Raw genomic sequence first — 121,896 nt, forward strand, 5'->3', positions numbered from 1 at the left:
TTTCTGTGTGCCAGAGGATTTTTCCCAGGAAAGATCTACCAGACATATGGTGTTTCCATTATTTTCTCCACCCCAAGTTGCTAGGTCAATGCTTGGTTACCTGGTAATAGGATGCTTTTTGAAGCTGGGCCGTGCCTCTATCTACATGGACCTCGGCGTTCTCCACGTTGGCCTCGATGCTGTCTGTCAATCAGAGAATGGGAAGAACTAAGAGATGGACATGTATACACTTTCACATCCACATCACATGGATAAGAGAGAGCAGGTATAGAAAAGAGGATTCAGTCTGACAATTAGAAATTTGTGTTCCTTGCTACTTACCAATCATCTCTCCCTGGTCATGGATCATCACAGCCAGGTCCTTGAAGATTTGGTTCACATCCATAATGTCAGCCTGGACAGGATGGAAAGAAAGGGATTAACTGGTGAACTTGCTGTGATAACATGCTGGCCTTTCCTGTCTCTGTAGAGTATAACGTGGTTGTGGTTGATACCTCTAGCTGTCTGATGTTCGTCTCTCTCTCCTTGATGATCTCCAGGTCCTCCTCGGTGATGGCAGGCTCCTCCGTCTGAGTCTGGCTCTGACCCCAGTCATCGTCTTCTCTGCACAGTGAAACAGCTCCACCATCATGCTTGGCCAACTCAAACCACCATTACAAAATTAGGCGCAGAGTGAAGCATGACATTAAAGGAAAACTCCACCCTCAGATCCTCTTACTGTTAGATAACATCAATGCTGTTCAATGCATTCCAATGCATTATTTTGTGATGAGGTGTTGTAATTTACTTTTTTGGTGCACCGACTTTCCCCTCAACCTGCCTCGTCTCCATCTTCTTCAATTAGTGATTTCCTAAGTTTCCCAGAATGCCTTTTGTCAACCCCCAGAGAAGGCGTGTGAACTTGTTGCTTTCAATCAAAGGTGGGCAGATGGGCATATAAATAGCTTCACAGTATGATCATTCAGCTGTGGGTTATACGCTTTTATGATTGCAGCTGTGCCCCTCAAAATACCTGTCTTGTGGTTGCATTGCATTCTGGACTATTGAGGCTATTGTCGGTGGAGAAATTGGTCTCTCTGCTTCTTCTACGATGGATTTCTCCCTGTATGATTGTTGAACATTGGTGCAAAATGGCAGCTCTAGAAAGAAGCCCTCGCTTTTTGATTCTGAGGGACTGACACCAAAACCTGACGTTGACTGCTGATGTTTAAGATCGCTGAAATATTTTCTGCTATCAAACTCCATTGTAGCAGCGTTGGTAATATCTGGACATGATGTCACATTGTCTACATTAGGTCAATTATCCACAAGAATAAGAAAATTACACCACCAAGCAACAAAATGGACCCAGAAATGGTACATGACCAATAGTTGTTTAAGTGTTCTAGGTTGGATTTTTCCTTTAAGAATAACTTTATACGAACAATACAATGTGCAGAATGGAGGATAGAGTGCTTCTTTTGGGTTTCTGTGTGTGGAGGAATTTGTTGAAGGTGCTCTTTGGTTTGGGGTTGTTCCTTTTAATGAAGAAAAAGGAGCTTCAAGAGACTTAAAGTAAAGAAGTAAAAAGAAAAAAACTTAAATTAAACACTTGAATGCATGGCTAGTTGAATATAAGAATACATTAAAAACATACTCTGACTCTGTTTTGGCCATGCTGTGGCCTTTCACACCAATAACAGGCTGGTGGATAGAGGAAGATCCTAAAGGGCAGTATTTGTGAAATCATTTTATCAATGTGCAACACAAGATTTGGGGGCAAAATTACTAATAAGGCCCTTAAACTAAAAGAGTTATCTTCCTGTATGCTGATGACGACCTACTTTTCAAATGTAACCAGTTGCTCATCCACATTGCCACCGTCTCCCTGTAGATATTGACAAAAAAGATGAATCAACGTTGGCACAAATCACTTTTCCATCATCAATGCAATGAGAGAATGAGAAGTCAGTCAATCCATTATTGTGTGTTTTAAAAATAATATTATTGGTCCAATGAAAAAGCCTATTATTCACCATCATACGGGACCCAGCCCGAGCTCTGGCCACCGACTCCTTCTCTTTCTCAGCCGCCCGTCGCTGCACCACCTGGAAGTTGTTGAGGGCTGCAGAGAAGTCATTCATCAAACGCTCCTTCTGGATCTTTTGCTGTCTCTGAAAGAGAGAATAACGGTTTCTCTGTAACAGTGTAGCAGCAGCATACCAACAACTTTTATATCTAATGTCGTGGACTAATTCAGTGGTTTTCAAACCTTTTTGTGTCACAGACTCCCAAATAGACACTCATTACCCCCATTTGGTCAGATTTAGTCCCAGAGATTTATATGGAAGATATTAGCTGTTGATTTAGTACTGAATTGTACAACTGTCTACACTGTATGTGGGGAGATAATGGTGAGAGAAACCTATGATGAGTCATTCGTATACATTCTCTAACTGGGTTAATTTCTAGTGAATGGCATTACAGTGAATTTAACTATTCATGGGACCCTTGGAAACCCCTCAGTGACTACTGGGAGTCCCCGGACCTCACTTTGAGAATCACTGGACTAAATTAACTGTATGCTTTTTTCCCAACCTTGCTGTTTTTACATCATGTTAGGCTCATTGACAGCGTTTTGATAACCAGATACAGAGCATCTAAAGAGGTTGCTGCTATTTTTGGCACTGCAGAAAATCTGAAACTATTTCAAAATAGAACAAGGCATAAGGGTGAAGTGAACTTTTTTTATACTCTTAAAGGAATACACCGACTTTTTTTGCTCACTGTCCCGTTGGTCAACTTAGCTGTTAAAGAGATGAGAACAAAAATCATCCATGTGTCCCTGGTGGATTGCTGACTTGGTGCTTCGTGCTAACGCTTTAGCATACACTATGTTAAGTGATAGTAGGTCACTAGCTTCATCCAAAGCAAGAAGACTGACCTTTTAGTAGGCTAATAAAAAGTCGTCAGTGTTTTTTGTTATATTGCCTGTAGATTCACCAGTGTGTATTTTTTGAACTATTTCAGCTGAGCAACCACGTATTCATCCGCTATGCAGTGATCTATAGCTGTACACAGTCTCCTGTCGCCCACTTCACTTCCTGTAGAAACAAGGAAAGTAATCCCTGCTAGTGTTTGCTTCTTAAATATTTCCTGTAAATTTTACCAATCTACACCATAGGTGGTGACATCACTTGGCACCAAAGATCAGCCAATAGCAGATGGCAATTTCAGTAGCATGCTTTTTACCATTAGATGTCAGGCTTTATACAGATTTGGGTTGGTGTTTAGTTACTCTTTAATATTCATGATTTAGTAAATCAAATGCTATTTTCATATGAATAATATATGAATATATGGATGCTCTTTAGAAAAGTATAGGAACACTCCCACAAAATGACTTCAAATAGTCATTATTTCAGATTTTGTACAAATCCTCCATTGATACCAATTAATTATGGACACACTGTGCCTTGAGTGCCACCTCTGGCCAATCTGTGAGCAGTTTCCCTTCTGCTACATCCCTTTGTTTTTAGTATGGAGCCTGTTATCACTCAACATGGTGTATGCTAAAATGTTAGCTTGGAGTACTGGACCCAACGATCTATCGGGGACACATGGATGATTTTTCGTGCCTTTGTTCTCATTACTTAACAGCTAAGTTGAGCAATGGGACAATCTCCCAAAACCTATATGAACACTGTACTACATGTCATGACTTGACATGTACAAGTTATATAGCTGAAAATAAAGAAAGATACAGGCTGAACTGATGAAAGCGTAGATAGACTGACCTGTTCTGATGGAGACGGCGGTAAGGGAAGTGAACCCAGCTCTTTCAGGTGTCTGTTGGTTTCTTTAGCCAGCTGGTTTGTGTAGTGCTGTAGCTGTTGGCTGTAGGATAATGATAAATACTCATAAGACCAATAAGAAAAATGGCTGGCTGGGACACAAGGCGTGCTGCTGATGTATTTGGTCAAATAATGACCAAATACATAATAATGGTGATATTAAGTGAGGTACACATAAATTAGAGGCCAGTGCTTACAGTCTCTCTTGTAGCTCTGGAGTTTCCTGTCTTGTCCCCATTTGGTACAGCATATTTTTGATCTGGCCAGCTGGAGAGAAAAGCAGCGAGATATTCAGTCATTGGGGAAGTGATTTTGTAGTTTTTATCATTACAATGGAGAGCAAAGATTAACCAAAAATTGCAAGAAATATATGTGGAAACCATATCTAAAAAAAAATCACATCATGGGGACATCAGGATCAATGTTCCCCCTAAGATGATAGTTTGGTGACCTGCTATGTATAATCATTTATCACATTGACCAAAAAATAATATCTGCTAAGTCATTAGTCAGTGCTCTACTTGTCCCCAGAAATTTAGGTGGCTGGTGCCGAATAACTTCACATGTGGGAGAGAAATTAATATTAATATTAATAATTAATATTCACCCTCATCAGGTGTGTGACTATTTCTTTTACTTTAGTTTATCATTACCAGTAGTCCGTCTGAGTGTTCATTCTACTATTGTTTGATAAATACATACAGGGACTTTGCCGTAGTTTAGAGTTTAGTGAATCAATGCCATAGTAATAGGGCAGAATAGTAATAGATTCATGTCTTAAACAGGCAAACTGCTTGCTGTGTGTTCGTGTGTGTGTGCGCTACACTGTGAACACTCACTGTTCTGGGTGATTTTCTGGATGTTGGTGCTGCATGTCTGGGTGAGGTTGCTGAAGTCCCGTGGTTGGGACCGGTAGCTGTCCGCTCTCATGTACGACATCCTGGCTGCAGCCGTTCAGGACCACAGTCTGTGCCTTTTAACACAGTTAAAATAAGGAGAGTACATTAAATCACATTATAGCCCATAAGATAAAGCGACAGGCCAAGATACAAATAATTCAATATGACTTACACTTTTGAGGGAATTTCAAGGTCTTATATGATGGAGGATCAGACTGGAGGACTTCAAAGCAACTTGCTAGACATCAGTCAATAGGCTATTTAGTTCTGAAAGATCCCTCCAAGTCAACAAATTTATTTTAAGACTCATACTGCTGTTAGATTACATCAATACATATGCACCTCATGCTGGGATGGGGCGGTCTACAACCTGTAAAAACCAATTCTAAAGATTTAATTTTCACTGAAATAAAGTGACAGTTACAGTTTATGAGTGCCATCCATTAGGGATTATTCCATCTTCACCAAATCCACAAACTTTCACAGATTTTAAAGATTTACAAAGGCTCTAAATGCTACTTGTCCATACAACCAACCTATATAGGTTTCTATAGTCTAGTTACTATAAGGTAGGGCTCCTGAACGCAGCATTTCCCACACTGAATCACCCGACTAGCAAAGGATAAATACAGAAAAAAACAATAAAGGCCAGCGTGAGTGAGCCAAACCCAAGTAATCACGTGGATTAACGTTCTAACAGATTATATGGGAAAGGCTGTAAACAAGCCACATAAACAGACACTACTAGGCTTGCCATGGGTTATATGATTAAAAAAAACAGCTGTTCCAGAATAAAGAGAATCAAATCAATAGCAGAACAATATTCTACCCCACAATTTTCTAACCATTATTCTGCGTTATTAATAGGTTGCAGTGTGTCCATATTTGCATCACTGACACTTTCAGCCTAGACCTATTTCTTCTAGGTCTTTCTACCGCGCGCTAAACAATTCTCTGTTCGTTGCTGTGTTAGATATTTTCCACAGTAAATCTCTTACTTTGCAGTGAGGTTGACGATGGAAGCGTTTGTTGCTCCAAATAAATATTTCTATGTCGGAATTAGATTTGCAGACCCAGCCCGTGCGTGACGTCACACGTTGACAACAGTAAATCCGACGTGGGCCTGATGGTGCATTCATGTTCCATGGAAAATATCGGAAACCGAACGTTGGTAATAGAAAATACAGTTCCCCGCAGCTTTCAGCTGAGAATGACATATTCGTTAAGAAAATATGAACTCAAATGTAGGCTATCACTCAATGTGAGTGGAGAAAAAAAGCTGACGAGGCACAACCAGAGTCTACAGAAAACTTCCATCATGGCGCTTTGACGGCTTCAAATGGATCATAACATTTTGCTACGGACCGTCAGGCCTTTTCGACGGTTTTTCCCATAGAACTTGAACGCAGCACGTGCCGGAGCGCTCCATCGCCGCTCCCATAAAGCTATTTTTGACATGAATTTGACATGTTTTTAATTAATATCTACATCAAGATTTAGATACGAAGGCCACGTTCGAGCAGGTGTCCTCAAGTTGTTAATACAATTGAAGAATCTTCTACATTTTTTTAGAAACTTAGAGGCAGATTTGAAATGTCAACACTGAATGAGCTTAAAAATACAGGCGTGCATCATTCAATGTACATTAATAATTGGCCTAAAGAAACCAGTGCCTGTTCCATGACTTTCACACTGCTTCCAATAATGAGTCCAATGCAGCGGGGTGCTGCCCTCTCATGACAGCAGGCCATCAGCCATCTCATTATTTAAGCAGACAAGACAGTGTAGGCTACCTGACCTGTAATTACAAAGCCTATATACTGAGAGAGGAGTAGAAACAAGGCCGAACCACATTGCAATTACACATCATTGACAGTGCAAGGCCTACTCTTTGTCATACTAGTGCAGAAGCATGTTTAATGAGCGCACACAGTGATCCAGGAACAAATTATATCTGACTGGAGCAAAGGATGAGACAGTTTGGGTTTGGCTTCACTCTCTAATTGCATCCCACCCTGGAAACTGTATAAGATCTGATGAACTGACTGTCAAATAACACATTCATAAAAAATCCTTTAGATACATAAAAATATCTTTAATTCAAACACATTGTGCACAACTTTAGATTGTTGTTTGAAACACAAAGATGCAGAACAGAGAGAGGAGTGACAAACTGATCAGCCTGTGTGATACCAAGACAATGCGGTTGAATACAAAGAAAGCAGACCAGGCACTAATATGAGGTATTGGTGCAAAATAAACATCCTGCAAAATCAAACACTTGTCAGGGTGTGACCAAATTAAAATGAATACACATGAAAATTCATCCTGTGATTCAATATTTCAGGATTTTATATTATAGTATAATATTTCAGGACTTTACTGTTTTACTCAAACAGTAAAAACACTTATGAGCTCAGGGTCAAAGTGGCTGGAGAAATTTGTTTTGTCTCGCTTAAGTATATTCTGTAAGTTTGGAATTTTTTTCCCATACTTTTAATCAGCTTTTCCTAAGACCTGAAAATAATGAAAATGATTTTCCATACATTCCAGACTTGCACATCAACCCTGACATTTACACATAAGATTTAAAGGGACATCAAGTAATCTATGACTTTTATTGCCCTCTATAGGCGGCCAAGGAATTACAACAACATGGACAGGTCTCTGGCAGTTTACAGTGGCCTGTAATTCCACAAATGAAAAAGTCACATTTTGAAGAGAGTAAGCTAATTAGAGCAGAGATCCCACAGAAAGGTCTAGTAAAGAGGTAGAATATTACCATGCAAAATACTAGAATAATAACACTTTGTCATTTGCACCATCCATCGTTGAGTCATTGGTTTATTGATCAACAATGCTATCAACCCCCTGCAGATATATTATGGTCATTTTGTGCTATAGGACAGTAAAAACCTATATATAAAAATGCATAATATATACACATATATTATATATACATACATATATACTGTATATAAAGTACTTAATGAACCTTTAACAAGAGTCCTTTTCCATGGCTTTCACTATAGCAGGAGGAGAAAGGATGAAAACATGCACTAGATGTCTTCCCTTCCCAATTCTGACATCAACGATCATCTGACAGAATAGCAAAATGCATTTCACCCTAAATCAATACTTTCACAGAGGGAAACAGCTCTCAGCATGTCAGTGACACTGTGTCAAAACAGTTAATTACAAGAATATCACAGCAAATCAGCTAATGGTTAATGTGAATGAAATGAAAGTGTGGCGTCGCTTCCTTTGGTCACTGTTGAGTTCCTATGGCTCGGTCCTAGTGGCTTCCTCTCCTGGACCAGCTTCGCTCAGCCTCAACACTTGCCTTTTTTTTTTTTTTTACCCATGAGTCTCCACACTGAACTGGCCTGACCGGTCCACACACAGAGGTTGAGAATCTGACACTGGTGACCACCTGATTGGGTGCCTGGTGCTCTAGTGCGTCGGTGGCTCCAGAACAGACCAGTGGCAGTCTATGAGAGCGTCGTACAGCTCCTCGCTCTCCTCTATGAACTGCCTGTTGGCCTCGACCACGTCCAGCTCCACCGAGGGTTCTGCCGGGGGGAGAGAGGTGAATACAGACAGAAAGAAGATAAAATGAAACTAAAGATGAATCTGAGTCTCGGAGCGTGTGACCAGAGCATTGCCAGTAAGGAAAATACAGGAGGTAATGAGATAAATGTTGGGACTTTTGGACCTGCAGTGCAATCGTTTGGCTACAAAACACTTGGACAAAGCTGTTTGGAGAAATTTGAAGGACATTTTATGCTTTTTTTGGAGCTGTAAAAAAAAAAGGTGATCGCAGAATAGCGGACTCACCTTCTAGTCCATCATCTTCAGCTTCTTCATAGGACTGAAACAAGTAGAACAGCCTTTCATAAACCAAGCACTGTAACCATTAACACCATGGCTGTGAACCAAGGTAGGTAGATATTGACATGGCCAGACTAATGCCACCGCTTACCTGATTACCATAATCATACTGGTGGTAGCTGTAGCTGCTGTAGTTCTCTGTGTTTTGGTCATAGCCCCAACTTGAGTAGTAACTGGAGTATTGTTGATAGTGCTGGTTATCGCTGTGGGAGTACTGCTGATTGTACCTGTTGTCTGAATTATCACGTCTGGAGAGAAAGAGTGCACGTTTAGCAAGAGGACAATGATGATTCTGTGACACGAGGCAATAGAAGAACTAAATTATGTTATCTATCTAATCTATCTGTATCTAACTTCTCACAACTAAAGTAAACTTTACGGGTCCCTTCCACAACTTAAAGCTGCACTAGGCAACTTTGCACGTTGGTGGCTCCAAATCACAACGGAAGGTAATGGTTTGAAAAATATTAACTTCAATACCCAGAAATCCTGTAAGGTGATGTCAGTAAACTGCACACAACACGCTCATGTTTACAACCCAGACGGTCTGTGGTGCTTTATACCAAAGGACACTAAAGGGGCAAGAGAGGAGGATCTAATGTTGGTGAGTCCAGCTTTCTCTCGGATGGAGCGCTGCTCACTGCTGCTGTTCAGGAGACAGTTTGAATTTCACTCTTAAGTTTTGATTTGTCACTTCTTGTGAGGAGAAGTGTACATACCCAACACCAGAATTTTAATTTGGGCAAATAGGGCGTATTTACGGGGTCTTAAAGGTCCCATATTCTACACTTTCCAGTGTTTTATTTTCTCTTGAGGTCCATTCAAAGCTGTTTGTGTGGTGTCATGTACCAAAAACACTCTCAATCCATTTTTACACGTTCATTTTCCAGCATCTCTCTGAGCCTTAACAAGAACAGGCTGTTTCTGTCGCTGTGCTTTTAAGGCTCATTAATATTAACAACCACTCTGTTCTGATTGGCTAACACAGACCCGGCAGTTACAGACAGCTACGGGTAGGGAAAACTCTCCGGTAATAAACAATGACAACCGCTCAACCGCTTTGAAAAAAACACTTTGTTAGTCTATTATTTATTACAAAAATGATAATGAGCGAACCTTTGTGACGCCACAAAGTTACGGAAGTCCAAACGGCTCGTTTAGAGGCTCGCTTTTCTAATATGGATTGTGTGGATTTAGTTGCCGACCGTGCGTTTTGATACTTTCACCATGTTTAGATAGCACATCCAACTCCTTTATAATCAAAGAGGCAAGGGGAATCCTGTTTGACACCATATGGGACCTTTAATTAGTTTGGATGGGACGCTTTTCTCTGTTGCAGCTCCACTTTGTGATTTAGGCTGATAAAAAAATCTTGCCTAGCACAGCTTTAATGTTAAGAATTGTGCTTCATGCGTTAAAAGTCTTCACAAGGAAAAGTGACTTGTATTCTCAACAGTCTGTATCTGTGCAGAGCACAGATATACTATCATGCTATATACCTGTTCTCTCCCTGTCTTCCGTAAGTGGCGCGATTAAGCTTGAACCTTCTCGGCTGTTAACAGAAGAGAGCGTTGTATTCATAATTTAAACTTCCAACACATGTTCGATGAAGTGGATAGATGGAATATTGAGACAAGCCATCAGGTGGCTGAGCTCAGTGATGCGAGGTGTGTGACGGTGTACTGTACCGGAGAGGCTCCAGGTAAGGGTTTTCCATTGGCTTTCTTTAGACATCTCTCTGCTGTGGCTTCATCTGACAACTCCACAAAACAATATCCGGCTGCACCCCTGCAATAAGGTTAAAAAAACACCTTCAAATGCACTGCACACCTTACACTCTGAAGTGTTGGTTAGATGCTGGTTTATCTGTAGGCCTAAATAAGATGTAAATGGGAAATACTGTGTAAAATTGCCTTGTAAACTCTTCTATAAACTTGTGAAATATGAACTTGATTGCTCTGGTGGTCTATTCAGATCATGATTAGCTCCGGGGACAGAATAGTGCAGACATATTATCCAGGTAAAATTAGCCTTATAGTTTGCATGCAATGTGAACAACACTGAATGTAAGTATTCATATTATTCCTATTGTGTAGGACAGGTCGGTTATTATTTTTGAATTGCATATGGCTGAGCACAGTACAATCAATATTTGGGTAGATGAACAGCTCCCTCCCACAAACTAGAAAACAAACCGCGAATGGATTGGATGGCTCCAGTGTGAGTGAATTGGCATCTTTCCCAGTTCATTCTCCATGGAGCAGCTCCAGATTTTAGATCATTACTTGATGACAATGCAGATTTAAGTGTTATTACAATATTGCCTATGGAGCAGTTCCAGATTTTAGAGGTTAATGACACTGCAGGTTCAAGTCAGTTTTCTGGCTTTGGGAGAGAGTTTCTCATAATCACAAATATTAATTGTACTGTGTTAGATCATAGGTAATAAGCCCACCCCCACCACACCCTGGACATTGATAGCATTTTCTTTCCTTACTTTCCCTAAAGCTGCCAACCCTAATAATCATGTTACGTGGGCAATAGGACAACCAATAATTCAATATTATCGTTTATCGTCTTTCAATGGAATCATAGTGATAAAATGATATTGAGTTATCGTGATACACATTTTGTTGTCTGAATTAATGAAAAAAAGCAAGTAATTCAAATCTCACAAAATAAGATGTGAATCAAATTAGGGGTTTTTCATTTGAAAATTTTATCATACCATACTTTATATTACCATGCAGTTCAAAGTGATGAACATCAATTTGACTACTTAACATGTGATTTCGCAGATTCATATTTGACAATGGGGAAGTGATAGATGATTTTCTCTTTATTGAACACGACCAGAACAGATGCAAACTTTCCCTTCCTATATTGTGGCTGTATCAACTACCCTTGATGTGAGGCACACCCTGTGCAACTCAGGCTAGAAACCGCCTGCTGCCTTACCAGTTCATTTTGTTCCGGATGATTCTCACCCCTACTACTAGCTCTCCCATGGTGGCAAAGGCTCGAGATATGAACTTCTCATCCATGTATGGATCTAACTGCATGGGCAAAAACAACAGCTGTCAGCAGCAAATACAAATGCAGAGGCAAGCAAAACCCTCAGTTTAAAGGATTGTATTGGAGAGAAGTGCTCCCTGCAAACTGAGAGGTACTTGCCTCTACAGTTAAGTAATGCAATTGACAAAATATTGAGCAGCATCACGGCAAAAACTAGGAAAATGAGGCTCAAGTTGAAAATAACAGCAATTACCCTTATATCATTTACAACAACAAGAAATCAATCCACTCTAAAATAGTATTCACTAGGGTAGGGATGGGATGATAATAAAAATTCTATATATTGCAATACAAAAATGTGGCAATATGTATTGTGGGACAGAAAATGAATTGTGATATCAGCTCAATTTTATTCTGCTGTAGTAATCACAAATGAGACGCTTGACCATCACAATTTCAAAAGCTCTCCATCCAAATTATATCATTTGCACTTTGTAATGACATTTTTAAATTGTTGTTTACATTGTAGCAAGCCAATGCCATCGCTAGAAAGATTTGTGGCTCAGAAATAAACTTTTCTGCACAGTCATACTTTGTTGTCATGGAACTTTTATTTATTAGGCTACATTGTGTCGTGGTTGTATCGAATCATGAACCCCATATCGCGTTTCCACATAAAAATTGATTAATCCTAATCCTTGACCTCACTATAAGATTGATATTTTATGTATTTTCCTAAATAAGACTTTTGACTTTGTCACTTGGCGAGAAGGTATGGCGAAAACGTGTCAACAAACCCCATTCAAAAATGTGTCAGTTTAATGTTGCCATGCTTATCGGCAAAAATACATATCCCAAAAACTATGACTGAACACCTTTTACTAATCCTTAGGATCCTCTCTTCAATTCGGCATAAATCCAATACACTAAGCAGCACTTGTTTAAATAAAATTTAAACTTTTCTACGTGGTTCGCCTGCTATTCCCACAATGTTCTTCTATCAAACAATGGTGGGCGGCAGCGAGCATGCAGTGTGAACGAATTCTAAAAGTTGTAGATATTATTAAAATTAACTGCTGCTTGGTGGACACTCTATATGCCGAATTTCTGATGATTCAAACAATTTGTAAAAAGTTTTAAATCATGTTCTACGAGGTAGGCTATGTAGTATGTTTTGAGGATAAGCACGGAAGCACCAGATTTATGAATGAAGTTAGGCGTCACTTTCTTTCCATACAGCAGAGCAGGGTACGTGGGATTTTTTTTACTTTGTGGCTCGGCCAGAAAATGAAAGCCATTTTGTGCGCAAAGTGACAGTATGAATATGGGTATATATATTTGCATAACTGCACTATAATGAAACCATTATGATGTAAAACCGAAAACAAACAGTGGGCCGACCCTATAACGGTAGCTAACTAGGCTAGCAAATTACATAGCTAGCTAGTTGAGAACTTAGCATTACTATCTCTGGATTTTCTTGCAGCATGTACTACGACTCATGAGCTTTAGATAATATGACACAAAATACATACATTGCCCATCCATAAGCAACTCATTTTGGGGGTAAATATGCTGACTGCAAAACTGTCAAATATAAACTTTGCCACGAAGCTAGTCCACGAGTGTCAAGCTATCCGGAATAAAAAAAAATACGGCTTGTGGTCAAAACTTTCAAAATAAAACCCATATTGAGTAATATGTAGCAATGTTTTTGAGTAATGCAAAGTACGAAACTGAAAAAAAAGAATACAAGTCAGGAATCTGAGTATTTCTTGTAACGTGTTTAGTAATACAAAATGCCAAAGTGGAAATAAAGAAGACATTAAGGAGGAATCATTAAAATATTGTTCCGCCGCTGAAAGGGTCATACATCCGGTCAAACATCCTTGTTTTCAAAATAAATGTTAGAACTATATGAGAGTGACTAGAAAATCTGATCTATCCAATAGTATACCTGTGAAAATAAAATGAGAGATATGCTTAACCTGATATACTTGGGAGGAGAAAAACAGCAATATACATACCGGATTTAGCCTACCTGTGGAAAGCAAATTAATATAGTACATGGAATTGGGAATTGGGGATAATAAATTAGGTCACAACTAAGTAATGACACTGTTACTTAGATATATTTTGATAATAATACCATAATGTACGGTGGCCCTGAGGGTCAAAACACAACAACATTTCACAAAACACAACGACATTTAACAAAACACAACGACAATTAACAAAACACAACAACATTTCACAAAACACAACAACATTTAAGAAAACACGACATTTCACAAAACACAACAACATTTCACAAAACACAACATTTCACAAAACAAATGAACATTTCACAAAACACAACAACATTTCAAAAAACAAATAAACATTTCACAAAACAAATGAACATTTCACAAAACACAACATTTCAAAAAACAAATGAACATTTCACAAAACAAATTAACATTTCACAAACCACAACAACATTTCACAAAACAAATTAACATTTCACAAAACAAATTAACATTTCACAAAACAAATTAACATTTCACAAAACACAACATTTCACAAAACACAACAGCAAAAGAGAAAACAATTCAACATTTCACAGAAAACGGAAAAGGTAGGTCCTTTCTTTGTCGTTACTGATTGGATGTATTTGTTGTCACTCAAAGTAACAGGAAGTGGGACCAGAGCAATGGCTCTGAGAGATGCGTTCCCATCAAGCCCCCAGGAAGAGCTCTGGGCTGTGCGCCGATTTTGGCGTAGTGGCCAAGCTCGGTATTGCAAGTCATGTGACGCCATGGGGCCCAAAAAGACTTTTTCCCATAGACATACATGGGGAAAGAAACAGCTGTAAAACTCTGGGAAAATTTTTCTGGGTATCACTCAAAGTCAAAAACGACTCTTTAAATTATCAAGTTTTAAATCATTGGGTCCATTTTTCTTTGGAAGCCACCAAGAGCCGTATCAAGCTGTATTTTCTGGAGCTCCATGAACGCGCCTCTAGGCCACGGGAACGCTCCATGCGCATTCACCGCTTCTACTTCCACTGTTGACAAGCTATACAGCTAGCTGATTGTTAGCGGAGGCTTTTAGCTGTATGTGATCAAACTAGATCACATTAAACTCAACCTACACGTCCGCCGACACTTAGGTTTAACAGGCAAGACTTCAGAACAATAACGGATGGTTTCTATTTTGTTTTTGTTTCTCTCTTGATTAAATAGGTCGCTTGCAAGCTAGCTAACGTTATAACATTGCTGTAGTTAACCAGCTACATGTAGCATAAGCAGTTCTATGCACCTACTTACTATTATATATTTATTTACATCTCGAAATTCTCAGTTTACAGACTATGCCTTTGTACTTTTCTTTATCCTATTAAAGTTATTAATGTATTTGGGCTTTGATGGTTGTTCTAATTTCTTTTACTGTCTGTAAATTTATATTTAGATGTCCAATTTGAGTTAACCTGCTTGAGTTACTGATAATGTCTATTATGTAAATGGAATTGAGTCTTCTTCCAACCAGGTGTGTTTCTGGGCACTGCATAGGGAGATCAAGCTTATAGAAATTTTGCTATGACAAGAGTCTAGATAGTGTAACACTTGCAAACTCAAGTAAACCTTGGTGTGACACCAAAGGAACCTAGAATATTCCCAATGATAATAATTTAAGATTTTTTTTGTTCACTAGCAAACCTTGCATCTAAGTTGCAGAATGCAAACCTATCTTCATACACTGTTTATATAGGACTGTGTTTGATCAGAGTACTAATATTTCTCATGACTAAATGTTGTGAGGTGACTTACCTTTGATCCAGTGTAGTTCAGTCCCATGGATTAAATCAATACATGCAGCAGAATAATAATGGCTACAAGTAATACTATCTCTACACTGAGGCAACAGCATGTTGGTTAACTTGGACTATGTGGTCTAGATGTGTGGCTTTAGTCAATATTGTCAGAAATTACTCACAAGGAAGAGACATTCAAAAAATGTATCAGTGTATATTCTGTAAGACTTGTATAAATAAAAACACTGTTAGTAACATAATATTGATATTTGTGACTAGAAAAACATAATGCTGGTAAAATGTAATAACCAAGGTAAGATGGAGAAAAGTAATTTGAGGGCAATGGACTACAGAGTGATGACAAATAAGACTTATTTAAGAGATGATCCAAGACAAACTGTTATATGTAAAGTAAACATTTATTTCAAAATACGTTCCATTCTACATGTTCCATTTTATATGGGTGAAACATTCTCAGGAGTATCAAGCATTAGAAACTAGAGAAAAGGCCAGAACACATCATAAATAAGTTAATTTCTTTGGGAGCATTTTCCAGAGAAGTGTCAGTGGTTCTTGAAGAGCAGGAGTTTCTGTAACAGAAGAAACTGCAGTTAGTATCTGCGGCTCAGTGTCTTACAGAAAACAGTTGGCATACATCATGATGATGATTACAGCACAGGGTGAAAAGTACTTAATTTGCGAAGCACTGGCTCCAGTAGAGGTGAAAAAGTCGCTACCAAGTCATTACTATCTGTGACCGATGTGAACCATCTCTCGTCGAAAATGCTCTAAATTAAGTTCAAAATGAATCTCCTCACCTGGTTAAGCAAGTAAACCCTTGACATGGACCTGGCTAGCGATGTGTGGCATGAACTTGACTCCCTGTGAGAAACACAAGACAACGTTCAACACAACAAGTGGAGCAACACGAGTGGAGCATAAATCACAAATGTAAAGTTTAGTCTATGATCTAACGTTAGCGAACATTTCTATCTTTACGTTAACTAAGTTAACTTGTTTGATGTTAACCCATGGATATGTCAGCTGACTCTAGCCTCTAGATTCTTAGCTGTCTCGTTATGCTAACCGTTATTACCAACGTTAGCTTAGCTCAACTTTATCCAGACTGAATCACTTCACATCGGATATAAGATTTATACAAATAAAGCAAATGTTCTGTGATTGAATAAATGATAGAGTCATACCTGGACGATGGTTTCCCCGAAGAGCCGAGTCTGCAGCAGCAACAGTCAATCAGAACCTAGAACCTAGACAGCTGCACATGAACACGCTGTCGTCATGGTCGCTACGAGAACGCCACTAGACTCGTTCATGTGAGATAGGCGGGGCCAAGAAAAACACTACTGCGCAGGTGCTGTGGACACGGAAGTAGGATTCGTAAAAACTTTTTCGGCGTATGCGCTGGGTGAGCAACTTTCATTGGAATGAATGGGCCGCCATCTTTGAATGCCTCATCCATAGTTTAATACATCCATGATTTGAACCAGCGGAACGCATCTCTCAGAGCCATTGCTCTGGTCCCACTTCCTGTTACTTTGAGTGACAACAAATACATCCAATCAGTAACGACAAAGAAAGGACCTACCTTTTCTGTTTTCTGTGAAATGTTGAATTGTTTTCTCTTTTGCCGTTGTGTTTTGTGAAATGTTGTGTTTTGTGAAATGTGTTTTGTGAAATGTCGTGTTTTGTGAAATGTTGTGTTTTGTGAAATGTTGTGTTTTGTGAAATGTGTTTTGTGAAATGTTCATTTGTTTTGTGAAATGTTCATTTGTTTTGTGAAATGTTGTGTTTTGTGAAATGTCGTGTTTTGTGAAATGTTGTGTTTTGTGAAATGTTAATTTGTTTTGTGAAATGTTGTGTTTTGTGAAATGATAATTTGTTTTGTGAAATGTGTTTTGCGAAATATTAATTTGTGAAATGTGTTTTGTGAAATGTTCATTTGTTTTGTGAAATGTGTTTTGTGAAATGTCGTGTTTTCTGAAATATTGTTGTGTTTTGTGAAATGTTGTTGTGTTTTGACCCTCAGGGCCACCGTAATAATGGGATGCAAATATTAGTTTGTATATGTAGAGGCAGAGCCATATAGAGAGAGAGTTGTCCAAAATGCTTGATCGTCACGTGATTCACGTAGCTTCAGATAGTTCCAGGAAGTACTTGGCGGGCAATTTGAAAACGTAACTACAGAGAGACAGAACTGCGATTTTTGGTAATTAGTAGTCAATAAATGCATTGATTTACAATATTTATATACAATATTTATATAGCACACCGACATGTGTATGTAGTTACATCAATGTTTTTTTAAAAAGTAAAACTTGTATGGTAGTCAAGAGCAATCGCATCCTAATGTTTATTGATATATTTAAAGGGAGGGGAAGGGAAGGAATGTTTCAAAATTCAGATTAGATTAATTTTCTACCATTTCTTTAATTCATGGTGGTTTCAGTAATCCCATGGTAACTGAGGGCCTAAGTAATCTTAATGACTTAAGCAGAAATCTGCTTATTAAAAAGGGTACATTAAAACACATCCCATCCAGACAGGACAGGACACATTAAAACACATATATATTTATACACATATAAATATATATATTTTATGTATCTTTTGTCTTTTTACTATGCATTTATTTACCGCAATGAATTCATTAAATAAATCTCTAATAAACTCAGAAACATGAATAGCATGTCAAGCAGGTTGTCTGTGCCCTTTGTCCTTGCATATAGTCTCCACCATGGTTTGCTGTGCTGCATGGAGATGCTCCAATCGCTTGGAGAAAGGAGTACGAATGTACGGTTTCCCCACTGACACGGAGAGGAGAAAAAAATGGTTGGCTCAAGTCAGCAGGAGCAATCTTACCATCACTAAAGATCACAACAACAAAAAAATATGCGAGGTAATAATATTCAAACACTTCATTTGCACTTTTTCACAAACAAAGACCATACCATTGGGAAGCTTAATGTTTGGTTTATTAAAAATAAGGAACAGGGAAAGGCTTGTAAAACCCAGGGAGTTGAGACTCAGGGTGCAGGGTGAGGGTGCTGTCTCATTGCAGGGAGTCTTCAGGCTCCATTGAATCCCCCTGTGGTTCTTGTGCTGAAAGAGAGAGTGAGAGAGGGAGAAAAAGACAGAGGAGAAAGGGTTAGACACACCTATATAGGCTTGGATGGGAAATTGCCTTGGGAGATGAGGTGTGGTCTTTGTTCCTCAACTTAAGTTATGTAACTTCATTAGTTGTGATCATCAACAGCTTTTGCTGCTGATGTTTAACAAAGTATGACAAGTGGCATCAGTTACTGATGTGATATTAATTTGTATAAAGTTGTCTCATGTTCTTGGTTGTCTTTTATATATGTAATGAGTGTATACATGTCCAGTAAGTATAAAGTGTTCCCTAATACTGTGCATTCAACCACTATGGGATGTGTATGTGGGTAGACAAACCTGAGTTGTTGTGTGTGGGAAGTAAACTCAAGTCACTCTGCAGGCACATTTTGAGGCAGACCAGTTTGTCAAGACCAAAAAGGGCAAGACTAGGCTGAGAGCAGATGCTGTTCCCACCATCTTTGTGCATCGCCCTGTGGTCAAAAAGAGGAGGGCCCCTGCACCACGATGCACCCCTGGACCTGTAAATATAGAGCCTATAACTGCTGATCACAGCTATAGTGTTAAAGGTGACACAGGTATAATAAGTATGAACTCTTAATAATTAGTAATATTTCATATTTTGAAGTGATATAATATTATTTTGAATATTTAAAAATTAACAGTGCCATGTCTTCTACTTACATCAGTTTCAAAGATTGAGGAAAGAAGGGATGAGGAGACTGAGAGAAGGGAAAGTGAGAGTGAAGAAAGAGAGGACATGGCTAGTGAGGAGAGACAGGGAGAGCTGACACCACCCAGTCAGCCAGCAGCCAGTCAATCGGATCTATTGAAAAAATTAAAGAGACAAGAAAAAATCACCAAAAAAGCAAAGGCGGCACTAAGAAAAATAAGGAAGGAAAATGCAGCTCTCAAGAAGACAATGAAAATTAGGGACAAAAAATTAAAGAAAACTTTTTCAAAAGACCAAATTAAGGCATTAGGCAGACTAACCACAAACGGGATGAAATGGAGCAATGACACAATTAAGAAGGCGTTAAAAATTCGCTTTGCTGCCGGTCCAACAGGTTACAAGACCCTGCAGGAATTGCAGGTTCCCCTGCCAGGAATAAGAACCGTGCAAAGAAGGATGCAATGTGTTAAATTTGAGCCTGGTGTGTTGACAGAGGTCTTTGATTTTCTAAAACTGAAGGCAGATGGATTGACAGACCTTGAAAGGGAGTGTGTGTTGACCTTGGATGAAATGGCAATCACACCAAGTGTGGAGTTGCACATGCTTTCCGGCAAACTGTATGGTGATGTGACTTTACCAGGTCACACAGGAGTAGCAACACATGCTTGTGTGTTTATGTTGGCTGGAAACACAACACGGTGGAAGCAAGTAGTGGCATATCATTATAGTGGCAATTCTACCAATGGAGCAGAGTACAGGCCAATAATTATTGAAATAATACAGAGGGCAGCATCCATAGGGCTACATGTGCTTGATGTCACCACCGACATGGGTAGCCCTAACCGGGCCATGTGGAAATCCTTTGGGGTCGACCACAATAAAACATCAGCGCCACATCCGGCAACACCAGACAGGCAGCTCTATTTCATGCCTGATGTCCCACATCTGGTAAAAAATCTAAAAAGTGCCCTTGTCCGTGGACAGGTGTTCAAAATTCCTGAGGATATTGTGAACAAAGAGAACCTCCTCTCCAACGAGGTTTCAGTGGTCCCTATTAAGGACTTATTGACCTTTCAAGAAGGGATGGCATTAAAAATAGCTCCCCATCTATCAGCTGCAGCCATCGAGCCAAGTCACTTTGATAAGATGAAGGTTGGTCCTGCTCTACATGTATTCAGTAAGGCAACAAGTGCTGGGCTGAAATACATGGTGCAGCAAGAAAACCGCCCTCCGTCCTACATGACTACAGCGTGGTTCCTGGAGCAAGTTGATCATTGGTTTGATCTCATGTCATCTCGCCATCCAATTACAGCCCTGAGCAGGCTCAAGATGGAGGAGTACCAAAAGGCCGTCACCTTCCTCCAGGACATCGTCCATCTGTTCTGTGGGATGAAGATTGGTCAAAAGGGAGGTTGGAAGCCTGTTCAAACAGGGGTGATAATGGCAACGACATCAATTTTGGCCATACAGGAGGAGATGCTGACACGAGGACACAGGTTTGTGTTAACATCAAGGTTCACACAAGACTGCCTTGAAAATACATTCAGCTGTGTGAGGTCTAAAAATCCTGTCCCAACTCCAGTGGAATTCCATCATGCACTGAGAATCATATCTGTGGGGCAGTTCCTCACCACCATCAGGTCTGGGAGCTACCAGGAAGACGACAGTAGCTTTTTGGCAGACTTCCTGGACACAGTGGAGCAAAATATCACTCCGTCAGTCAGAGTGGAACAGCTGATGGCGGTGAACAGAGCAGCACCTGACCTCACAAAAACTGAGAAATGTATTCTCTTCCATCTCGCAGGCTACATCGTCCACAAAGTCATCAGGTTTGCCAGCATCTGTGAAAAATGCAAAATTGCAACAGAGCACAATGATGACAGTCCTGTTGGAGAAAACAGCATCTTAGTGAACTTAAAAGAGTTCAAGGCAGGTGCTCTTTGTCATCCCTCCCAAGAAGCCTATGATTTCATTCACAAAATTGAGGAACTATTTAGGACCAAGACTGGTTCCTTCCTCATGGAGCTCCCCAACTCAGTGGGTGTCTTGGAGAAAGAAGCTCAGGCACTCTCCAGCAGGCTTCCATCATGCTGTGGAGTACAAGAAAAAATCATTAAAAGATTCATACGGCTGAGGTTGAGAATTGAGGCAAAAAAAATACGAAATGACAGAAAAAAACAACACTTAAAAGATGGCCATCTTGGAAGCAAGAGCCAATCCAAAAAGGTGAAAAGGAAGGTGAACAGTAGCCAAGCTTCAACATCCGGCGACCCCCAAACAGCTCCAAAGGTGCTATCGAACCCATTAGTCATTGCAATGGAAACATTTGGACTAACCATTGCTCCTACAAGTGCTCCAGCACCCAGCCAACATCACTGCTCCTCCACCTACCAGCACCCAGCCAACATTACTGCTCCTCCACCTACCAGCACCCAGCCAACATCCAGCACCCAGCCAACATCACTGCTCCTCCACCTACCAGCACCCAGCCAACATTACTGCTCCTCCACCTACCAGCACCCAGCCAACATCCAGCACCCAGCCAACATCACTGCTCCTCCACCTACCAGCACCCAGCCAACATTACTGCTCCTCCACCTACCAGCACCCAGCCAACATCACTGCTCCTCCACCTACCAGCACCCAGCCAACATTACTGCTCCTCCACCTACCAGCACCCAGCCAACATCCAGCACCCAGCCAACATCACTGCTCCTCCACCTACCAGCACCCAGCCAACATCACTGCTCCTCCACCTAACAGCACCCAGCCAACATCACTGCTCCTCCACCTACCAGCACCCAGCCAACATCACTGCTCCTCCACCTACCAGCACCCAGCCAACATCACTGCTCCTCCACCTACCAGCACCCAGCCAACATCACTGCTCCTCCACCTACCAGCACCCAGCCAACATCACTGCTCCTCCACCTGTAACATCATTGGTCCTCACCACTCCTGACCTATAACATCGTTGGTCCTCACCACTCCTGACCTATAACATCGTTGGTCCTCACCACTCCTGACCTACAACATCGTTGGTCCTCACCACTCCTGACCTACAACATCGTTGGTCCTCACCACTCCTGACCTACAACATCGTTGGTCCTCACCACTCCTGACCTACAACATCGTTGGTCCTCACCACTCCTGACCTACAACATCGTTGGTCCTCACCACTCCTGACCTACAACATCGTTGGTCCTCACCACTCCTGACCTACAACATCGTTGGTCCTCACCACTCCTGACCTATAACATCGTTGGTCCTCACCACTCCTGACCTATAACATCATTGGTCCTCACCACTCCTGACCTATAACATCATTGGTCCTCACCACTCCTGACCTATAACATCATTGGTCCTCACCACTCCTGACCTACAACACCATTGGTCCTCACCACTCCTGACCTACAACACCATTGGTCCTCACCACTCCTGACCTACAACACCATTGGTCCTCACCACTCCTGACCTACAACACCATTGGTCCTCACCACTCCTGACCTACAACACCATTGGTCCTCACCACTCCTGACCTACAACACCATTGGTCATCACCACTCCTGACCTACAACATCATTGGTCCTCACCACTCCTGACCTATAACATCATTGGTCATCACCACTCCTGACCTATAACATCATTGGTCATCACCACTCCTGACCTATAACATCATTGGTCCTCACCCTGCAGCACTCCTGACATGCAGCATGCAGCATCACTGCAGTATGATTCCTTAAAATGATTACTTATAATATATATTACATATTCAGTATGATTACTTATAATTAATATAAAATATTAGTATGATTCCTTATATAATATGGCAGTATACACATTTAGTATGATTGCTTATTGCTGACTTATTTGAAACATACCTTGTTGTGTTTTCAATCTCACCATGGTCCACTCAGCACTCCTGACCTGCGGCATCACTGCTCCTCCACCACGCAGCACCCAGTGCTCCTACAGCAGGTTACTAATATACACTAACAAGATAAGATTACTTATATAATACAGTAATAGAATACATGTTTAGTATGATCACTTAGGTCCTCCAACTTCCCTCTCCCTTTGCCATCAATCCAAAATCAGCTGAGCTGCAACATAATATAGACAGGTAATAGTCAACAGAATCACAAAGCCTAAAAACACTCAACCCATAAGTTACGTTTTTATAATAGCGATGTATCACAAAAATAGCTCTCTTCCTTATTATTGTGTAACGTTAACTTTATCATTAGCGCTTACTCCAAAATGGATATCCTCATTTCACCACCTCCACCCACCACTCTACAAACACATGCCCCAATGTTATATTTAACTAATATTTAACTCCCCCCACCCCGCAAAAAATCACGTTTAGAAGTCTTTTTCTCTAATTCCACAACGTTGGATGAAATGGCATTAAGAGAACGGAATTAGTGTGCTTGCCGTAGGCAGAGCACACTCTTACTATCTTGCATACTTATTAGTGTGCTTGCCGTAGGCAGAGCACACTCTTATTATCTCACATACTTATTATTCTTATTAGTGTGCTTGCCATAGGCAGAGCACACTCTTATTATCTTGCATACTTATTATTATTAGTGTGCTTGCCGTAGGCAGAGCACACTCTTATTATCTTGCATACTTATTCTTATTCGTGTGCTTGCCGTAGGCAGAGCACACTCTTATTATCTCGCATACTTATTATTAGTGTGCTTGCTGTAAGCAGAGCACACTCTTATTATCTTGCATACTTATTATTAGTGTGCTTGCCGTAGGCAGAGCACACTCTTATTATCTTGCATACTTATTAGTGTGCTTGCCGTAGATCTTGCATACTTATTAGTGTGCTTGCCGTAGGCAAAGCACACTCTTATTATCTCACATACTTATTAGTGTGCTTGCCGTAGGCAGAGCACACTCCTATTATCTCACATACTTATTATTATTATTAGTGTGCTTGCCGTAGGCAGAGCACACTCTTATTATCTTGCATACTTATTATTATTAGTGTGCTTGCCGTAGGCAGAACACACTCTTATTATCTTGCATACTTATTCTTATTAGTGTGCTTGCCGTAGGCAAAGCACACTCTTATTATCTCACATACTTATTATTCTTATTAGTGTGCTTGCCGTAGGCAGAGCACACTCTTATTATCTTGCATACTTATTATTATTAGTGTGCTTGCCGTAGGCAGAGCACACTCTTATTATCTTGCATACTTATTATTAGTGTGCTTGCCGTAGGCAGAGCACACTCTTATTATCTTGCATACTTATTAGTGTGCTTGCCGTAGGCAGAGCACACTCTTATTATCTTGCATACTTATTCTTATTAGTGTGCTTGCCGTAGGCAAAGCACACTCTTATTATCTCACATACTTATTAGTGTGCTTGCCGTAGGCAGAGCACACTCTTATTATCTCACATACTTATTATTATTATTTTTATTAGTGTGCTTGCCGTAGGCAGAGCACACTCTTATTATCTTGCATACTTATTAGTGTGCTTGCCGTAGGCAGAGCACACTCTTATTATCTAACATACTTATTAGTGTGCTTGCCGTAGGCAGAGCACACTCTTATTATCTCACATACTTATTATTATTAGTGTGCTTGCCGCACTCTTATTGTTACTGTCGGCCATTTTGTTTATTATTAGTGTGCTTGCCGTAGGCAGAGCACACTCTTATCTCACATACTTATTAGTGTGCTTGCTGCAAGCAAAGCACACTCTTATTATCTTGCATACTTATTATTATTAGTGTGCTTGCCGTAGGCAGAGCACACTAATAAGATCCCTCATAAGATCCCTCATAAGCTCTTTGAGATACTAATGATTAAATGCCAATTTTGCCATTTTAGACGCAATACACACCCATTGTAAAATAATGAGAACCATGTGGACTCAATTTTAGGATCACAGAGCCAGAAATTTAACTTTCGTTTTGTCCTATTTAAGTTTCGTTTTGTCCGCCATCTTGTTTCTCCGCACGGTAGCTGAAGCTAACTGAAGCTAAGGTAGAATCAGATCAGTATGGATGTATTTGGACTTTTATTCTGTATATTAAAAGTCTACTGCGGAGTTTTTTACCGGCTGGCTTGATGCATTTAGGACAGAGGGGCCGTTTACTGGCTGGCTTGATGCATTTGGGACAGATGGAATCGCGCTGCGGAGATCGGCAGGTACGTTAGCACGCAGTAGCTGAAGCTAACTAGCAAGCAACAGTAGCATGAGCTTACTAGGCTATACAAATGAAATGGTCGAGCTCATTCATGTCAGTGCTTCGACACAGCCAGCAGATGGCGACAGAGACCATGAGTTCCCCACATAGGCTGGCTTGATGCATTTGGGGCATTGTAAAAGGATGAGAACCTGAGAACCGTGTGGACTCAATCACAGGATCACAGAGCCAGAAATTGAAGTTTGGTTTTGGCTCCCACCCAGTAGCTGAAGCTAAGATAGAATCAGATCAGTATGGATGTATTTGGACTTTTATTCTGTATATTAAAAGTCTAGTGCAGAGTTTTTGACCGGCTGGCTTGATGCATTTGGGACAGACGGGCCGCTTGCCGGCTGGCTTGATGCATTTGGGACAGAAGGAATCGCGCTGCGGAGATCGAAAGGTATGTTAGCACGCAGTAGCTAAGCTAACTGAAGCTAAGCTACACACACAGAGTATGGTGGCCGACGCTTCACGCAGCTTCCCGGGGACACGGTGCTGGCCAGTGCCGATAGCTGGGCGCCGATGTGTTCCCGGTCATCCGGCCGACATTTCGGCGCCACTGCTGATGCCGATGCTTCAGCGGCTGGCCGCCGAACGGCGTTTTTCGGCACCGATGCGCTTCACGGAGCTTCCCGGGGACACGGTGCCGGCCAGTGCCGATAGCTGGGCGCCGATGTGTTTCCGGTCATCCGGCCGACATTTCGGCGCCGATGCGTCAGCGGCTGGCCGCCGAACGGCGTTTTTCGGCACCGATGGGCCCCAAGTGCGATCGGGGCATGGACCGGGAGAATCGGAGATCAGTATGGATATATTTGGACTACAGCGGAGTTTTTAGAAGCTGGCTTGATGCATTTGGGAGGTACGTTAGCTGGTTTCTCACACAGTAGCTGAAGCTAACTGAAGCTAAGGTAGAATCAGATCAGTATGGATGTATTTGGCCTATTATTCTGTATATTAAAAGTCTAGTGCAGAGTTTTTAATGGCTGGCTTGATGCATGTGGGACAGACGGAGATCGGGAGGGACGTTAGCTGGTTTCTCACACACAGTAACTGAAGCTAACTGAAGCTACGGTACACACACACACACACACACACACAGTATGGTGGTTTCTGCACGTCCGCAGACGCTTAACGGAGCTTCTCACGAGCTCAGTTTTTAAGCTAGAGCGGAGCTTTTTTTATTAACGGAAACTAGACATCCAGACGAATACGTACGTAGGTACCAGCCATGTTATGGTAGCTCGCTGGGACGCGGGCGTAAGGTAGCTCCAAAGTCGGTGAGGTTTAGCTCTAGAATTGTGATGCGTTTTAGGTCCTTTGAAAGCTGGGAATGTTTAGTTTCGTTCGATACCAAACATGTTGTTGTGGCGTGATGAGAAAAGTATCCCAGTGCCTTTGAACGCAACTGGCTCTGTTTACTGAGTCTAGTCTGTCAAATTCAAAAGGGGCCAGTGTTACAATTACCTAGGTATCTGGTTAGATGAAAAATTGTCTTTTAAACCCATGTCAATGAACTGACTAAGAAAGTAAAATTTAAACTGGGTTTCTTTTTTTTTTTTTTAGAAATAAGCAATGCCTTACCATGAGTAGTAGGATGCAGATTGTATAAGCAACACTTTTTATCAGTGCTTGATTAGGGTGCTGCTGGGTGATGCATTTTATAGGGATTGCTCTTGTTTTTCTTAGTAGACTTTCTTATTTTGTCTGCATGTGGATGGTCTGGAAATAACTTATTTTGTTTGTTGTTTTGTTTTCTTGTAGTTGTGTACACAGGTCTGTCTTGCAAACAAGATCTCGATCTCAATGGGACTTACCTGTTTAAATAAAGGAAATAAAAAAAATATTTTAGGACATTATTATTTAAACTCTTTGTGATCAGACACAGTTTGGACAAAATACATTGGTTTACGGATTTACGGAGCGAAATGCTAACAATTGCAATGCTGCACCGCTTAGCAAAACTAGTGAACGCCAAGTCTAAGGGCAGGGGCATTGCAAGGGCGGCAAGCACACTTTAAATTTTCTTTAGAAAATTTAGCCTTTTCTAGTTATTATTATTTTTCCCAAAAAGTTTGGCACGCTACTCCTCCTACAGTTTTTACAGTACATAGACATGTGAGACATCAAAACGTGCGGCTCATTGAGGAATCGTGTGCTATTACTTTTCTAAGAGATCCCTCATAAGCTCTTTGAGATATTAATGATTAAATGCCAATTTTGCCATTTTAGACGCAATACACACCCATTGTAAAATAATGAGAACCATGTGGACTCAATTTTAGGATCACAGAGCCAGAAATTTAAGTTTCGTTTTGTCCAATTTAAGTTTCGTTTTGTCCGCCATCTTGTTTCTCCGCACAGTAGCTGAAGCTAACTGAAGCTAAGGTTGAATCAGGTCAGTATGGATGTATTTGGACTTTTATTCTGTATATTAAAAGTCTACTGCGGAGTTTTTTACCGGCTGGCTTAATGCATTTGGGACAGAGGGGCCGCTTATCGGCTGGCTTGATGCATTTGGGACAGAGGGAATCGCGCCGCGGAGATCGGGATGTACGTTAGCACGCAGTAGCTGAAGCTAACTAGCAAGCAACAGTAGCATGAGCTTACTAGGCTATACAAATGAAATGGTCGAGCTCATTCATGTCAGTGCTTCGACACAGCCAGCAGATGGCGACAGAGACCATGAGTTCCCCACATGGGCTGGCTTGATGCATTTGGGACATTGTAAAAGGATGAGAACCTGAGAACCGTGTGGACTCAATCACAGGATCACAGAGCCAGAAACTGAAGTTTGGTTTTGTCCTTGTTTCTCCGCGGAGATCGGGAGGCTCCCACCCAGTAGCTGAAGCTAAGGTAGAATCAGATCAGTATGGATGTATTTGGACTTTTATTCTGTATATTAAGTCTAGTGCAGAGTTTTTAATGGCTGGCTTGATGCATTTGGGACAGACGGACCGCGCTGCGGAGATCGGGAGGTACGTTAGCACACAGTAGCTGAAGCTAACTGAAGCTAAGGTAGAATCAGATCAGTATGGATGTATTTGGCCTATTATTATGTATATTAAAAGTCTAGTGCAGAGTTTTTAATGGCTGGCTTGATGCATTTGGGACAGACGGACGGCGCCGCGGACATCGGGAGGTACGTTAGCTGGTTTCTCACACACAGTAGCTGAAGCTAACTGAAGCTAAGGTAGAATCAGATCAGTATGGATGTATTTGGCCTATTATTATGTATATTAAAAGTCTAGTGTAGAGTTTTTAATGGCTGGCTTGATGCATTTGGGACAGACGGACCGCGCCGCGGAGATCGGGAGGTATGTTAGCTGGTTTCTCACACACAGTAGCTGAAGCTAACTGAAGCTAAGGTACACACACAGAGTATGGTGGTTTCTGTGCGTCGGCCGACGCTTAACGGAGCTTCTCACGCACTCAGTTTTTAAGCTAGAGCGGAGCTTTTCAATGTGATGACAGCATTTTTTAAAACTTGACCTTACTGTATAAAATGACCTATTGTGAGCTCTAGGATTGTGATGCGTTTAGGCTACTTGGAAAGCTGGGAATCTGTAGTTTCGATTGCAATGCTGCACGGCTTAGCAAAACTAGTGAACGCCAAGTCTAAGGGCAGGGGCATTGCAAGGGCGGCAAGCACACTTTAAATTTTCTTTAGAAAATTTAGCCTTTTCTAGTTATTATTATTTTTCCGCCAAAAAAAGTTGGGCACGCTACTCCTCCTACAGTTTTTACAGTACATAGACATGTGAGACATCAAAACATGCGGCTCATTGAGGAATCGTGTGCTATTACTTTTCTAAGAGATCCATCATAAGCTCTTTGAGATATTAATGATTAAATGCCAATTTTGCCATTTTAGACGCAATACACACCCATTGTAAAATAATGAGAACCATGTGGACTCAATTTTAGGATCACAGAGCCAGAAATTTAAGTTTCGTTTTGTCCAATTTAAGTTTCGTTTTGTCCGCCATCTTGTTTCTCTGCACAGTAGCTGAAGCTAACTGAAGCTAAGGTAGAATCAGATCACTATGGATGTATTTGGACTTTTATTCTGTATATTAAAAGTCTACTGCGGAGTTTTTTACCGGCTGGCTTAATGCATTTAGGACAGAGGGGCCGTTTACCGGCTGGCTTGATGCATTTGGGACAGATGGAATCGCGCTGCGGAGATCGGCAGGTACGTTAGCACGCAGTAGCTGAAGCTAAGTAGCAAGCAACAGTAGCATGAGCTTACTAGGCTATACAAATGAAATGGTCGAGCTCATTCATGTCAGTGCTTCGACACAGCCAGCAGATGGCGACAGAGACCATGAGTTCCCCACATGGGCTGGCTTGATGCATTTGGGACATTGTAAAAGGATGAGAACCTGAGAACCGTGTGGACTCAATCACAGGATCACAGAGCCAGAAATTGAAGTTTGGTTTTGTCCTTGTTTCTCCGCGGAGATCGGGAGGCTCCCACCCAGTAGCTGAAGCTAAGGTAGAATCAGATCAGTATGGATGTATTTGGACTTTTATTCTGTATATTAAAAGTCTAGTGCAGAGTTTTTAATGGCTGGCTTGATGCATTTGGGACAGATGGACCGCGCTGCAAGATCGGGAGGTAAGTTAGCACACAGTAGCTGAAGCTAACTGAAGCTAAGGTAGAATCAGATCAGTATGGATGTATTTGGCCTATTATTCTGTAGATTAAAAGTCTAGTGCAGAGTTTTTAATGGCTGGCTTGATGCATTTGGGGCAGACGGAGATCGGGAGGGACGTTAGCTGGTTTCTCACACACAGTAGCTGAAGCTAACTGAAGCTACGGTACACACACAGAGTATGGTGGTTTTTACGCGTCGGCCGACGCTTAACGGAGCTTCTCACGAGCTCAGTTTTTAAGCTAGAGCGGAGCTTTTTTTATTAACGGAAACTAGACATCCAGACGAATATGTAGGTACCAGCCATGCTATGCTAGCTCGCTGGGAAGCGGGTGTAAGATAGCTCCAAAGTCGGTGAGGTTTAGCTCTAGAATTGTGATGCGTTTTAGGTCCTTGGAAAGCTGGGAATCTGTGATTTCGTTCGATACCAAACATGTTGTTGTGGCGTGATGAGAAAAGTATCCCAGTGCCTTTCAACGCAACTGGCTCTATTTACTGAGTCTAGTCTGTCAAAATGCTAACAATTGCAATGCTGCACCGCTTAGCAAAGCTAGTGAACGGCAAGTCTAAGGGCAGGGGCATTGCAAGGGCGGCAAGCACATTTAAATTTTCTTTAGAAAATTTAGCCTTTTCTAGTTATTCTTATTCTTCTTCCGGACAAAAGTTTAGCATCCATCTCCTCCTACAGTTTTTACAGTACATAGACATATTAAACATCAAAATGCGCGGCTCATTGAGGAATCGTGCGCTATTACTTTTCTAAGAGATCCGTCGTAAGCTCTTTGAGATATTAATGATTCAATGGCATTTTTAGACGCAATACACACCCATTGTAAAAGGATGAGAACCTGAGAACCGTGTGGACTCAATCACAGGATCACAGAGCCACAGAGATCACAAGCTAAGGTAGAATCAGATCAGCATGGATGTATTTGGACTTTTATTCTATATATTAAAAGTCTACAGCGGAGTTTTTAATGGCTGGCTTGATGCATTTGGGACAGACGGACCGCGCTGCGGAGATCGAGAGGTATGTCTGGTTTCTCACACACAGTAGCTGAAGCTAACTGAAGCTAACGTACACACAGAGTATGGTGGTTTCTGCGCGTCGGCCGACGCTTAACGGAGCTTCTCACGAGCTCAGTTTTGAAGCTAGAGCGGAGCTTTTTTTATTATCGGAAACTAGACATCCAGACGAATACGTAGGTACCAGCCATGTTATGTAACATAGCTCCAAAGTCGGCGAAGTTTTTGACAAAGGTAAATGGGCATGACTATTTTCAAACGGGTCCCTTGACCTCTCACATCAAGATATCTGAATGGCTCATTAGAACCGCAAGAGTCTTAGCTTTACAGCCATATCTGACATATGTCAGCTACATAGGCTATATGAGCTCCAGGGTACTAAAGACACGGTGTTCTGCATGCAGTGAAAAGATGTTATTCTCGCCTTTTTTTCTTTCCCTATTTCTGCACACTGTGGTACCTAAACAGTCATGGAATTGTAGAAATTGGGTATGGCTGCAAAGCTGAGACTCTTGTGAATCCAAAGAGCCCAATTGCATTCATGTGTGATTAAATATGGCCTCATAGTAACCATTTCAATGTGATGACAGCATTTTTTAAAACTTGACCTTACTGTATAAAATGACATGAAATGAAATGGTCGAGCTCATTCATGTCAGTGCTTCGACACAGCCAGCAGATGGCGACAGAGACCATGAGTTCCCCACATCGGCTTTCTGTCAGCCTCAGCGCCGTCTTAGTGATGCATTTAGGGTCCTTGGAAAGCTGGGAATCTGTAGTGTCGTTCGATACCAAACATGTTGCTGTGGCGTGATGAGAAAAGTTTCCCAGTGCCTTTGAACGCAACTGGCTCTGTTTACTGAGTCTAGTCTGTCAAAATGCTAACAATTGCAATGCTGCACCGCTTAGCAAAGCTAGTGAACGCCAAGTCTAAGGGCAGGGGCATTGCAAGGGCGGCAAGCACACTTAAATTTTCTTTAGAAAATCTAGCCTTTTCTAGTTCATAATTAATAGGCTGTTCGTGGTTAACGTTATGTGTTGCTAACTTTATTCAGTATCCTAGCCTAATCTGTTATCTGTTAACGTTCCCTAAATCTACTAATTTAGAGGGGGATAATCCACTTACATGCTTTAATGCACATGTTAATTTGATACAGATGTGCTGATAATATACAATCTGATTCTTTAAACATCTTACCCTTTCAAAGTGCATCACAAACGGTCCATTCCGCTGCAACTCTACTGCGCTGCTAGTATTAGCCGCTAACTTCCGGGAACTATTGAGAGGCTCCGCGATCCGCCATTGCTGTAAAAAAAAATGGTCCATTGGAGAGAACGGAGATGACGCAAATCTCTCTCTATATGGCTCTGTGTAGAGGAAGAGCAGGCTAATTATATATTCCAACACTTTGTCCAACAGGCACCCATTTGGACGAATGACTCTTCAACACAAACATTGTAATTGTAAAACTGTGTGATTGAAAAATATATGAATTTACATTATGTATGCAGGTATGCAAAATTATTTTCAGAAGTCTTTTAAAGCTGACACATACGCATGATTGGTATTCAACTTAATATGACTGGCCCACAGAATTTGAATGGATAGAACGGTCTTTCCACTGTTTTCTATGTTATTTTGGCTGGTACACCAAAAAATGGCGTCTATGGTTGGTTTCTATGGTGACAACGGAAGTTTGGCCATTAAGGCCATAAAGTGTGTCACACCGGCTGCCACACAGCGTGAGTGGGTTAGCACTGTAATGATAGAAGACGAACGTTTAATGAATAAAATGTGACGACTTACCAACATTAATATAGTGCGATTAAACCCAAAAATCCTTGAGCAGCTCCCTGCTGACAGCAAAGCCACGGAGATAGCGCAACGGCAGTTTTCCACTGCTTGGTCCTTGCTGCGACTTGCCGTAAGTCGGTTTATACGGAAGCTAGGCCAACGGTACCAAGGAAGTTCTATGTAGGGACGTGTGAGATAGCTGTAGCCTGAGGGCCTTTAGTGAAGTAGGAGGCTGACTCAGAAGGCGATTTGAAGGTCCCACAGGTGGACATTTATTTACAGTGCAACCAAAAGTGCAACACAAAAAAGAAAACAAAAATTCAAAAAACTGAAGATTTACAGAACAGAGGATAACTCAACTCATACCAAATCAAAATAACGGCACATGCACTGGCATCTGCACTGCCTGACCTTCCCCTCCAGCTGCCTCAGAACAACTCTTTAAATACAGCCATCAATTTCAGAGACACATCCCCTGGCCTTCATCAACCTCACTACAGGGGTGAGACATATTACCAGCTTTTACATACATAGCTTTTACATATTATTAACCATAGTGTTATTTTCACAGAATCTCCAATTTCCTAGTGTACCTGAATACATCACCAAAAAACATAGGAGTAAATACCCACGATCTCACACAGCAAAAGAATAATACACATTAGCAAAGTAAGAACCCCCCTCCGACATGGAATAGGCCATGACATCATCGCTGATGTCATCAACCACATAACAGATGCAACAGCAGGGCGGCCCCCTCCCAAACAGTCGTTTCCCGCGGCAGGTAAGAGTACCTCTGTGTGAACAAAGAAAACTTAACTATACAATTCTGAAAATCCTGTAACCAAAACAACAATAAAGGTAAATGAAATAGCAACACTGTTTTTCTGTCATTACTGTGTTAAACCGAAAATATTGAATTTGGAAATCTCAACAGACCCGGGATAGTTATGTGCATTCGCATTACACAGTGAAATTACCGGTCAACTCAATACGTGATGGAATTTAACAAACATGTAGAGATGTACCACTGGGATTAACTTATGGATAAAGAGATAATGTTAACAGTGACAAATGATGCGGTCATACCCACTTTGTCACACTCCCCCCCCTCAAACACGTTACTCATCAGAGGAACGGGACAAGAAATCGGCGATGACATTCTTGTATCCTGGTTTGTATTTAACCTGGAAACAATAAGGCTGGAGAGAAAGGTACCATCGGGTTATTCTCGCATTGGTGTCCTTCATTCTGTGTATCCATTGCAGAGCCCGATGATCAGTCTCTAGAACAAACTCCTTGCCAATGAGATAGTACTTTAAGGAGTCAAGAGCCCACTTCACTGCCAAGGCCTCCTTCTCAACAGTTGAGTACCTTACTTCTCTCGGGAAGAGCTTGCGGCTGATGTACTGCACCGGCATCTGGTTATCGCCTTCTCCCTGCAGCAGCACAGCCCCATGACCCCTCCCGGAAGCATCTGTCTGCACAGTGAAAGGGAGATCAAAATCTGGTCATTGCAACACAGGCTCATTGCACAAACAGTTTTTCAGATCATTAAAAGCAGCCTCACACACTGGTGTCCATTTAACCTTAGCGGGGCTGGATTTTCGGGTCAAATCACTGAGAACTGCGGAATGGGAAGATAAATCAGAGATGAATCGGCAATACCAGCCGACCAACCCTAGGAACGATTGTACCTGTCTCTTAGTAGATGGCAATGGACGGGCTTCAATGGCCTTGACCTTCCCCACCTGAGGGTGAATGGCTCCACCACCGATGACATAACCCAGATACTGGATCTCCGGCTTGGCGATGTGGCACTTCCTTGCATTGATGACCAGCCCAGCATTCTGGATACAGCGAAGAACATCTGACAGGTGCTCCACATGATCCTCCCATGTCTTGCTGTAGACTACAATGTCATCGATGTAGGCTGTGGCGTAGTCATCTGCTCCTCTCAACACCTCATTCACCAACCTCTGGAAGGTCGCTGGGGCTCCATGCAGTCCGAAGGGCATCACCCAGAACCGGAACAGTCCACTTGGCACTCTGAAAGTTGTTAAGTCCTTGGAAGCCTCTGTCAAGGGTACCTGCCAATACCCCTTACAGAGGTCAAGGGTTGTCATGTAGTTAGCATTCCCCAAGCGGTCAATCAGTTCATCAACCCTTGTCATCGGGTAAGGGTCAAAGGCTGACACAGCATTCAGACGAGAAAAGTTGACACAGAACCTCAATTTTGGATCGTCCTTCTTAGGGACCAGAACCACAGAGCTACACCACTCACTGTGAGAGAGTTCGATGATTCCCATCACCAACATGTCTTCCACCTCTTGCTTAAGCACTGGAATGAGCTTTGCTGGAACTCTGCTGGACGTTTCCCTGATGGGTTGCTGTGTTGAAGAGAGGAGACGGATCTCATGCTGAATGACGTCTGTTCTACCAGGCTGTAAACTGAACAGTTCAAGAGGCATGTGTGCCTCTAACTTCTTGCGACAGTCAGATGCTAGATGACTCAGGTCTGGCAGTATTTGGGTCCCAGCTGAAGAAGGAAAATACTGCTCCTGCAGCTCTTCCTCATCGACTATGGTCCGTGCCCACAACTGTGTTGATACCTCCGGCCGGTCCACCCATTCCTTCAGCAGGTTCATGTGAAACACTTGGTGCTTCTTGCGCCGGTCAGGCAGATACAGTTCATAAGTTACCGGACCCACCTTCTTTGTGACCTCGTATGGCCCCTGCCACTTGGCCAAGAGGCCTGAATCTGAAGTTGGCAGCAGTAGGAGAACCTTCTGGCCCTGATGGAAAGACCTCCTCCGGGAAGCCTTATCATAGTTCTCCTTCTGACGCTGCTGGGCACCAGCTAGATGACTGTTGGCGAGCTCTTGATACTGGTCGAGCTTGTCTCACATCTTCAACACATACGAAAGGACACTGCAGTGCTGCTGTTGCTTTGGTTCCTCCCAGGCCTCTTTCAGAACGTCCAGTGGACCCCGCACTGGATGGCCATACAGCAGTTGGAAAGGGGAGAAGCCTGTGGAAGCTTGGGGTACCTCTCTATAGGCGAAGAGAAGGAAAGGGAGCCACTGATCCCAGTCAGACCCCGTGTCCGTCACAAACTTCCTCAGCATGGATTTCAGAGTCTTGTTAAATCTTTCTACAAGGCCGTCAGTCTGTGGATGGTATGGGCTCGTCCTCACCCCATGGATCTTCAGCATCTTATACACCTCCTTGAGCAGCTTAGAGGTGAAGTTAGTCCCCTGGTCCATGATGATCTCTTTTGGGATCCCAACTCTAGAGAACAGCTGGACCAGGCAGTTGACTATCTGACAGGCCTTGATCTTCTTTAGTGGGAATGCCTCCGGGTATCTTGAAGCATAGTCACACACTACCAGTATGTACCTGTGGCCAGAACTACTCTTCTCTAGTGGGCCGACAATATCCATGGCAATGCGAGAGAAAGGGATGTCAATAATGGGCATGCTGACTAGTGGGGCCCTATCTCCCTTTCTGCCTGGGGCTGTTAACTAGCACTGGGGACATGCTTTACAATACTGGACAGTGTCTGCGTACTGCTGTGGCCAATAAAAGCGAGAAATCATTCTTGAGAAGGTTTTAAGCTGACCTAAATGGCCTGCCCAAGGAACAGAATGGCTCGGCTGAAGAACAATAGGCCTTAAACTTTGGGGAACAACTAGCTGGTCACCTAGTTTGCTGCGGCAAAACAACTGTTCTCCCTTTAACACGAAGACCTTGCTGCCTCTCTCTGTCACTTGGGTTGACTCGGGGACATTCTTGGCAAACGGGCTTTAGATAAGGGTCCTCTCTCTGCAACTGAGTGATGTTACTAGGAATAAGCTGCATCTCAGAACTACTAAGTTCCGGCACAGGCTCTACTAGCTCAGTTCCCCTCAGTCTGTCTTGCCTTCGCTGTCTCCTGCTTTTCTTGGCTCGAGGCTGACTGGCTCCCTCAGCACCTGGCACATCATCATCTGCAAAAGGTAGCTCATCCCACCCCAAAGCTGGTTCAGACTCTGCTTGGATATGCTTGGACCTTGTGTGCTACCATACCCTCGCTGGCTCTGCTAGAACTTTGCTCAACCCTGTGACTGGCTATGAGCTCACAGAGGATTGGGAGGTCTCTGCCTAGCACTACCTGGTATGGGAGCTTCTCTATTACACCGACTGCAAGCAAATACTGTTGACCTTCAACCTGTATGGCTATCTCAGTTATGGGGTATTCTACCTTGTTGCCATGGACACACCAGACGCTAACCTTTCCCTCAGTCTGGCCTAACTAAGGTGCGATTGCTGCCTGAGTGTAAGAGGGCTACACATGGCTTATCCTCAATAAATACACAGGCTGTACATTCCTCGTCAAAACCGAAACTGACCACATGAGTGACATGCTAAAGGATTTCTGTTTCTGAACTCCTTAACATTACTGTTGCGTGAGCCACAGGGGCCTTGCTTGAAATTTCTGGCTCTATGCCCATTACCGCCTGCTGGTTTACCAGATGAAGCTGCAGAGTGGGATCTGGGAGTGGGGAACCCTTTTGAAGTCCGGCGGGCAGCCAAGAAAGATTCTGCCAGTTCTGCTGTTTCTTTGGAAGATGTGGGGTTGCGCTCTTTGACCCAGGTCCGGAGCTCAGGGTTCAGGATTCTCAAGAACTTTTCCATGACAATGGCATCTCCAATCTGCTCTTTGGTCTTTTCTTTAGGAGCCATCCACTTGTCATACAGGTCCTTGAGGCAAGCCTGCAGCTCCTTGGGTGTCTCGTCATCTCCCACGACGCTGGTACGGAATCTGATACGATAGGTCTCTGGATTTATTTCATATTTATACAGAACAGCATTCTTGACCTTAACATAGTTCATTGTTTCCTCAATGTCCATTGCAACATGTGCAGCTCGGGCTTTGCCAGTGAGCAGTGGGGCAAGGTCCAAAGCCCACTCTTCTGGAGGCCACTGACATGCATGTGCAATTCTCTCAAACGTTGTCAGGTAATGTTCAATGTCCTCCTCTTCATGGTAAGGTTGCATCTTGGGGCCTTTCCACCCAGGAAATCTCACCCCCAGGCTGGATGGTTGCCCCGCAGAGACCTCAAAGGGGCCAGGGTCAGGATCAGGTCTCACCGGAACTGTTTGGGCAGCAGGTCGCTCTAGTGGTGGTGCAGAGAGAGAAAAGGGGTCTGCCTTGTCACCCTCTGCCGGCTGATGGCGGTCCTGGCAGTCCTGCCGAACCTCCTGCTGGAGCTGGGAAAACTGATGCTGGACCTTCTTCCAGCGCTCCTCCTGGCATTTCCGCTCCTGTTCCCACCTGGCCACCCTGTTACTGCATCAGGCCACGCAAAAGGCTGGAGAGATCTGCAACGTTCTGCGGTTCTTGGACTTGACCACCTGTCGCCCCCTGCAGGTCAGGATCACCCACGCCTTCATCTTGTGGACAGTCCATCATACCTGTTGCCTTTTTGCCTATGGTCATGATCTTCACCGCCCCTACTGGCTTGGAGTCACCGCTGCCACCACTTGTGAAATAGCTGTAGCCTGAGGGCCTTTAGTGAAGTAGGAGGCTGACTCAGAAGGCGATTTGAAGGTCCCACAGGTGGACATTTATTTACAGTGCAACCAAAAGTGCAACACAAAAAAGAAAACAAAAATTCAAAAAACTGAAGATTTACAGAACAGAGGATAACTCAACTCATACCAAATCAAAATAACGGCACGTGCACTGGCATCTGCACTGCCTGACCTTCCCCTCCAGCTGCCTCAGAGCAACTCTTTAAATACAGCCATCAATTTCAGAGACACATCCCCTGGCCTTCACCAACCTCACTACAGGGGTGAGACATATTACCAGCTTTTACATACATAACTTTTACATATTATTAACCCTAGTGTTATTTTCACAGAATCTCCAATTTCCTAGTGTACCTGAATGCATCACCACAACACATAGAGTAAATACCCGCGATCTCGCACAGCAAAAGAATAATACACATTAGCAAAGTAAGAACCCCCCTCCGACATGGAATAGGCCATGACATCATCGCTGACGTCATCGACCACATAACAGACGCAACCAGTGTTGGAAATTAACTTTTTCTTCCACCAGCCACAGTGGATTCTAAATTCTACCAGCCACTCATATTTTTTACCAGCCACCATTTTGTAATCGCACTTTTGTGTGCAACTAACTTTTGTGTAATGTTTGTCTTGTTTAAAAAAAAAAAAAAAAAACATAAAAAGTATTAATTTAATATTTATTCACCTATGGTTATCCATTTTTAATTCTCTCTCCCTCACACACACACTTCAAGTGCACAAAAACAAAATACAGACACCCAAACAGCGGTGCACTGTAGATCCATTTTAAGTCTGAACCTTAACAGTCTTTTAACATCAAACTTTAACAAACTCAGACTGCTGACTGTGGTCTGCTTAGGCACACACACACTGTCTCTCTCTCCCTCTCTCGCTTCAAAATCCCTCCTCATTAGAATCTGAATCAGATTCCGACAATGTTATTGTTTCCTGACCCCTCCTCCCCTCCATGAAATCAGGCCGCCTGGATCGGATGCTGTCCTGGTGCCACAGCTGGACGGCAGGGGTGGGGTCAAAGTCCTCAATTGAGGGGGTTGCCAGCTGGACCATCAGGAGGTCGGAGAGGGTGGCTGCAGCAAGGTGCGACCTCCAGTCAGTTTTTACAAGCTTCATCACATTAAATCCCCTCTCGCAGTCAGCGGTGGAGGCTGGAAGAGAGAGGACGAGGTCTACCAGGCTGAGAACATCAGGGCACTGGTGGTGTAGCATCCTATTTATCTCAGGCCAGGTTGTGGAATGGAGACTGTCACCCTTTTGGTACAACCTGTTTTTGAGAATGGTCCACTGGTCTGGGATGAGATCAGTGGTCACTCCCAAGGACAGAAGGACTTGCTTGAAATGCCTTGTTAGTTCGTCTACTTCTGCCTCCCCAAACTCTGGTGAAAGATAAACAAATAATGCCAGAAATGTTTAGTTCCATGGATCTGCAAGGTGTCTAAATTAATTAAATGTTCTCTGAGGCCAAACTACATACCTTCACAGTGTTGTGCGTCGGGCCAACACTTTAGATCCACCAACTTGGTTGCACGCAGAACACTGGAGCTCATGTCAGCAAATCGGCTCTGCAGGTTCTCACACAGTCTGTCAAGTAGGTTGGTCTTGGCCTTCCTCACAGAGCTTATGGTGTTGTCACTGCACTTGTGCTGGTCCATGCAGGCTGTCAGTTTGGGTCCAGGCCTGTGGTATATTAGTAAACTTAATTCAAGATAGACATTAATTGACAACTTTGTCAATTCCACACATTATCTCTCTGTCTCACCTGGTTTTGTATTTTGTCAGCACTGACTGAGTAGAGGTTAGACAACCATGTACTTCAGCCAGTGTCACTGTGGAGGCCTGAAGTGTAAGAGAGAGGCTGCTCAGGTGGGTCAAGCAGTCATGCATGAAGTTGGAGAACATCCATACAGCAGGATCCTGGCAGGTTTTAAAGAAGTGGCATGCTTTGCTCCTCTGCACTGCATTCACCCCCTCAGCATCTGGTGACTGAATCTTTACACAAGCACAGCAAAACAAGCAAAGAGTTTATTACAGTGACCAGTTAAAAGGTTAATTTTATTCATTATATTACTCTGACAGTACAATGAAGTCAATTAACCTAATATTTAAATAACCATAATCTATACTGTTATTTAGCCTACCTGTTCTAGGTGCTGAATAAGACCCTGGTAGCCTCGTAAAAAATGGTCAAGGGCCCTCAACATATGAGTGACCCACCTGGTGCCTCCAACCCTAGTGGGTACAAGTGGCGTCTGGCCCAGCAGCCTAAAACTGCACCTCAGGTTTGCGCTATTCAGAGCGCTTTTGTGATAAAACACATGCAAGCTTGATAGTAGATCCTCTAGCTGTTTTGCCATAGCGCAGCTCTTTACTGAAGCTTTGAAAGCCAGCTCCAGGCGGTGGGCCATGCAGTGGATAGCCAGGACATGATTACTGCTCTCTGCTCTTAGCCTGCTGACCACACCTCTCCGCACCCCTGTCATCACTGACGCTCCATCAGTCGCACATGCGACCAGCTTGTCCTGCCACCTGTCGTCTCCACAGACTCCACTCATCAAGTCAGTTATGGCATTGGTGATACTATCTCCATCTGCTCTCTCCACTGCCTTTATTCCAACAAAGCGCACCTCCACCTTGCCTCTCTTACACAGACGGACATATAAGATCTCTTCTTCTGTCACATCTGTGTCAGTTGACCCATCTGACATGATGGAGAGGAAACTGGCTGCTTCTATCTCTGCTCTGAGGGAGTTCCTCTCAACTTCGGCTATGTATTTCGTAAACACTCTGGCCTGCTTCCTGTTCACATAGGTGCTGCCTGGGTTTATTCCTTTTTTTTCATCTAATCTACAATGACATACAAATAAATTAACATCAGATATCAACATGGAGAGTAATCTGATCTTCACACTAACAGTTGCCTACATTTTGGCGAAGTCATGATAAGCAAGGCTACTGTATACGCAATGCAACATTTAGCTAACTTACACTGTCTAAAATGCGTTGCTAGTGCTACACAACGCAACGTTACGGTGTTAATGTAAGTGAGCTAATTCAGGTTACGATAACCACTAAATACAGTAAAAGCAGTACTTACTTGCAAAGCCATTCATAATCACTGAACGGCCTCCCTTTCTTGCCGATGGCGTGGGCACTTCTGAAGAGGACGTTCAGCTTCTCTAGCTGGGCTATTTTCAAGCTTGAGAGTGCCCTCATTGCAGCCGTTTTCTCCGGAGCCGACTTTCCTTGTATGATGCAGATCACCTCCTTGTGGCATTTGGAGGCTTCGTGGTCCTTGATAGCCACCAATTTTAAATTTTTGGTGCCCACAATAAAGCTGTTGTTTGCCTTGCTGCTAGCCGAAGCGTGTTGCCGACAGTGGGAGCAAAACATTGACTGACTAGTCTCATCGAAAACTAGCCAGTCACGTAACTCCCCACTGTCGGCTCTTCTCCACTTCTCATTAAAAAAACGCTTTTTAACTTTTGGTTCTTGAGTTGTCTCATCTTGCGTAGGTGTACTTGTATCAGGCACTCTCTTTACACCCGCAATGTAACGCCACATTGTTGTTTGTCCGTTGTTTTTTTTCCGTTCTTCTTCTTCTTCTGACGCAGCTTTGAATTTGAATTTCACGTCCAATCAAATTGGCGGTCAGTGGCCCGAACCTTATTCTGATTGGTCGAGACTCAGGCGATGAGACTCAGAGATGCAGGCAGAGACGTAGCTAACCAGCCACCGTGGCTGGTAGGTTGATCAAATTCCAACACTGGACGCAACTGCAGGGTGGCCCCCTCCCAAACAGTCGTTTCCGCGGCAGGTAAGAGTACCTCTGTGTGAACAAAGAAAACGTACTTACGGTATACAATTCTGAAAATCCTGTAACCAAAACAACAATAAAGGTAAATGAAATAGCAACACTGTTTGTGTGTCATTACTGTGTTAAACCGAAAATATCGAATTTGGAAATCTCAACAAAATATAATGCTAAACACAAACAGACCCGGGATAGTTATGTGCGTTCGCATTACACAGTGAAATTACCGGTCAACTCAATACATGATGGAATTCAACAAACATGTAGAGATGTACCACTGGGATTCATTTATGGATAAACAGATAATGTTAACAGTGACAAATAATGCGGTCATACTCACTTTGTCACAGGACGGTACACGTAAAAATGGCCGCTGCTCCGACCATCCAGGAGCGTTGATTAGAATGGGAAAAACCAACCTATCTTCTATCCATTCAAGTTCTGTGGACTGGCCAGTGTAGCTGCCTTTGTAATTGTGTTTTAATTACTTCAAAGTTAAAGTCCTTTTTTCATGTAGTGTTTTTCCCACGGAGCAGCTGAGGGCATCAGGAGCCAAATTCAGGTCAGGCAGGCAGGCAGTCAGTCAGTCAGACAGGTAACTCTTAGTGAGATGTTGCATCACCACTCTGATGATGCTGACATGACCTGTGCGTGCAGTCGACGTCATCAGCATGGCAGCAGTAGCTGTAGCTCCCAGCTCCAAAAAGCTGTGTTTTGTGAAAGCAGAGGACTTTATTGAAACGTTTATGGTGGCGTGTACATGATACTAAGCCCAAGGACACTGTAATATTAATTAATTTCAAAATAATAGCAATATAAAAATGGCACAAATACTTAAGAGACCATGGGAGGCCCCTTAACATTTAAGGAAAGGAAATTCCCTTAAGTGCAACTCATCAGCAATAATATAAGGAAGACTTAAGGATCTTTCCTTATCTAAGGATATTCCCTGAGGGGGGAGGTAAGTGGGTTTTGTGCAACTCACTTGAGTTTAAGGTGAACCTTAAAGAGAACTTAAGGTATAAAACTTAACTAAGAGTTTTTGTGCTTTACGCGGTAAATAACTGGCGTTTGGAAGGCGTCACTAAATGAAGTTCTCGTTAACAGTGAGTTGGATAGAGATCTTTGGGACGGTTAGTCCCTTTGGGGCTAACCGAGCCTGTTAATTTAATGTTAATTTACATACATCCATGTCTTTTGTTGCCCAAAATTTTTTTACGTTAGGTAAAGTTGTCCTGTGGTATCTAAGTGACATTAGTGGACTTAACCGATAAGTGTCGTGATGCTTCAGTGCAGTGAATTGAATTGAACACACGCGCCATGGGTCTGTACAGGATCTGTGCTTGTTACTTTAGAGTTTTCTAACAGTGTGCAGCTCTCAGGTCTCTCTGGCCCCTCACTGATGGTTTCATGTTATCAAAGATATTCAAAATGAGAAAATATGAATCTGTCTATCCTCACAAAAATAGATGTCACGTGCACATCTACATACAAAAGACATGATAACATGATAAAAATTACTGCTACTCCACAATATCATAGCTCAGCATTAGCTAGTGGCGATGCTTTTTTATTTTAAAATTATTTGAGTTTTTTGATCCTTTCATTTTCAACCTAATCAGGCCATTGATGGATTTATTAGCCATTGCAACCTTTCTGCTAATTTTCCATGTGGCATCACACTTCATTGTGATTGTTGACTAATGTGTATACAAAGGATTTTTGGAGTATCTATTCATATTTCACACTGTGTTGCTGCACCACAAATAAATGGGCAAAACACTTCCAGAACCCAAGTGACAAGGTAAGGGAGCAAGCAAATGTACAGTATTACTGATACAGAGTAATTATTCTCTTCTAGTGCTGAATACAAGGAGGATTGTCCTGATGGGGAAAACTGGAGCTGGGAAAAGCAGCGTAGGAAACACCATATTTAGAGAGAGTGTGTTCCAGATAAACTCTCAAACAAGTATTTGCCAAGCAGAGTCCAGATCTGTCGAGGGAAGAAGCGTTACTTTGATCGACACTCCTGGATTCTTTGACACAGCCAAGGCTATGGAAGCCCATTCCTGCCACTCAATAAATTAAAAATGACTGAATAGTGAGGTTTTTTTCTTGCAGTCGTGACTTTATTTCTCAGAATTTTGACTTTATATCTCAGAATTGTGACAATTCTGACTTTATATGTCACAATTCTTTTTTTTTTAAAAGACTTATTTTAGACATTTTTTATGCTTTATTGACAGAGATAGAGACAGGAAGGTATAGAGAGCCTAAGTCGCTCCCCTTCCGCTGTCCCCCATGGGACCTTATTTCGGAAAAAATATGTACGGTAGTCAACGGCGAGAGACAAATAATTGTTTGATCCCGTTTGAATTGTGCCATGACTTACACATATGATGTTTTGTCAATTTAAAAGATCATTTTGCAAGTCAAGAAAGTCGCAGTTTGTTGTAAAACAGTACAGTAACGTTTAGTTTTGTGTGAAACCGCTCAGTGAACTACATCTCTCGTCTCGCACAATATATGTCACCAACACCAACATGGAACGAAACATAGGAAACACACAGGCATCGCGTTAACGTTAGCCCCAGGAGTATAATAGGAGTATAATACTCCTGCTATCTGAGAGGGACTTAGCTTCAGCGGCTCTGGGTAGCTTGTGGAGAGAGGAAGTTACGTCACTTGCGCGACTTTTGGGTGTGTAGTCTTTGTAATTACGTATTTTTACAGTCTTATAGTTCAACAGTTTTACGACAAACTGCGACTTTCTTGACTTGCAAAATTATCATTTAAATTGACAAAACATCATATGTGTAATTCATGGCACAATTCAAACGGGATCAAACAATTATTTGTCTCTCGCCGTTGACTACCGTACATATTTTTTCCGAAATAAGGTCCCATGGTGGTCCACCGGAAGAGGAGGGACTTAGGCTCTCTATGGGAGAGAGAGAGGGGAGGACATGCAGCAAATGACCGCGGGCTGGATTCGAACACGGGTCGCTGCGGGAAGGACTGAGCCTTATATGGTACGCGCTCTACTCGGGACACCCCATATGTCACAATTCTGACTTTCTTTCTCACAATTCTGACTTTTTTTCTCACAATTCTGACTTTATATCTCACAATTCTGACTTTCTTTCTCAGAATTCTGACCTTATATCTCAGAATTCTGACTTTATTTCTCAGAATTCTGACTTTATATCTCAGAATTTTGACTTTTTTTCTCCCACTTCTGACTTTATATCTCACAATTCTGACTTTGTTTTTTTCTCTCACAAAAAAAGAAAAGAAGTCAGAATTGTGAGGAAAAAAAGTCAGAATTGTGCGATGTAAAGTCAGAGTTCTGAGATATAAAGTCACAGTTGCGAGAAAAAAACTCACAATAGAGTCGTTTTTTATTTTATTGAGTGGCGGGAATGGGCTTCCATACACCTCACTATCGCAGCTGAAGCCTGCGATAGTGAGGTGTATCACAGAGTGTGCTCCTGGGCCTCATGCTTTCCTCCCTGTGCTGAAGGTGGAGAGATTCACACATCAGGAGGAGGAAGTCTTCACAAAAATGTGCCAATGTTTCTCCGAAGAAGCTTTAAGATATTTTGCAGGAATGACAAGGAGTTCGTCAGTAAGAGTGAAGGTCTGAGTGATCTTGAAATCACTTATCACACAGTGACAAGTGATTTCATAATAACAATAATGTCATACTTTTTTGATCTCTGTAAGGAAATTTCCTTTTTGCTTGCTTACTTAATTTAGTCTCAACAATTGAGTTATTAATGGAAAGTTCCTGTCTCCCTGAATTTTTCACTAAATTAGAAAGTAAGGAGTCAAACTTACGGGATGTTTAAGGTGGTTTTGATGGGGTCTAGTTTTACATTTAAAGGAGACATAAAAATGTGTTATTTCTCACTGTACGTTTGTCACGCACCTCATGTATTCCACTTGTTGCTCGTCAGTGACCTCTCCTCCTTTTCTTTTCCTCCCAGATTGTGGAGAAGCTGAAGAAGACGGGCGGCCAACAGGCTTCTCCGTCTGCTGCTCTGGCCTGTGCCGGCCCAACGGACGTGGCCTGTGATTTCTGTACAAGCTGGTCTCAGCCACGGCCCCGTTGCAGGAAAAGATGTGCTCTAAGCATGACAAGTTGATGGAGGTCTACTGTCGTACGGACCAGCAGTGTGTCTGCTATCTGTGCACCATAGATGAACATAAGAGCCACAATACAGTGTCAGTTGCAGCAGAGAGAGCTGAGAAACAGGTAGGACCAGAATAACTTGTTGACGACATCTGTGGCCATAAAACATATTCACTGACAAAAAAATCTTTTCATGTTTTTCCTCTTTGAATGAGCTATGACTCAAATGTCCAGTGTAACTTTTATGGTATTAGAAATACAACCAGCCACAGAGAAAACACTTTCTGTTGCACCAATCCTAATATTGTCTTCCAGAAACAGCTGATTGTGAGTCAGCAGAAAGTCCAGGAGAGAGAGAGGCAGCTGAAGGAGCTGAGCCAGGCTGTGGAGGATCTCAAGGTGTGGAAATGGGAGCACAGTATATGATCCCATGTGTCTGCTACAGGGCTCACAGCCCATTAAAGGCTTGGCATTCATTAATGGAATCAGTTCAGTGTAAAATGGCACTGAGGAACATCTGAATAGGACCAAATGTTTGCACAGGGCATTTTATCACCATTTACACTTTCAACATTACAGGCTGATGAATGGACTAATATAGAAGATCTCTAGTCTAGATTTGTATATTTGGCTCTTCAGTTGCAGTGTGCAAGCTTCTCCTTTTAACACTGTGTGAATTCTCTGGACTTATGCTCCTGTCAAAGACGTTTCAGGCAGTATAATGGAGATAGTGTAAGTTTCTACATAGACACTACAGTAAATGTCCATCAGATCAGTGGTTCCTTTCCCCCTTTAATCCAGGTTCATTACTCTGAGGGACAATCCTCACAATTTGACCACAAGAAATCAGTGTTATGAATGAGCAAATAATCACAGCCATTTGTAATCACACATTTCAAAATGTGCACTTTGTAAAGCAGGCACCATGTGTGTGTTTTGTACTAGCAGAGTTCTGCCCAGACCGCAGTGGAGGCCTGTGAGATGATCTTCACTGAGCTGATCTGCTCCATCCAGAGGAGGCGCGGTGAGGTGAAGCAGCTGATCAGAGCCCAGGAGAAGACTGCGGTCGGTCAGGCTGAAGAACTGCTGCTGCAGCTGGAGGAGGAGATCGCCAAGCTAAGGAGGAGAGACACTGAACTGGAACAGCTGTCGCACGCTGACGACCACATCCGTTTCATTCAGGTAACGCACACTTTGGTTTTTTTAAAGATAGTTTAATGGTGTTTCTACATCATTCAATAATCACAGGGTTTCCTGCAGTGCGATATAGCCAAGACACTCTGTCTTGATTGTAAAACCCCCAAAATCCAAAACTACTTTGTGTTTATTCTCATTGAGACCAAAGCAATGTTGAAGACATTGTCCAAAACATTGACATCTGCTGGCCAAAAGTGACATTGCAACCAATGATGAGCATATCATTTTGAGAGATCACATAAAATTCTTCTTCTTCTTCACCAGGACACCATGATTATCTTTTTTTAAAACATTCTATTAATCCTAATTTATTCAAAACACACAGAATTGAACTCATAGCTGATATGTAGCAAAATATAAACAGCATTATTCCAGAAAGAAAACATCGCTGCTCAATGGAATTTACTTTTGCTGTCTGTATCCTTTTCCTCTACTTGTTCCTGTGTGTGTCTGTGCCTCTGTCTTCCCGGACTCTCTCCAGAGTTTCCAGTCTCTCTCCAGTCCCAGTGAATCTCCAGACTTGCCTCGTGTTGTTGTTCGTCCTCTACGCTACTTCAGAGACGCGAGTGACTCTGTGTCTGACCTGAGAGAGAAACTAGAGAGCATCCTGAAGGACACATGGCCCAGGATCTCTGCCACAGGTAGCTGACAGGAATAGAAATATCCACTCAGAGGAATCAATGTAGTGGCTTTACACATGTCCAGTGCTATTTAGGAAGTGATTATTCTGTTTCGTTTCTTTATTCTAGTATCTTCTGTAGATGTTGTACTGCCACCAGAGCCACAGACCAGAGAAGACTTTTTACTTCTACAACATATGAATGCATGAATAATTAGCTGAATGGCAGTAGGTTGATGTTAATACTCTGGTTTCTGCTTTGCTCTTCTGACAGATTGCTGTCCTCTTACACTGGATGTGAACTCAGTCTCCCCACGTCTCTCCCTGTCAGAAGACAACCGGAGGGTGATGGTTGTGTCAAAGAGGATAGCTTATCCTGCTCACTCAGACAGGTTTACTAACTTTAACCAAGTGTTGTGCAGAGAGGGTTTGTCTGGGTGATGTTATTGGGAGGTGGAGTGGAAGGGTGGCACTCTGTCTGCAGCAGTTTCATACAAAGACATCAGCAGAACATCAGGTGACTCAGGTTTTGGATATAACGACAAGTCCTGGAGTTTAGAGTGCTCTCAACGTGGTTACACTTTCCTACACAATAATGTAGTAACAGGAGTGTCAGGCCGTCGTTCCTCCAGGGTCGGAGTGTACCTGGATTATGAGGCAGGTACTCTGTCCTTTTATAGCGTCTCTGACACGATGACCCTGCTCCACAAAGTCCACACCACTTTCACTCAGCCGCTCTATGCTGGGCTTCGGCTGCTCATTAATAACTATGAGGACTTTGCAGAGCTGATCAAGTTATGGTAGTGAAGGAGCTGAATATGTAATTTGCTGACATTGGACTGACATCGGCATCTCAATAAAAATTGGATATGGGCCTGTCAGCGTTGTTCACTGCTGATATGATGGAGGAGAGGATGTGATTTGACTCAACAGCTTCAGGGAGGCAGACTGTAAAACCTGTGATGAAACCTGCCTCACTCTGAATTAAGGAGCTGCTAATCAGCCTAAAATCATTTTATTTTCATGTTTTTTTTTTTTTTACCAATGGTCTTACAGCTATTTCAGAGGCTTTTCAACCCTGCCAAGAAAAACAAAATGTCCTGAAAATGCTGAATCCTTACAAGCGTTTTGAATTTTTGGCATGAAAATGGTGAAACTTAAATACAGAATATCTGCAAAATATAGTGATATCAGCAGCTTCAATCCAAAAACATTGGTATCAGCCTTCAAAAACCCTATCGCTCGAAGCCTAATTGCACATAAATGATTAAAAATTGTTTACAAGTGTTTACACTGTGTTCTTACTGTTTTGTAGAGTCCACAGTGTTATTTAGTGAGACTCCATGTATGTTTTAATTTATTTTCACATTATGTCTAGTCTATGTAAAACAGGATTTGTATCTTTTGTAAGATGTCTAATTTAGAAAATAATTAAATAAATAAATAAATGCATTGACTCACAGTTCACCATTTCTGATTTTCATTAGTACATTAGCAGAACCTTTATGGGACGATAAGTCTTAACAGGCTAAAGTGCATTGTTTATTATGGAAGATTTTTTTCTCGTTTATTTTGATGAATTGATGCTGAATTACAACATCTTCATCAAAATAGAACAATAAAACTATTAAAAAAAATCAAACCCAAATACAAAGAACAAACACTCCTTCACTCTCTCTCTGTATCTCTCTGAAATTCTTTTTGTACTCAAGTGTAGAAGGTGTAGGATGAGACCAGAGATTATAAAACAATCAAGTGTGTGTGTGTGTTTAATGTGTAATTCTACATTAAACATATGGGGGGAAAGAGAGTGAAAAGAAGAGGAATAAAGTACAGCATCTACAACATCTTGTCAGTCTTCCTCTCTCTCTCGGTAGAGGAATTCTCTTGTTGCTTGCCTGCTCCACAGGGAGGTCAGAGGTCACGGTCGGATACAGAGCAGCAGCCCTGTAGCCGATAGGTATTCACTGTGTTGCTGCGTCTTTGACTAAGAGATGGCCTCTCGCCTATGGCCTAAATGGCCCATTCAGTCTCATACACTGATAATGCCATATTGGATCTCACACAGAGTCAAGGTTCACAGAGGAAACAAATATCCAGGGGGTCATTGGGCCGGAACGCACCGGTACGTCTTTCCGGGAGTGAATTTGACGACGTAATGCGCGTGCTGGTTCTGAAAAAACAAATAAAGAGCAGTACCGGTTGTAGCTGTTTTAGGAGCTTAAACTACTGGTTCCGTTCGTTGTATGACCAATGTTTTCCGACTGGGCGGTGTTTGGACCGTCGGGACAATCACAGTGCTTAAAAACTTAAAACTCCACTCAACCGGGATTCCGGACCACAATAAACAAACGCACAATCAAATGACAAGCACAGACAGTTTAATCTGAGCCGCGGAGCTGACAGGCTGTGTTGTGAAAATGTCGAGAAAGAAGAAACTAGTCATTCTTTCCTGTATTCAACCCAATGTGAGTGATAAAACAATGTGTTCAAGTGAATTTAACTTGTTTCTATGATGTAGCACCGTTATGAGCGAAGCTAGGCTACTGTGGCGGACTCTATAGACATTATTCACCATAATCTGTGGTTTGGGTATGTTTAACACACACAGTTATGTTGTGTGCTTCTCAGGGTTAAGGAGACACGGTCCCTTTAAGAAAGTCTGGTTTTCTGAGTCTGATGTCAGCTCGACGTAATGTGTTTTTGAGCGCGAGTTAAATTGTCTTGCTCTGTGGGTTAAAAATAAATGACACACGAGTTGGTGTAGTCAACGAGAGAAGTTGTCCGTCTCCGCATTCCTGCCACTTCTACACTGGTGACCCCGACGTTTGTCTGCTGGACGTTTCCAGTAACAGCTCTTCTTGAACATGGCGACTAACGCAGTTTCCCTCAAACTACCGGAGTTCTGGGAATCGTCGGCCTCGGCCTGGTTTGCTCAGATGGAAGCGCAGAGATCACCGCGGACGCCACAAGATACTTTTACGTGGTGTCGGCCCTCGGGAGTTCAACTGCATCCCGAGTGGTGAACCTCCTCAAAACTCCCCCGCTGCAGGATAAATATGAGACACTCAAAGCCCATCTGTTGAGAGCTTTTGAACTTTCCGACGCCAAGCGGGCTAGCCGGCTCTTCTCTCTGCAAGGCCTCAGCGACAGCAAGCCGTCTGAGCTCATGGACAGGATGCTGAATCTCCTGGGTGGGCACAAACCCGATTTCCTCTTCGTCCACCTGTTCCTGCGACAGCTGCCTTCCCAGGTACGCCCTGGCCAACACCGCCATCACTGACTGCCGTGCTCTGGCCGAGGAGGCTGATAAATTTTCCCTGGCTGGTCAACAACACTGCGCAGCCGCGCTGCTTCCTGCCCCAGCTCTTTCACCACTGCCTGGAGGCAGAACGGTCGCCGCCGTAGCAACAGCTCCTTGTCGGCGGCAGGACCCCGGCCTGTGTTTTTACCACGCAAAGTTTGGGCCCAAAGCCAAGCGGTGCCGATCGCCATGCAGCTTCAGCGTGGCGGGAAATGCCGGGGCAGGCATTCAGTAGTGGCCCTGAGCGTCGGCCGAGCAGGCAGGTTGCTGTTCATCCAGGACACCATCTCTGGACGGCGTTTCCTGTGTGACACGGGCGCGCAGAGGAGTGTCCTGCCCGCATCGGGAGTGGACATCCTGGCCGTCGGACACGGCCCCCCCATGGTAGCCGCTAACGGCAGCCCCATCCGCACCTACGGCACGAGGTACGTGGCGCTGTGTTTCGGCGGACAGCGGTTTGGCTGGGACTTTGTCACGGCAAAAGTATCCGTCTCCCTCCTCGGCGCGGATTTCCTATGCGCCTATGGACTGCTGGTGGATGTCAAACACCGCCGCTTGATCGACGCTGTCACCTTCAGTTCATATGCGTGTACACTCAGCGGGGCAGACTCCATCAGACTGTCTAGCATGCTCTCCGCCGCGGACGAGTTTCTCCGTCTTCTCGCCGAGTTCCCGGACCTCACGCAGCCCACCTTCTTGTCATCCACCGCCAAGCACGGGGTGGAACACCACATCGCCACCACCGGCCCCCCGGTCTACGCCCGGGCCCGGCACCTCGACCCGGCCAAGCTCGCCATCGCCAGGACGGAGTTCGAGACTATGGAGCGCCTCGGCATCATTCGCCGCTCCAACAGCCCGTGGGCTTCACCCCTCCACATCGCCCCGAAGCCCAACGGCGGGTGGCGCCCGTGCGGCGACTTTTCCGCCCACCTGGCGGGGAAAGTCATCTTTTCCAAAGTGGACCTCGGTTGTGGATACCACCAGGTGCCCGTCCACCCGCCGGCCTTAAGAACGCCGCACAGACCTTCCAGCGCCTCATGGACTCGGTGCTACGGGACCTGCCTTTCCTTTTTGTCTATCTGGACGACATCCTCGTCGCCAGCACCACCAAAGCGGAACACCTGTCCCACCTTCGGACTCTCTTCAAGCGGCTCAGCCAGCACGGGCTGATCGTCAACCCAGCCAAGTGCCAGTTCGGGCTGACCACCATCGACTTCCTTGGTCACCGCATCACCAAAGACGGGGCAGTCCCCCTCCCGTCGAAGGTGGACACCGTCACAAATTTCTCGCGCCCGCTCACGATCAAGTCCCTGCAGGAGTTCCTCGGCATGGTGAACTTTTACCACCGCTTTATCCCCCAAGCTGCTCGACTCATGCGACCCCTGTACGAGGGTCTGAAAGGCAAGGCCCCCAAACACGTGGTGGACTGGTCTGCGGAGAGGGACAAGGCGTTTACGGACGCTAAGACTGCTCTGGCTAACGCCGCAATGCTGGCGCACCCATCGCCATCACCACGGACGCTTCGGATTATGCTGTCGGCGCGGTGCACGAGCAGTGGGTGGGCGGTGCCTGGCAATCGCTCGCTTTCTTCAGCCGCAAGTTACACCCCAATGAACGGAAGTACAGCACCTTCGATCGGGAGCTCCTCGGCCTCTTCCTCGCCATTCGACATTTCCGTTTCCTGCTGGAGGGCCGCCAGTTCCCGGCGTTTGTGGACCACAAACCGCTGACGTTCGCCATGGCTAAGGTGGCCGAACCGTGGTCCGCCCGCCAACAGCGGCAGCTCTCCTACATTTCGGAGTTCACCACGGACATACGGCATGTCGCTGGCAAAGCCAACCTCGTCGTCGACTGCCTCTCCCGGGCCATCGTGGGGGCCGTTCACTTGGGACTTGACTATGCTCGCATGGCAGCTGATCAGGCCGCCGACCCGGACGTGCAGGCTTACAGGGCGGCTGTCACAGGGCTGCAGCTGGAGGACGTGGTTTTCGACGACGCCGGCACCACACTCCTGTGCGACGTCTCCTTGGGTCAGCCCCGGCCCGTCGTTCCCTCTGGGTGGAGACGGCATGTGTTCGACACCGTCCATGGCCTCTCCCACCCGGGCAAAAAGCCATCTATAAAGCTGGTGGCGGCCAGGTTCGTCTGGCACGGGCTCAAAAAAGACGTGAGAGACTGGGCTGGCACCTGCATGGAGTGCCAGTGCTCTAAAGTGCACCGCCACACCAAAGCCCCCCTGACGCAGTTCCCGGTGCCCAAAAGGAGGTTCGACCACGTCAACGTGGACCTGGTGGGCCCCCTTCCCCCCTCCCACGGTTTCACTTACCTCCTCACCATGGTGGACAGGACCACTCGACGTCCACTGAGGTGGCCCGGGCGTTCATTGGGTCCTGGGTCGCCCAGTTCGGCACCCCATCTGACCGAGGCCCACAGTTTACGTCCGAGCTCTGGAACGCAGTCGCAGAGGGCCTGGGGGTGAAGCTCCACCGCGTACCACCCACAGGCCAATGGGTTGTGCGAGTGGTTTCATCACTCCATGAAGGCCACTCTTCGGGCCAGCCTCAAGGACAGCAGCTGGGTCGACAGGCTCCCGTGGGTCATGCTGGGCCTCAGGACCGCCCCTAAAGAGGACCTCCAGTCCTCATCTGCCGAACTGGTTTACGGCCAGCCGCTGTGGGTCCCAGGGGATTTCGTCCCTAACACCACGGCTCCCTGGTCTGCAGCCCACCAACGGGCCACGCTCCGGGACAACGCCAGTGTTTTCGCATCGGTCCCCACTTTGCATCACGGCCTCCCACGGTCTCACGTCCCCACAAGTCTGCAGTCGGCAGGGTACGTTTTCATCCGCCACGACGCCCACCATGGGCCCCTGCAACCTCCCTATGATGGCCCGTTCCGCATCCTGGAGGCCGGGGACAAGCACTTCGTGGATGGACGGCGGCGGCAAGCCGGAGCACGTTTCTGTGGACCGCCTCAAACCAGCTCACTTGGCCTGGCCCTACCCCCACGGCGGGGGCGCCCCCCTGCCCTGCCTCCACCCCCCACACTGCCCCCACGCCGCCGCAGGGTCCCCAAGGCTCCCCCTGCGGGCCCCCCCACCCCCCCCCCCCCACCCCCGCTCCCGTTCTGCGGAGCCGTTGTGGCCAGGGCATCCGTCCCCCTCCACGTTGACTTTCTCTGTTATGGTGAATTCTGGGGGGACGTATGTGGCGGACTCTATAGACATTATTCACCATAATCTGTGGTTTGGGTATGTTTAACACACGCAGTTATATTGTGTGCTTCTCAGGGTTAAGGAGACAAGGTCCCATTAAGAAAGTCTGGTTTTCTGAGTCTGACATCAGCTCGACGTAATGTTGTGTTTTTGAGCGCGAGGTAAATTGTCTTGCTCTGTGGGTTAAAAATAAATGACACACGAGTTGGTGTAGTCAACGAGAGAAGTTGTCCGTCTCCGCATTCCTGCCACTTCTACACTACTGTATTTCTGCCTCTCCCACCATGTTGACATTCCAAAACAGCCCAATGGACAGAAATCTATCCGTCAATAATTCTGTCCGTTTTCAGACGGATCAGTGTGGCTGCAGCTAGTGGAATTCAACACGCGCCGTGGGCCTGTACAGGATCTGTAGCCTACTTATTATTCTGTCCAGCCCAGTCCCTGTAGCGTTGGTAAATCATCATCTACTCTCCAGTCCGCTAGGTGGCGGTACAGAAAACTACCAGGAAATGAAAACAAATCACACAAGGAAGAGGAAAAATGGAGGCTGCGGTGTTTATTCTGTCACTTGTCGACTGCTGTGCGCTGATTTTTCTGTCGGTGTACTTCGTATCCTTTTTTCCAGTGTGTTTCTTTCTGGATATGGAGCTTGTCTGTGAAAGCCGTTGGCTGAAGTTTTCTGGAGGCTTCAGTTCACTGTGTGTTAGCAGGTTAACTAGCTAGCTAACCGGTTAGCCGCCTAGCTACAAGTGTCAGTCGCAGGCTAACTGAGACGAACCTGTTTTTCAGCAGTAGGTATGGTAAACTGTGGTGGGAGGAATACACAAATGTCGATAAAAACTGCGTGAAAATTACGATATAAATCAATACAGCCGTACCTGGAAATACATAAGATGTAATTCTGCTACGTTACACTTCAATACTGTAGCTAGCTCCGATACGTTCCCTGTATAGAAAGAACACGCCAAACTCCATATAAATAGTGGCGGTAAAGGTAACACATTGAAGAACACGACCTTTTACAGAACATTAGGTTCCCCTATTCAAGTCTGCAATACATCAACCGGCATTTATCTCAATTTCAACTTATAGAATTGGCTCGCCTGTTTCCCACAATTCTGTCACCAAAATACACCGTGGAGAGCGGTAAGGAGCAGTGTGAACCGTTTGTATTTAACTTATTAATCATTATTAATTATCCCAATTATACTAGTAGACCCGATTTGTAAAAGGTATTAAGTCATATTCTATCAGGTCACGGGTGTGTAGCCTACTGAATACATTTGTTGCTAGCAAGGAAACACAATTCATGCACTAGTATATCAATGTGTCCCTCTTCTTGAAAAGTCTGAAAAAGTATTAACTTCTCTAAGTCGAAGGCCTTAAAAAGTATTAAAGTGTCATATATACACGTATTATTAGTCTAATTTGTTTCACCATGTAGCCTTATGACAGGTTTATTTGCGCTGCATGTCCACTCTTAGATGAATACATCCCGTCTGCTTTACTAAACACTGTTGGACTTCATGCTCCTTAAGAATTACTTTCTTTTTACGTTGTCCTTTTCTTATTCTGCCCATTTATAGTTTCACAACTTTCATTAGCTATGTTCAATCAGAAACAGACTGGTTTTTACCAGCTTTGTTTGTTTATTATTATTTTGAATTGGTCTTATACTTGCTTTTTACTGACTTTTATACTGACTTTTTGAAACTTGTACCAATGCAGACAGTGTGGTAATTTATGTTTTTATGGAAAGGGAGGAAATAGAAGTGACAGCAACATATTTTTTTATTTTCAGTGTAAGTTATCCACTTTGTGAGGTGCCTAGGTGTTTGCATCTTAGCGAGTTTTGTCCCATTAGATTCTCACTAGTTTGACACCTTGACTTAATGCACAGATCATCACCCTGTCTGATCTAGAGTGTGACTACATAAACGCCAGGGCCTGCTGCTCCAAGCTGAACAAAGTAAGTAAATGTTCGCTTTTGATTATTACTGTTACAGTTAGAGGGATTTTGCAATGCAAATAATGTTCAACTTTCTGGCTCTACAGCCCCGAAATGAAGCGTTTTCTTTTTCTCTCTGTCTGGGAGAGAGTGTCATGTAGAAATATGGCAGCTTAATATGGCCATGCTTCTGGGGAAACATACATTCATTATTTTAAGGTTTTGCTGATGACTTTTAAAGCACAGTTAGGTCTGAAACAAAGCTATATCACAAACTTTGAACCCCCTGTGAGCCAAAGTCTTGCCTTATGTGTAAAGACGATGAGCACTCTGTAATCTCTGTTTTAAAAAAAAGTACTTTAGGAAAAAAGTCTGTTATTATAGCACATGACGTATTGCATTTGGGGTCTGTCCAGTGGGTAATTCCAGAATTGGTTGGCCAAAGCCTGTCTACTGTGCTGATGTTGGTCTCCATGCACTGGTTCATCTTCCTCCTCAACCTGCCTGTAGCAGCCTGGAATATTTACAGGTGAGTGGTTTGCACACCTATTGATGCTATTGTAGTATTGTTGTCTTGTGTATAGGATTCATTGTAGTGAAGACAAGAACAAGACAGGTTTTAGCCTATGTCTTACTTCTGATCCCTGTTGACGCTGCAGGTACGTGAAGGTACCGATGGGTAACATGGGGGTGTTCGACCCCACTGAGATCCACAACCGGGGCCAGCTCAAGTCCCATATGAAGGAAGCCATGATTAAACTGGGCTTCCATCTGCTCTGCTTCTTCATTTATTTGTACAGGTAAGAGATGACACCAGCATTTAGTATAGGGCTGCACGATATTGGAAAAAACTGACATTGCAATATTTTTTTTTTCTGTGATATATATATTGCGATATGAAAAAATACAGGAATTTTCACCAAATGACTTGAATAGCTCTATCAAGCCTTGCCCCTTTAAGAAGGTGACCGTGTGGGTAACCTGCGTGGGTGACGTAGTAGGAAGTGAGTGTGTTTTTGTTTTTAGCCGCAGCCAGAGTGAGTTTCAGGATGCAACTGAGTGAGTAAAGTTACCATAGTTAGCGGGAAAAGAGCTTACAACGTCACTGAGAGGCCGTGCATTACGTTCGCTGCTGTACCGAAATAAAGTGCCAGTTCTCCACTGCAGAGTTGGTCCGGACTCTTAGTAAAAAGCTTGTTACCAGCTACGAGCCAGGCTAAGCTAAAATAGGCTAGCACAACACCAGAGGCTTCCCAACTACGGTTCGGAGCCGCGAAAGCTGGAAAGGTAACATACGCTACTCTTATAACAAACCCTTAAATCGGAGTAAATTATGTTATATCAGACAGACTTCTCTTGTAGATTAGTCATGGAAAATGAGAACTGTGCGAGTTTTCCTTTTGTATCAAGCAGCAAAAACGTTGTAGCATGACGTGTTTGAGTTAATTTGCCTTACTTGACATCGCACGTCCTGCGATGTGACTATTGCGCATGCGCACATCGCGATGACGATGCTGAATCGATATATCGTGCAGCCCTAATTTAGTATAACCTGAATAGCCTCAAGATGTCGCTGTCATTCGTTTGCATTTACTTGCATCTTGAGTCCAAGCGCAACCCGTTCAAAACCGTGGAGGAAATCTGGACCGCATGCCGTGCGGCAAGTTCAAGACGGGATCTGATATAATGGTTTCCTCCATGTAACACACCTTCTGGCGGCCATATTGGAGGTCCTCAGCTCTTGGGCAAGAGTGTCTGTGAACAATTGATTGCATCTCTAAACGTACAACTTGAACATCCCAACAGAATTGAATAGACATGGTTAATTTCTGTGCTGTTTTTAATTGGGAACTGCTCAATTCATCACTGATAAATATACATTTTGTGTTTAGGTAATGTCAGCTTGTTAGCTAGTTAACCATGGTATCTGGTCAGCTAACTATGACTTCTTGTAAACACATCTGAGCGGACTAGCTAACGTATCTAGTAGAAGCTAGCGTTGGTAGTAGTTAGCAGTTGCATGTAAACATTAACATTGGTTTCTTTGCTGTTAGCTAGCTAACAGTTTGTTCAGGTTAACTGAGCTGACTCTTCTCCAGCTACAACTCAGTTTGTTTTGGAGTAGAGACTAGAGCTAAAGACAAGACAGTTTACTGTGTCACAGTACCCTAAGTTGGGAAACAAATAGACCTTATCAGACTATTTACTTTTACTTAGGACGTTACTGAATGGATCTACAGCCACACCACAACAAGCTTTTTCAGGTATCTCTCTTCTTGTAGCTTGGTAGTAACACATTTCAACATTATTTGTACACAGCCAATCAATGTCAAAATCAACTTTGAATGTCTCAGAAACAGGAACCCCCAAGTCTATCTTTCACCCTACTGCACAAGCGCCATGCTCCACATCCATGTGACAACCAGCGCTGCCTCCAGCACTGTAGATCAAGTTTCAAAATAAGAGTGATACCCACAAACCCAGTAAATAGCCTCGTATGATACAATGTTGTGGCCTTGTATATTAGGATTTGCAAACAGTGAATTCGGACATGGAGTTTTCCATTTCAGACGCATTCTAAGTTCCAACTCTTGAGTTTCTGTTCTTCACATCTATCTGTCTTGTGAAAACTCAAGGAGTAATCCATCACATCAGATACTTGCAGAGTATGTGGTCAGATTTCCTCCTTTTGGACGGGTCACGCTCACTCAAGATGCAAGTAAATGCAAATTACATGTTGAGGCAGTTTGAGCTATATTTAGTCTAATCCACTTCTACTGTATGTACCCTGACAGTTCTATGCTCTTCCATTTCTCCATCCACCTCTCTCCTTTCACAGCATGATCCTGGCTCTGATCAACGATTGACCCACCCAGGAAGCGTTTTAACCCAAGCTGCCAAATTACAAACTCTTGGGTATGCTGTTTTGAACGTCATCTCCGGGTCCCGTATGCATAAAACATTTTAGAACAGCTGAGCAGAGATGACGAGTTTGCCGTTATTCTGTTCCTACTGAGGTTAATAGTGGTCATTAGTGTTGTCAGGATACCAGTTTTAACTTCAATACCAATACTTTGTTTAATATCTAAAAATTCAACACTACTACGATACCGTCATGGCAAACTAGAAAAACCATTAAACAACGTCCCAGAACAACCACTGTGCTTTATTTTAAAGGGGCCTTAAATAATCTATAGCTTTTATCGACCTCTGTTGGCGACTACTAGGAATTACAACAACATGGACAGAAATAACACACATTTTCACATTTTCCCACTAGAAAGGAGTAAGCTAGGTAAATAGAGCAGAGATCCACTGGAATAATACTACTTTGATGTCAATTGGGTGTCTGTCTTTGTCGGCTCTGTAAGGGAAAAAGCTCCATATTTGTCTCCTGGCACCTGTTTGTCCAGTTTAGGTGAACTGGGATTCAGTTCAAGACGGGGTGGACTGTTGAATTTGTTCAGCTGTTTGACTCCGGCTGCTGCAGTCCACTGTCAGGAGCCAGACTGATGCACCCTCCTTCTTTTAACCATTCCAATCCGACGCCCTCTAGAGGCAACATCGAAACGGAGCTTCAGTTTGCAGAACACATTTGGCAAAAGTATCGAATGTTCACCGAGTTAAATATCTAATTCAATCTTCCGCAACGGTATCGAAGTAGTGTTGAAACGTCGGGTTGTCGTGACAACACTAGTTACCGTAAGACGGCGGATCAGTAGTCGTGTTCTGAGAGGTTTTACGCATACGAGGTCCTTCCAGCCAGAGCAGCATCACACTCCACTAATCTCCAACCATGGCTCGGGCCCCCCACCCCCCCCCCCCTGCCCCTCCTATCCCACAGAAATGGATGTCGGGTAATGTGAAGCAACCTCTCCCCAAAGCTGCCCAGATATTTGTGTTTGTGGTGGATACACACACACACCGCTAAAAGTGTTACTGGTCAGCAGAACAAACGACAATCGCAACTGACCGGATCCGCAAGCCCACAGCTCGGCTAAACTCTTCTGCTGCTGAGCCGGCCGTCTCCATTTGTAGTCAGTATTACATCGCTGTCCGTTGAGCCTGTTTTGAACCAATCAGATTTGAGTCATACGTCCTGTTTTTGTCACCATATATTGGCCAAAGTCGACCGTTGTGCTGGGAAAAAGCAAAACGTCAGGTTGCGTATCCACTTGCAGCATGGTTGGAGTCAATCCTGCACTGTTGAGTAAATCTGCTTATGTTTACTGAATTACTTTGACATCAAATGCTAATTGTATGTTGAAAGTCTAACATCCCCTGTTTGCCAGAAAGCTCCTATTTTTGACTGGTGGAAAGGTTTCTCAGGGGAACACCTGCTTTTAAATGGGATAACGGATTTCTGCACTCCCGTTTGTTTGGCCGGTAACTGAATTATTTGACAATTCAGCCGTGATTGTACAGTATGAAGCCGCCAGGTTTACATCGGCGTGGACAGAATGAAAGGTGTCTGGTTGCGAGAGCCACATCTGCAGATATTCTCTAGCTGTTTGTATTTCTTCACAGTGTTGTGTAAGCTGGAGGACTGCTGATGTTCCAATTCATGTCTGATTCACACAACAGTTACTGTCTGAAGCAGTTTTTTTTTTTTTTCTGTTTGGGAAATGTGGAGTTTCATAAATAAAATTGAAATTGAAGTCGCATGGTTTATTTGAAATGACTCAAAAAGACTCTGTATGAGAGCTGTAAATTCCAGTACAGATTCAATATGAGAATGTATTTCCATGATGATTTTGGTATAAGATGAAATTAATGATCCCTGTGGGAAAATGGTAATAAGATACAGCAAAGAAAAAAAAGTAAGAATAGAACAAGAGGGTATTAAGTATAAAACAACTGACAATTACAATGCTAGACCATGTTAAGTGGAAGTATATGAAAGTTTGAAAAAATAAGAATTTTACCATGTATGAAGGTGTGTAAAATACATGCTGTCAATCATTTTCCATCTTGGTATTTGGCACAGACCAAAAAAACACTTACTTAACATTTTAAAACCCTGAATGCTTTATTGAAAATATGCATACATAACACTTCTCCTACACAACAATACGTAACAGTACAATCACTTTTTATAATAACACATTTAAAATGTAAAGTGGATTCTTGCAAAACTTGCTGCAAGCAAACAGATTTCTTATTTCGGCTTCTTACAGCAAGGAGAGGGACAAACACAAGAAGCTCCAAAAATACTCAGAAGTAAACAAAAAGAAAAAAACTTGCAAAAGCAGAAACTAGAACACCACATCTGTGATCGACTCATAGTGTCATGTGTGTTACGTGTGTGCACATCTTTTTCTCGTGTAACATTAGTATGTATTGTTCTGTGACGGGATAATTTTAAGCTGGTGGCGGCTGGGTTGGCGTTTGGGCAGAAAAACGAAAAAAAATCATCCTGTCTGCTGTTAGTACACAGCCTCATAATACATGCCATAACATACAAATATACAGCACATATTACACAGAACATATCAGGCAAGGTTGTTCAATTGACTTTCCAAAAGAAACACTTTGTACAAGTTCATAATCATATGTTACACTTGTGTACAAATGTGTTACACGTTCATTAATTGTTAAATGGTAGCGTTCCACTCAAATAAAAACTAGACGAAATGACTGATTGCAGTGATACGTGAAACTTAAAAACACCTAACGACAAAACAAAACCAAAATAATCCATATACACAGTGAAAGACTGCTGTATTTATGCCAGGATAGATCTGAATACATATGAAAAACACGCAGATTTACAAAGAAAAACCATACAGTTCACACCACAGCGCGGGACGGGGAGGGGAGTAAAGACAGTGAGGATGTAACGGCAAAGTAAAACGTAACAGATGTGGTGAGAGGAAATACACTGAAGGCAAGGAGGAAACCACACTCTTGAGATAATCCCAATGTGGAGGTAAGGGTTGAACAGCCAAGTAAAAACAGATATAGATAATTCCTTACGACTCTAGATCTTCTCACATAATAGCTGCTATAAAGTCTCAGAAGGCAGCGAACCACTGAACGTGCTTAAACAGGCGTAGCGGGGAACATACTGGGTGTGAGCCACAGCGTAATAAACTACTGTTTAGCCGTCAAACACGTAGTCCTGTGCAATCCTATGCCACATGCCCGTCAAATATTATACTTCCTCTCACCATAACCAAAAACAAGCTGAAACTAGCACACACTCGAGTTAAAATGTACTTTATATATATGTATATAAAACAAAAACAAGTTAACCTTGCATTTAGCATTTCCAAGATTCTCTTCAGTGGGTATTACATCCATTAAATTCTGTTAAAATATTCCTGCAATTAAAATCTCTCTTAAAAAGGTTCAGGAGGTGAAACGAATCATTTTTTAAGCTTCTTCATTTGAGCGGTTAAGAGGCAGCACTGAATAAAACTAACGAAAACGACTGCGTCGTGGGAAGAAGAACCCTCCACCGCACGCCGCTACTTCACAGCCTATCACTATTCAACGGACTAATCGTGAGAATAAATAATATTGTTGGTAATAAATAATAGAAGGTTCGGTGGTCCTGGGGTGGCGGGTGAGAGGATCGGTCCGGACGTGGGACGGGGTGCGACAGCGGACGTCGGACGCCGGAGGTCCCTGGAGCCCGCAGCTTCGTCCGGCTGGGCCGAGTTTCAATAATGTGATTTTTGAGTCTGACATCTCTTGTGTTGTGACATCCTGACAAACAGCACCAGTGGCCCCGGCCTCCAGGAAGCGGTGGTCCAAACTCAAAAGCTTTCTTTGCTTCATCCGTTCAAGAGTCTACAGAGTCTTAATTCTCCTTGACTTCACGTGTGCAGCAGGTCCGGAGCCGCCCGCTCGCCATCAGCTGTCCATGCTGCAACATTCTGGAACGACGAGAAAAGGAGGAAAGGTTATGGGAGCGGTCGCACCTACGGTTGGTTTTCTTTGGTCCGAACCATAGTGGAGAAGTTTACTTTGTTGTAGTTTTGTATTTGGTTTGTTTTGGTTCACACTGCCAGCTTACAAGCGAACCGGAGCCCTGTTCCATAAAGCGAGTTTACCAAATAAGCCAGGCTTCTTTCGGTTAGTCTGACTCATTTTCAGTTGATTCAGTTCCATAAAGCAAGTTCAACATAGTTCAAGCTCAGTTACTATGGCAACTTATGCTGGGAAACTAACCTGGTCCGGGGCAGGCTAACTGTCAGGCTAAGCCTGAGTTGTTGCTTAACCAGAGTTCCTGTAACACTGACCCCACGGGAAAGCCATGATTTTACCACTGACTTTCTGGCGTGCTGCCATATTATTTTACTTTATTAACCACTATCAGTCAAAAAATTAAAGTTTATAGAAAATCAACTTAAATAAATAATAAATTAAATAAATTATACAATGATAAATGATAAGATATAGACCTACGTGTTTAATTATATGGTATGTGATATCAAACATTGAGGCTTATGCTACATAAAATATGTCTCAATCTAAATTACCCCAATAGAATGACAATAGCTACATAAATAGTTAACAGTACAATTGCAAAAAATTATATTGACCAGAAATGTAGTATCTAAATCCATATGCCTCTATCCTCTATTTGCCCGATAGGAAACCATGTTTAAAAATGTATTGGTTAATGTATTGGTTAATACATTTAAAACAATGTCAAAAAGTAAACTTAGATGTGTTTAGTGGGTGTATGGTTTTTCAATCAATACAGTAAAGGTCTCTAAATAAGGACCTCAACCCATGTGTCATTCTTTGTCAGTCATGGCGTGTCCTTTCATTGATGAGTACTAGGTGGCATGGATTCAGACGCTGTTCCCCCCTCTATTCCCTCAATGACTGGCCTCCCCCTGTTCAGCTCCTCTGCAGGAGTTAAGTGTGCTGGTGGTGGCTGTTTAAAAGTTCAGCATTGAGGTGCTTACATTCATGATTTTGCATAGGCATACTAACCTAAAAACCTATTATTGGGAATCGTGAGAAAGTTTCAGAGCAACAGACACAGAGCGTCCCCGTAACCATAGTAACTCACTCTCACTCCTGCCTGCGTGCGCACGGCGCGAGAGGAGAGGGAGAGACGCAGAAGAGCCGCGGACTGAGATTACTCTGAGCACCATGCATGGGAATAAATTACAATATAATAGATTTGTGTATATTTCTCTCTATTCAGATGGTCTGAATAACTCTCTGCTGCACGGTGCTGCTGTCTCGTCTCGTGCGCTGTCAGTGTCAGTGTAATCGAAGGTGCCGGAACACCGTTCCGGCCCACTTTAACCCCTGCGTATATATTAAACGAGTGAACATATATACATTTGCAGCCTTGAGGTTTGATATCTATGTATTCTTGTATAAGATATTTTAATAACCTACAGGTTTTCTGTTCTTACTAACTGTTTGAATGCATTGTGCCGTTTTGGTAACCTGCTATCCTGCAGGTTAGAGATTTTGGTGGTGGGGGGAGTCAAAACAAATCTGATTCCAGTCCCTTTAGCATGATGGACTTGTCTGTCTCTTCTCTGGTGTTCATACCAGTTAAGAACACAGGAAGAAACAGCTGTCTGTAAGTCTAGGCCGCTCGAAGATACTTGGTCTGAACACATCCTTAGAAATACTTTGTTTTCCCAGGCCACTTGTGTAACAGAAATCGCAGGAAAAAAAATGAGGATGCACTATCCTACTCAAAGTTCAACCTACAAGACCATACGGATAGTTTTAGAAAAAGCGAGAGATGATTTTTGTCTCTTCTCTCTTCCCATGATTTAACACAAGATATACGGCAGCCTTCACAGTTAAGCATAAGAATGAACTCATTGTCATACCGTTTAACCCCTCGGCGTCCTGGACGTCCAGGAAGGGGGCGGGTCCCCAGATTCGGACGGTCCCGTCGTCCGAGGCGCTGGCCAGTAGACCCGGCAGGACAGGGTTCCAGCTCACACAGTTGACTGTGCGGGTGTGACCGGTCAGCTCCGCGATGGGCAGTTCGCTGCGCCGGTGCCAGATGTAAACTTTGTGGTCTGTGAAGGGACAGCAGAGTTTAAGTGTCATTATCAATATGCAGCCCTAATACAAGTCGTTCTCTCTTGTATGGAGACACAAAATATTATTTGGCCAATGTCGGTGGGTCACTAAAGGTCACTAAACTATCAGCTTAAAAGGAACATTGGTCCTGGATGCTTCAATGATGTGATTTCAGCATACATCCAGCACTTCAATAAAATGTCGATGTCAATTTCTAGAATTGGTTCGACTCTTACTCCCACAATCTTCTTCCATCAAAATACACCATAGAGGGCAGTAGAGAACAGTGAACCAATAATAAAAGTTGAGATTTTATTGAAATAAAGTGCTGCTTCTTGGATCATTTATCACCAAAATTTACCAAAAGATACGCAAAATTCAGAAAATGTCTTCGTCATGTTCCATGCCATTAAGCAAGATAACATTAAATTGTCAGATTTTGTGTGGCATGATGTTCTCTCAGTAGCATCGTTAGGATAAAGCTACTGAAATTATTGAGAGAAGAATTACAGTTCAGGCTTGTACTGAATATTAAGTTATAAGAATTTCCCTCGCCTTCACTCCCGCTGGCGATGAAATCTTCGTTGTGTCCTCCGAAGCAGGAGTGGATGGTGTAGAAGCCCTGGGTCACGCCCTGATACTTCCTAACCAGCACCCGGTCCTGCAGGTCCCATAGGTGCACTCCCTACAAACACACAGCGTTTACCAACACCCGGCTATGGCACAGGGGAAGATTCTCACACTGGCATTAAAAGTACTAAAGATGATACATGTAGTAGTAGTAGTAGTGGTATTAGTAGTACGAATAAGAAGAAATTATGAAATGCGGTACACTGACAGGCAAAGTAGTCCTCTTTAAATTCAATTCACAAAAAATGAATTTAAATGGTGACCAATAACATTTTAAAAATCAAGTCTAAATTGCACTGGTAGCATATGAAGTGGAGCTAAAATGGCTAAAATTACACTTAAAACCCTCACACACAAGCTGCTCACCTGAGTAGCAACATTCAGCAGAGCTAACCTTCCATTCTTTGAAACAGTGAAAGACATGATGGGATGGTCCTCCTGCACTCTGCAACAACACAAGACACAATTTTATTCCTACAGCATATTTCTTGCACACAGAAAAAGGAGGATTTTTGATTAAGGTAAAGAACCCTCTGATTGGTTAAAAAAAAAAGAAAAAAAAAGCTGAATAAATATTCCAGTGTGGTTCTTAAATAGTTCTCTTACTAACGCTCGTTTTGAGGATTTTATACATTCTTAAATGCTTCTTTACAGCACCTTAAAGGTCCTATGTAGAGCCATATAAGCATGGTGCAATAGAAAACCTTTCTAAAACGGTTCTTTGTAAAAACCCTTTTTGTTAAGGGAAATTGCTGCTTTACATAAAAACTATTAAGGCAAAACTCAGAAAAGTAGTGCAAACCCACAATTAAAATACAAATCATACAGAAAATGTACACGTCACATAGAGCAGCGGTTCTCAGGCTTTTTGGCTTGTGGCCCCTTAAAACAAAGTGATGCCTACTCAGCCCACCGTCACAGGCTGCACATGCAGCCTTTTCAGGTTGTAGATAGACATGGTAATAAATTTGTATAGTGGAAACATCTTTCAGGTAACTTGATACTACGTGCATTTTGTAAATGCAGAATATTTCCTGAGGGTAGAAAAATATGTTGCGACCTTGCAGCTCCACCAAGGTGTACGAGTCAAAAAGATGAAGGCTACTGCAGCCGAAATGTGCTGGTTTTAATATTAAACCTCTGTCAAATTGTTCCTCAAGAGCAGCAGAATTCTTTTCATTGCTCTGACAGTATTTCCTGCCAGTGTCCATACCAGATGCCAGAATTTCATTTGGGCAAACAGGGCAAATCTGCAGTGAATCAATTAGGGGGGATGGGATGCTCCACACTTTGTGATTTAGGCTGATAAGACGGGTATATTTTTATAAATAAAATCTTGCATAATGCAGCTTTAAACTAGATGTTCATCAGTTTTCAGTAAGAGAATGATCGTAAACTCTGCCGATGGCGGCCCGATTTGCTGTCTACCACGCCTGCAGATGCAACTTTGTGTCAAAAATTGCATTTTCCTTTCTTCTTCTGACTGTACATTTTGGGTGTTCAGGAGAAAATATGATGATGATGAAATGTAGGTTTGGCTGAGCTGTTCCAATTTCCTGCTTGGCTTCCTTTTCATTTACAATGGGAATCGTATTTAATAACCCTAACCCTTTATGCAAAATATCACCCATTAGACAGTTGGAAATTAAATCAAATATTGAACAGTCACACAATACTATTTGACAGATCAAGTTTTTACTGGATCACTGTTGACTGAGTATATAATACTGACTGGAAACCAGTGCAGCCATCTAAGACCAGGTTAATATAATGTGTTCAGTTTTCCTTGTCCCATTCACGTTAGTGGGACTGACTCACATGTTTCTGTCCGTCAGGTCTTCAAAGTTGTATCCTCGGATGCGTTGGTGGGTGTCGGATGCGAGGACGGTCCGGCCGTCACTCAAACACCACAGGCACTGGACCCGAACTCCCTCCCATGAGTCCAGGAGGTTTCCATCCAAGTCCTGGGAAGCAGGGGGAAAAAAAACAAACAGTACAAATCCTTATTATAGTAAAACTGATAGAAGCCTATCAACACTATGCCGGTGCAGGGCAATACAGTTGGATCATTAAATATCAGAGGTACACTGATACCAATTCTGCAGAAACAATACAAGTACCAAGTACTTTAATAAAGATAAATGATAATAAAATAGGAAACACAATATAGGCTAGAGGATATAGCTTCTTTTTTTTTTTTTTTTTCTGGGGTTTTATGTTTTTTTTACACTGGTCAAACATTGATGAACTTTTTGATGAACTCTCAAAAACAGCTTACTCAGAACAGGTTAACAGATAAATGATTATTCAGAATAAATCAACAGATAAAAGTTTATTTAGAATAAATTAATTAAATAAAAGCAGCTTATTCAGAATAGGTTAACATATAAAAGCAGCTCATTTAGAATAGGTTAACAGATAAATAACAGTATTTTCAAGTCAGGAGACAGGAAAAGTTTTATATTCACCAAAGCGCATGCCATTAAAATGTTGATATAGGGACAACTTCATTTGCCAAACTGAATAGAAATACTTGGGAGCTGGACAGCGCTGATCCCAATACTTTAGATACTATCAGTGCACCTCTATGAAATGTTTCTTTGTCTAAGCAAAAAGACAGATCTATGTACTCCGCAGTGCATATGGGCACTGACAGCACAACGTTTACTCAGCCCTCTGTGCTGTGAAAGATACTCACACACTGGTAGAACTGGCCTCTCTGGCCGCCGGTGACGAAGCGTTTGCCATCTGGATTCCAGGCTACGCTGGTCAGGCTATCCTCGTGAGATTGGCTCATCTTTGTTCGCAACTCCCCCGTCTGCGCAACAGAGCCAAGAGGTGTGGGAGAATGAAATGAAACACAGCTCGGGCCTGTAAAACGCAGCACGACTGAACACACTGTGATTGGACGTGGCACACTGAATGACAGGCATTTGCAGATTTCTTGCGTAATGGAGAGGTGTACACAATTGACGACCAGCTGGATTTGGGAAACACACATTTGACGACCAGTTGGATTTGGGGGAACACACACTACCTGAGTTCTAACATCACGCAACCCCCAAATCTCACAAAAATACACTCGCACTACTACACATCACAACCAAAACAGAGGTGGATCTTCTACACATTTCTTTCCGTACTACCTGTATCCATTCAGATTTTCTCCATTTGAGTGGTTAACCAGCTCACACTACAAGAGGACTGAAAGACTTAAAACTGGACTCAAAGGTCCAGTTTTAATGTGTTTGTAAAAGTAATGGTAACGTTCCAAACTGGATCGAGCGGCTAGAGATTGAAGTCCAGAACCCTCCCACACTACAAGATCATCTGGGCGGCCAACCCAAGCTAGTGCAGACTCAGACCGATCTCAAAAACGAGTCATAATGCCGAAACATGGTGATAATCGCCCATAAAGTTGTGTAATGTGTCCACAGCCTTATGGCATTTTGGAATGCGTTTTAGCCTAAATCCACAGTCAGAATTTAGGCTCATACTATTATGCTTTTTCAAACCACCACCTCCTTTTTTTTTTTTTTTTTTTTACATGAAAGTGAATAGGGAGCAGCAGCAAGGCAGACAGAAAACGGCGGCTTTGGAAAAGCCACTGAGTCTGGCTTTTTTTTTTTTAGACAGAGTGTAGTGCTTTATAAAGCTGAGCAAAGTTCAGCTTTTTAGAGGAATGCGCATGACCTGGACCGCATTTTTGTGAACCGACCAATCACAAGGAAAAAGAGACAGTTTCACGCTTCGCAGGCAGCTGACAGTTTAGGACAGCACCAACCAGAAAAAACAGAGAAAGCACAGGTAGAAAAGTTGGTAGGAGTTGATCATAAAGAGTCAGTATGGAACACTTTGGCTGTGTTGTGGGAGTTTCTGCTAAGTATCTCACAGATGGACATTAGTACAGTTTGCTGATAGTGACAGCTGGTCGTTACGGAAAAGTGGTCCGTGTCGCACGACCCACTCTTTCAAATTATATAATGCGGTTGAGGTAGGGCTGTACAATTAATCGTAGATTATTGTATGTCGCGACTTCATGTTTCATGTAATTTGGTAATATTAGATTTTCAATTCCCCTGAAAGTCTCAGTGTGGTATGTCAAGCGCTTCCATTAAATGTGCAAAGTGCAGTTAAGATGGAGAAGCAGGCAGAGAATCCTCATATAGAGCATCTTTGGAAAAGACTGGGTGATGAGCAAAGTGAAGAATGGATCGGCCCAACGTTGGAGAGGAAAATCCTTCTGAGTCTGAATTGGAACATTTTTTAGTTCCTAAAAGTGGATTGTCGTCTGTCATTTGAAGATACTTTGATTTGTTTAAGATGACGATAAAGTACAGATTCTATGCAAACTTTGCCGTAGATTTGTAGCTGCACCATTTGATTTTATGATTTTTTAAAATTTTATTCTTATTCATTTTTTTATTTACTAAGAAAAATACAGTGGCACACAACATGCATGTATATTTTCAGTTGCATTTGTTTCGTTTTATTTCTAATTTTAATTTTGTAAATGAAGACCACAACAACAGTAAGAGTGAAAACTAGACTTTCTAGCTGGTGCTGCTTGGAGAAATACTGCACTGAAAAAACACACAAAAGCAAAAGTGCAGTAAAATACTTTTGTTTCCTGAGACAAATAATCGTTGATTAATAACTGTGTTCACAATATTTAGCAAAATGATTGAAAGGATCATTTTGTGAAGCCTTAGTTTGAGGCAGCAGTTTTTCTACAAGAAAGCAGAATAGTATGAGCGCACCCTTAGGTGGCTGTAGGGTTTACCTGTACATTCCAAAGCCACAGCTCAGAGCAGTCATCAGGCCCACAGGCGATCAGATAGGCGTCATCGGGGCTCCATGCCAAGTAGGAAACACCGTAAGCGTGACCCTCCAGAGTCTTCATCAGTTTCAACTGCTGGGTTTCCTGTCAGCCAACAGCAAAACCAGTGAATAAACCAGTCGGGTCTCAGACTTCCTTTAACTTCAGCTCTGTCTCACACATCTGTCCTTCATTTCTTCTACTTTGAAGCATAATTTGTAATAAGAAACAGAGCTGATTACCGTGTCGACATGCCACACAATGACTGTGGTGTCTTTGGATCCGGTTGCCAGTTTGGTGCCGTCATTGGAGAACTTGCAGAACCAGACTTCATTGCAGTGCTCAGTGAGGATCTGCTGGGTGTAGCAGGGAAACTGTTTCCTGCAGATATGAAGAACAAACCCATATTGGTTGAACCCTAATAGACATAGCAAATACGTAGGAGCAACAGCAGATGATCCAATCACAGTTTTGGAGGCTGATCCGAGGGGGTGAGACGCGACGCAACAGAAACATAAACAACAATGGCGGCGATGGAGTATGGCAGTGTTGGCTTGATGAAGCTATTCATTTTTATCAACATTTTGTGTTTGATGGGTGTTCATTTCAGACCCAGACAATAAGTATGTAATCAAACAAACTGCATCTCATCGGACATTCACTGGTCCATATCCGATTTTTAATAAAAGGCCAATATTGTCCCAATCTACTGGGTGAAACCTTAGAATGAAAGAGTGCTTACCGGCTGCAGGCGTGGTCCAGCAGCAGAGAGACGGAGTCCAGGCCGCTGTCCAGCTTGGTGTTGTGGTAGAGGCAGCGCTCCCTCTGCAGCTCCACCGCCTGCCTCAGCAGAGTCTGCAGCCGGCGGGGCGGCAGCATCACCGACGGAGGCAGGTACGCTGCACATACATTCAGAGATTTTACACTTATTTCAAAAAGCATGCGTTTTCATTTTTTGATTCTTTTCTTTGTCTCGGCATGTTCTGCTGTACACTCATAACGCTGTAATCCAAATTTTACCATACATTCCTACTTAATGTGATTTTGATATGCTGGAACTGTTGACTGTGTTATGTTTAATACCCCATTTGCTCTATGCTTATTTAGATTCTATTTTTCTTTGCTGTACCCTAATACCATTTGCTGCAGCAACCGCCAAATTTTCCCACAGACATCAATTAAGTTTAATCTACTCTTGGAGACAGAGAGACCCCCTTTGTGCACCTGCATCAACAGGTGTCCTGGGTGATTGGATTGTCATCGGATGAAGCAAAAACACATCAAAGCCAGGTGTAAAACGCATTTGGCCACATCAACAACAAAGTGTCAATTCAACATGCCTCCAATCCACATAAACGTAAATAAACTTTAGTGCACAGATTCAACCTGGGAGCCACGCAAATGAGACGGGCATCAAGCAGTTCAGATAGTAACATACTTGTCAAAAATGGATTGTCAGAATACTGGCGGATGGGGAACAAACAAGACAAGCTGTTTGCTGTCAGGTTTATAGGGAGTAAATATTACCAGAGGAAGTGAAATGCATGCCAATCTGCATTTTGGTGAAAGACAGAGAAATCTAATTTCAATTTGTACAGAGACCCATTTTAATGCCAGGTGTAAATAGACTATAAGCCAACTAAATCATATCCAAACACAATGTGGATACGCGACGAATGTTAATGCCAAGTGGAAAGGGGGCCAGAGGATTACAATGAGCGGAAGAGAAGTGACATTATAAATAAATGCTACAAAAGGGTTACCCATTGCTTTTAATGCTTGCAAATCAACATGGATAAATATGACAATTAAAGTACTACGGGAAAGTGAAAGAATAACTGTACTGACTCTGCAGCTTGTCCAGGAGCTTCGTACGGGACACGGTGCCTTTGCCTTCCCATTCGGCCTTGGCTCGTAGGTCTTCTGCATGGCTGCACATCAGGTACCTTCCAAAGAGACAACACTTTCAGTCAGTGACACTCAGACCGACCTTTAGGGTTAGACCAATATATCGCTTTGCCGATATATCAGTCTCTGCCGCCTGCAAAGAAATGTTTTGCTTTGCACATTTTTTTTTTAGTGTTCAATTATGTTTTTTTGTAAAAATGTATGTATCCCAGAGTTTCCCTACCATTGAATAGGTAGTGTGGGTCAACCTGCCTTTAAAGAGTTGATGACCCACCTAAAAATTTTCATTAGTGCAAGTTACAGTGGAGAATTTCAGTGTGCCATGATGGTCTTAAATGTTGTTTCAGAGACTCTTCCACCCTGACGAGAATAAAATTCTAAATCCTTAAAAATAAAATAAAAATATCAGTATCGGTATTGGCTTTGAAAATACAATATCAGTCAAAGCCTACTTTACAATACCAAGTTAACTGAGAGGCTGTCAAAATGGAGATAATATAATTCCTACCATATCTATGGGGATTTGACAACAGAATTTCTACAACGTGGAAAAAGCAAAATACAAATACAAAAACGACTCTACCGAAGAGTACAGAGAAATTCTCTCCCTTTATAAATGGCAGTTCTACGACACTCCGGAGTATGTATCAATCAACTCTAAGGTTGTGGTCTTACCCGCTCAGTATGTGGATGCGCTCTGTGTTGTACTTGAGGGGGGTGAGTTCGGCTCTCAGAACCTGCAGTGCCTCCAAGACCTTCCCATCCTCCAGGTACTCCAGATACTTCTGCTGCAGCAGCAGGAACTTCATACGCTGCAGAGGGAAGAGGTGTATAGGTGAACCAATGCAAAATGCCGAAAATAACAAACAAGCATCATAAGCCGTCATGATGTCCATAGGTTGTGTGCGTTCTGGGATATTTATCCACAAAATGAGATGAGATTGAATACTTTGAGGCAATGTACACTTGCCTTGTCGCGATAATCAAAATTTCAATACTACTTTGTAACCACTGCCAAAGATCAAATTCAATGTTTAATTTTCTCGTTTGATACTTTCAGCAAATGTGTTCTGCAAGCTGAAATTCCATTTCTGTGTCCTCTCTGGAAGGCATAAACATGCGGATTGGAAGAATAAAAAGAAGAAGGAGAATGTGACGAAGAAGGAGAAGGTGAAGAAGAAGAAGAAGAAGAAGAAGAAGAAGAAGAAGGAGGAGGAGGATTAGACTAGACAGAGCGTCAGTCTGGATTTTGACAGTGGACTGCAGCAGTCGGAGTGAAACAGCTGAAGAAGAGTCCCACACGTCTTGAAGTGGATCCCAGTTATTTGTTCTCATTGCAGAGTTGAATATTCATTAAGTTATTTAAGTAATTGATAATGATGTTGAATTTACGGTGCTTTCGGTTAAAATAAAGCACAGTGGCTGTTCTGTGACGTTGCTTTATGGTTTTTGCTGTGGTATTGTAATAGTATTGATTTTTTTCAAATATTAAAGTGGTAAAACCACCCAAAAAGATTCTTTGTTTTTTATTTTGTATCCATCTTTGTTGCTCAGCCCTCATTGCTGTGGTGTTTCTGCACTGCTCTTCCCAGAGATCACCTGTCAATCAAACAGTGTGTCCAGTACTGTGACGTCTTTCTCCTTGGATTTTCTGTTGATGCAGTTTGAGTTTCTGTAGGTGGCGCTATTTTCTTTGTCTGTTCAGTCATGGTGGCTATCACTGCTCATGCTAACTACCCAGTTCTTCTTCTGTTTATTCCAAACAAACCAGAAATGTAAAACGCATCACTTCCTTGGCAGCTGAGGATTTTTCCCAGGAAAGAGCTACCAGACACCGGCTGTTTAGAACAGCAAAAGGAAAAGCTTTCATGAACCGGATATAGCTTGAATCACTATTGTGTTATATCAATCAGTGATAGAGAGTAGCAAAACAGACATTTATTTACATGAAAATGTTGCAGATTATTACTTAAAACTTAGTATGGTTATTGAAGTCAAAATTCTGGTATCGTGACAACAGACACACTCAAAAGTGCTAATTTCTCCATGAAACCATATAGCATTAGGTATACTTGAACATAATGCCTAGCAGTTCTACAAGAGTCCGAGGATTACTGGCCTTGAACTTACCACTATAGCGCTTGGAGAATGCATTAATGCCTTCAGCTCATTCAGGTCACTCTCAGCCTAAACAAAAAGAAACACAGTGAATAATAGATCAAGGTAGGTTATACTGTTGATTAGTCCATTATTAGACAAGGACTGGCTGACAGTGATTTCAAGCACAGCAAATCATACAATAGCTAGAATTGAATCCACATGACTATGCCTCCTCTTTAGCAGGCCTAAATAAAGTGACTAGGATTACTGAGACATGGGCCTCTTAGCAATATAGATATGTGTTCAGTTAACTTGGTTCAACCTTGTCCCACTCTCCTTCCATGACATGATTGCGGAACTTGGTGGCGGAAGGGTGCTCCAGTCTGCAGCCAGACTCCTGCATCAGCAGGTCCACCGTCTGACTGTAAAGAAACAATATACAGAGCAGGGGGGAAAAAATTCAATTTAATGTGATAATCAATGACCCGGGAATGCCTCAGAAGTCATGATCAATTTTTAATGCGTCAGTTGGTACTGGAACTTGTGTGGTCATTTCACAAATTGTGGCTAAAGCCTTGTCATGTGATAGAAAAACAGATCAATAATATATGACTCTGTTTCTGCACCCACAAGCCAAGTAGGCCTAACCGCGGATTAGATTTTTAGCAGGCTACTTTTCAACTACAGTCTATCAGCAAATTTAACCTGTAAAAAATGTATTTATTCCAATTTATTCCTTTTTTCTCCTTAGAGGATCCTGTCCTCACATAACTTACATTCCTTTGATACAATTACTGTGGTGTATACTAAGAATTTAGGTCATGGGGATTTATGTCAGCCTAAAAAAAGTGGGTAAACTGAGTTTTGGTCGGTTTTACCCTCCACATCCCTGTCTGTAAGCTTTACACATATGATCCTCTCCCACTGTGTGTCAATTAGAGAACTAGTCCATGAGGATGAAGTACATCTAATACTATGGTCTAACCTATAGTGTCGATTCACATTTTTACAGCAGGTGAGGGTGACATGTTGACAGTGTTGATAAGACCATCTTTCCCCCTGCAGTTATCTCTTATGGAGAAAATCTCACGCCAAACTCGGTTCTAAAATCTGGCAATTTTAAGCCGCCTTGCTTACTGACAAACGTACATAACGACTTGAGAGTTTATCCGAATGTTTAGGAGCCACTCTTCAATTCGGCATACATGATCCACCAAGCTGCACTGTAATAAATCCAAACTTATTATGGGTCACACTGCTCACTACCGCCCTCCACGGTGTATTTTGGTGGAGGAAGATCAAGATCGTGGGAATGACTGGCCCTGATACAGGACCCGTTGGGAATCAGCCTGACAGAGCTAGGAATCGCAGAACCACTTCTAAAAGTTGAAATTTCATTGAAATAAGTAGCCTCGGTTGGTGGATTATATATGTGCCGAATTTATCAGCGAGTCCTAACGATTCGTAAAAGGTCTTCAGTCATGTTCAACGAGGTGTGTGCATTGCCGATAAGCAAGAAAGCATTAATTGCCATGTTTTTAAAATGGAGTTTGGCGTACCATCCTCTCCATACAACAGAGAAAAACACTAAACAGGGTCTAAAGGTCATCATGATAGTCCTGCTTTCATGGTGGATTTGAGTAAGATGATTCATCTGACAGCTGGCTAGAAAGCCTTGCCTGGATGATGACACAGTAAACTGGCTTACTTACTTCAGTCCTAAATCGTGTAGATGTTGCCCTATCAATCTGATGACATCTTCCTCAGACTGAGACAGACGTTTCTTCTTCTTTACGGTGGAATTGGCATCCGACGCGGTGTTGGTGTTGTTGGACGCAGGCTGGGCTGACACTCCGTTGTTGTTGCTGACAGAGTTTCCATTGTTAGTGACTGACACAAGTCCGTTGGTGTGAGCTCCACCGGCGGAGGACGACTCGCCGTTTTGAGCACCGTTTTGGCAGGACAGCTCTGAATCTCGGTCCTGTCCTGCCCCGTTGGCCTGCATGTTACGAGGGTTTATACGGGTGACACCGTGTGGATTTAAACGAATGACAGGCGCGACGGCGGAATACGGGAAAGTCAAAAGCACCGGTACAGCCGCGGACAGGCCCACTGACCCAGTTGCAGCCCCGAACTGCCCTGCTCCCTCTGCGGCCGAGTCTCGGTGTTTCTTCCGCGGCGGTGGCCGCGACGCTCCGCCGGTTTCCGACTCGGAGGACGAAGAAGCGGAGGCCAGAATTAATTCGACAGCCGCATTTTGCGAGATTCGGCGAGATTTTGGGCTGTCAGATAGTGTTTCAGCCGTGTATAAGTTGTCGGTCAGGGCTTGTTATTGTTGCTCTCAGACAGCTGCAGCCCTGTTATGGACATACGCAGTGACGTCACCGGAAATTCCTTCACGTCTTTGTGTCCGGGTGGCTACGTGAGCTCTAGGGGGCGCTATTGGTTTCTATTGTCAGCATATCATGTTAACTTTACTCACATGGCAATGCAAACTATAAAATTGAAATGAATTTAAATTGAATTGAAATTTAAATTCAATAATAATACTCAATACTAATATAATCATACTGGTTTCTGTGACTCATTAACTACTGTTGCTGTCAATAAAAAAAATATGAATGATAATAATGAAAAAATATTACTTTTTATTCATAGAACTTGCATGGTTATTATGGAAACATACAGGTTATTTTAAATGTTAATGCAAACCGAAGAATGAGAATGCAATCCATTATTAAAGCATTATTTTTCACTTTAATATGGGTCATAATTACATTTTAAATTCAACAGTAATACTATTTTTGTGACTCATTATCTGCATCTATGACATGTCAGCCCACTACTACTACTCCTACTACTACCATCACCACCACACCACCACTAATAATAATGATAATTCCCATGATAATGAAAATTGGAAAGTACAAATGCATTTCCACAACGGTATTTTAATTTTCCACTTATGCAGGCATAAATTGTTCACGGAAGTACATAAAATTGGATCATTGAATTCATAATATCATTATTACCCAAATTACGCATGCATGAGTGGAAAAATAAAATGCTATCACGGGGTTGCACTTTTATATTCCAATTTGCATTAGCATTTGAATAAACTCATCTAGATGCTTCCATAATAACCATGGAAGTTCCATGAATAAGAATGTACATTTTGTTTCATTATCTTCTCTGTGTGAAAAAGTGAATGAGCCTCTTTAACATTCCTTACCATTTTGTTTCTTTATATTCTTTATATTTCTTTCATATTCCATGTGATTAATCCTGTGTGAAGCACTGTTTAGATTAAATATATTTGTTGGAGAGATCTGAATTCAAAAACATTTGAATCTCACTCCTGGCACTAGTGAATGTTCATCAAGTTCACTGGGGGAATGAAACAGGCATCTGGAGAGGCTTTCCTTTATATTCTTCTTCATGAATTCATTGTCTTTTGATTGGACCCGAGATTCCGATGTTGTTTCAGTCGACCTCAAGCAGCCTTGGAGTCGTGTCCACTGAGAAATCAAGGATAAAACAGACAAACAGGCCCAGATTCCCATTTCCATCTCTTAATACTTTGTCCACTGCACTGTTGTAGAGAATTATGGCTGATGCTCATTTGCTGCTTTCTTTAGGCTGCATCATCCCCCCTGCCCTCAGATCAATATTCTCCATTATGAATGTGAGAGAAGCATACACAGTGCCTAGAAATCCCTAAATGTTCAGACGTACAAAGTCGTACATCTTGTCCTGGTACAGTCTTTTCTCCAGTCCTGCCAGTCCAGATACCACTACTAGCCCCACCAGAACACTGTGACTCAGTCATGACTCAGGCTGCTAAACTGCATTCTGCCGTGGGCATCAACTGGGTATGGCAAGGTGCAGCATTCACCATGCTTTGGACTCACTTAGGCTAAGGTATGGCAAGTGCCACATCTTTCTATACCCCATTGATGCCCATGGCAGGATGCAGCTTAGCAGGCTGAGCAGGCTTTGATCTTGCAATTTTTTTTTATCATTGCTAGAAATTTATTTGGTAGACATATCTTTAAAAACAAATCACATCAAGGGAGCATTCAGGATTAATGTTTGGTAGTTTGATCGTTTGGTGACCTACGTCTAATAATTTATCACACTGACCAAATAATATCTTGTCAGTCATTAGTCATTGCTCCACTCTGTCCCCAGAAATGTAGTTGATATAAGCAGTTTTTGGTGGCAAATAATATTACAGCTGGGATTTTGCCATATGCTAGGGTCCCTGGATTCCCTGTATTGCAGCCCGTCTCTTGCACGGATGACTATGAACTTGCAGTGGGGTTGCATGAAGGTTGCAGATGGTTCTTATATCTGTATGAAGTGATGCTGCTTGGGCTTTGTGATAGACACAGCCACCGGCAGAGGTAGTGATTGATCTTCCTCCAGGTCTGCGACAGTAGACAGCAGGACTTCCTAGACTCGTAGGGGCCACAGAATCTGTGCAAGGATGCCATTCTGGTAAATCTAGGTCTTGAGTATCCCTGGTAGCAGTGATTTGTCATCTGTTGCCAGCCATGACCCAAGCTCCAGAGCAGTGGGTCTGCAGGTTTTCATTCCAACCAAAGATTACAGCAGCCGATTTCATTGATTACCATACCGTCAACCAGAGAGGAGGAACTAATAAGTGGTATCAGCTGGTGTAGTGTTTGCTTGGAATGAAAACCTGCAGACTGTGGACTATACACCACTGGGAAACATTGCTCCCAAGCAGTCTTCTGGAAAAGGAGACTGAAGGACATTCAAGGTCCAGACAGGTGTTGCCCAGGCCTCTGACAGGTTTTTGTACCATAGCTGGAATAATGAGCCTCGGAAGAAGAAACAAGACTTGCCAGCCACGTTTCCCCTCTTCAGCACTAGGGCACTGAAGCAATGAGAAGCTCAATTCATGAGCTTCTCACCCAGATCTTCTATGAAGTTTCTGTTGGGGGTGCCGCCAAATGCCAGGTCTGACTGACTGGTCTTTGTTGCCCTCGGTCAGTGTTTCTCAACCCTGGTCTTCAAGTACCACAGCCTTGCTGGTTTTCACTCTAGCCATCTAACCAGGAGCTGATTTACACCTGGGATGCAATGTGAATGCAATTAACAACCTGGTAGGATAGAAAACCAGCAGGGCTGTGGTACTCAAGGACCAGGATTGAGATCCACTGCCCTAGGTTAATCACATTGGAGGTTCGGGATTTCTTGCCTAGTTACCCATTAACTCCTTATTCACGCTGTTGATGGTTGGACTTTAGCTTGTTCTTCTTCTTGTACAAAGTGATGCTGTTTAGGCTTTATGGTAGGCTCAGCCACCCGCAGCGGTAGTGGCCGATCTTCCTCTAAAAGTCTTCGACAGTAAACTTCAGGACTTCATAGACTTGTAAGAGCCACAGGATCAGTGCAAGGATGGCATTCTGGTAAATCCAAGTCTTGAATTTGCCATGATCTGTCCACTGTTGCCATCTATGACCCAAGCTCCTGAGAAGTCTTCTGGATAAGGAGACCGAAGGACATTCAAGGTGCAGGCAGAGGTGTTGCCCAGGCTTTTGTCAGGTTTCTCTGCAATGGCTGGAATCATGGAGGAAGAATGGTTTGAAGTATATCCATGCCCAGGTGTTGAGCTTCTCATGGCCCAGATCTTCCATGAAGCCTCTGTTGGGGGGCCGCCAGATGTCAGCTCTTGCCTTAACTGGCTGATCCTGTGGTTCATCATGTTAGAAGTTCTCGTCATTGGCGTCTCCTCCATACCAAGTCTTTCGGCAGCAAGGCTGGAGTTTTCAGTCTGTGTTGTCTCAAAGATCTCATCTACATCCTTGCTGAACTGGAGCCTTTCTCTGTATTTGCAAAAGGCCATTTGACAAACCAATGTTTGGACACTTCACTTGGGGCTGCAGGCAGTGGCATGTGGTAGTGATAATTGTAGTTAAATTATGTAAATATTTTTCAAAAACATAATTCTAAAAACTAAGATGAATAGTCAAAAAATGTTTTAAGTAGTCAGTTTGAGGCCTCTGAAGTAAATATGCATTACCAGATTCAGACACTTCTTCAAAAATATTTTCTGCAGAAGATATTTGCCTTCTCAGAAAATGTCTGCTTTTGCTGAAAATATATTCATACTGTTAACGTTCTCTCATTTTTAACCTTTCTTCTTTGAAATCCAGGGTCCAATCACTCTTGAAGGCTCCACAGCAGGAAAAAAGGGAGCTTGAGCTCTCTGCACCATCCTTTCAAAGCTAAGAGTTAACTTTAATAAATGACAATCGAAGTAAAGCCCAAATCAAAGAAAGTCGGCAGCTGTGATGTCACTCCCTAGCAATAGTCTTATCACTTCTAAATCTAAATTTAGACGTTATTAAGAGCCAAGTGTTTGATTGAGCCATCAGCTGATGCACTTGGCAGCCGCTGGTCCCCCCATTAGCAATGCAGTTTCCACAGCATCGCACAGTAATCATGACACTAAGATTTGTCTTTTTTTTTGTATTTTTTTAATCAACTCACCTTATGATGACAAACAACTGAAAAGAAATAGGGTACACTGACAATAAATTATTCAACTTAAAAACCAGGGTTGAGGTCAACTGCTCAGAACAGACTAAGTAGGCCTATTTCTAATTCAATCCACAAAAAATTGAGAAAGCCCAACAGGAATCAGAGTTCTGAATGAAATTGTGAAAAAATCGGAACGTTAATATAATCACCACTATCATCATCGTCATCATCATCACAGGGTTTAATCAATTTTGTTGCCTTTTAAATGCCATCAGTTGGCCTCAAACTATGTCACAAAACTAAGCGTGGGCTCTCCAGATGTGGATGGTATCACAAGGTTATTGAATTTGTACTTAGCTCAAAAATTCTGTTGTGACCAAAACCTGGATTCAAATACATAGTTTACAGATTATTCAAAAGTGCTATTTTGTTCCCAAGCCTGAGATTCTTTAGAAATACAAATCAGGAAACGGCAATGGCCCACATTTTGGCCTTTACATCCAAAGCCATTCCTTCAACATTGGCACTTTCACATCTGTGTAAGAAAAAAAACAAAAAAACATGTCCCTGTCATTTCCAATAAATTAAATCGAACCAATAAACACCGCCCAACCTCTATGTACAACAAGGACACATTCGGTCCTCTTTCCCTTTCTTTAAATAGGACAAAGCTCATACATTATCATAGAAAAATATGAATTAAAGGGGAAGGAATGTTTTTACCTTGCCTTAAGGGAGGGAGAGTATCGGGGTTGTAGAAGAATAAACTATTGCACTTTCATCCGATCTACAAGAGACACTAATGGGGTTTACAATCAGCAGAAGAAAGCACAATCACTCCTCAAATACTGTTCCACCTCACATTCACATGAAAACAAGCATACATCTGCATTCCTACCCAGTGGTGTGCTCATGCTCCCGCGTATCGCTGCTGTCTGGCGACAACCTCGTATCTCCAAAATGTCCAACTTTTCAGGGACTGTGAAAAGAAGCCATGTGTTCAGCTGGGCCACCATGCATTTTTGAGTTTATCCGATGGTGTTTTGAGAGTTCGTAGAATTTTCCCCAACCCATAGAGCAGTGGTTCTCAACGTGAGGTCCGGGGACTGCCCGGGGGTCCTTGAGGGGGGTTCCAGGGGGTCCCCAGCAAATTGATGAATTGTTAAACTTCATCATTATTTCATTTACAAGAAGCGAACACAATTAGAGAATGTAGAAGAATGACTGTTTTGATCATAATTTCACTGTTATCTCTCTACAGATAGTTGTGGAATTCTGGAGAAAATTATATCTAAAAATAAATATATTCACAGATTTGGGTCCGAGAGACAAAATCTCATCAAATGGGGGTCCGCGGCCCTAATGTGTACTAAATTAGTGGTCCTTGATATGAAAAAGGTTGAGAATCACTGCCATAGAGGAGCATGTAATCCTTCAACTAAAGTTAAAACACGAAAGTCGCCGAAACTGGAGTCAAGAGGTTTTCAGATGGCAACAGCCATACACAATTACACCCATCCACAATCAATGCATGAAACTCATTCTAAAATACTGTCATCTATCCCTCTCTCAAAACACACGCACACACCCACACTTTCATTATCCTTTTCATCCTGCTCAACAACGCTCCGAGGCACAGAAACATTCAAAAACCCTAGCGGTGACGTGTGCTGCAGGAAGTCCAGGAGGAGAAGAAGAGCATAGTACTGAAGGCAGGCAGTCCCACTTCAGAGATTTTACTTGAATCCAGATCAGAATTAAAAGGAGAAACAACACTTTGACTGCAGAAAAATACCCTATGAGCAATGCACGCACCCACACACACACACACACACACACACTGTATACACACACACACACACACACACACACACACACACGTGGGCAGAAGCAGGTGGCAGATCAGTCTGCATCATCACACTTTGGCCTATCGTTTGTCTAATTCTAAATAATCTTCCTTGTCAGAAACGGTAAGAAAACAGCAAACACAATTCCAGTCCGTCACTTTCCAAACGTGGAAGTATTTTTGTAAAAGGGGAAAGATGTTCAAAATTCAGGCCCTCTGTCCGAAAGCCATTTGGTTTGGAGTGTGCTGGGTAGATGGCGTCGCAGCGACTTGTGTGTTTGTAAGAAGGCAAACGCAAGTCTCTGTATAATCAGTGTTTGTGTTTCGTCTGAGAGAGTTATGGAAAGATTAGTATGGGCAGAGATTAGTGCCAGCAGAAACTGAATTTGAATTGCATATAATTTAATTTTTGTTTATTTTTGGTGCAAAAATTGAAACAGAATTACTAAATTTGAATTTGTATTGCCAAATTTTAAACTGAATTTAGTGGTTCGATTTTAATTTGGTCATTGTTGCTTTCAACTTTAAATTTTTATTTCAAATTAGTTTGAGCACACACCTCAAGTTAGCCAAAAAAAAATTAAATTGAATTGTAAGAACTGAATTTGAATAATATTGAGGGTTGAATTTTTACCTCAAACTAGTTTGAAATAATAGTTTAAAGTTGAAAGCAATGAGCAACAATGAGCCAATTCAAACCATTACATTCTGTTTCAATACAAATTCAAATTCTGCAATTCAGTTTCAATTTTTGCACACGATTCAATTCAAGCATCAAATTCAAATTAATGCAATTCAGTTTCTGCTGGCACTAATCTCTGTTCATAGTTTAGTGCCAGCACAGAATGTACTTGAATTGTATAAATTTGAATTGGTCCTGCTCATACTGTACTGATGAATTCAAAACATGATTTTGGAAAAAAAAAAGAAATTCCAAGTTAGTAGTAGCAGTACACTCTCCAACATTGCTGGATTTAATCTTTGCTGGTTTGCTTTTCCTAAATCCCCAGATGTCTCACAGAGCTCAATTGGACTTGAGAAAACAAAATTTGAGCTGGCATAACTGAATTGTACGGAAGCCGAGAACGGCTGTGCTTGCAATCATTTTTTTTAATGCCGTTATCTCAAGATCACGAGTTAATTATCTTGTTATCTCGAGAAAACAAGCTTTGTTATCTCGAGATAACGAGATAATCAACCCGTTATCACGAGAAAACAAAATGTTGTTTCCTCTTATTACATATAATGTTTATCAGAGATCAGGAGTGCCATGCCAGCATGCATAGATGGCGTCTTGACAACTGTAGCAACTGATTTAAGCTGAAAATGTCAGATCAAGGAGTACCCATTATTGATCAACGCATCAGACTGTACTTCAATCAAGGTCTAACACAGGCAGAAATTGCATTGTGTCTTTCTGTTAGAGATAACATTCAGATCAGTCCTCGTCATTTAAGGAGAAGACTAGCAGTTATGAATCCTCCCCGACAGTCATGACAGTGATCTTGAAGGCTGAAATCAGGTGTGATCAAATGAACCAGACACTCATTTTTGAGTTCTCCATAATTATCTCATTATCTCGAAAAAACAAAAGTTGTTTTCTTGTGATAAATTATCTCGTTATCTCGAGAAATCGGCCTTTTGTTTTCTCGAGATAACGAGATAAATTAACCCGTTATCTTGAGAAAACGAGCTTTGTTATCTCGAGATAACAAAATAATTAACTTGTGATCTCGAGATAACGGCATTAAAAAAATAATTGCAAGCACGGCCGTTCTCGGCTTCCGTAGAATTGAAATTATAGTTAAAAGTTAAATTCAATAATAATCACATTCAATTTCAAGGCATTGCATTCACTTTCAAATTGTGCCTTACAAATTCAACGGATCAATATGAGCATGACATTTTTCAAACTCAAATACAATCTCTGCTGGTACTAATATCCTTCCATAGAGAATGAACAAATATCTGTACAGTGGTGTGTGGCATGTTGTCACAGGTCTGGAATAAGCGTCTCAGTAGTATTTTAAATTGCTTTCGAGCTTTGTAAACATTCTGTTAACATGAGTCCATGTATCAAAATGTTTCATGGTTTATGGGCAAAGCACTTCTCTTTCCAAACAATATCTCCTTTGCCCCTCTATGCATACAAGGTATAGTAAATGTGATTGCTGGGGAGTGTGTGGGTGTATGTATGTGTGTGTGTGTGTGTATGTATGTGTGTGTGTGTGTGTGTGTGTGTGGTCCTTAGCTGTCCACCACCTGGTGTGGCAGAGTGACAGAGGAGCCATTGATAAAAGAGCCTTGTTTGTCTCTGCCTTTCAGGAAATATGTGAGCAGCTCTCCTTTTCCTTTCACAAAGATGGGACCCCTCCTCACAAAGCGGAAGCCGTACTCCTTCAGGATGTTGTAGCAGTCCTCCACCACCTGGGGGCGACAGAGACAGGGAGTGTAGAGTGAGAGTTTCAGAGTGTGGCACAGAAGTTATTTGTGATTATTGCAACCAAAAACACTTTTAATTTGGAATTGGAGTTGCAGTTTTCTGTGTTTTTTTGCAGACAAATTGTGGGTTGGATTTAAAAAAAAAAAATGGTACTAAACTGGCACTGAGGAGATAAAAATATATATATTTTTTATTCTAACTGTATCCTATATAATCACTTCCTGTAATTATGAAATGCTTATTCTTTTTTTATTTTCTGAGCAGAAAAAATATGGGTTCTAAGTTACAGCAAAGGAAAATACTGTGCTTGGATTCCAGTCTTTATAAAATAAACCTTCAACTCCCAATAAAATCAGTCTATCTGAATGAGCTTCATGATTATAGACTGTATCGTTTCATTTTAAAAAGTGTCCATTTCTGTTTGAGGTGGACTTCGTCTTCCTAACAGCATGCAAACCAAAGGCTCAGGATAAATGAGACTATGATAATGCAGGTTAAATGAAGAAAAAAAAAAAAAAGTGACTCAGTTTCTATTATTAGGCAAAAAAATTGTAATCGGTCAAAATTACAAGCAGAAAAATTGCGTTAAGTTCTCATAAATCCTGCGGTTGCTACCGAGGAACTAAACTATGAAATGAACTGTTTTGGGTTTTTTTTAAAGATTTTCTTCTCCATTGTAAGCCTTATTTGACGGAGCAGTTCAGAGACATATACCTGTACTTTTACATATAGTGATGGAAGGATGATCATTTATTTTATTCTTTGAAGCCAGAGGAGCTGGAATCCAATGACATCCTTAAGTGACGCGGGTATTCAACGCGGTGTCCAGCCTTATGAGGGACATTTTGTGTTTTTCCTTATGTGGATACACGAGGAAAGGTAATCAGGAAAGGTAATCGATGGACATTTAAAAAAAAAAAAAGGTAGAGGCTTTACCTGGATGTTCCCCATCACGCCTGTCGACTCCATGCGACTGGCCACGTTCACAGTGTTGCCCCAAATATCGTAGTGGGGTTTGCGGGCGCCAATCACTCCTGCTAACACTCCGCCTTTATTCAGACCTGGAGGAAATTATTGGCAGATTGGCATGCAGGAATATATACTACTATTAATCAAAAACAGCTGAATGTGCTACTAACACATACACATACAGTATGTTAGTATTACTAAACCTAGATCTAACCCTAATCCCAACCCTAACCCTCTGGAGTTAAAGTAACAGAAATAACAAATGATATATTTTTGTATTTTGATGAATAACTTCTTGCTTGTACAACATAGAAATAAGCAGAGAAATACTATTGAAAGTGCAGATCCTAATCTTTCCATCAATCATCATCAAAGTCTGTAGACCAATCAGAAGCAGAGATATTATCACTTAGATGAAAAAGTAAGCGCTGTATGTAAAATCTTATTTTGCGCAAAGGAAAACCAAACTTTTACATTTTGATCTGTAATTTGATACTCGTTTGACGTAGAAAGAAGTGGAAAAAAGCTGCGCAAAACTGCGGGCTCTAAACTTTCAATTGGTTCCTAGAAAGACTGTGGACCAATCAGAAGCAGAGCTGTGCACAAAGGGACCAATCAAATGAGACGCTAGACCTATAGCTGAAGAGAAAGGATATCATGCTTTAAGGGTCAAAACTGTTTTTTAGGTGGTAAACAAAGGCAAATTTCAATGTATTGCAAAATTGCAAAAATGAGCTTAGACTCCAAAGGGCTGATAAAACATAATGCAGCTTTAACGTTTACCCTAACATAAATCTAATTGTAATTCTGATCTAAATCCAAGACCTAAACCCTTAAGTCTTAACCCTAAACTAGCCCCTTGTAGGAGTAAGGACTGGCCACAATGCCCTCACTGTGGAGGATTTTCCCTCATATTTCTATGCTTGTGAGAACATGTGGTCCTCATAAGGAATAACAGACACACAAACACACACCATACGCACAGATTCAACAGGTGAAAGGTTAGCACTGACCGATACGTAGCATGAAGTTGTTGAATGACTGGTAGTTGATGTTCATGAGCGTGACTTTCATGGCCAGAGCAAAGTCTGCCAGGTCTGCCAAATGTTGCCAGCGCTCTCTGTCTGACAGCTCTTCTTTCTGCCAGACAAAACAGTGTGAAAACAGTATTTGTATAGCACTTTTTCAAACAAATGTTAGAAAGTGCTTATGGCATAAATAAGGAAGTACAAGTGGATAAATAAAATCAAGGTAGAAAAAAAATAAAAACAATAAAATAAAATAAAAACAAATAAAAACACAAGTGCAAGAAATAAAAGTAAAGTACCAGATAAAACAAAACAATTAAAGTGGTTATCTATTATATATTCATAAAAGTGCTTTTTAAAAGGGGATTTAAAAGGATGAGCCAAGAATTGACCCCTGGGGCACACCACACTAAAGATGAGGCGGAAGAGGCATTCCCTACAACAACTGAGAGAGTTCTATTAGCCAAGTAAGGTTGGAACCCTTCTAGAACGTAATCAGTTATAGCCCCAGTCTCTACTCAAAACACTCTGTTGTAGCTGGAGAAGACTCAGCTCAAATAACCTGAACAAACTCTTGGCTTTGTTAGCTAGCTTAGGCTAATTTAGCAGATGTTAATGTTAAAGGACTACACCAACTTTTTGGGAGTTTTGCCCATTGGTCACCTTACCCAATATCTGACAAGAGTATTGGAACCAAAATCATCTCTGTGTCTCCAATAGATAGCTCTGTCCTCTGCACATACTAGGGCATTAGCAAACGTGTTAGGTAATCGTAGGCAACTGAATCCCACTCCCAGAAAGTGGGTCCTTTAACATGCAACTACTCGCCATTACTAGTGCTAGCTTCTACTAGACACGTTAGCTAGTGTGGAAATCAGATGTGGTTCCAAAAAGACAGTGATATAGCTGACCAGATACTATGGTTAGCTAGCTAACAAGCTGATATTATCTAAACACAAAATCAGTCAGATGTATCAGTGGCAAATGCTTAGTTCTCAGTCAAAAAGCACAGAAATTAACCACGTCTATTGAATTCTGTTGAGACAGCCAAGTTGAACATTTACAAAAGCAAGGACCTGAGGACCTCCAATATGGCCACCAGAGGGTGTGTTATATCACATGAAAGTCCTCAGTATCTTCACATTAGCCTCATACAAGAGGACTAGCTTGCTTATTTATCAATCTATTATTGACATATTATGAACACACAAAGCACTCCAAAGTATGCCAAATTCATCAGTTACATATATGTTTGTAAAGCAATATTTATACTTTTAGGGCATTTTGAAGTCTTAAAATGGCTTGAATATGATTATCTAAACTCAAGGGCTTAAAAGGCCTTGAGTACAGTTAAACAAAGCATTTAAGTCTTAAATTCAGTTTTCAAGGACTTGAAAGCGTTACAGTTTCTTTCTACAGCCCAGTCACGCAGACCTGTATTCTCATAGGTCATGGGTTGTTATAAGTTTTTTATTTCAACTGTGAATTTGGCCTTATTCTTCATTCTAAATGGCATTTAAAAAGGTCTTAAAAAGTCTTACGTTTAACTGAAGAAACTTAGAGACACCGTGTACTATAGAAGTGAAGACTCTGCTTTGCACTGGCAGAGCAGCAGTTCTGACCCCAAGTTTAAAACAGGTGAGAGAATGGTGAGTTTGTGGTGGTGGCAACGCTTACCTTCAGGCAGGCGTAGCCGTTGCTGATGTCCGGGGTGACGCCTGATGCTGCCATGTAGGTGCTGCCAATGGTTTTGATCTTTGTAATACAGCGGAACTGAGACTCATCCAGCAGCTGTCAGAGACAAAATTCAAAGGTTACTTCTGCTTGTATTGAAAGTAGAACTACTGGAGATCGAAACCCCGGCCTCATGTTCCCAAAATAAGAACACTATTGTTGGTTAAGAGGACATCCTAATGGTCAGGGGATGTGTGAATAAACTTGGGCATACAAGTCAACGCGTGGGATTCAAACTAAAGCTGGGGACACACTACATAACTTTTACACCTGTATAGCCATTTGGCATCAAAATTGGAGCAAGTCAGCACTAGTTTGGATTGGTCGTAAAGGTGATTTGTAGCAAGCGAGGGTTCAGGACTTCAATCTCTTGTCTCCAGCTGGGACTATAAAGATTATTTCAAACATAGTGAGTCTGGACAAAATTTGACACATAAGGCACTACCAAAACACCGAAAAGCAGAATGATGGACCATGCTTACACTGTCAAAATCTGAGATGATCTCATTGAGGAACCTCAGGCATTCAATCCCTCCATTATTGATGCTCTCCTCTGTGTAGAAGTCTGAGAAGTTGGGGATGGAGGCGAACATGACTCCAATCTCATCGTAGGATTGGCTGTACAACTCCTGGAAGGTGTCAGATTAACAAGGACAAGAAATTGACAATACAGGGGTGGAATCCACTGAAAATCTAACAGTTAATTAATCCCCACTCTGTCTTCTAAAGCCAGAAATGTTCACACTCTTGAGTAGCAATAATGCGTGGTAACACTCATCAACATTACACTATTTGTTGTCATCCTCTCACATAGAGCTAGTTTAGATGAGAGCGGACGCAATCGCCAATTTTAGAGGGTGTAACGGAAAAATAATATGCCATGTACTGTAACGAATTATTGCTACCAGGGAGTTATACTACTAAGAGCCCAACACTGCTCAGTAGACACAAATCTTGAATAAATCTTCCTTGACAAAGACTGGTCTGACCACCTCTTGTCTCCACATGCAGTCCTAAGCGAGAACTGATGTGGCGTCTGTGGACGTTTGCCCGTCTTACCTCATCCCTCTTCTTGGAACCCAGGAAGTGACGCGCGACATGTTCGGGCAGCATGTTGGTCACCAGTGCCTCGTTCCAGCGCCTCATTTCGTACACTTTCTCTTTCTGCTCATGGACCTCGATCTTCCATAGGAACAGGGTTCGCGCTAGCTTCTCCACCTGCAGCCACAAGAAAAGGGATTGCAGACCAATATGGGTTTTTGAAGGCTGCTACAGATACTGATAAGTGTGAATTGAAGCTGCCAATGGCTGATATTTTGTGCCGATATTCAATATATCCAAACACGCTTTCTTACATGGCGGGAGAAGTAATAGAAGCTGATCATCATGATGAAGATCATGATTGTCATTGTGAACTTGGAGGGCACAAGGGATAGCCTGCAAACAAGACAATTGACAACAGCTTCAATGACAAAACTCCTGTTTGAAACGCAAATTTAAATAGCTTGTTCCTCTTACGCCCCAGTTTTTTAAACCTTTAACTAGCAGGGTTTCCATCCAAGTATTCTTATGAAAATTATTACATTGAATTAGAAAGGGTTACGAAATTCTATGGGAACGGATTTGATGAATAAATAATGACACACCAGTTCAAAAGTGGCTTTGGACATTCTGAAATGTTTATAAAATATCTGTCGACCACCACCTCCCAGGAATGCCATATCTACTGTCATTCCCATGTATAAAGGTGTGCAGTTCTTTGTTTTCATCTTTGGACAGGATATAATATGGCCAATATTAGCTGACACCAAACAACAATAACAACTCACCCATGATTTCTGGTACATGTGTGTTTTACTCTAATGTTCAGGAAGCCTTTATATTTGCTTCGACCCAGTTGATGGAATCGCAGCTGATTCACATATTAGTTCTTTCGCAACATTTCAAAAGTTTGCTCCAAACTGACAGTTGGCTTGACGGATGGATGGAAACACAGCTACTTCACACAGACCACACTAGCGTCCCTCTCACCTGTAGTCTTGGAAGCGGGCCATGTCGTAGCGGTCGAATATGTCCCTCCAGCTGTAGATGTTGACAATGCCGGTCGCCAGCGTTATGAGGAGCATCAGCGTGAGCTTGACCATGTGACTGACCTGGACCAGCATGGTGGTGGCCATGAGGGCCAGCACGGCGATGTAGCTGTAATACTTGGGGTTCTCCACGCAGCCCTCTGGGCCGAACGAGGTGGAGGAGGAAGAGGAGGACGAGGCAGAGGAGGAGGGGGAGGAAGGAGACGCTGTGGTGCTGCCTGAGTCCAGGACTCGAGGCAGACAGCTCAGCTAGATGGGGGAGAGAGAAAGGTTATATTGCGTTGCTGTTACATCCCCAAAACTGGCATTTGCGTCCTCTCTTTCTTCAAAGATCTGGATAAGTCAGTTCCCTGTCCTGTGAGGATGAGGACACCAAAAAGTGTCGATGTCCAGTTTTCTTGTCAATCTTTCACTGGATATAATCAATGTAGTGGAAATACCCAGAGAAAGTCAACATTTGTACCATGTCTCATCAAAGAAGTGGGAATACTTCAACCTGAGAAAGTCAACTTTTGTACCATTTCTCATCAAAGAAGTGGGAATACTTCAACAATAGTAAGGGCTTATTTTCTATTGGTAAGGAGACAAGGAAGACAGTAAGTGGGTAGGTTATATAATCCTAGAGCAACACATGAAAGAATACCATCATTCTTAGGACATCATGCACTATATCACCTTATCAAGTGATCAAGACCCTCTCTTCATCCCACTTGCTACCACTCGTCGACATGCCCGTAAGTTTGTGAACCACTTGGCTCTGAGAAAAGGCGGAGGTTGGCTCACCATGTCCACAATATCCGCCATGGTGAGGATGAAGATGGCTGCCATGGCCCAGGTGTTACGAGCCCAGCGGGTGTGGTCGATCCAGGTGGAGAAAGACACCAGCTTCTTGGGAAAGACCTAACACAAACATACCATATGTCAGTGAGAGCTCCTTTAAACATTTTACTTTTTTGGAAGAGTTAGGCTATGTGCAGACAGGCAATTCAAATCTGATTTTATCCGCAAATCTGAACAGCAAAAAAACGATTCAATGCGATTCAAATTGTCTTTGAGAGAATGCGACTCAGTCTGATCACTCCAATTGGATTTCAAGTGTTTTTTCCCCCATCACTCCCCACCCAAACTTGCAGGCACCTATAGAAATAAAAGTATATATGGCAGGTAACAACCACCTCCACTGTGGACACCTAATGTGATGAATGCGTCATTATTTTTATTGAAATGTGCACAGTTACTTTGTCATGCTAGTAACCTCCACTATTCCCTGCAGGGTCAGATTTTCATATGTAAACTCAAAATCACTATTCAATTTTCTCAGTGTTGCCCCTTTTGAATTTCACAGCTCGGCTTTTCAATTTAATTTGAAATCATATGTTCCCTGCATAATACATATTAAAATTCTTCTTGTCAAGACTGCTATTTGTTTATTTTGTTATTTATTTATATGAGATATTACCTGGTTAAATAAAGGTTAAATAATGTCTAAACACACAAATCTGATCTGGTCACTTGTAGTTTACAATGTGAACAGTCAGCCTTGAAGATTAGATTTAAAAAACAAATCAGATTTGCCTGCAGTCTGAATGCATAGATGCTCTGTTTTCACATGCACGTGACTGCATTCATGCGCACATGTGCTTCTGTTAATGCACTGTGTTGTGTTCCATCAGATTGGTACTGTAGACTTGTGACATTGTGACAGTTAATATTGATGGCAACTGAAGTGCCCTTGAGTGTTATTTACAGTGAGTCTGCATTTTCGCAGCACATTTGACTGTGTGTGTGTGTGTGACTATCCATCCAGCTGACTGTCTATGGGTGAGTGTGAGTGTACTGCACAGGGGGTGATAAGCCTGGGGATGGGTGCTGCCTGTTAGGGTGATGGTACCAGTCAATATTGGGTTAGCTGGCTGCATAACTCTAGATGTCAATAACTTTGAATTTCCATGACCTGGTTGACAAGGTTGGATCAAAAGTGCTGGACCATGCCAAACAAGCATGTACTTTACCACACCTTACATAACAGCGATGCATTGTGTCATCATTACATCTGAAATACTGGTGTGTGGTTAACATGAACACACCAAATAACTCATGCACCGTCACACCATAGTACGCCAAATCCTAGGATTATTTAGATGTTTATAATAGCAGTGTTTTTTGCAAGACTATCAGGGTGTCTGCAGGTCCTGAAAAAGTCTTAAAATGTCTTGAATACAGATAAATAAAGAATTTAAAGTCTTAAATGCAGTTGTAGAGGTCTTGAAAATGTGTTTTTTCACACAGGTGGTTTCAGGTTAGAAAACAGCCCAGCAATGCACACATATATTCTGTTACAGCTACAGTTGTTTCCATTTTCACATCTGATTTTTTCAGTCGCCGTGAGCGTCCTGGGGTTAAGACAACAGAGGTTGGTTATGAGACAATGGTGTGTGTGTATGTGTGTGAGTGTGTGTGTGTGTGTGTGTGTGTGTGTGTGTGTGCGGTAACTCACTCTAGGGAAGATGGCGGCCAGAGAGCAGATTGTCAGGATGAGCAGCAGGACTTCTCCCACAGCGAGGGTGATGTAGTTTGCGATCAGCCTGTTCCACAACACAGGAAGACAGCGGAAAAATGATAAAAGACAAGAATCTTAAGGAGGTATAAATAGTACTGATAGGAATCAGCAAGACCAGATTCTGTACAGTCACATGTGTACCAATGACATGCAGACTTGGCCTTGTGAACTCACCGAGGGTCTATGAGCGCCTCCATCGCCGCGGTGAAGAGGAGGACCACGCAGGAGCAGCTGAAGGCGGCGCCGCTCTGCTTCTCCTTCTCCACCGAGTAACGGGTCTCCAGGTCCGGATCCACAAATCTCAGGGAGAGCCGGTTGGTGTGTTTCCCCTTCAGACTGATGAGACAGAGGGCGAATGGAGTGGATGGAGTCATTTTAACTCACAACCTCAACAGTCGAATAAAATGTGAAATAACACAGAAGAACAAACTTCAGGTTTTTTTTTGTATGTATGTAATTTTAAAGCATGATTTACCGTGTTAACCGTACATTACATTACTTATACTGAGCTAGTGTATATTAATAATATAGTATATATTAATAAAAATATGAAATATGTAACAAAACACAGAATTATCAACACTGGGCTAGTAATAATTTGTTAGGGCTAGTAGAAATTTCACTCTACTAGCCCAGTGGGCTAGTACCCAAAATGTGCACCTTTAACATTGGTTTGATATCATTAAAGGTTAATATCACAAAATCATTGCCACATTAATTAAAACATTAGTATAATTATGGTAAACACACAAGACCACTGCCAAGAAATGCCACCTGGTCAGATTTTACGTGAAAAGGGGTTGCTTTATGGCACAAAACAGGAAGAGGGCGCTGGGGGGGGAGTGACAGGGTTTATGGGAAATGTAGTCTTAATTTTGAGAAACACTAGCACCAACAATACCACTGGTGTGAGATAGAGGCTACCAATCGTCTCCAACATGGACTCATTTGTTTAGTGTAATTATACCAAGGTATCAACATTAATTGGACGATGATATACTGTTGTTTAAAAATGACACACACAGCACCTTTAAACTCAAAAAGAAGAGGGAGCGCTTCACGGTTCTTCACGCAGACGATCTTTACTTACGCTTGTACCGTCTCCCTCTCCAGCAGAGCCTCGTTGAGGAGTTTGTTGAGCTCCTGTTCGTTCTCCTGGGCGTCGATCACCCTCTCAGCCAGGTCCCGCAGCCGCAGTCGCCGCCGAGGGTTAGGGAACGATGGATTCACAACCTGGAAGTCGCAACAAGAGGAAGGTGGATTTCCAGATTTGTTGCATTTTTTTCGATATGTTTTTACATTAAATTCGAATTAACAGAGGTGGAGACTAAAGTCACAATTTTAATTGCTTGAGATTTGACTTGATGCATGAAGAGAAAACTTGAGACTTGACTTGGGACATGACTTTGACTTGTACATTGATGACTTGCAAAGGTTTCTAAAGTCTTCACTTGAGATCTTGTGTTTGTGTAAATGACTTAGATTGAAAGTGATGAGATTTGTTCCAGCAGACGACTGAATTTAAATTCTGTTTTCTGAATTTGTATGGAATGATTGAATTTATTGAAGTTGAAACTGATTATAGAAATCAAACTCATGATGCTCTTACCAACTTTTTATCCTATTAAAACCATATTGCATTGAAAAGTCCTAGCTATTTAGTTTTCTTTAAGATATTAAATTGATACTGGGCTCTTGATTTGTTCTGACTTGACTTGACGTTCTACATGTAGACTTGAGATTTGACTTTAATGAAATGGACTTGACTTGAACTTGACTTGGTGATCTACATTTAGACTTGGGACTTGACTTGAGACTTGTGCCTCAAGACTTGACACTGACTTGGGACTCGGGCAAAGCTGACTTGGTCACACCTCTGCTAATTAACCAATGACGGCAGTCCTTGGTTACCCTGGTGTCCAGCTCCTCGGGTTCCTCCGGCGTGGTGCAAGCTGTGTTAACACTCCCATTGCACTCTGTAGTGTTGATTAACAGTGGCGAGTTTCCATTGGAAGAGGTTACAGACAGCTTCTAATGGGAAACAAGGAGTCGGGAAGTAATGAGGGATTACTGTGAAAGTCTGCAACTGAAAGGTCACTTCATGAAAGATTTAATGGAAGACTTATTTTATTATCACTCAGTTTCTTTAATGGAGCATTGAGCCTTCTTACATTTTTTGCAGGAAACAATTTTCTTGAACATACTTAGATATTATGAGTGAGATATATGTTTAACTATGGTAAGTTTTTATCAGTGTGGCATTTTTACATGATTTCATGTTTTCATTCTTGATGGGAGATGACCATTTTCTATCCTTCTTATGTTCCTGATAACATGCTTGCATTTTGAATTTTGAACGGATCTGGAGTAACATTCACACTTGGCTTTGACTAACTAGAAATATTCAAACGCAATTTAAATATATATAACAAGTTTTAGAAATAGCCGAGTATCATATCTAGTATTTCCCTGCGCACCACCCGGCTGAAACAGGATCTCATTTGCATATGACTCACCACCCCGTTGATGCCGTTCTTGCCCACAGGTCCTTTGGGCACGACCACCAGGAAGGTCTCGATGCCCCGCTCCTTCAGGTAGTCGCAGCGGTCGCCTCCGTTCCCCGGCTCCACGTCGAACTCCCCGTGAAGGCACTCCATGGTGCTCTGGGAGATGTGGACGCGACTGGCGGAGAGGTCAAAGGTCAGGCAAGTTATTGGCCTACCGACTGCCGAGGAAGAGGGAGATTCTGCAGACTTTATGGAGCGATGCAAATCGTTCCAACAGAACGGCTTCCTTATTTGATTCAAGCTTATTTCTAAAGGATAGTTGTTTCGCTTTATTCACGGTACAGTTGCTGCTTCCAGAGAAATAGGAAAATAAGGAGGGACTGTCTGAACGTGTGTTATTGTGTGAGTGTGGTATGATGGTGCTGAAAAATAGCATGCTGTATGCGCTCAGTCTAATTTCCCTGAATGACTTTAAATTTAGAGTTTAGGCATTTAGCTGATGCTCTTATTCAGTCCAAAAAATATATAAGGAGTGCAAAGAGGCCTTATAATATAGAGTGGATACCTTAGGTTGTGGAAGTAAATTTCCCATTCATTTTTCCCATAGGAATTTTGATTATTGTAGACTTGGCATGAGCTATCAGATTGAGGAAATCACTATGTTCCTGCAGAAGCCATCAGTCAATCTGATTTAGTCCATCTGTTTTATTCCAGAGTTCCCGGTAAAATACTACATTACCCACAAGCTTTAGCGGGCGCTCACCAATTGGAGAGGTCGCTGTTACCATGGAAACGTTACCCGCTCCAAAGTTGCACATGGCTGGTAGCCAGACCAGAGCGAAGTAAGGTATCACTCGTGCATGGCTTTACTGTCAGACATTATGAAATCATTACAGATCAGTAATCATATCATTATATTATTTACTATCACGGTTGAAAATGAGGGAAAGGGAATCCATAACATCACTTGTAATGCTATATGATGAGTAGCTCATTCCCTCCCAAAAGCGTTATGTACACAGTCTTGTACCCTCGCCTTTTTTTGTTTTTCATATATATATTTTTTCGGAATCTATTGTTATAAGCTCATGATTCAACTGGTAGCTGGTTGGTTTGGTTCAAATAACGGTTTATATTGGGATTTATTCAAATGCCTGTGGAGAAAATTAATGGGACATTTACTGGCAGAACCAGGACAACTGAAATAGGGGGCGGGCACATTTCATTTTAAAATGAGTAAGTAAAAGTTCTAGAAATAGTGCATCAGAATAGAGTCGTCGTGCGTTGAGTCATTACCCTGGTATTCCTCCGGCCTCCATCTTGTTGGCCACGGTGACGTCGGTGGACCAGACGTCATACTGCCAGCGTTTCTGGCCCAGCACCCCCCCCAGGACGGTGCCGCTGTGCACCCCGACCCGCATGTCCACGTCCGTCTGGGTTTTCTCTCGGACGTACCTGCGGGCGGTTCACAGAGCGACCGAGTTACATAAAAACTATCAGGTTCCTGTACCTTTATCCAACCATTTTCCAGGGTTAGACTGATATATGGGGCCGATATTGGCCTTTTATTAAAAATCGAATATGCTTTAGTCAGTGTCATCCTCTTTTGATATGATGCATATGATGGTCCTATAGGATCAGCTGATTCGATTTTGGTGGTGATCCAGATCTGGGATTTCCACCATTAGACGATTTCCGTTTTTAGGCATAACTATTATGCTGGTGGGAAAGTCTAACATGTGGGACTTCAAAGTCAGCTGCTAAACAGTGTTGCAGTCATGTGCTTCTTTCTTGAAATCAAACCCGTAAGACAAATGATAAACCGTCAGAGGCTCTGCAAGCTGGAGAATCGCTCAGCATCAGCAGAGGTTTGCACTCAACTGAGTGGCTTCTATTTGCCTATGGGAAGCCCTTAACTTGAATTCATTCTAACGAGACATTTCATTGGATTCCACACAGGTATGAATAAATACGCTAATAGTATTTTTATCATCATTAATCTGGGTTTCAATGAGAGTTTTAGTGTCCTGTGGTCTAAATGCTGTTTCAGAGGCTTTTCCACCCTGGCAGTAAAATTCTGTGGGAAATACTGAATACTTTTGGCATGAAAATGGTCAAATTGTGTATTGATATTGTGCATAATATTGGCTACTGGGCAGCTTCAATCTTATTCATGCACCCTCCTCCTCCCCTTTTCTCCCTCTTTCTCCTTCTCTCTCTTAATTGACTCCTTCCTCATTAGACCTATATGGGTTTTTGAAGGCTGACACCAATACCAGAATTTCTTGAATTGTATTAATGCTGCCAATAGCCAGTATATTAACGTCTGACCATTTCCATAACAAAATATTCAGGGGCGAATTCACAAAGAATGGATTGCGGCCGCTAATAGCACCATGAATTGCGTATCATTTGCAACCGCTATTTGCTCCGTCTCAAGGACCGATTCACAAAAGATATTGCGCTAATGATATGCCAGCGCAAACACGCCCATAACCTGTTGCAACTGAGTGCAATTTGCCCCCGTTTTGCGTCTGATTGCAATTACCAATGTGGCAAAGTATAAATGTTGCCTTTGCGCGAAGAACACAGTAGACAGGACAATGGCAGAGAGAAAGAGAAAAATGAAATTTTTAGACCGCGAGCTGCAAGTCCTGACGGACGAGGTGCAAAGGCATTCCTCAAAACTTCAGGCAAGACATTTAACCGGGACTGCGAGAAACCATATTTGGGATTTAATATCCCAGTCTGTCAGTGCTGTTGGTGTTTCCAAACGCACACCTTCAGACTGCAAAAGAAGATGGCATGATTTGAAGCGGAGAACAAAGGAGAATGTATTCATTTATTTTTCATGACACAATTGCATCCTGTCACTGCATCCTTTGTTTGTCATTGCATCTCACTGCATCCCAAAATAAACTAGAAGGGCACTCGGAGAGCGCAGACCTCCGCCAAGGCCAATCCAGTCTTCTATGATATGCAAATGTGCAAGCGCAACACGGATCCGCTCCAAAATTTAATGGGTTCTTCCTTGGCCCATGCTACACCCTTCCACGAAGTTTCATGAAAATCGGACCAGTAGTTTTTCCGTAATCCTGCTGACAGACAGACAAACACACACACAAACAAATGGCACCAAAAACATAACCTCCTTGGCGGAGGTAATACTGTAAATGAGTTTGAGCGGGGCTGTCCATGGTGCTGAATCTTTAGGCCAAAATAAAGCCCACTGTGCTGACTAGTGAGATAAGTGAAAATGAAATTGAGTGGTATTGATTGTTTGGTTGTACTGATTTATTTACTTTCGTTTGTGAAGCAATCTGTGTTAAAGTTCTATAGTAATAATAATAATAATGTCAAAATATTATTTACAGACTGTATTTACAGACAATTTTATTTTTTAGGTCACACAAAGGTGGAATTGTTGCAGAGACATTTGCAAGGTCAATTCAATTCAATTCTCAGTTAAATCAACAAGTGAAAAAGTCTGGGCGTGACTCCCCTTATAAATGCGCTTCAGTTACCACCAGCTCTCTGAAGACGCTAATAATTTCACTGTAACTGTGTGTGGCAATTAGCGCCGACCTTTGTGAATTGGACTGTTTTTGCAATGAGGCTCATTTGCATAGAAAGGGGGCAATTTTGCGCCAAATGTATGCATATTACCTAATTTAAATACGTGCAAATAGCACAGGAGCACCGAGACGCTATTTGCGTGGCAGCGCAGTTAGCGGGGCATTTCACCCTTTGCGAGTGCTTTGTGAATTACACGGTTTCTTTTTGTCTTATTTGCACAGGTTTAGCGTCAGCAAAAGCCGCGCAATCCTTTTGTGAATTCGCCCCTCAGTGTTTCCCCCAGAATTTGATTCTTGTCAGGGTGGAAAAGTCTCTGAAACAGCATTTAAACCATCATGGGGCACTAAAGCTCTCCACTGAACCCAGAATAGTAATATTAAAACATATTCATGTGTACTTGTGTGGAGTCAGACCCAAATGTTGCATCAGAATCAATTCAGGTTAAGGGCTTCCCATAGACAATCAGTGTAGTATTTATCAATTCTACAACAAATATGTAATCAATCAAATGCATCAGATCCATCATATCAGAGGTGGATGACACTGACTGGACCAGATCTGATTTTTAATAAAATAATGTATTTTAATGAAATGGCAATATCGGCCCCATACATCTGTCTCACCCTTCCGACCGCCTCATTCCCCTACTCACGAGATGGCCTCCACCATGGCCAGGCCCATCATGATGGAGCTGGCAGCGTGGTCCTCCCTGTAGTCCGGCAGCCCGCAGATACAATAGTAGCAGTCTCCTAGGATCTTGATCCTCAGCTGGTGATATTTCTAACAAGACAGAAAACATTATGTCACAAAGACAGACTCGAGATAGGAGTTTTTAGGACTTTTCCTGCTGCTATCAAGTCAAGTCAAGTCAAGTCAAGCAGATTTATTGTCATTCAACCATATACAGTGCACAGGATATAGACGAATGAAATGTTGTTCCTTCAGGACCACAGTGCAACAGGACAATACAATACAATACAATACAAAAACAACACCTTAAGACTACAATTCACTATGTAACAGTTAAATTACATTTAGACTATGTTTAATGCAGTGGACATGAGAATGTAAACACAATATAATAATTACAATATACTATAATATATAATATGATATATATACACAATATATACAGTGTAATACAACATAACATAATATAACATAATATGCTATAACATGCCATAATATACCATATATAACATACTATAACATAATATAACATCCTACAACATACCATAACATAATATCATATGTTACTATATTGTATAATATATTACAATGCTATACAATAGTATAATAGTAAAATCTATTGACAGTATAGCTAGTGTTACTGACAACAGAGTAGGGATATGTAGGTCTCTATAATTGTGTGTGTGCGATGAAGTGACTGCTCATAAGAACGAACAATTAACGATAAACGACTGAAATGAAAGATGAATGCAAATGCTATAAAGTCACATTAAAATCTGAATATTTGAAACTTTTCGGTACGCTTTATGAAACCCATTATGAACATTTCTACATGTACTGTATATAATTGGCAGATGTGCGTGTCATGAGACGGCAATCATTAGGTGATGGTGTGATTAGGTGTGAAACGTACCGCGGCCAGCTTGTCGAAGCGGGCGAACAGCTCATTGAGCAGCTTGACCAGCTCCTGAGCGCTGCAGGAGGAGGACAGCTGGGTGAAGCCCACGATGTCTGCAAACAAAATACTGCAGGACAGACAGAGACAGAGATGGGACAAAACCACATGAATGAAATTAAACTTATGAGCGTCTGTTTTTCACGTCAATCTGTTTTGTATAAAGTCAAGGAAGAAGCCATCTTCAGCTGGCTGCTTTCTTGCTGCACAGTATGTGGTCAAAGATTTCCTCTAAGGTTTTGTATTGGTCACATTCAGACTGGGATTGGAGTCAATTCATGAATGAACTCAGTTCCAATTCAAGCGAGGAATTGGAAAATAGGAAACAGAATTTAACTTTTTTTAATTTAACAGCTTATTTGGAATTTCAGGAAGTTGAATTTAATTCAATGAAATTCCATGTTTTTTCCCTACCACATATCTGAGATTACACATAGTGTTATACATTATCAATACTGAATATCATAAAATGTTAAAGGTACCTTTCAGGTGGTAACTGATGCAGAACATGTAATCATAACACATACATTATGATTGCATATATTTGATTTGTTTAACTGTCTCTTATTTGATTCATAATGTTTTATTTCGAATGTTTAGCGAGTCAGACAGCAACCTCTCTTAGAAGTGACAGGGAAATCAATTCTGTTTCCTGTCTTTTCAATTCAATTCCAATTCTGTTTGCTTAGAGCTGGGTGCAAATCCAATTCCAACTCCAGGAATTGCATTGGAATGTACCATGCATTCTCAATTCAGTTCATGAATGGCCCCAACCCTGATCTGATTCAGATACAAAAACAACTTAAGGCAGTCATTCTCTAATTGGGATCATTCCTAGTGGATTACATCATCAGGGCTTAAAGCAAAAAAACATTCTGAGCCTGAAATGGGGGGGAAATGTTCCTGACTGATGGGGGGGGGAGTCAGCACACTACACTTATTTCTCTATTAAACTAGTCCAATAACAAGAACAACAAAAACAATTGACACATTTCTGTGTTGAATGAATGAATATTCAACACAGCATTATTAATCTATAAACCTAGTGCAATAAGGATAACTGTGGAGCCCCCCAGGGGTCACCTGGTACAAAAAAAAAATGATGCGTAAATCTTACAATTTACTCCTAAACCGTGCCCACGGATTAGTAAACCATGTGCACAGATTTGTAATATCTACATTGATAACATCAAAGAGGGACTTTTAGGCCTATATACAGTGAGCCAGAGCCATTACACACAGCTTGGCATACATATAGTGAGCTGTAATAGCCATTAGGCACCTAGACCATATGTGAACCATAACCATTGATTAATTACATCAGTAGGTCTAATTTATGATCCGATGTGTGTTTTGGTGACAATATGAAACCCATTTACTCCCTATAAATCACGCTTGTAGAAAAAGCATGTTAATTAAATTTTATATGCAACTCTGTGGGCCGCTGTGGTGTCCCTGTTTGACGTTATCAATATACGTATTACAAATCTGTGTGCACGGTCTACTAATCCGCGGGCAAGGTTTACTAATCCATGCGCACGGTTTACTATTCTGTGCGCATGGAGCCGTGCGCGGTTTACCAATCGGTGCCCCTTATGGATTTCCACATCAATTATTTTCTTCTTACCAGGTGACCCCTGGGGAGCTCTGTAGAGAACAGCCAAAGCAATGCCACATTTTTATGCTGAATGATGATTATAAATTGTGAAAGACAGATCACGTTCCGGTCTGTCATTGCTGCTGGAGCGGAGTGGCAGCTGTAACTGTTGCTCCCCGTGTGGTCAGATATCGGAGTGCGCGCATAGCGGCGTTGTGGCTGGGATTTACCTCATGTGGAAAGAGCACTTTCTTTCTGCTGGTTGAGCACACAGTGCAGAACAAACACCCGGTTCCCTTAATTTGTCGCACTAAGTGTCAAACGGTTTCCTGTCTCCACCCGTTTATTCAATCCATAGCCTACCTATCGCCGTTTGTTTTTTACTCCTGTCTCAGTGACGCGTGTATCTTCACCAGCTTTCATAAACCTCGTTTCCATATTTCAGCTGTGCTACACTACGGAATCGGTGCTACATTGTGATAGAAAGTAGGTTGCTGTTCATTGGATAAAAAAAAAACCTGCTCGCATTCCATTGGTAAATGTAAAATATTGCTTTGCTTAGCTGAATATGATTGGATAAAACGCATCAAAAACAAAAACCCACGTGGAGTGAGTCCATATGCCGGAAATCCAGCACCTGGCCGGAGGTCTTTAAGCCCTGCATCATAGTGAAATTAAACTATCTCTCATTTTGCTGGTGACCGATGGAACCCACTCACGGACCCCCTGGAGGTGCCCGGAACCCACTTTGAGAACAACTGCTTTGTTAAACTTAGGTGAAACGATAAATTCTGGTTACATGTGAACGTACGATGGCAAAATGCAGAAAAGGTACCAAGTTACCTGACATTTTCGTGCCTGTACATGTACATGGTGTTGAACTGCTGCATCTCCTTCTGACTGGCCTCTTTCTTCATGTCCTGGAGCATCTCATCCGCTATGTGCTTTGGAAGGATGGACAGCAACAAACGCTCCTACGGATGAGAAGGGATACGAAACAGATGTCAGACAAATCTAGAGTGTGCTTGTACTAAGGTTAGACCGATATATTGGTTTGATAATACAGGGGGCCGATATTAGGCTTCTATTAAAAGCTCTAGATCTAGTCATGATGAGATCAGACTGGCTCATAGACAATAAGGACAGACTGTCGATTGGCTCATTCTCTCCTGCAGCACTGTGTTGCTTTCTGAAGATACAGACCGAGTTCTCCAGACGGTTAGAGGTAAGAACCTGCACCCACAGTGAGCCTATTACCCAGGATATACGGTAATGTTGTTTCAAATTGTTAGGCAGTACTAAGGCCGTCACCCGTCCTGTATAATATGGAATCGTCACTCAATGAAGAACAAGATGATGTGTTCCTTAATCAGCCAATATGGACTGCAATTTGCTCTGTATTTCTCTACTTATGGGACGAAAGTGAGAATGGCACAGTTATGAATCTACTAAGGAAACCAGTTTCATTATAAAACGTGACCACAGGGTAAATTTGGTAGAAAACACTGGTGCCGGTGTCTCTTTCTCTCCTCTGGGTGTGACGGTGTGTGTGTGCGCGCATTGGCTGTTGCCAGGTTATGGAGTCGCAAGTCGACACAAAATGCATTCAGTGTGCACAACTTTCAAAATCAATGTATTCTCAAAATCAACCACCACCAAAACTGTGCATATCTGCGAAACTCTACATAGGCTACTCTTTGCGAAGTGGTTAAATTCATGGTCAACACCTATGCTAACTTAAAGTTGACAGTAGTTTGCTAAATAAAAATATTTGTAATATAGTGAAAATGATGAGAGACAAACAGTGACACACTCATTGGCGACCCCTTGAGTCCCTTACTGGTACTGTTTTACATTAGTCGCAAAAAACAACTTGCCACTTGACAAATAGCAGTTTTGCCCAACGCTAACGACAAGGCAGTTTCTCACCTTGTATTGAGTGACGCTCGCTGGACCATACCGTATCACAATGTGTATTTGTATCTGCAGCGACTATGCGTGACAAAAATATTTTTGCCGGCAAATACTTTAGTTACAACTAGACTGAGCTAGCAAAGCAGTTTTGCCAAACAGATGTGGAATTTATTACGTTTGGGCAATGCTAACAAAACATTTTGGCTACCAGGCTAACAGGTACGGTAGGTTAGCTACCTCCCGTATGTGTTCATTTATTAATTAATTTATTAGTTAATAAATTTGTTAATTTGGGTTCATCCAAAACACTCCAACTACAGCCCCACTTTGAGATTTAGTCTGATAAAACAGCTGGATTTTTACATAAAAATCTGGCCTACTGCAGCTTTAATCATTTAACTAGTTCATCTGACACAAGATGACCCTCGACCCAAAGGCCTTATTGAAATATGAGGCAGATCAATAGCACGCTGAATAAAAAAAAAAAAACAAGAGACAGTGGATGTGTGGTGGAAATGGTTGGCAGTCTTTCTAGAGAGCACTGTTTACAGGGAGCTGAATGGCCTCAAACTGTCAGTCAACATGGCTGCAAAGATCCTGCTCTCAGTGACCCAGTACCGGCAATGTAGAAAACACTAATGCGTCAAACAAAACAAAAAGCCTTGAGTAAACACACACGCACACACACACACACACTTGACTTGCACACACATTAACATACACCTACACACACGTAAACACACATTCGTCTACATATAAAAGGGGAGGGGGGCAGCATGGCAGGTTTCAATATTCTTATCAAAACCTGACAGAGAGAGAGAGAGAGGCAAAAAACGGGTGAGCGAGTCGGCTCTGTGATTACAGCTGACACCGTCTCAGGAGGGTGGTTGCCATGGTAACCGGCAGCGACCGGATGCTCCTTGATTGGCTGGCGGCCCTCGTCTCCCAGCAGCCCATGCTTCTCCATTAGTATTCTGGGAGTTTCTTCCTCTCGTGGTCTTATCAGCCCCTCTTCTTTTTTTTTTCCTCTCTCTCGCCTTCCCTCTTTCTCAAAACACCTTTGCTCCCTCCTTCCTTCCCCATCCTCCATAATCGCCCCTCTGTACTCTCTCCCTCTCTCTCTCTCTCTCTCTCTCTCTCCTTCTTCTTGGGTCTTTTTTTCTCATTCTCTTGCTCTCTATGGCACGAACCGTCTGTTCCATAAATAGTAGTGATCGAGAATGCCCAATGGCCACAGTTGTGAGACAGGAGAAGGGAGGGGAACTGACTGCTGACACAGTGCTAACTCACACAGACAAACACCAAACAAACCAACACACACACACTACATACACATATTCGAAATAGCAGAAACTGAATCTGTGCGTATTGTAGCGGCGGGACATGCACAAACAGTGGTGTGTAGGCCCCCAAAAAAGTGACCTCACTGATGATGGGGTAACTCAAAAAACCTTTTCCACTTCAGCACCTCACTTTATTGGTCAGATATAGAATAAAAACACCATCAGACATCTCAGCTGCATTGCATTCTGGTCCATTGAGGCTGCTGTCTGTAGAGAAATTGGTCTCTCTGCCTCTTCTACGATGGATTTCTCCCTGTATGATTGTTGAACGTCTCTTGGTGCAAAATGGCGAGTCTAGAAAGAAGCCCTCGCTCTTTGATTCTGACGTTTACCGTTGATGTTTTAGATAACTGAAACATTTTCTGCTATCAAACTCCATTGTAGCTGCTGGAACTATCTCCATCTACGTTTGGCGAATTATCCACGGGAGAAATACACCACCAAACAACAAAGTGGACCCAGAAATCACCATAACAGTGTGAAAGTCGGTCCTTGTTAATCAACTGTTGCACAAACACAAATCTCTGCACTTTAACACACGTATCTTCTATATTGTTTCCCCCGTCTCACCTGTTGCTGGCTCTGTTCCTCCAGGTTGAGTTTGACCTCCAGTGACTGTCTGGCCTCCAGGAAAGCCTTGCGATGCTTGCGGTCGGCCATGTAGTAGGACATGACCCCCACAGTGATGGCACACACATAGATCACAATGTTGGCCAGCAGCTTGACAACAAAAGATGATGCAACAGTTAGGGGACTCCATAATATAAACACACACACACAAATTAAACCTATATATGTAAAGCTATATAGTCTTCAATGTTGATGACCTGTTTACATTTCTAGAACAGGGCACATAAGGAGGAAGAACATAGGTAAAATTTCAAATCTAGATAAGCTTTGAGTGTTCTAGCCTTAATGGAAACCTAGGTCTTATCCCATGTTCACACTGTGAGCAACATGATCAACAAGTCACTAGAAACTCAGCCGACGTGTGGACGCTCAACAAGCTTGTCACCACAGCTGAACTGTTTGCGGTCAGTTCTCTACCAACATGATTTCGTTCCATGAAAATAGTTCTGCAAGAAATGGATTCCAGCCATTCAAAAGCTTCCCAGTTCTCTCCAACTTTTATTTGAAAGAGGACAGGAATAAATGTCTCAAAAAGGACAGATGCTTGGAGAACGGTTGCGTCCATCGTTGGGGTCGACGGTAAGCTCATCTCAATGCTACCTAATAGCTATGCTAACTCATCAAAATGATCTAACATTATGAAAGGCAATACCAAAGCAACGGAAAATACACGATTTGCCGGTTCAAAAACTTTGCAGCTACTTTTAGTTGGAGCCTCTCACACTGCCCACAATCAGTCAGAATAGAGCGACCCATCAACCACGTTACTAGCAGTGTGAACACAGGGTTAGCTTTGGGATGGCTGTTGATGAGTTAAATAGAACAGTGGAACCACCATTCCCCGAGCTGTCCCTGCACTGCGATAACATTTCGATCCTCCTATTGCAGATCGAAGCTCAGATTGGGTGTTTGACCTTTTATTGAGGAGGTTCTCTGGAATAAAAGTAGCCTAATGATGAGGCAGAACGAAGCTTATTGACAACCAAACACGGTCAGCGAGAGAGCTGTAAACAGTCCGGGAATGTCAATGTCAAACGAGTACATGGCCTTGAACAGAGTGAGCACTCCTGATATGTTGTATAACGGTGTCTGCGGGCTCAGAGTCTCCTACCGACATAAGACTTTCAACTTCGATTTGTCTTGCGTTTTGTGGTCTTTCCACTGAACATCCCTACGCACACTCATCAATGATATCCATTCATAGAGGTTCAAAGATCATCGTCTCGGTCTAAATGTGAAATTTCCCTCAAGGTGCCCATTCATTTGATGGCAAAGGGATTCATTGAAAGAAGTTATTATTCTGCATATGCTTGCGCCACCTGAAAAATGCAGTCTCATTCTGTGACTTAATACTCGGGCCGAGATTCCACATTTGTCATTCTATCCGTCATTTTCTTCATGTCAGCCATGCCACCCGTCCCTCAGGAGTGTCCTCCACACCAACCCACACAAATGCCTGTGTCATTCTCTAAATCCATCCTGCTAAGTAAAAGCCCACATCTCTCCTTCCAAATCAGTGACACCCCGCTCCTCCTCCACATAAACACGCTCGCCTATCGTTCTTTCCATCTTCTAATGTCCGCTACCTTTCCGTTCAGTTTCCCCATTCTCTACTGCTTCCCCAGTAAACCAGTCTCCAGTCAAAACCCCCTATCTATCTGTGTCACTGTCTCTACAATTAACAGACCACAGAGTAGAATTTTCTGTCAAACCCTCTCCACGTATGTGACTCCTTCCTACAGACACACCTTGAACTCAATCTACTGTTTAGAAAATCCACCCACCCCACATTTATTTCCATTTGTCCACTGCGTTCCCAAAAATCTCACCTTCCTTTCTAGGCCAAACGCACTCAGCATGTCACTGCAAGATGCAACTGAAAGTAGATGCAATTTACTTGCATCTTGAGTCTGAACGCAAAATCTTGGAGGAATGGTTGAAGGGAAGAAGCGACTCTTGCGGTTCTTGAGGTTCTTACACAATGGCTTCCTCCGTAAGTATATGCAAAACAGATATATGCGAAAATTCAGAACTTGCGAAATTCAGAACTTCACTTTCATTGTTAAAATCAACTTAGATCATCTCAGAAATGGACATCTATGTGTTGAAGTCTATCATTTGTCCCAGATGCTGTTTTGATCTGCACGAACGTGCTTTTGGGCAAATGGTCCATTTCTGAGATGTTCTATGTTGATTTTAGCAATGAAATTGAACTTTTGAGTGTCTATTTTTCACATCTGTCTGTTTTGTATAAACTCCAGGAGGAAGGAATTGCATCAGATCCTGCGTTTGACCAGCCGCTTCTTGCCCCATGGTTTGTACTCAAGAGTTCCTCGAAGGTAAACACAAATGAATTGCAGTGATATCTTGAGACATTTCAGACTCCTTCCACCTCATCTACCTGCAACTCCACCCCACCACACCCCCTTCCCGCTCTCACCTGTCTGCCCAGTGCCGCCCCCTGGATGTCCTCCTGCTGTTGCTGGGCGATGGTGACACCCAGGACCAGTGTGTGGACCCCACAGGATACAGCGGTGATCAGCACAATGGGTGTCAACCTCAGAGGCAGAGTCAGGAAGAAGGAGAAGCTGAAGAAGGCCTGCCAGCCCACCGTGTCGCTGGCTTGGTGGAAGCGAGCGTAGTTCAGACCCAGGTAGCAGAATATCTGAGCCGCTATGAGCACCCACAGGGCGTAGGGTACCACCCGCCGCGAGATGCGGTCCGGCAGCAGCCCGTAGCGGCACAGCAGGTAGAGGAGGATATCCGCTGCCAGTCCCACCGACGCCACCACCACAGAGGCCAGTTTGTCACCGGTGTAGACCACCGCGCACATGACGATGATGTAGCTGTCGAAGAGGGCGGCGAACACGACCAGCACCAGGAGGGTTTCGTGTCTCTGCCGTCTGAAGTAGGTCTGGTAGAGGTTCTCCAGGGACTCGGGTGCGAAGGTGAGGCGCATGAACCGCGGCAGGCAGAGGCAGCATCCTGAGCTCCGCACCGTGACCTCGTGCGTTCGCCCCACCGCCTGGCCGGGGTCGGACGGCAGGGTCACCGAGCAGTCCGCCGAATACTCCGCCGAGTACTCAGGCTCCGAAAAGGCCCGGTTCCGGGGCATGGTGAACACTCGCCGGTTCAGCTTCCTGGCCTTTTCCTTTTTATTAGAGAAACTGGAAATCTGTTTGTTGTCCTACAGGAGCAGATAAGATACTGTGGGAACTTTCAGGCGTACATCAAGCCCTATCATCTGCTCTTTTCTATTCTGCTGTGTAACCACTTCTTTGCCCTGAGATGCCACATATGTGGCATGAATCACAAGTAGTGTCTTGATTGTCAGGCCCTGTGCACCGGAAAGATGTCTTCTTACATCGTTGTGCCCATAGTCGCTCGATCGATCGCTGTCATTTGACTCAGTTAGTACTGTGTCATATGCACAGATCGAGTACGCCTACTCTTCAGTAACACAGTGCAGAAAATGTGCAGTTCTTGTTTCCTCGTTCAACTGCTTTATGAATGCAATTCCTTCACCAGCTCTTTTCCTACTCTGTACTCCATATTTGCGTCTCATGGCAGAGTCGATGGTGAACTCATTAAGGATAGCAACATACCAACAAAGTCTATGTTTGCATGACTTCCCCTCTCTCCGTCTTCATTCCTCTGGGTTGGACAACTTTGTTCATTTTGGGCTTCCATAGTCACACCTCACATGGCCTAAATAAAAGGGACACATAAGGAGGAAATGTCATCATGGATTTAGCTCTTCCACCAAAAAAGAATGAGTCAGCCTGTGCATGAAACACAGGTGCATTTGTTTTTCAAACAAGAAAACCTGATGATCAGGGTAGGCCTACGGCAAAGTATGATTGTAATCTAAACTAAATAGACTGACTTTTTTATGCACCTGTTCTCTATTGGCTTACTAAATAAGAGCAGTAGGCTCACTGTAGCCCTGATACGTGTCGTCCTCTCTTGTATGGAGAAGACGTCACGCCAAACTCCATTCAAAAATCTAGCAGTTTGATGTTGCCTTGCTTATTGGCAAAGCTACGTACCTGGTAGAGCATGACTTCAGACCTTTTACAAATTCTTAGGAGGCACACTTCAATTCGGCATACATCAAATTGCGGAGCAGCACTTCTTTCAATAAAATTTCAACTTTAAAAATGGTTTGCTTGTTATTCCCCTCACCATCTTCTATCAAAATACACCGTGGTGGGCGGTAGCGAGCAGTGTGAGCCAATTCTCAAACTTGAGATGTTATTCAAATAAGTGCTGCTTGGTATGTTATATGTATGCCGAATTGAAATGTGACTTTTAACGATTCAAAAAAGGCATTAAGACATGTTGTATACGGTATGTACTTTAGCCGATAAGCAAAGCCGAATTAAACTGGCAGATTTTTGAATGCAGCTTGGCGTGACGTTCTCTCCACACAGAGAACGGCACGTACTGGGGCCAGGCTCAGTGATGTAGGCCTGCCTACATGTTGCGCTCCATCAAGACAAGGGAAATACAGAAGTTTTAAAAACAAATGTCAAAAATTACATTGATTTTGGCCGACGATATTTAAGACTTTCCCTATAATGACAATCTCAAACCTGCAAACAGGATCTTCCACACAGAGCATTCTCAGGTGATAGAGAGGACCAATGTAGGGCTAAAGCCACTTAGTCATATCTATTAATCCAACAAATCTGTTTAAATGGCTGGTATTGCATCTGTAAGCTTGATTTCTTACCATATCGATACATTTCTCCCACAATGGCTGAATGTGATCTTTAGTTTGCATCTTCATTTTCCAGAGACCTGATGTGTGGCATCTTATTTCCATTCATCTCCTATGTTGGAAGCTGAGATTTTGTCCCCGTCGTACCAGATGCTGTGAAAATGATCTGCATATTCAATATTGTTGCATCCGCTTACCGTCTGTGAAGCCAGTTTCCGTCTCCTTTGGGTGCTATTCCCTTTACAAAGATGTGGGTGTCATTAGCCCGCCTTAAACACAACAGCGTACATGTTTAGCCTTAGTCTGGTACAAATAAAAAATGGCTCATAGAAAGTCGTCTCGACGGGTGTATAAACCCCCACTGCTGGCTTTTTTGGTCTTGGGTGTTTTCCGCAGAACACCACGGAACAGCTCCGCTGTCAAGGTAGACAGAATACAAACACATTTTCCGGTCACTTTCAAAATAAAACCATTATTGACGAACATGTCTTTCAACGTTTTTTGAGTAATACGAAGTAGAGAGGTGAAAATAAAGGTTGTATTTCAGTACGAATCTGCAGTAAATGAAAATATGATATAAAAATATGCTCATAAAAATATACAAAGAAATTCTCAAACACCAAGGCAACTTCAGGGTGTCTACTATCTCATAAAAACGTCTATTGTAAGCTATTTCAGTGCCACAGTTGTCCCTAAAGGCTGTAGAGCCCCTGGTGTTCCTGGTGTCAAATCAGTCAAAATGAGCCACCATTGAAATAAACTTTGCTTAGGCTACCATATAAGTTGGACTGTCAGAGTTCTCAAACACCAAACTTATGCCAGACAACCGAACAGAAGGTCTACTCTCCTATAAAAATAAGTTGATAACAGATTTCAATATGAGTTTTGTTGTTCATTACCTCAATGTTTAACTAGTCTATTTTTCAAAGGACAAATGTTACGCTTTTATTTTGGAAATACTTCCGCTCTCGTTCTAGCTTTCTCTGTCGAACTTGACGCGGCCACCCCTCCGTCTCCACTTTTTATCCCTCAATAACCCCGCCCCCTAAAACCATCACCACCTCTCTCCCTCCATGCTCCACAGTAGGCTAACATGAGAAGAAACAATTGTAATAGTTTGGGGAATAGGCTGCACGCTTGCACTGAGTTTTATTTATAGTTTTGTGTAGTAAAAGTTCAATTCATGCACAAAAATATCAGGCCATGTATGGATGAGGAATGGTAGCCTCTACTGACTGGTTGCTATGGTTCAGATGGCAACTGTCCTTCCTTGTTTTAGCCTTAATTTATCCAGGGAAAGTCGATTGAGCTCCAGCAACTCCCTGCTTCACATTCACACAGTTCCACACATTCACACAGTCTTCTACTGGAGCAGGTAGGGGTTCAGTGCCTTGCTCAAGGGCAACTTGACAGTAGTTGTTACTTCTTCACCAGCTGGTCTGGGGATTCAAAATGGTGCCCTAGCAAAATAACAGCTAGTTCAAAGTCATTGTTATTTCAGAACCTGGGGGGGGGGGATCTAAAGCATGTCAATCTTGATGGTCCTTGACATGAAAAAGTTTGATTACTCAAAGACTGGAGAGACTGTCTGTACACATAAGCCAGAATGACCTTATTATGCAATATTCAAAGCAGTGCAAGTACTTACAGTGCAAAATACTTATATTCTGCATTTGATTCTGATCTGATCTTTTTCTTCTACTGTTTTTATATTGTCTTTTATTCTTCTCTGTCTTTTAACAAGATACACAAGCAACCTCTAAGCTACATTCCTTGGCCAATAAAATGATTCTTATTCTACTTTGTCTTGTTCTATTTTGTTTTTTGGTTGTTGTGAAGCCTGTTTGTGTCCCGACTACATCCCAGCTGCATGTAACCTGTGCGAGACCGACTTCCCTTCAGTGACACCGCCAGTAGGCTTCTATTGATTGTTCCACTGAAACCCTGCATTGAACCTCTGATCAATACCCAGAATGTTGCCCATCAACCCCAAACTACTCATCAACATCATCTCCCAGTTACAGCGTCCCACATGGACCGTCAAAGTCTCTCTCTGTAGCTTGTAGGGCAATAACACACACACACACACACACACACACACACTTGCTTTATGATGTCATGCTGGATTAAGAGACTAGACAGTATGATAGACAACATGTCACCTATAGCCTGGGGAATGATGTTGAATTAACCTTTGCCTCTGAAGTGCTGTAGCCCATAGAGAATTGCCAGGCTTGTGGACATATCAACAGTAATTAATTTACTGGCTGGATTTCCCTAATGGTGTTACTGCGGGGAGACGGATTACCCCAGAGAACAGCCAGCGCCATAATTAATATACTGTATGTTTCAGCTGCAGCATCAGGACACATGATGGTGGAGGCAGATTATTGGATTAGAGTGCTTCGTTTGACAGCTGACAGAGGATTATGTGATTTTTATGGGAGTGGAAAGAAAGATTAATTGTTTTGGAGCAGGGTGGTATGAATTTGATGGTAGCACCCAGACTTTTTTAACATTGTCTTGAGCAAATGGAAGCTTTCTATATTTCCCTGGTGCTTGTAGAATAAAAAGTGTATCAAAGTTCCTCTTATAACTAGAATGAAAAGCTCAGTTGCCTCCAATATTTATGAGCAATGCATTCAAACAATTATTAAACTTGGATTTAGAAAAAACGTAAACGTACAAAATCCCCAGTATACAAACAATGCATACAAAGTAGCTTGGGGGTATGTACAGAAAGATTTATCAGTTCAGTTCAGTTTCAGTTCTAGTTTCTTATATTGGAAGAGTGAGTATTAATATATTGTTCACTATTCTTGTAGAAAATTGAGAAAAGTGTTTTTATCTGTAAACTTGCATTATGAAACTGAAATGTATGGACATAAAATCAATGTCGAATAAATTGAATAAAAGCATTTGATTCTCCTGGCTTCTTTTATAGTCAAATAAACCAAAAACGCCATTTTACCCAAAGACCTCTGATGATACTACATAAGCCAATCATCTAATGAGATGAGTTAGATAAAGACAAGTAAGAATATCAGTGGTTCAAATTAAGTGGAACTAATGGACCTTTAAAAAATAAAAAAAATAATACATTTTATGAAATAGCTAATGAAATAACTTATAAACTAATAAAAAGAAGCATATTCGAGCCTAAATGTCTTCATATTCAGAGCAGATGTTATTTGTAACCACACCGTACGTCCAGGTGCGTCTACGGACGTTTTTAGTGTTCCATGCAGTGATGTCATGACGCAGTGCACGCTGCTGACGTGTATGTAGGGAAGTGGCTGTCAATACTTCCATGTTAGCCGCTAGCTGTTAGCTTGTCTTCTTCACCAAGTCTTTGCCATTGACAGCTCACAATGGAATCGTCTGTTTTATTGCTTAGCTGATAAAATAACAACGGAAGAGAAATCGGAGCAATTGCACAGGTAGTGAACTTACAATTATGTTGCCAGGAAGAGCTATCAGGCTAACTAGCTAGCTAACGCAAACGGTTATTGTTAAGTTAGCTACAGTTAGCGGTAGCTATCCCATAACGTTATCACATAAGTTATTTGTCTGACAGTGGCATAAATGAGTGTCATCCTTTATCATGTTTTACTCCATGGTGGCATGATTTTGATGACAGTGTTCATGACTGTCGGATTAGCCAATATCCTAGCTAACCAGCTAAACTAAATTAAATCCAGCCGGCTTCAGTGGATACATGCCAACAGCCACGACAGGCAGAGGGTTGAGAGCCTGCTGCTCTGTTAGAAATGTGCAGTGAAACCATCCAGACTGACATCCAGCACAGACTGGACCCGTCATCAGTCTGTCAGGGTTTGTTGTGGTTAAATGGAGCCATTAAGCTAACACAAAAACAGCTCATGAAAAGAGATTCACTGAATATAAATCACGTGACACTAGGTCATAGACTCAATGGTTTTGGCACTAGTCATGTATTAACCATCCTAACCAGTGGAAGGAAAGACAACAATGCACATCATATGTATGCATCCTGACTCTCTGCTTTCCACAGCCGTGAGTTGGCGGTGGTTTTATGAAGAAGTCTGAGTGACCGGCAGTACAACAATGGGGAAGCGGAAGGTGCCAGATCTGTACAGAGCCCCCTTTCCCTTGTACACAATCAAGGTGGACCCTAAAACAGGGTTGGTGATCACTGCAGGAGGAGGAGGGGCTTCCAAAACAGGCATAAAGAATGCAGTGGTAAGCAAATAAAATTGCTGTGCTTTATATGCACAATGCTTTATGTATGGAGGTTCCTGGTAATTGCTTAGGCAGCTATGATGACATCAGTTGTACATGGATTTAAGCTTGTTAAGATAATTTTAAACTGAGGAAGTCGGGGAAGCAGCAAATAGTAATAGGATACAAGAAAGCAGGTTGTTCAAAAGCAGTATTTGCATATTTCTAACTCATGACTCTCTGTTTCAGCACTTCCTGAGTTTACAGTTGGTTGGAGAGCACCAGTACAGTGCCACCCTGCTGCATTCTCATGATACTGACCTACGCGCCACTATGAACATGGCTATAGGCGACGGTGTCATTGCTGCAGGGCAGGACGGCACCTGCTGCCTGATGCGCTTCAAACAGAGCCAGCAAAAAGTGGGGCGCAAAGCTGCTGCGAAAGACGGTAAGGAGGGAAACGACTTTAGCCTAATGCAACAAATAAAATGAAATATACTTGATGTCTTACTAGGGTTTGACCAGTATGAGTTTTTGAAGGCCAATACAAAAAAACATATTTTTGGATTGAAGGTGGCGATAATATTTTGTGATAATTTTCAACATCTTTAAGTTGGACCATTTTCATGCAAAAAATTTAAAGTATTCAGTGTTTCCCCCACAGTTGTATTCTTGGCAAGGTGGAAAAGCCTCTGAAACAGCATTTAAACCATAGGACACTAAAACTAATGATAAAACATATTCATTCATGCTTGTGTGGAATCTGATCAGAACGTCCCATTAGAATCAGATCAGGTTAAGGTCTTCCCATAGACAACCAGTGGAGGATTGATCAGTTCTACAATAAACATGTAATCAATCAAACTGCATCATATCCTTCATATCAGAGGTGGATCACACTGTTTGACTGATATCTGATTTTTAAGAAAAGGTCAATATATCAGTCTAAATCTGTGTCTTACTTTACAAAAATCTCAGTTCTGTCTCCTAAGCAGGTTTCTTCCTTGTGCAGTAAAAAAGTCTGTCATCCCTACAGATGGTCACAGTGAGCAGCAGGGTAATGCCAGGCGGCGAGCTGGCAAAGGCGACAAAGGAGGACAAGATGGAGCTGCGGCCGCTGGAGATGTGTCAGACATGAAGGATGAGACTGCCCAGATCTCTGTGGCCGGCTTGGGTGAAGTTCATTCAGACCTCAACCCCCAGGACCCGCTCCAGAAGGTTGTTAGGTTCAGCTCTGACTTAAGCCTCCTTCTGACAGGAGGCACGGATGGACACATCCGAGTTTGGGAGGTAAACGATTCGCCGAGCTATAGAACAGAAATCAGATGTCCTTTTCATCTTAAGGGTGCGTTCACACCAAGCAAGTTTTGCAGTGGTTTATTCAAACTCTGGAGTACTATTCGTTAGGATTAAGAACGTAATCCAAACCGACAACAAGAAACGACTCCAAAACGCAAGGGTTTATGGGTATAAGGAGATGGATGTTGACATCTGATAGCCAACAGTTCCTCATGCTTGGAAAGCCTAGCATACAGTAACTCTCAATATCTAAAAATATATCTCTATTTATTAGTTAAAAACCATGACGTTTCCATCCAGATGACCTTTATCAGACAATCAACAATAGTAAAAGACAACATTATATACAATCCAAGGGGTGGAAATAAACTGATTGCTCTGTGAGCCCAGATTTTTGTCTGCCTACTTTCTTCCCTTTGCAATATTTTCTATACAGGTATTGGTCTACTTTACTACTTAGCTTTATTGTAATCACCTGTGGGGTTTCTTCCCACCCCTTGGATTATATATAATGTTGTCTTTTTCAGTTGTTGTCTGATGGAGGTCGTCAGACAGGTTACCAAAACTTTGTCCAATAAACAGACTGCTTGTGAGTCCATGTGACTTTTGTTTTCTAGCCCTGGTTGGCTTGTAATAGCGCATTGTGAACGTAAACAAACCAAATACAAAAATGTTGTAAAGTAAACCTTTCCACTATGGCATTATGGTGCAGACCAAAGAAAACAACCTGTAGGTGTGATCGCACCCTAAGATACAGTATACCTATTAGGGTCTTGATCTTGATTATACAGCCTTGACTTTTCCCACACAGTACCCGTCCCTGAAGAAGAAGTTTGACTTCAAAGCACATGAAGGGGAGGTTGAAGACTTGGATATGAGTCCAGGGAACAAGGTTGCACGTTGATACCTCTTCATCTGGATGTTCAATTTGGATTCACCATGATGAGAAATGTATTGCTTTGCTACAAACAGCCAATCTTTTGTGTTGTGTTCCCATGTAGCACCTTGTGACGGTCGGTCGGGACTTTATCTGCAGCGTATGGAGCGGCAACCAGCTGGCTATGAGTCTTCGCTGGCATGACACCATGCCTCAGATTGCTGACAAGGCGTACCGCTATATGGCTTGCAGGCAAAAAAAGCTTTTTTTTTCTGCTATGAAACCGTAACGCACCTGTTAACCATTGCCATCTTAAATGTTGCAACATTGACTACATGTGATTATGTTTTTGTGTCTTTTAGGTTTGGAAAGGTAGAAGACCAAAAAGACGCCCTGAGGCTTTACACTGTCCAGATCCCCCATAAACGAGACCGAAAACCACCTCCTTGCTACCTCACCAAGTGGGACGGCAAGAGCTTCCTTCCCATGCTGACGGCTTCCTGTGGCAATGAGGTCATCTCCACTCTGGCTGTCAGGTGAGGCAGGGCTGAACTTCGGTCTAGTTTGGATTGCACTTCATACACCAAGATGTGACCCATAGATGCTGAGACCATCATCAGATGATGTTGTCAGGTGATCTTATTCTATGGAGTGGTGCATTGAATGTAAGAGGATCAAACGCTGTGTTTCTAATCTTCTCTTTGACAGCGACTCTGGAACGTTTATCGGCCTCGGAACTGTGACCGGATCTGTAGCTATCTATATCGCTTTCTCACTACAGGTAAAACCAGTGTGTACACCCACCTCAAACTAATGTCAGCTGATGATTGCACAGACCTTGAGTCAACAACCAACTACCATACGGTACCTTCAAATCTCTTCTTTGTCTCTGTAGAAGCTGTACTACGTGCAGGAGTCCCATGGCATCGTCGTGACAGATCTCGCCTTCCTGCCCGAAACGATGAAAGGCAAAAGTATCAAAGGGAACAACGAAGCGGCCATGTTAAGCGTAGCCGTGGACAGCCGGTGTCAGGTACACGCCTTGCGCAACCGAAGTAAGTGCACGCAAACCGAAGTCACTGAAATAACACTCTCTAAGAGCATGCATCGTAATTTCAGAGTCCCTCACCCTCTCCTTCTTTTTTTGTCCCTCTCTTCATCCCCTACCTGGGTCTGGGCAGGATCCTTCCCTATCTGGCTGGTGCTGTTCTTCTGCGGCGTCATGGTGGTGGGAGTCATCCTCCTCCTGCAGCACCTCTTCCCAGGCTTCATTTAAAACATCGGAACGTTTTACAGCGGCGAGAGACCCTGGACAGATCTTTAGACGACCTTCCTCGCTACCAATGTAGTCCGACCATGGACTACATTTCCCAGCCTCTCAGTACTGGACCACAACTCCCCAGCCGACCCTGTGAAGCGTCTCCAAGCCTCACCATTGACTCTAAATTGCTTTTATGCCGCCCTGATGTTGCCTCTTACTCAGGACTGTTCCTCTAAACCCACTGGAAACACACCATGACAGACTCTGAGGTTTTATTGGCTTTGATCCCTATCAATCACTCTTAATCTTTTTTTTGTCTTTTTTTTTTGGTATCATGTTAATGTAAAAATATATAAATATGCTTTAAAATGATTGATATGTAATGTGTCTGATTTTTGTTCTTTGTGTACACACAGACACTTGATCGGCTATTCTCTCTGGAAAAAAAATAGAACTTTGATCTGTGCTCTTCCATTTTATCCACTAGTGGGCAACAAAGACCATACAGCTTATAGTGCTCTGCTGGCATTGCCTGTGAAGATAAAATATTCTACTCATTTTAGTGTATGTCTCCACAAAATCTGGTGGTCTTGGCACATTCTATTTTTGCGTACAAATATAGAGCTACACATTGTGTTGGATTGACTTTTCTTATTTGAATGTACTGTCTCAGTATTCAGGGTTGCCCAATGTTAAATATAAACTGCTGCCCATTGCTTATATTTTCTACCATTGTAAAACAATTCAGATGTTTTCATGATACCTGTTCTAAGAAAACAGATGTTGGACAATATGACTTCATTTGTTAGAAGTACATGAGAAGCAAGGGAAGAAGGGCTGTGTCACTTTAATTATGATGTTAGTGTAGTCAGACTAGAGCTATAGCTTGACCTCTCCTTGTTTTATGAAGACTTTGTCTTTAATTTTAAGCAGATATAAAACATTTTGAATGAAAATTTTAAATGACAGCCATTTCATTGCAACTAACATGGTGAAATAGTAGAATAAATCAAATACAAATAAGGTAAAGGTAAACATGGGTGCATAAAAGGCAAAAATCTTGGTCTCTTTATATTACATCAACCTGACAGAGAGCCTGGTGTTTGTGCTTCACTGCTCAGTTGGAGAGATTAACTGTGGCCATTCAGTCAGGGACAATTAACAGCTTGTCACCAGTTGTAATGGCTGGACTGTCCAATGTAAATCTTGTTGCACGGCGTCTTGGTAGACAGAAGTACCATGTCATGAACACAATGCTGCTTAGCAACTTTATATGCTCGTACTACAAGATTTCTTATTTTTCCCCAAAACACTGATAGCATATTAGATTTTTACCCAATATACTAAATTATAATATATAAGAGCTGTATTTCAAACAGGGAAAGTCAGGAAATTTTATGAATTCTTTGGGGAAGTCAGAGAAATTCAGGGAATTTTACAAATGGTTAACTTTAAAGGAATATAGCGAAATGTTTCACACATTCATTGCATTAGATGGTTTTCACCACTTTCCAACTTACCATTTTTAGGTCATGAAAGCACCCTGACTTAGTCATGGAAAGTCATGGAATTTTACATCAGGGCCACAGTGGGAACTTTAGATACGACTATGGCATCAATCAGACATTCCACTGTGCTTATATTCTTGAGAATATTTTGAATGATCTATTATGGGAATTTTATCTCCGTTGAATGCGGGCAACCTAAGATACGTAAAACAACCCCAAAGCAAATGTGAAGAAGCACTTCATCAGGCTTTGAAGTTCATTTGGGTTTGTTTCAACTCATTAAAGGCTTTATTGGAGACTCTTTTGTTGAGCTTTGAGGGTCTTTAAGCGAGCACCAATGGCCCTTTTCTCTTTCTTAACATTCTTTTACACCCTCTGTCAAATACCAGCACCAGTCCAGA

General features: G+C 42.4%; 6 protein-coding genes, 2 long non-coding RNA genes and 2 pseudogenes across 12 annotated transcripts in view; 4 read left to right on the top strand and 6 right to left on the bottom strand.

The window, feature by feature from the left end:
* The window catches only part of LOC139914333 (syntaxin-12-like), a 5,337-nt gene extending 531 nt beyond the window's left edge, over nucleotides 1–4,806 (bottom strand). Inside the window, exons 1-8 of the mRNA XM_071902622.1 lie at nucleotides 4,673–4,806; nucleotides 4,031–4,100; nucleotides 3,777–3,876; nucleotides 2,016–2,153; nucleotides 1,824–1,867; nucleotides 495–603; nucleotides 322–394; nucleotides 101–183 (exon numbers count right to left, since the gene is read on the bottom strand). Coding sequence (XP_071758723.1) covers nucleotides 101–183; nucleotides 322–394; nucleotides 495–603; nucleotides 1,824–1,867; nucleotides 2,016–2,153; nucleotides 3,777–3,876; nucleotides 4,031–4,100; nucleotides 4,673–4,772 — 717 coding nt within the window. The 5' untranslated portion in view covers nucleotides 4,773–4,806. The remainder of the gene's footprint in view (nucleotides 1–100; nucleotides 184–321; nucleotides 395–494; nucleotides 604–1,823; nucleotides 1,868–2,015; nucleotides 2,154–3,776; nucleotides 3,877–4,030; nucleotides 4,101–4,672) is intronic.
* Nucleotides 4,807–8,185: 3,379 nt separating this feature from the next.
* On the bottom strand, nucleotides 8,186–13,197 carry LOC139914329 (tRNA selenocysteine 1-associated protein 1-like). Its single transcript, XM_071902615.1, has 7 exons — nucleotides 13,174–13,197; nucleotides 11,582–11,679; nucleotides 10,312–10,411; nucleotides 10,123–10,175; nucleotides 8,715–8,871; nucleotides 8,570–8,603; nucleotides 8,186–8,304 (listed from the first exon to the last, which is right to left on the bottom strand). Exons 1-7 carry the CDS (start codon nucleotides 13,195–13,197, stop codon nucleotides 8,186–8,188), a joined length of 585 nt encoding a protein of 194 aa, XP_071758716.1.
* Nucleotides 13,198–15,947: 2,750 nt separating this feature from the next.
* Nucleotides 15,948–16,686, bottom strand: LOC144541936 (uncharacterized). Its single transcript, XR_013506924.1, has 3 exons — nucleotides 16,637–16,686; nucleotides 16,250–16,313; nucleotides 15,948–16,021 (listed from the first exon to the last, which is right to left on the bottom strand). It is a non-coding gene; the product is annotated as an uncharacterized LOC144541936 (long non-coding RNA).
* Nucleotides 16,687–18,402: 1,716 nt separating this feature from the next.
* LOC144541955 (uncharacterized) lies at nucleotides 18,403–19,107 on the bottom strand. The gene is made up of 2 exons (XR_013506942.1): nucleotides 18,900–19,107; nucleotides 18,403–18,551 (listed from the first exon to the last, which is right to left on the bottom strand). It is a non-coding gene; the product is annotated as an uncharacterized LOC144541955 (long non-coding RNA).
* A 27,076-nt stretch (nucleotides 19,108–46,183) lies between these two features.
* Nucleotides 46,184–48,501, top strand: LOC139930778 (tripartite motif-containing protein 29-like; annotated as a pseudogene). Its single transcript, XR_013506925.1, has 6 exons — nucleotides 46,184–46,192; nucleotides 46,330–46,598; nucleotides 46,791–46,874; nucleotides 47,424–47,657; nucleotides 48,154–48,313; nucleotides 48,422–48,501. The product of XR_013506925.1 is annotated as a tripartite motif-containing protein 29-like (transcript).
* A 33-nt stretch (nucleotides 48,502–48,534) lies between these two features.
* LOC144537813 (neoverrucotoxin subunit beta-like) lies at nucleotides 48,535–49,740 on the top strand (annotated as a pseudogene).
* Nucleotides 49,741–55,341: 5,601 nt separating this feature from the next.
* Nucleotides 55,342–74,549, top strand: cnih4 (cornichon family member 4). Of its 2 annotated transcripts, XM_071924055.2 has the most exons (6): nucleotides 55,342–55,421; nucleotides 56,713–56,781; nucleotides 57,177–57,289; nucleotides 57,420–57,560; nucleotides 59,600–59,676; nucleotides 74,193–74,549. In XM_071924055.2, exons 1-5 carry the CDS (start codon nucleotides 55,353–55,355, stop codon nucleotides 59,625–59,627), a joined length of 420 nt encoding a protein of 139 aa, XP_071780156.1. In that variant the 5' UTR covers nucleotides 55,342–55,352; the 3' UTR covers nucleotides 59,628–59,676; nucleotides 74,193–74,549. The 2 variants fall into 2 exon arrangements, with proteins under 2 accessions (XP_071780156.1, XP_071780155.1); XM_071924054.2 differs by lacking the exon at nucleotides 74,193–74,549 and having other exon boundaries at nucleotides 59,600–61,580.
* wdr26a (WD repeat domain 26a) lies at nucleotides 61,733–77,529 on the bottom strand. 2 transcript variants are annotated; one of them, XM_071924051.2, is made up of 14 exons: nucleotides 76,945–77,529; nucleotides 75,555–75,654; nucleotides 75,263–75,319; nucleotides 73,808–73,944; nucleotides 73,073–73,170; nucleotides 71,967–72,123; nucleotides 71,467–71,605; nucleotides 71,189–71,329; nucleotides 69,104–69,223; nucleotides 68,224–68,369; nucleotides 66,772–66,850; nucleotides 66,331–66,460; nucleotides 65,577–65,771; nucleotides 61,733–63,641 (listed from the first exon to the last, which is right to left on the bottom strand). In XM_071924051.2, the coding sequence occupies exons 1-14, from the start codon at nucleotides 77,235–77,237 to the stop codon at nucleotides 63,619–63,621; spliced, it is 1,815 nt and encodes a 604-aa protein (XP_071780152.1). In that variant the 5' UTR covers nucleotides 77,238–77,529; the 3' UTR covers nucleotides 61,733–63,618. The 2 variants fall into 2 exon arrangements, with proteins under 2 accessions (XP_071780152.1, XP_071780153.1); XM_071924052.2 differs by having other exon boundaries at nucleotides 61,735–63,641; nucleotides 75,545–75,654; nucleotides 76,945–77,084.
* Nucleotides 77,530–85,386: 7,857 nt separating this feature from the next.
* adcy3a (adenylate cyclase 3a) lies at nucleotides 85,387–112,606 on the bottom strand. Its single transcript, XM_078287232.1, has 21 exons — nucleotides 112,363–112,606; nucleotides 110,068–111,335; nucleotides 107,568–107,717; nucleotides 104,584–104,714; nucleotides 102,102–102,213; nucleotides 101,151–101,278; nucleotides 98,219–98,377; nucleotides 96,932–97,097; nucleotides 96,327–96,446; nucleotides 95,506–95,648; nucleotides 94,590–94,751; nucleotides 94,353–94,440; nucleotides 92,639–92,755; nucleotides 91,797–92,104; nucleotides 91,121–91,241; nucleotides 90,825–90,983; nucleotides 90,248–90,394; nucleotides 89,709–89,822; nucleotides 88,017–88,143; nucleotides 86,971–87,095; nucleotides 85,387–86,018 (listed from the first exon to the last, which is right to left on the bottom strand). Exons 2-21 carry the CDS (start codon nucleotides 110,740–110,742, stop codon nucleotides 85,839–85,841), a joined length of 3,432 nt encoding a protein of 1,143 aa, XP_078143358.1. The 5' UTR covers nucleotides 110,743–111,335; nucleotides 112,363–112,606; the 3' UTR covers nucleotides 85,387–85,838.
* Nucleotides 112,607–115,633: 3,027 nt separating this feature from the next.
* preb (prolactin regulatory element binding) lies at nucleotides 115,634–120,675 on the top strand. 2 transcript variants are annotated; one of them, XM_078287193.1, is made up of 10 exons: nucleotides 115,634–115,790; nucleotides 116,384–116,571; nucleotides 116,800–116,998; nucleotides 117,587–117,840; nucleotides 118,661–118,741; nucleotides 118,851–118,978; nucleotides 119,089–119,262; nucleotides 119,435–119,507; nucleotides 119,622–119,781; nucleotides 119,908–120,675. In XM_078287193.1, the coding sequence occupies exons 2-10, from the start codon at nucleotides 116,437–116,439 to the stop codon at nucleotides 120,000–120,002; spliced, it is 1,299 nt and encodes a 432-aa protein (XP_078143319.1). In that variant the 5' UTR covers nucleotides 115,634–115,790; nucleotides 116,384–116,436; the 3' UTR covers nucleotides 120,003–120,675. The 2 variants fall into 2 exon arrangements, with proteins under 2 accessions (XP_078143319.1, XP_071780159.1); XM_071924058.2 differs by having other exon boundaries at nucleotides 115,634–115,789; nucleotides 116,393–116,571.
* Nucleotides 120,676–121,896: the final 1,221 nt, after the last annotated feature.

The sequence above is a fragment of the Centroberyx gerrardi genome, chromosome 12 (genome assembly GCF_048128805.1).
Source record: "Centroberyx gerrardi isolate f3 chromosome 12, fCenGer3.hap1.cur.20231027, whole genome shotgun sequence".
NCBI lineage: Eukaryota > Metazoa > Chordata > Actinopteri > Beryciformes > Berycidae > Centroberyx > Centroberyx gerrardi.

Bases quoted from the DNA above. Each gene is read 5' to 3' on its own strand.
- LOC139914329 (XM_071902615.1), bottom strand. From the start codon at position 13,197: ATGAGTTGCTTATGGATGGGCAAT. The intron at 10,176-10,311 runs GTACAGTACACC...TTCTGTTAACAG, and splicing joins CCTTACCTGGAGCCTCTCCG to CCGAGAAGGTTCAAGCTTAA. The intron at 8,604-8,714 runs GTAAGCGGTGGC...TACTTGTTTCAG, and splicing joins AGTATGATTATGGTAATCAG to TCCTATGAAGAAGCTGAAGA.
- cnih4 (XM_071924055.2), top strand. From the start codon at position 55,353: ATGGAGGCTGCGGTGTTTATTCTGTCACTTGTCGACTGCTGTGCGCTG. The intron at 55,422-56,712 runs GTATCCTTTTTT...CTTAATGCACAG, and splicing joins TTTTTCTGTCGGTGTACTTC to ATCATCACCCTGTCTGATCT. The intron at 57,290-57,419 runs GTGAGTGGTTTG...TTGACGCTGCAG, and splicing joins GCAGCCTGGAATATTTACAG to GTACGTGAAGGTACCGATGG.
- wdr26a (XM_071924051.2), bottom strand. From the start codon at position 77,237: ATGCAGGCCAACGGGGCAGGACAGGACCGAGATTCAGAGCTGTCCTGC. The intron at 72,124-73,072 runs GTCAGTACAGTT...ATGTATGTGCAG, and splicing joins GCTCCTGGACAAGCTGCAGA to CGTACCTGCCTCCGTCGGTG. The intron at 68,370-69,103 runs GTGAGTATCTTT...CCTGCTTCCCAG, and splicing joins GAGGCCAGTTCTACCAGTGT to GACTTGGATGGAAACCTCCT.
- adcy3a (XM_078287232.1), bottom strand. From the start codon at position 110,742: ATGCCCCGGAACCGGGCCTTTTCGGAGCCTGAGTACTCGGCGGAGTAT. The intron at 107,718-110,067 runs GTGAGAGCGGGA...TTTGTTGTCAAG, and splicing joins GGGCGGCACTGGGCAGACAG to CTGCTGGCCAACATTGTGAT. The intron at 91,242-91,796 runs GTGAGAGGGACG...TTCAAACAGGAG, and splicing joins GCCCGCTTCCAAGACTACAG to TTTTGTCATTGAAGCTGTTG.
- preb (XM_078287193.1), top strand. From the start codon at position 116,437: ATGGGGAAGCGGAAGGTGCCAGATCTGTACAGAGCCCCCTTTCCCTTG. The intron at 116,999-117,586 runs GTAAGGAGGGAA...TCATCCCTACAG, and splicing joins CAAAGCTGCTGCGAAAGACG to ATGGTCACAGTGAGCAGCAG. The intron at 117,841-118,660 runs GTAAACGATTCG...TTTCCCACACAG, and splicing joins GACACATCCGAGTTTGGGAG to TACCCGTCCCTGAAGAAGAA.